Source organism: Mirounga leonina, unplaced genomic scaffold (genome assembly GCF_011800145.1).
Source record: "Mirounga leonina isolate KUSES-001 unplaced genomic scaffold, KU_Mleo_1.0 Mir_129, whole genome shotgun sequence".
NCBI classification, from domain to species: Eukaryota; Metazoa; Chordata; class Mammalia; order Carnivora; family Phocidae; genus Mirounga; species Mirounga leonina.
In genome coordinates this window covers 46736182-46851567 of record NW_023270323.1, presented here as the reverse complement: position 1 = coordinate 46851567, position 115386 = coordinate 46736182, and the positions used below count along the sequence as shown (strand labels likewise).

Sequence of the window (115386 nt, the reverse complement as noted above, 5' to 3'; positions counted from 1 at the left end):
TTTATTTTGGGGGGCAGAGGGAGAGGAAGAATCAGACTCCCCACTGAGTGTGAAGTCCTGTGTGGGGCTTGATCGCACAACCCCGAGATCATGACCCAAGCCAAAATTAAAGAGTTGGATGCTCAACCGACCGAGCCACCCAGGTACCCCCTCCCTTTTTAAAAAATATTTAAATTCAGTTAACTTTAACTTCAATTAACATATAATGTATTAGTATTTTCAGAGGTAGAGTTCAGTGACTTATCAGTCTGTATAATACCCAGTGCTCATCACATCACATGCCCTCCTTAATGACCCATCACCCAGTTACCCCATCCCCCCACCCTCTCCTCTCCAGCAACCCTCAGTTTTTTTCCTATGATTAAGAGTCTCTTATGGTTTATCTCCCTCTCTGGTTTCGTCTTGTTTTATTTTTCCCCTCCCTTCCCCTATGATCCTGTTTTGTTTCTTAAATTCCATATAAGAGTGAGATCATTATCATATCATATGATAATTGTCTTTCTCTGGCTGACTTATTTCGCTTAGCATAATCTCTAGTTCCATCCACGTTGCATATGGGAAGATTTCAGTTTCTTTTGATGGCTGAGTAGTATTCCATTGTATATATATATATATATACACCATATCTTTATAGTCGATGGACATCTAGTCTCTTTCCATAGTTTGGCTACTGTGGATATTGCTGCTATAATCATTGGGGTACATGCGCCCCGTCAGATCACTACATTTTTATCTTTGGGATAAATACCTAGTAGTGCAATTGCTGGGTCATAGGGTAGCTCTATTTTTAACGTCCTCAGGAGCTTCCACACTGTTTTCCAGAGTGGTTGCACCAGCCTGCATTCCCACCAACAGTGTAAGAGGGTTCCGCTTTTTCCACATCCTCGCCAACATCTGTCATTTCCTGAGTAGTTAGTTTTAGCCATTCTTGGTCAGAACTTTCCTGACCACCCTATCTAAATGTGCCATACTCCAACCCTGGCACTTTTTCTCCTTAGCTGCTTTATTTTTCTCTACAATACTTACGGTCTTATAGTGCTTATCATGTGGCATGTAGCATTATCATATATTTATTTTTATCATCTGTCTCCCCTACCAGAGTGTAAGCTTTATTAGGACAAGAATATGTTCCTATTTTTCCATTGTTAAAAGCCAGTTCCTAGAATATACACTGAATGTTTGAAACAAAATCCACCATAGTTAAATAGAAAAAGATCCTTTTCAAAGTATATTGGGTAGCTAACAAAATCTGGAAGTAGAGAATCAAGCTTGGAAGCTATACAACCAGGAGTGATACAACCTCCACTGGAGACTGTGGGGCCACTCACCAAAACTTCTGTCCCTGTTCTCTCTGAAAACTGCATTATCTTGGCCTCATACCTCTTCCCTTGTTCCAAATTTATTCCATGAGATGCCTTGCTTTTCCCATTACTTTCTTTCAAATGGAAGTCTCTGTCACATCTGTGGGCCCTAAGCTGCAAGGGGGCTTGGGGAAGCAAGTCCCAGCCTTCTACCTTGGGGAAGTGGACCCCACAAGGTGGGAGATTCCCCAGATATTGGAATTACATTAAAGTATGCTGGGCAGACAGAAAATATGATAAATGTCCTTCACTGGCACTGAACTACTCCATCATTAAAAAAAAAAAAAAAATTCCAGGGGCATCTGGCCAGCTCAGTCAGAAGAGCGTGCAACTCCTGATCTTGGGGTCATAGGTTTGAGCCTATGGGTGCAGAGATTACTTAAAAAAAAAAAAATGAACAAACTTAAAAACTGCAAAAGAATTTCATTTAAAAAAAATTCCACATCAGGAGATCTGAATTTAGATAGAAATTTTGTTTAATCTAGAATTTGTTGTTTTTTTTAATTTTAGAAACAATTCCTAAAACTGCCCCAATGGTTGGTCTAACTGTTCTGTACAATCAAATGCACCTGCTTGAAAGGAGCAACCCAGCAAAGAGATGTGCTCTTAGCAAGAAAGGTCAGGACCACTGTAGCCAGCCCCTTGGCAGCCCAGAGACCTGGGGGCAGAGCAGGCCAGTAGGTGTAGAGGAAGCCGGGGGTGGGCTTAGCAAATAGCTTTGGGGTGGCCAGAATTTGTTTCTAATAACAAACTGTTAAACAGTCTGTTTTCAGATTTATTTTTCTTCATTCCTGATTTTGTTTCTAAGCTTTGTCAGTTGCATATTTTCTCATTTCACATCCTGATAAATAATAGCCAAAATCCATTGCCTAGAGTATGGTTTCCATCATGAACTTGTACTTCTTGGCCAGAGGGTGGAATGAGTAAACAGTCTGATACTTTACTTATGGAAAGGGAATGAGTGTGAGCCCATTATCAGAAAAAACAGCAGGGGTGAAAAATACTGGGCTACCTCAGAGTTTTTCCTCTGTCGCCCTAAAAACTGTATTCAGCAGTTACATCAGTGAGCAGCCTGCTGCCCAGCCCTGTTCAAAGACATTAGATTCTAGGGCTAGTCTTGATTCCATTTAACCACTTTTTCTTTTTTAAATTATTATTATTTCTTGCAAGTATGGGATAGGAATGACTCTGCCACATTATTACAGATTTAAGTTTAGAATTCATTGTCATTACTGCACAATTTAGTTGCTGAAATAACATGTAGCAGAGGCTACACTGCAAGTTAATGAATAATTATTTTTTGTACTCTGGCCTCTGATTGCAATTCATTTGTCCCAGCCATGTGGGGTTAGTAATTATTTTTTTGACACTTTCTAAAATGTTTTTAGCTTTTTAAAAAATATTTTTGCTGCTTATTTTTTATTTCCTCATTTTTAAAATTCTTTTCTGTTTATTAAATTCTTCCATTTGCCCCAATTCTTTGAAAAGGCTTTTTATGGTCTCTTTCTGTTTAGGTATGAATAAGAATGTAAAATGCTTCAATTGATTTATTCCTTATTGTAAATAAGCCAAAGCCACAGTCAAGCTTGTTTACCATTTTACGGGTACAATTTAGGCCCTAGCCTTCAAGGGCGTATTTTCAGGTTGTTACAAAGCATGCTTTGGCTTCCCTTCTCTAAAGTCTGCTCCTTCCTAACCAGGAAACAGGGCATGGACAGGATTCTTTTTTTCCTTTTTGTTTCTCTGTAGCTGCTGTGTCCAGATATGGCTTAGCCAAAATACAAGAATTGATTCAGTTCAAACCCTCCCCCTTTTTTTTTAATGGCTAAAAAGTAAAAGTCTGGATATTTTTAGAAAGAGCAAATAATCAGTGAAAAATTTCACAGAACTCTGATAGATATATATATCTCCATATATATTTATATATATGGAGAGAGAGAGAGAGAGAGATGCCAGACAAAAGTACTTCCAGCTAGCTCTCCAAACACAAGGACTGTTGGAGGTGTCAGGAGAAAGGGTAGCACAGCTGGTGGGAACGAAACAGCTGAAATGAAGCATGGCCATGTTACTGAAATACTTGGTGGAAGATGGGTTCACAAGAGGCTAGGAATAAAAAAGAGCAAGACTCTGGCCATTTATCTTTTTACCCTCCTATCCCCACTTGTATAGATATTTGAGGAGAGAAGGAAAGACCTACTGCCTCCCATTCCTCTCTCCCAGATTCCCAACAGTGATGCTGAGTGGGGAAGTGGCTTAAACATGGACAGAACTGGTACATGGCAAGGCCAGAGGGGCAGAGTTACGAGGTTATTGATGGAGAAATGGGAGGAGATGGTGGATGAGGAAATTGAGTAGAATGCTGGAGACAGAGCAGGGCGATCCCTAAAAGAGAGGGAAAGGATTCTAGAGGCTGAGAGAGCCTCTTAGGAATGCAGCTCAAAGTCATGTAACATTTCAGGGTAAGTCCTTCTTCCTCCTAGTAGAGTTATGTATGTGTTTATTGGGGGGGAAGGAGAGCTGATTAGAAAAAGAGGTGAAAGTGGATTGAAAGCTCTCTCTGTAGGGTGAACGTTGTAGAGATTTTACGGACATAACCGTAACTTTCTCTCTCTGAAGGAGACTCTGTACTTACGGAGAATTAGAACAGTTATGTAGTTCTTACAGTTTGCATGCATTCATTCACTCACTCACCTACATCTTATGTTCCATGTACTATTGTACGCTAGACACCAAGGCTTGAGAGATGAATACTAAACAATCCCTGTCTAAAGATACCAGGGGAAACAAAGATGTGGAGCCAGTTTGAGAATCTCAAGACGCATAAGCATGAAATTTTCATATTTTCTACACTTGGTACTTGGTCAAACTTCATTGTTTTGGGGTAGTAGCCTCCCTGGTTCTTAAAACTTTAATTCCAGGTACTGCGATTTAGTTCTCTTCATTTAAAACATTAATCTTCGGCATCTGGGCATCTGGGTGGTTCAGTTGGTTGAGTATCTGACTCTTGGTTTTGGCTCAGGTCGTGATTTTGGGGTCATGGGATTGAGCCCTGTGTAGGGCTTTGTGCTCAGCAAGGGGTCTGCTTCTCTCCCTCTCCTCCCCCCTTTGGCCCCTGCTGTGCTCTCTCTTTCAAATAAATAAATACATCTTTTAAAAAAACATTAATCTCATATTTAATTTAAAAACACTCACGCCCCCTCCAGGGTAGAGTAGACGAGACCTGTGTGGTTCCAACTCACTTTACACACACCTCTTTCTCTTCCATATTCTTGCTTTTCTGATGGTGGGGTCAGGAGCTCAACAAGGGAAATACGTGATCTCCCAAATGCATGAGTGTGGTAAAGTTGTTGTCCCCTTTCTGTAGGTCATTGTGGCTTATCTAGCTACTTGTCAGTGAGGACACATGGGGCTCCCTGACAGGCCCCACTGAGGAGAAATTCAATCCCAAGCAGCTCCCCATGTTTTGATAGTTCTTTGCAGGACTTGCTGTATCTATCAGCTGACTACTGGCTGGCAGTGATGATACACACATACCTGATACACACATACTTGTTGCCCCATGTTTTGGTGTTCTATGACAAGTCTGTAGGTCTCAATCTCATTTACTCTCTGTGATCCCAACTTGAGGTGTGTAGGATCAGTCAGGATCCACAGTCTCTGCTCTCTGTACCATCTCCTCCCAGTCCTCAAAATTTCCTCTCAAATTCATAGCACTGGGATAGGTCAGCAAGCTTGGTGGTTAAGCAAACATACAATGGGGATGGAAATATCATTCTCCTCATCTTGAAGGTGCTACAAAACTTTATAAGTACCGAAGCATAAGTACAAATTTTCAAAATAGAACACAAAATATATTAACTATTAGTAAAATAAATTGGTAATTTGGACAATTTGATAATGTGTAACATTAAGAACTTCCTTTCCTTAAAAGATACCACTAAAAAATGGTAAGACAATTCACAAGAGTGGAAGATGATATTTGTAATACATATATCCAACAAAGGACTTGTTTCCAGAATATACAAATCATTAAGAATCATACAAATCAATCATACAAATCAGTAAGAAAAGGACAGACAACCTAAAAGAAAGGTGGGCAATAATAGTCTTAAATAGGATATGAAAAGCATATCCAAATGGACAATATGTATTTGAAAAGGTATCCAACTTCATTTATCATCAAGGAAATACAAATTAAAACTACAATGCCATGCCACTCCATACCTACCATGAGGCTAAAAAAGAAGATAGTAGCAAATGTCGGTGCGGTCATGAGGAAACAGAACTTTCACATACTGCTGTTGGGAGTGTATATTGGTACAACTACTTTGGAAAACTGCTAGTAACTGCCAAAGCTGGAAGTTTGCATACTGTGACCCAGTAATTTTAGTCCTAGGAATACATCCATCAGAAACACATACACATGTCCGTGATAATTTGTAATAGCTCCGAAATGAAACTACCCAAATGCTAATCAGCAGTAAAATGGGTAAATTGTGGGATATCCATACAATGGGATCTTACATAGCTGTGAGAATGAAAACAATATGAATTCCACAAACATAATACTGAGGTAAAGAAACTAGATTCTTTCATATGTACTATGAAGGAATACACAGTGTATATATAATTCATGCATATAAAGTCCCCAGACAGGGAAGATCAATCTATGTTGTTAGAAGCATGTTACCTTGAGGGGTGGGAGAGTAGTGAGTGGAAGAGAAGCTTCTGGGGAGCCAGTAATGCTGTGTACCGTTAACATAGTTTCATTCCTTAGTTAAAATCCTTAGAGGTGTGCCCGTAGGATTTATGCTTGCTTCTGCGTATTATACTTCAATAAAAAGTTAAATTTTTAAAGGGGTGCCTGGGTGGCTCAGTCGGTTAAGTGGCTGCCTTAACCCAGGATCCCGGGGTCCTGGGATCGAGCCCCGCATCGGGCTCCTTGCTCAGTGGGGAGCCTGCTTCTCCCTCTCCCTCTGCCTGCCACTCTGCCTGCTTGTGCTGTCTCTCTCTCTCTCTCTGTGAAATAAATAAATAAAATCTTTAAAAAAAAAAGTTAAAATTTTAAAAACCTACGAGAATTTCTTTTGGTGCCCCCACCTGTGGCTTTGCAGAAGAAATTTACTCTCTTCACAAATGCTGCCCTTCCCAAAAGTACCAAATCAACTTGCTCTCAGTCCCCAGCTTATTTTTCTCAAGGATAAAGGTTATCAAACATTTCAGTCTCCTCTGTCCCCAGGAGTATTTAGTAACTTGATTTTCCCAATTGTAATGTCTGTAATCCCCTGATCACTAACCTCTGAGGAAGGGAGCCAGGGGCACATGGTGAAAGATGCATACATATAAATTTACATATAAAATCCCCCCCCCCCAACTTGACAAAGTGAATTGCAGAAGGGGCTATTATTGGAGAAACTAAGATGGATAAAAGAGCTAGGACCCAGGAATATGGTCATCATTGGAGAAATCACTCTTTTTATTCCTGGATGGAAGTGGCAAAGAGTGAATCTGAATGCAAGTGGAGTTACCATATATTTTTTTCACGTAATAATTGTGATTAAGAAACAAGTTACTTCACAGAATAATGTGGGGACAAAACCCATCAGAACAACCAACCTCTGCCTCTCCCCCGTGCACCCCATGCTCACACACCTACAGATTTGGAGTCAGGGGACCAGTGTCTGATTCCATGTTCAAGCCCATCCTTGCTGAGTGGTTTTGGGAAAATCACTCAACAGCTCTGAAAAATGGAGAGGAGGATTAGCAGCCTGGTCAGACATCGTATCAAATTCACATTTCACTTTCTTTACTTATGCAGATGTTTGCCTATACATGCAAACTATGTCTGTGCAGGCCCACACTGCTTCTGACCACGTTTGTACAGTAGGCATTGACACTCGCGGCTGTGGCCAGGTCGTCTCCCTTTTATCCACACATAAGCTGTTTTCTTTTTGAAGTGTTTAGGTGGGCAAGCTCCCTCCACCCCCAATCCTGCATGCAAAAATCAACATGATGCCCACAAATATATGCATTCAAAATTAAATTTGTATTATTAGTATACCTCATGATAGAACCACTCACTTTATCTTGCAATGGATTATCTAAGTCAATTTTCCAAATAAATGGCCAAGTTTGTCTCATGATCAGCAATCACTATTTTCCCAAAGCAACAGACAAGGTGGAACCAAGGAACAGTCAGCTCAATTACAGAAGCACATTCCTGAAAGATGTAGGAACTTATTCAGAGTTCATGGAAAACCCTGCAGGCGTTGTGGTGTGGCCTAATAATCAAATGACACTTCACTCCTTTCCTACTTCTATTTCCATCTCTCTGACTTAACAGTTACCTATATTTAGGCGTCTATTTATATCACAAATCCTCGTGAAAGTTTATTTTTTTGAAACTCAGTATCATGTTGATCATACATAAAAAAATCTAGGGACATGCTCTCTTGACCTACATTTCAGGAAACAAAAGACCATGTTGTCATTCAAGTCTTTTGAAAGACCTCGTATTTTCTTCCAGAGGATAAAACCCACTGACTTAGAAAGTAATGTGTGGTGGTAAAAAGCACGATCTCTGCCTTATTTTCCTCATCTATAACTTGCTTAAGTGTTATGAATGAGATAATGCACATGGAGAGTGTGGCAATTAGTAAGTGATCAATATTATTACTAATATTTTTTAAGTAAATTGTACCCCAAATGTGGGGCTCAAACTCACAACCCCAAGATCAAGAGTCGCATGCTCTACCGACTAAGCCAGCCAGACACTCCTAATAACATCACTATTTGAAATTATGTGTTTATTTTTAAATTTTATGCTTCCTCTGATAGAAAATAAGCTCCATGATATTGGAATCTTACCCATTTTGTACATATAGGCAGCTGCTGAATGTGTCTGAAGTGGAGCAGTAAGGCAAAATATCTTGGTAAGGATGGGATTTCTCAAAGAATTTAGGGTCAAAGGAAATTCTCCTAAGGAACTCTAAAACTGACATTGCCTCAATTTTCATTCAGCACTTGGGGAAATTTTGAGGACTGTCCAGCAGGACAAGTATATAATGACAATATAGGTGTAAACACCAAGACAGCTGCAGAAGTATTTTAATCCAAGTCCATGGAGACCTTATTATTTGATAGAACCCAGCATGATCTGCTTTATTCTTCAAATTTATTTGGCAAGTCAAGACTTCTGGAGGTTTATCAAAATTAATACAGTATCCAAGTTAAGAAACGAGGGGCTACATTAAGAATCCAAAGCAGGTAAGCATTAGTAGTGAAGGCCAATGGATATTTACATAAAATTAGAGCTAAGCCTTTATGTATTTTATATCATAGAGTTGAATTTCCGTTAAAATCTATTACAAGGAAGAGATAACTTTCCAGTAATATTCAGATATTTGAGTAATCGTGAAGTTATGCATATTTATGGCACATTTTTAAATGTCCACTTAATTTTTTTTAAGTGAAAGAAGGTAACCAAGTAAGTGGTGAAATTATTTTATTTTTTTTTTAAAGATTTTTATTTATTTGAGAGAGACAGAGGGGGAAGAGAGTGCTGCACGAGAGGGGGGAGGGTAGGACCAAAGGGGGAGGGCTCCCTGTGGGGCTCCATCCCACCATCCGGAGAGGATGACCTGAGCTGAAGTCAAGAGTGGGACGCTTAGGGGCACCTGGGTGGCTCAGTAGGTTGGGCCTCTGCCTTTGGCTGGGGTCATGATACCAGTGTCCTCAGATTGAGCCTCATCTGGCTCCCTCTGGCTCCCTGCTCAGCGGAGAGTCTGCTTCTCCCTCTTCCTCTGCCACTCCCCCTGCTTGTGCTCTCTGGAGGGCCAGCACGCCCTCTCTCCCTGTGTCAAATAAGTAAAAAAATCTAAAAAAAAAAAAAAAAAAAAGTGGGACCCTTAACCGACTAAGCCACTGAGATGCCCTGACCATTTAACGTTTTAAACTATGTTTGTCACAGAAGCTAACTTTACCATCCTTATAATTTCATCCCTATGACTTCACAAACCGGTTATCTAAATTAGCATAAGACTGTTGATTCTAGGAACATGCTAATTTATTTCTCTTTGAAATAGTTATTGTGTAGTAACATAGTTAAGCTACTCAGATTGATTTCAAAACAAACCACCATGCATTCCCCTCAACTTACTTGTTGTGCCAGCTATTGTTTTTTACCCTCTTGAAAACAGCAATGTACAAAACCTAAGATTCCAGCATCCTGATGCTTATTTTCTATTCTGAGAGACAGAAAATTAAAAAAAATAAATACACAGATAATTCCGAATAGTGATAAGCATTTTGAAGAAAATATACAAGGCAACCCGGCAGAGAATAACCAGCCCTACTACATTGGCCAGGGTTAAGGAAAGCCTCTCCCGAGTTTACGCTGAGACCTGAACGAGCGTGTAAGGGGTAAACACCGCGGTGAAGATTGTTCCGGTCTCTTTCTCTCTAGAACCAGACTGACTCCTTTTCCAATGTCTGCACATCTCCCTTTACTCAGGCAAATCTTGAACATATGAAAGCCTTACTTTACTACATTACACACGAGAATCTGAGGTTCAGAGGTTAGTAAGGCAAGTACTGATTCCAAAGTGAGTACTTGCCTTCATGTACTGGCTACACAAAAGTGTGTTACAAAGAGGAGAACGACGTACTGTGGCAATGTTCGGAGAGTACTGAGTTCGGTGCGTTAGCCGCCGCTTAGGCTCATCCAAGAAGGCTCCCGAAAGAGGTTAAGAAAACCAGCATCCTTCTTTTCCACCTTTCTTCCCATTTCCAACACCACCGCCCAAATTTCGAGCTCACAAAATAGAAAGGAGCAGGCAGATGCCGGAAAAGGCCCTGTCACTTGCCCCAAAGCTTTCCTAGCTGTTCAGATGAAAACGATACGCGATGATTTCCGACTAAAGCGAAAAGCTACGGATGCGGGAAAAAGAAGGGCGGACACCGAACCCTGACTGCAGCCACGCCCTGCCCACGCCGCGGGTCTCGGTCTGCGGAGACAAGGCCTCCAGATTTGTACTCCTAGTCTACGTCACTTCCGCCACCTGCGCGACCGGCGCCGATAAATGATGTTACCATTTCCGGTTCAATGAGGCCGCAGCGGCGGCGCAGGCGTGAGTGTTAGCAGGTGTCCGGTCTATGGAGTCAGTTCCCCGCGGCGTCGCGGAGGCAGGAGGTGGTGTCCGAGTGGGGGCCTTTGCCCCGCCAGGATGTTACCGGGCTTGGCCGCCGCCGCTGCCGCCCACAGATGTAGCTGGTCCTCCCTGTGCCGGCTCCGTCTGCGCTGCAGGGCGGCGGCCCACGGCTCCAGCGAGCGCCAGGGTGAGTGTCCCGCCTCGGCCGCTGGCTCCACGGCAGCGGGCCTGGAGGAGCAGGCCGGGCTCGGCACCTCGCCTCCGGCACTTCGCCCGCTTGCCCTTCCCCAACCCCAGAACCTTCCTTTCGGGTCTGTCTTTGCAATTCAGCCCGCCCAGCTGGCGGGGACTTCTGACAGCTCTCCCAGACCCTGGTTTTGCCTAAGGCCCTAGCACGACTCCCATGGAAACTTGCGGGTAGCCCTCCGGCTGGGTCACATACATGAAGCCAACTACTTTGTACCAGATAAAACGCTACGTGCGCATTGCGGTGTCCCCCGATGACAACCCCTCTCCCCTAGGTGATGAGAAATTGCGGAATCCTAAAAGTGCCAGGGTCTTTCGATTTCACCGACTCCCCTTCATTGAGCGTCTTGGGCTCAACAGATTTTCTTGCCCTGCTCCTTTTCCCGTTTTCCCAACTTTTTTTCTTAAATTTCCTAAAAAGGAGGGAGGGAGGGAGGGATGGGGGTGCTACTCATCATTTACGAATCATTGAGTATGAGGATATGACCATGCTGCAGTCATTGAATGAGCCCAGTTTTGGATCGTAAAGCAAAAGAACTAACTCTTCAGCTCTGTTAACAGTCTTTTTGGTTAAATCCTGTGTCCTGGAGCTGTAACCCAGAAAAAGGTGGTTGACGAGAATTTTTATTCCTCTCTTTACATATTCTTTTTTGACTCATATTTAAGTTGTCCCAGTTTCCAAAATAGCACTGAACTTGTAGGTTTTAGTCAGGCTTACCTATGTTTTTTTGCCATAGCTTGACCCCTTGAGAACAGAGGGAAAAACACAGAACCAAATCCACCCCTAGTCTAATTCCTTAGATTCTTGAGCATACAGAGTATTTACAGAAACATCTCCCAAAAATTCATGTTTGAAAAAATTTGTAGCATGTTTGTGGCCTGGCAATAGAAGTTAGAACTTGTAGTCGAGTCATTCAAGTCTACAAGTAACATAAGTTATAGTGACGCCTGTGCTATGCAGATAAATTAGAATATATTAGTATCTTTTATTTGCAATAAATATAAAAACTGGCTTTTAAAATTTCAGAAGGGTTACTTTTAACATGTTCTGGGGCTTTTTGGTGGGTATAGAAAAGTTGAATTTTTCAAATTTTCTAGAATGAATATGTTTTCTTTAACCATTGAAAGCATTAAAAAAAAAAGTTGAATTTTTCTCTATTGGCGATATAGCTGGTTCTCTTATGAACAAAATGAATCTTCTGATTATACAGTACTCCAGAATCCTCAAGTAAACTTTCTAGCATAGTTGATTCTATTGTCCAAGCAGTTTTGGCATTTTACACTTAAGTTAGGTATATTGGCTAAACTGCCTTCTAAGTTGGTAGAAAGGACTTAAAATAGTGTAATTTGTTATTCTTATTCTCTGTAGCTGTCATCATGCCGAAAATTATGTACTCTTTGTCTCATCTGCCTGTGAACCACATAATAAGTACCTATTTCTTCAGTCAGAATGACTTTGCAAAGTTCTTTGGAATGTTTATCAATAGAAAATTAAAATGTGTTTTCACACTTAACACATAGTAGGTTTTAAAAATAACCTTCTTTGTGAAAATTTAGTTCCAGTACTAACTGAAACAGTTTTTAAAAGGGCAGCCATTATGGTAAAATTTAGAAAGCATTTAGAAAAAGGGTACTATTTAAGTAGATGAATGTAAGAAGAAAAGGATATTTGAAGAACTTTTGGGAAAAAAAAATCAAAACAGATGTTTTTCTTTGTCAAGAAATAAAGTTTATGCTTCTAAAATTCCTGTATGGCAGAGGGGGTAAACTTAAGAAGGAGAGAAGGAAACCTTAAGGGAAACAATTGCTTTATCTGCATACTTAAAAATGAGAAATGCCTATACACTGAAAGCTCAGTTTAAAGGTGAAAAGGCAAATAGTATTGTAGAGGATCACTGTCCAAAAGAAAGATAACGTGAGCCATGTATGTAACCTTGGGTTGTCTGATAGCCATATGTGAAACAGTAAAAACAGATAGTTAATTTTAGTATTATTTTATCCAGTATATTAAAAAGATTTCAATATGTAATCAAGATAAAGATTGAGATATTTTACATCATCTTTTTGTACTACATCTTTGAAGTCCAGTGTGTATTTTACATTTAGCACATTTTAGTTCAGAATAGTCACATTTCAAGTGCTCAGTGAACAGTGACTACTGTTTTGGACAGGGCAGTTACAAAAGTAGTATCCCGAATTTATGAAGAATTCTTACAAACCAATGTATCTTACAGTAAAAAAAAAAAGAAAAAAAATGGCTGAAGGAAATGAATGAGTTCATAAAGGAGTTCAAGTGGCCAATAAAAGTGTAAAAATGTACCATACTTACCAATAAGCATAGAAATGTAAGTTTAAGGATTTGCTACTCATTTCCTGTCTCATATTGGCTAAGTTTTACATAATGATAACCTCATACTGAGGGTACAGGAAAGCAGGAACTCTCTTTTTCTATTGATTGGGACTTAGAGTTGAACAGTGTTTTGGAGGTCAGTTATTTTATGAAAAGAACTTTAGGGGCTCTTGGGTGGCTCAGTTGGTTGGGCGTCTGCCTTCTGTTCAGGTCCTGATTCCGGGGTCCTGGGATCGAGTCCCGCATCGGGCTCCCTGCTCAGTAGGGAGCCTGCTTCTCCCTCTCCCTCTGCTGGCTGCTCCCCCTGCTTGTGTGCGCTCTCTGTCAAATGAGCGAATAAGGGCGCCTGGGTGGCTCAGTTGGTTAAGCGACTGCCTTCGGCTCAGGTCATGATCCTGGAGTCCCGGGATCGAGTCCCGCATCGGGCTCCCTGCTCGGCGGGGAGTCTGCTTCTCCCTCTGACCCTCCCTATGCTCTCTCATGCTCTCTCTATCTCATTCTCTCTCTCAAATAAATAAATAAATTCTTAAAAAAAATGTATAAAAATGAGCGAATAAAATCTTAAAAAAAAAAAACTTTAAAGGTTTATACCTTCTGACCCAGTGGTTCTATTTTTTTTTTTTTTAAAGGTTTTATGTATTTGAGAGAGAGCGGGGGTAGGAGGGAAGAGCAAAGGGACAGGGACTAGTGGACTCCGCACAGAGCCCCACGTGGGGCTCGATCCCAAGACCCTGGGATCAGGACCTGAGCCGAAGGCAGATGCTTAACTGACTGAGTCACCCAGGTGCTGCGCCGCCCGCCCCCCCCCCGGCTCCGCCCCGTGATTCTATTTAAAGTTACATAAAGAAATAATCAGACAGGTATTACGATGTGTGCACAAGTTCATTATTCATAGTAATAAATTGATAACGTTTATAGTTACAGAGAGTTGGAAACTGAAATATATTTTGGTGCCTTTATTATGCGCTTAAAAAATCAATTTAGAAGAATAGTATCATGGGAAAATGCTATTATACTGTTAGGTAAAACTAGAAAAAAGTACAGTTAATATATATTAACAGTAAGTTTCTCTAGAAAAATTTTTTTATTAACCTTTTGTTTTTCAAACAATTTATAATAAACATAATCCTCTTAAATGATAAAAATGTGACTTAGTTTCTATAGTAAATATTTCCTTTTTAAGTTCCTCTGACTTTGCATAGAGCACTTACTGTTCATATATTTATGCCTTGCCTCATTTGGCAAAAATTGAGATGGGAGGATGCTCCTTTAAGTACAGCATACCAAATTAACAGATATGTGCTTTTGCTTAAATCTGAGGTTAATAGAAGTGTAGTTTTAAATAAAAAGGTATAAATTAAATTTTTGTGTTTTATTTTTTTCTCTAATCTGACAAGAATTTTGTTTTGTTATGCCCGCCACCCCCACCCCACTTTGAATAACTAGCAATGAAAGACCATTCTGGCAGGCTGACACCATGATTCTATGTAGTTCAAGTTAATGATAGGATTTTTAACTGTAAAATGATACTAACTATACTATGCACCTCATAACCTTTAGAGAGTGAGGTTCAATTCAACAAAGAGGTCCAAGGCGAGGCATTGTTGCTGGTGCTGTGGTGCTGAACAAGACAGACATAGTATCCACCTTTATTGGGCAGACACCGGGAACGAGAAAACATGTCTGAGTGCTGTGAAAGAAGTAAATTGGGTGATGGGCTAGAAAGTAGCTAGCGGAGGCCATTTCATTAGATATGCTGAGGAGGTGGTGACTGAGTTAAGTCTTGAACAATGAAAATGAGCAAGCCAGGTGAAGATCAATCCAGGTAGAGCAAATAGGAATCCTAAAGACCAGACTAGTGTATTCAGGAGCCGAAAAGAAAACTGCTGTGGCTTGGGTACAGGGGGATAGGGTATGAAATGAAGTTTGAGAGGCATCGGAGCCTTTTAGGCCATAGGTTTAAAAAAAGGGCAATATTTTAAAAATTATCAGTCTGACTACTGTTTGGAAAATGGATTAGAAAGGAGAGGGTGAATTAAAGAGATCATTTGGGAGTTATCTAGGCAAACAAGGCTGGGGCTAAGATGGAGGGAGGTAGATGGCTTTGAGGTATATTTTGGAATATAAATTATATAGTGTGATAATACAGGTAAAGTATTTTGGACAATGGCACTTGGTAAGCCCTGAATATATTAGATATTGTTGTTTTTACTTTTCTAAGCAAATATTAACAAGAATTAAGTGCACTAGGGATGTATACCAAGAGGCAGAATTTTCCTGTTGCTGGATAAAAATCACGTCAGCGATAGTCCTAGGCTGAGCTACCTGATCTAGGTCACACTTTTGCTTGGTAGATGATTAGGCACAAGAGGTTTTTCTGCATTTTTGGCTAGCCAAAAGCATTAAAGTAAACTAGATAATGTTGTATTGGTAGTAATAATAATAAAATTAATTTGGCAATGACTACATTCTTAGTTTTTAAAAATTTAGGCATTTTTGAAAATACAGAAAAGTGTAAATTCTAGAGTAAAAATTATGCATAATCTAGATGTTTCACCAGTCACATTTTTTTTTAAATGATTTTATTTATTTATTTGACAGAGAGAGAGAGCACACAAGCAGGCAGAACAGCAGGCAAACGGAGAGGGAGAAGCAGACTCTCCACGGAACAGGGAGCCTGACCTGGGGCTCAATCCCAGGACCCTGGGATCATGACCTGAGCTGAAGGCAGCCACTTAACCGACTGAGCCACCCAGGTGCCCCAACATTTTTTTTTTTTTAAGTAGGCTCTGCACCTAGTGTGGGGCTCAAACTCAACCTCTAGATCAAGGGTCACATGCTCTACCGAATGAGCCAGCCAGGTACCCCCACTAGTCACGTTTTTAATAGTTGAAATCCCATTATGTTATTTTGTCTCTTGCTTTTTTTTTAATGCTACATTATGAATATTTCCCCACATATTTAAAAGATTTAAATGTATACACAATGAAAATATAGGGACCTCTCATAATTTAATTACTTTTCCATTAGGAAACATGTAAGTTGTTTCCTGTTTTTGCCATGATAAATATTACCACGAAGAGCAGTTTTTGCATTTTATATTATTGTGTATTTAATGGGTCCAGCAAGCTTCTGCTGTGCTACTCTGCTTATTATTGTGTATTTTAAGTTCACACTAACCTCTTATAAAATTAAGTGTAACAATGATTTAGTTTTTGATATGTCAGTGTTTTAGGAATTTGGGGGAGAAACTACTGAAATTGTCTCTTAAGTAAAGAGACTGATCTCTAGAAGACTTAGGCTACAAGTTTGACTCTCTAGTCCTGAAATTAGCCAATAAGAAAACAGTACAAACTGCAAGAAATCTTTTTGTTTGTTTTTGGTTATGGTTATTGCAGAAGCAACATACACAGTAGACAGAAGTGTCAGTTTGCATGAGACAAAAAGAGTTTCTTTTGTTGTTTGTTGTAATCTGAAAAAGAAGGCCAAATTTCCTCTGAAAGCCAGATTAAGTGGTAGGTGACAAACCAGACTGGAGAGAGAGGACAAGTGCTTATCAGCAGTGATTGTTAGGAGCTACAGAGGCAATAGCAGTAAAATAAAAGCAGAGTGATTTTTGTAACTAGACTGACAAGAGTCTCTTTGCAATCTTGGTGAAGAAAGAGCTCTTATATATACAGTAATGAGAAGTCCTTGTCCAAACCCAAAGAACAGTGAGGACCAAACTCTCAAAGGTTAATCTTCTGTATGCAACATATTTTAGACGTCACCTTGAAGAAAGGGTATATTAGTGGTGGGTAATATTTTTTTACTATTTTTCTGCCTCCTCGAATTAATTAATGAATTCAATAATTGATTAAAAATGGTTCTTTTTTTTAAGATTTTATTTATTTATTAGAGAGAGCAAGCACAAGTGGGGGGAGCGGCAGAGGGAAGAGGAGAAGCAGACTCCCCATTGAGCGGGGAGCCCAGTGCGGGGCTTGATCCCAAGACCCTGGGATCATGACGTGAGCCAAAGGCAGACACTTAACCGATTGAGTCACCCAGGTGCCTGTTCATTTTTTTTTTTTAAATGGTTGTGTTTCTGTTGCTGTATGTTAGATACTGTATTTGTTTTATTGAATCAAATATGGTCCTGTGTATTTTTGAGAGTATAAAGTGTTAAAGATGGTAATGTATTCTCCAAGTTTTGTGCAATTTTTGATCTTGCATTAATGCCAAATGTGTACTTTTAAAGTTGCTGATACCTGAAATTCTACTGAAGTTAAAAATTAAGGACTTTTCAGAACAGCTAGCAAGGAGGCTATCAAAGATTAGTACTAGGATAGTGTCAAAAGAATGCAGGAGTCAATTTGAAGAGACCCTTCTGGCCAAAAATGGGACAGATTGACCATTAATCAGAATGACTAAAATGGGTTGAAATATATCAAAGAATGTTTAAATCTATGAAATAATGATACAAACTTATGTGTCACTACTTCAGGATGGTAGGTGGTGAACTCATTATTTTGAGAACTGGTAAATAAGGAGACAATTTAGCCTGATTTTCCTATATGAACTATACTGCTGAGTAACCAAAGAAATGTGGGGAATTTTCTCTTTTTGAAGTATTCTGACAAATGAAGAAGTGGTAAAATTTGAATATCACCATTTTATAACCACCTAATGGATAAATGGTTCTGGGCACTGAACAACAGCAGACACTACACAAATAAAGAGTCAACCAAATATTATGTGGTTCCTGATGAAACAACTTAACACTGCCCTTTTTTTTTTTTAAAGTAGGCTCTATGCCCAACTTGAGGCTCGAACTCATGACCGTGAGATCAAGAGTTGTTAGCCATACCAACTGAGCCAGGCAGGTATCCCAGAACTCCTCACTGCTTAATAAGTAGTGTTGTTCTAATAAAAAGAGTCAGAATTTCAATAAAACCTGTATATCCATTGATTTATAGAACATATAGAAGAACAGGTTAAACAACACCATGGGAATTAAGTCAGCAAAATTCAGACTGGAAAACTACCAAGACAAAAATTTAGGGCAAACAACTTGGTTTCTTCAATTTAAAATTGGCTCTTAAAAAAAGACATCCTGGGGGCACCTGGGTGGCTCAGTTGGTGAAGTGTCTGACTCTTGATCTTAGCTCAGGTCTTGAGCTCAGGGTTGTGGGTTCAGGCCCTGCTTTGGGCTCTGTGCTGGGTATGGAGCCTACCTTAAAAAAAAAAAAAAAAAAATACATCCTGTGGCTTACAGGAGACTTAAAAGACATCTCAGTCAACAATAGTATATGGATCTTATTAGGATCTGTTCACACACACAAAAATTCTAACACTTGTAAACAGTTGGAAATTGAGGCTATTTGATGATACAAGGCATTGTTTATTTTTTTTATAATGGTGGTTTGGCTGTGTTTTAAAAAGTTCTTGTCTCTTAGAATACATACTGAAAAATTTATGAATTAAATTATTTTATGTCTGGGGGTGCCTAGGTGGCTTATTCCGTTAAGCGGCTGCCTTTGACTCAGGTCAGATCCCAGGGTCCCGGGTTCGAGCCCCATGTTGGGCTCCCTGCTCAGAAGGGAGTCTGCCTCTCCCTCTCCCTCTCTCCCCAGCTTGTGCACTCTCCCTCAAATAAATAAATAAAATCTTTATAAATAAATTAAAAAATTAACTATCTGAGTTTTGCATCAAATTAACATGGAAGTAAGGAAGTATTGGTGCAGGTAGAGATGAGACTAGGTTCACCATGAGTTGATAATTGCTGAAGGTGGGCAATGAGTACCTGGACATTGTACTTTTTTCCTACCTTTGCATATGTTTGAAATTTAATGTTTGAAAAACTAAGGAGAACCTTGAAAAAAAATCTAGGATCAAGTCATGGAAATACTATCTTCTGAGGAAGGATTTTTAGACTGTGGAGTAGGGAAGCCTAGGTGGCTTAGTCAGTGAAGCATCTGCCTTCAGCTCAGGTCATGATCCCAGGGTCCTGGGGTTGAGTCCCGCATCAGGCTCCCTGCTCAGTGGGGAACCTGCTCCTCCCTCTGCCTGCCGCTTCCCCTGCTTGTACTCTCTCTCACTCTCTCTGACAAATAAATAAAATCTTAAAAAAAAAAAAAAGACTGTGGAGTAGTCTCTCTTTAAACACTTTAGCACAGTCTCTATAAAAGCATTTGATCAGTGGGTGAAAAAAAGCGTTGGTGGCATATTGGCTTTGTTAGGTAATAATCACAAAAGATACTTTGAATAGGACTGACAGGTCAGAACACCAGTGGCCATGGTAAACAAGATGCTTTTCTGGAGGGTGAGTTTCTTAGGAAAATGTGCTTTAATTCTTGCGTCACTGATTTGGCTAGTAGGCTACAGATTTTAATGTGCAAGGAGGTACATTGTTATATTTGCTTTACTTTAGAGTAAGAGTAAGCCTTTAAAAAATAGAGGCAAATGACCAAAAACATACTGGGTCTTCAACAGTTAAATAAGTGAAAGTGCCAAATAAGTGAAACAGTAAGTTGACATCAGGAAGTTTTTCAAAAGTTCCAAGCCTGAAGCTTGAGTGAATATTTATACTGCTTTATGTTCCTCATGCTTTTCGAATTATCTTTGACATTCATGATAACTTATGTTCCTGATGAATTCTCGGAGTCATTAAGAAAAGATTTATTTTTCTTGATTTCAGAAGGCGTGTATCTGCACATGCACATACATGAGTTAACATTTTGGGAAGATCATTATTAAACAGAAAAGTTTCGCCCTTGGGGCGCTTGGCTGGTTCAGTAGGTAAAGCATGTGACTCTTGATCTCAGGGTTGTGAGTTCAGTCCCCAAGTTGGGTGTAGAGATTACTTAGGGGAAAAAAAAGGAAAGAGAAGTTTCAGCCCTTAAATGCTTAACTCTCCACTCTCAGGAAAAACTTGACTATCTCTAATGGTATAACTTCATTATTTCACCTAACACTTTAAAAAATATGTAAATTATTTACAAGGTGTTCAAGATCTAATACTTATAGTAAAAAAAAAGAGAGAAAGAGGGTCACATGAGCGTAGAGACAGATTTAGTTTTCTGCCACATCAGTGCAAGTATGGAATATATTTTTCTTCGGTATTTCAGCCCTCCAAAGCCCACTGTCAACCAGATGCAGCAGCTGAAGTGCTTTGTAATTAGTCTTCTATTCTTCACTCAATTAGAATTCCTATATACTGAGGAATCTCACCAAATGTTGATCTAATTATCTGATTAAAAAAAAATCAGTGACAGTATGAATGACTGATTAATATAATTCACTTATTGATTGTGAAATGAAAGAGGAATAAATCTCTAGCTAGCAGAAGGACACGGTAATTTTGAGTAGGAAGCCCACCATACCTCCCCACTCTCTGAGTTCTCTATTCTGCAAAGTACATTATGCCAACATTTTTTTAAAATGAACCTAGTCTCATCTCTACCTGCACCAATACTTCCTTACTTCCATGTTTTTAAAATTTGGATGGAACCAGCATACAAAATAAAAAGTATCTATTATATGTCAGAGATGTTTCAGAAGAGGTGAATAAGAATGTCTTACCTGATTTTACATATTTTAAAAGTTTCCAGGGGTGCCTGGTTGGGCTAAGTGGGTTAAACATCTGATTTTGGCTTAGGTCATGGTCTCGGGGTCCTGCGATTGAGCCCTGGGTCAGGCTGCAGGAGGAAGCTGCTTGTCCCTCTGCCCCTTCCTCTGCTCTTGCTTGCGCGTGCTGTCTCTCTCTCTCTCGTTCTCTCAAATAAATAAATGAAAAAAATCTTTTAAAAAAAGACTTAAAAAATAAAAGATTGCCATATAAATAAATTTACAAATTAGAGAATAGGAGTATTATCATTATTTTTTCTTTACAAAATGTAGTCCCCATACACCTACGGGTCAATGAAACCCCTCCATAGAGAGGGTGGATTAGCATGTGCATTTGAGTATTTAGCAGAATGAAAGTTTTATTGTTATTCTGTAAAATTATTCTCTTTCATAGTGGGTATGTTTTATTGGGTATAAAATCTTTGTTGTGAGTTTGTTTGAAATTAATTTTTTTTTCTTGTAGAATGGCAGAATTTGGTGACATTGGGAAGCTTTTCAAACATGGTTCACTGTAGTCACCCATATATTTGTACACTGAGTCAAGTGAAGTCATACTCCACAAATGTTCAGAAAGAAGGACAGGGATCACAGACTCTCAGAGTGGAAAAAGTACCATCATTTGATGAAACAGGTGTGTATAAATCTTTTAAAATAATTTTTTTTTTCTGTATACTGAATTAGCTTGTGTAAGATTATTTGTCCCTTGAATGTTCATTAGAACTTATGTACAAAACTATCTAAATTAGTGTTTACTTTGTGGAAAGCTATTAAACTGCTAATTTTAATTTTTTTGCTTTTGACTCAGTTTTGGTAAGTTCTCTTTTTCTGGGAGTTTGTTCACTTAAACTAAATTTTTAATTTATTGGCATCAAGTTCATAATAGTCTCTGTATACTCTTAGCATATATAGTTATATCCTTTTTTTTCATTCTTAATGGTGTTTGTCATTTTCTTGATTAATCTTGCCAGAGCTCTGTCCATTTTCTTATTTTTCCAAGTAATATCTTTTTACTTTGAACATTTATATTGTATGTTTGTTTCCTGTTTCGTTAATTTTTATTCTTACCTTAATTGTATCCTCTTGCTTTCTTTGTGTTTATTCTGTCATTCATTTTTAAATTATCAGGGAGCTGTTTTGTTCTTTAATTCTGAACCTTCTTTCTTTTCCAAAGTAGGCATTTAAGCCATGATAGCTCTGATGGATTTGACAGTCTTTCCTTTAACAGTTCTTCCTAAAATTTTGCTTTATATATTTTGAAGCTATGTTATTAGATACATAAACATTTAGAGTTGTTACATAACACTGATGAATTACATCCTTTATTTTTATGTAACAACTCTTTTTTTTTTTTTTAGTATTATCTCTACCAGATTTTATTAGTATTTTCCTGGTATAAATTTTCCCATCCTCTGACTTTAACCTTTTTTTGGTCCTGATTTGATAATCTTTGTCTTATAATTGGAAATTTAGTCTGTTTATATTTACTGTTATCACTGATATGTTTGGGCATATTTCTGCCACTGTATCATGAACTTCCTTGTGGTTTTATTTTTTTTTTTTAATTTCTTTTTGGCATTTAAAAATTTTTTTCTTTTTTAGTTTACTTTTTTCTCATTGCATTATCCTCTTTTCCCCATATGCACACACATACATGGATTTGTTTGGGAGTTATATACTCTATGTACTTCAAAGTCTAAAGGTTATTAAAAAGTTTACATTCTTTTCTGAAAAATATAAAGAAATTAGAATTCTTTAATTCTGGTCACTTTCTCCCAATTTACATGCTACTTATTGGCTAGTATTTTGTGTCTGTTCTGCTCTTTCCCTTCTATATAATATACATTGTTATTTGTTCAGATTTCTCTAAAATCTTTGTTAACCACTTTTTCTTATTTCTCTGGTCTTTCTGTCTGATGTGCATCCTAGGCAAACAAGTTCCTTTAGGTGAGAATCTTTTTATGGTAAAGGCACATTTAAGATGTTATTCCAGTGTCTTTTGGCTTCTGTTGGTGTTGAAAAGTCACATATCATGCTTTTGTTCTCATGTCTTTTCTATTTTATTGCTTTTTAAATTTGATTAACTTTATTTTGAAAATCTTTTTCTTTGGTGTAAACTTTAATTTTACCATGTATGTATTTCTGCATACTAGGTATGTATTTATCCTGCTTGAGATTTGTTGAGCTTCCAGCATCTGAGGATTAGTATTATTCTACAGATCTCTGTCACTCTCTATTACCTTTTCTCAGTTCTCTTTTTTTTGCTCTTAAGTTTATTTACTTATTTACTTAAAGATTTATTTATTGGAGAGAGAGAGTGTGAGCAAGCACAGCGGGGAGAGTCAGAGGAAGAGGAAGACGGAGAGAGGAACTCTAAGTAGATGCAGAGCCTAATGTGGGGCTTGATCTTATGACCCTGAGATCATAACCTGAACCAAAACCAAGAGTCGGACACTTAACCGACTGTACCACCCAGGTGCCCCTTTGCTCATTTATTTTTAAGTAATCTATACACCCAACATGGGGCTCGTGAACTCTCAACCCTGAGATCAAGAGTCACATGCTCCACTGACTGAGCCAGTTCTCAGTTCTCTTTTATCTCCTTTTGGAACTCTAATTAGAATTATGTTAGGTCTTTTTGCTTTATTTTCCATGTCTCTAAACCTGTCTGTCATATTTTGTATTTCATTATCTTTCTGGCCTGAATTCTGCATTATTTTCTTAGGTCTGCCTAGTTTGCTAATTCCCTTGTTAGTTTGCCTCTGATCTACTGGTTGATATGTATGTTGGGTTTTTAATTTCAATGATTATATTTTTCATTTCTAGAAATCATTTATTTTTCACCTTGCTTATTCTTTTTTTCCTTATGTTTTCAAACTCCTGTTTTATTACTTACCATATTAAACATGCCTATTTTATATTCTATAAATGAAAATTCTATCTGAAATTTTTTGGTTCTTACTATATTATCTTTTTCCTCTGTGCACTCATTCATGATGCCATATCTATATTTTTTAATTGAGAGTTGTTCATTTTCCATGTAGTTTTATATTTTGGAACTATTTGAAGTCTCTCTGGATTGAAGATGCATTCCTGCATAGCATTTACTTCTGCCTTTATTAGCTGCTGGGAATACAGCTTAGGACCAAATTAACTTAAATTCTTTGCTCTAGACTTTTTAGACCACTTTGGTAGCATGAATTCAGACTGCAAGCTTGTGTGAGGGCTGACTTAGCCTTATGTTTTTCACCCCCACTATTTAACACCAAAGGAGAGGTTGGCATGCTTTCTTGCTATTCCCTTCTGTATTTTTTTTTTTTTTTTTTTTTTTTAGTTCACAGCTGTACTGTCTGTCTAGCTTTTTTTCTGGGTGTCTCCTATTAGATGTTCCATCTCGAATAGAATGTAGGCTTGTTCTCTGGTCTCTCATGCCCCTAGCAGCAATGGAAGTAGAAGCTCAAAGACTATAAACCTCAACAGAAATCTCAGGGGAAAGGTTGGCTTTGGTGTTCTCACTTAGTCTGTAGAGGTTCTGCTTTCCTTTTGTTTTTGCCCTCTTTGCATCATTTTTTGTGAGCTTAGCAATGTGTTTGAAAAGATTTTGTTCAGGATATCTAGTCTGCTGTGCAGCACTAAAATGAAGTCCTTTATTCATTAATTTATTCAAGAAGTATTTTTTTTAAGGATTTTATTTATTCACTTAGGAGGTAGAACAGGGGGAGGAGCAGAGAGAGAGGGAGAAGCAGACTGCTCTGAGCGCAGAGCCGGACTCAAGGCTTGATCCCACATCCCTGAGATCATGACGTGAGTCAAAATCAAGAGTCGGACGCTCAACCGACTTAGCCACCCAGGCACCTCAAGATATATTTATTGAACACTTTTTATATGGCAGCAAATAGAATGACTCTGGGTTCATTACTAAAACAGAAAATTGCTAAAACCAAGTTAAGCAAACAAATATAATACTGTGTAGTAAACACTGTGATGGAGGAAATGTGATGGAGGAAATACTGTATGCTGCAGGAGCACTTAGAGGTCAAGAACTGAGGCTTGAGTGGTTGAGCAAGTTTTCCATGAGGAAGTATTATCTAATTAGGGACCTAAAAGAAAATTAGGTATTGGTGTGATGAATGGTAGAGAAAGAAGGTAAAATGCAAGTAATTTAGTGTGATTAGATTAGTGAGTATAGGACCTGGTGGTGATGTTGGTAGTTTTGAGAGCACAAGGGATGAATATCAGGAGGTAAGTAAAGTCAGATCAAGGTTTTGTTGAGGAGTTTGGACTTCGTTTTCTAGGCAGTGGGAATCTGTTAAGAGTTTTAAGTAGAGGACGTACTTGATCAGATTTAAAATTTTAGAAAGATAATTAGTTGCTGACTGGAAAACCGATTGGAAAAGAAAGAGATTAAGAGCAGTAATACAAATGAGGATCTAGACTAGGTTAATGGCAATGCTTTTTTTAAGTGAGTAGATGAACTGGAGATTTAGCAGCTGAATAATTAGGACTTGGTGATTGAATTTAGGAAAAAGAGAAGAGGATCAAGTAAAGCATGGTGCCTGGTTACTGACTGGATTGGATGATCGTTTGGATGATTCACTGATTTCTAAAATTGGGAATGCCAAAGCAAGAGTGTATTTTAATGAGAAGATGGTGATTTAGTTTTGGACATCTGAATTGTAGGTGCCTCTCTGACATCTTAACAGATGACTGGTAGGCAGTTGGGTATGCTACTTTTCTGCTGTGAGACATCATTATCTCTTGGCTGGATTACTGCCTTCTCCCTGGGCTCCATGCTTTCACTCTCTTTCATGCTTATTACGTTTCAGCCAAACCAGTCTCCTTTTAATACAAACCTTATTCTCATTATAGGGCCTTTGCTCTAGGTACATTCTCTTTCCAAGGTACCCTTCTACAAATGGCTGACCCTTCCGGTCGTTTACATTTTAGTTAAAATGTCAACTCTGCACAAAGTCATTCTTTAATCACTTCATCTAAAGTAGCCACCCCCTCAGTCGGTTAAGTGTCTGTCTTTGGCTCAGGTCATGACCCATGGTCCTGGAATCTAGCCCCGTGTGGGGCTCCCTGCTCAGCAGGGAATCTGTTTCTCCCTCTCCCTCTCCCTCTCCTTGTGTCCCCTGCCCACTTGTGCATGCATGTGCGTGCTCTCTCTTTCTCTCTCTGTCTAAAATAAATAAATAGAACCTTTAAAAAATAAAATAAAGCAGCCACCCAGTCTTTAATATTAGCCTAATTTTAATTCTCTTTGTAAGTAGCAGCTAATACTGATTGATATTTTCAACATTTATTTATTTCTCATCTCCTACTTGTTTCCAAAGCCCTATGAGAGCAGAAGCCTCAGTGCCTAGAGCAGTGGTTTGCACATAGTAGGGGTTTAATCAATACTTGTAAATGAGTGAATGCAGAGTTCTAACTTGGGGAGAGATTTAGGAGTAGTTATTAGCTATACCCAGGAGACAACTAAGTCATGAGTGTGTTTGAGACAGTACAGGAAGGGAGTTCAGAGTGAGGAGATAAGATCTTCTAGTACAAAAATCCCCAGTAAATAAGGGACAGGTGGAAGAGGAGAAGCCTGCAAAGAATACTTAAGAAGGAGCAGCCTGGAGAGGTAGGAGAAAAACCAAGGAGAATATGGTGTCAGAAGAAGGGAGTGTTTGAGGAATAATAAACATTTCAAGACTACCTTTTCTTTAGTTGGATGTCTTTTACAGGGGAATATCTTATAGATTCCTCGAGAAACCTGTGCTTGTGTTTACAATTCCTGTTTTTCATCCTTTTCCCTAAGCCCCATCTTCCCTTTGGGCTTACTGTGCAGTTTTAGCCAATTTGTTCTCTTTTCCTTGTGATGATGGAGACCTGCGAGGACGAATATTGATTGAGAGTTTGATATTAGAAGGTGAAGGGATGGAGAGTATAATGAGTCCCTCAGTTCCAGAAATAAGTATATTTATTGGAACATAGAAATGGGAAAAGAAACAAGTGAGGAAATAATATAATTAAAGGTAAAATATGGTATTATACTCCTCTGACGTGAACATAGACTCAGACAAAAATACTTAATGTTGGTTCTGCTATACGAAATGCTTGAAATGGAAATCCATGACCCGGTTTCTTTTTTCTCCACTGACTGAAATCAAAATGTTAGTTTATTTTCTTATATTAGAAATATATTGTTTATTGGTGGTTTTATTTTGGGCTTAATTTTCCAGAATTTGCTTAGGCCAAAGTAGAACTTGTTAGCCATTAGATAGACATCAAGTAATTGCTTGATTGAAAGATAATTTGTATATTTAAGGATTTGAGATTGACTTTTGAATAATTCAAATCACATGGTAAAGTCAGGAACAGCTCATTAAGAGGCAAAGACTTGCTAAGGAATCCTTAAATTTTTAAGGAGCATTCAGATGTTTTAAATTTTAGTAAAATTAGTTTTAATTTTGCTAATGACAGCAGATGTGTGGCAAACAGCCAGGGGTTGAGCTTTAAACAAGTGTCTAGAGATATTCATGGATAGAATGTCTAGTTATTTATTGAAATCATAAAGATTCTACCCCAGTGATACAGTATAAGCTTATTAAGATGTTGGTGGGCAAGATAAGTATTCATACATGTGTTTGAACCATTTACTAACATTTCTCATTTATGATTCTTAGCACTATATTATTAGTATCATCTAGACAGTTTGTAGTAAGAAAAATATCCAGAAATATCAGTCTTAGAGCAACTCATTTCATGTGATGTGGTTGAATTATTTTGATCATTGTGGAAAAGAGGGTTGTCTCTGAAACTTTTGACAATAGATTTTAGTTGTTCAGATACTAGGTGAGTGTTGAAAGCTTTTCCTTCACTTTTGTCTACCTTACTCTTCTCTTCCTCAAAACAACATTTTAAGTAATTGATATATAGATTTTATAAAGATGCTTTAGAATTTGCAAATAAATAAAAATAAAAAATAAAATCATATTATTGAACTGTTCAATGTCAGATGTTACAAGCTGTAGTTATTAGTGTGTTTTAAATTTATTTTTTTATTTTTTAAGTAATCTCTACACCCAGCATAGGGCTTGAACTCACAACCCCGACATCAAGAGTTGTGTGCTGTACTGACTGAGACAGCCAGGCACCCCTATATAGGAGTGTTTTTAAACCTATCTTTAATTTACCAATATACTATCATAACCTACTTAGGATTTGATGGATAATTAAAGCCTTTTGGATTTTGTGTACATGTTTTAGTTATCAAAACATAATATACCATGTTAAGTCATTTCTCCAGTGGCTTTCACTAAAAAACCCTAAGAATATACTAAAAATAAGATGTAAGATTTTTGCTTTTTTTTTTTTATTTTTGAAGATTTTATTTATTTATTTTTGCGAGAGAGAGAGAGGAGCAGAGGGAGAAGTAGAGTCTCTGCTGAGCAGGGAGCCCAATGCTGGACTTGATCCCAGGACACTGGGATCATGACCTGAGCCGAAGGCAGACACTTAACCGACTGCGCCACCCAGGCACCCTTTGCTTTTGTAAAAGAGAGTTTTACCTTTGTTAGTGCCTAGTCTGTTGGCATTTAATTTATCCTTAAAACTCTTGAAGGAAGATAAATCAGTGGCTTAGGCAGAAATTCTGATCAAGATGGTGTTGTGAATAGATGCTTTGAGGTATCTTTTCTACTTCTCCTTGGAATGATAGATAAAATATAGAAAGAGAAAACTGAAAAAACAACTGGACTCCAAAAAAGATGTGCTTGTACAAAAAAAGAGTGTAACAGAAGGTACTGGACTCTAGTCTATAATCAGGCATTGGCAACCAGGGGTTTGGTTTGGTTAGGGTGCTACATGCGTAGCCAGGTGCTGGAGTCAGACTCATTGTTTGAACTTACACACACACTCTCATATAGGAGGCTGAACTAGCCTCTTCCATTTGTTATGTGAGGCTTTGTCTTGTAGGAGGCTGTAAAGTAGGGAGGCAAGAGGGAAAAACAGGACTTGGAACCTACTATTTGCTGGTTCGGAGACTGGATAGAGGGGTAGGAATTTCAAACTGGCAGTAGGAAATCTGGTTCAAGGCAGAAGGATCAGATTGAGTTTTGAGCTAGAGCATGAGAAGGAGAGTGAAAGGATATGTCCTATTCAGAATAAGATTGTAAATTCCAAAATTTAAAAGTACAGGAAGGATCATATTGCAATATATAAATTTCAGATCAACACATTATACACCTTAAATTTATAAAAATCTTTTATAAAATCTTTTATATCAATAAAAAAATAAAAGTACGTAAAAAATCCTAGTTGTAAGAAAGCCAACAAATTCAAATGTGTATTAACTCTAGATGATATTAAAATAACAGCCTGAATTGCTTTAAAATAAGTTTAATATCCTCAAAAAAATAAATGAAGAACTTGTATTTTGAAATACAAACTGGCAGAGTAAAACCAGAACAAATACATCTGGAAAAGAGCCAACTAGAAATCTTAGAAATGAAAGTGTAGTCACTAAAATAAAAATTTAATAGATTAGGGGTGCCTGGGTGGCACAGTTGGTTAAGTGTCTGACTCTTGGTTTTGGCTCAGGTCATGATCTTAGGGTCCTTGGTTCGAGCCCTGTGTTGGGCTTGGCGTGGGGTCTGCTTGAGATTCTCTCTCCCTCTTCCCCTACCCCTCCTGCTCGTTCTCACTCTCTAAAATAAATAAATAAATCTTAAAAAAAAAAGTTTAATAGATTAAATAGTCATCATCTAGTAGAGGATTAGTAAATTGAAATTGACCCTCAATGTGCAGGGGAAAGCAAAAAGATTAAAAAAAAAAAAATGAAAAGCATTTACGAGGCATGAAGCTCTAGCCTACATTTAGTAGGCCATTTCAGAGAGAACAGAGAAAAAAAGAATCTTCAGATCAGAAGTATACTTTGAATACTAAGCGGGATAAGTAAAAATAAATTCACAGATTTAGAAACAAAAACAAGAAACAGCCCAACTTAAAAACTTCCAAAGAGAAAAGTGAAAATGCTATCCAGTTGTTGTTCTTTTGAAATAGACTTTTTATCTGCTACAATATGCAGAAAACATAAGGAGGAGTGATTTGGAGTAACATCCATGAAAGGGTAAAAGGAAAAATGAATGTTACTCTAGAATTTTACACTGGTCTAAATAACCAGTCTAGAGTGAAGGCAACATGAAAATATTTCACATCTAAATAATATATGTTAATAAAAAAATTTAAAAAAGAAAAAAATATTTCACATCTAGAAAGATGAATGTCATTTACTATTAACCCACCCACATTAAAAAAGGAAACTTAAGTATGTATCTGTGTAAGATACAGAGTAAACCCAGAGGGAAAAAAGCATTGGAGGGGCGCCTGGGTGCTCAGTTAAGTGTCTGCCTTTGGCTCGGGTCATGATCCCAGGGTCCTGGGATGGAGCCCCGTGTTGGGCTCCCCGCTCATCGGAGAGCCTGCTTCTCTCTATCCCTCTGCTGCTCCTCCTGCTTGTGCTCTAAATAAATAAATAAATAAATAAAATTTAAAAAAAAAAAGAAAAAAGTATTGTGATGTAAAAGAGACCATGAAGAGCCAGCAAGGGATAAAATGTGTGGGTAAAATTAACTATTGATAATAAAAACAAGAACAACCTTTTAAAATATTAAATACTAAAATTTTAGTCAAGAGTAATAAGATCAAAGAAGCTTTCCGTGATTAAAGGTTTTTTTCTTGTTTAGAGGAGAGTTGATATACTGAATAACTTTACTGATGGTTAGAAAGATTTATAAGAAAGTATATTAAATTTTTAAGTGGAATCATTAAAACAAAAGAAATATAATCTTATAAATTTCACACCATCATAGGGGATGGGGTGGGAAGAAGATGTAGATAATTTTATCAATCTAACAGATGGCAAGAAAGCCAAAATAAAAATAAAAGCAAAAAAAAGGGGGGGAATGGTAAACTGAACACGGACAGTAAAACGGCAGAAGTCCAAATGTACCACTACTCAAGTAGTCAGATTTCATGGTGCTGCATATCATTTAAGTACACTGATAATCTAAATATTTGGAAACACTTTTTATTACATGTTTTCAAAGACATGTTCTGGATCCTCTACTATCTCAGCTGCTCAAATTCTTTGCTCTTAATGATTATCCTCTTGATCTACTACACCAGCATTTTCTTCCTCTTCATCATTCTCATCTCTATGTAAAATCCAATCAGTCCTTCCTTGATTTCATTCTCCTTTCTAGCTCCTGCTAAAAGTCCAAATATTGCTTTCATATCTCATCTCCCATTCTCACCTCAGCCTATTGCTTCTATCCCCATTCTTCCTGCTGAAACTGCTATTGTCAGAAGCTTACCAGTAACCTCCATGTTGCTAATCCAGTTTTTACTTCTGTCCTTACCCTTCCCCCTGCCACCATGAAAAATACACAAATATCCACTCATATATCAAATGTTGTTTTAAACATAGAGACAATGTAGGAAATTGGTTAAGAGTATAGACTAATCAAAATGACTTCAGTTTCAATCCTGACTGTGCCTTCATGTTTAAAATCCTAGCTGTGTGGCTTTGGGGAAGTTGAAAACTTTCCTGTGCCTCAGTTTCCTCATCTGTAAGATGAAGATAATGTAGTACTTAATTCAGCAGCTTTGTTAGGATTAAATGAAATAATGCACATAAAACTTGTAGTACAGTATGTGGCATATTTTAAATGCTTAGTGAATGTTAGCTGTTATTAATAAACTTAATGTATTTTATTGAGTGAGGATATAAATACAAGGGAACTTTTTTTAAGGGTGAGATTTTTATTACAAAATATTTGATATATATGAAAGAATACATATAATATATATGTAAATTAGAAAACATAATAAAATCAATACCTGGGAATTTACCACCCAATCTAAGAGCCTTACTATATTTGATCACATTCTCCTCATATTTCCCTTCACCCTATGTATCCAAAGTGACCGTCCTGGTCAGTCCCCTCAGCCTCTGACACCAGAGTCAGACTCAGGATTGAGAATCATAGCTGAGCCCGACAGATACTATGTTACATCAGCTTTCATGTTTGCAGTTAACATCATTGCCAAAACACTGGTATTAAGGGGTGCCTGGGTGGCTCAGTTGGTTAAGCAACTGCCTTCGGCTCAGGTCATGATCCTGGAGTCCTGGGATCTAGTCCCACATCGGGCTCCCTGCTCAGCGGGGAGTCTGCTTCTTCCTCTAACCCTCCCCCCCTCATACTCTAACTCATTCTCTCTCTCTCAAATAAATAAATAAAATCTTAAAAAAAAAAACCACTTGTATTAAAGGAACAGACAGGCTCTGATGATGAGGATGAATCGAGTGAACAAGCCTTTATTACATGAATGATGGAGTATATGGATCATTTAATTGGATCCTTTATGATCATGCACATATGAAGCCCCTTCTGCAGAAGAGACCCAAACCAAATTCGAGGTACGACTCAACTAGCATATTGGGACTAACATGTGACAGCCTTGATCACATTGTTGAGAGCTGTGATTTGCCCGAGATGCATGTGGGTGATTGGATGCTCTTTGAAAACGTGGGTGCTTACGCTGTTGCTGCTGCTTCTACTTTGGATGGGTACCAGAGGCCAGGTAGATACTATAAGATGTCGGTGCCAACATGGCAACTGATGCAGCAAATCCATAACGATGACTTCCAGCCCGAAGTAGAGGAATAGGACGTAAGCCTCTGCTGTGTCCTGTGCTTGGGAGAGTAGGATGAAGCATCCGCCTTGTGCTTCAGCTAGCACTCACGTGTAGGTGCCACTCCTGTAGCTGTTCACTTCGAGCTTAGCTTGAATTGTGGCATTTGGGGGGACCATTTAACTTAATTACTGCTGGTTTTGAAAAGTCTTTGTAAGTAGAGTTGGCACGGGTGCAACAATATGGAAGGCTAGGAGATGGGGCCAGTTATCTGTGTTCCTATGGAAACTATTTGAATAATTATTTTTATAGGATTTTTATTCACTTCTCAAACATGCTACTAAAGAGTGCTCCTCAGCTGCTGAGCAAGTGTTTCTAGCTTGTACATTGGCAGAATGGGCCAAAAGCTTAGTGTTGTGACCTGTTTTAAAAATAAAGTATCTTGGGGTTCTTGGCTGCCTCAGTCAGTTGGGCATCCTACTCTTGGTTTTGGCTCAAGTCATGATCTCAGGGTCCTGGGGTCAAGCCCTGCGTTGGCCTCTGCACTCAGTGTGGAGTCTTCTTAGGATTCTTTCCCTCCTCCTCTTTCACCCCCTCTGCCCCTCTTCCTGATAAATCTTAAAAAAAAAAAAAATACTTTGAGGGACATCTGACTGGCTCAGTTGGTGGAGCCTGTGACTCTTAATTTCAGGGTTGTAAGTTTGAGCCCCATGTTGGGTGTAGAGTTTACTTTAAAATCTATATTAAAAAAAAGTATCTTGAAATAAAAAACAAAAACAAAAACCAAAGTGACTATCCTGAATTTTGTGTCGATTTCTAAAAAAAGGAATAGATTCAGACATTTGTATGTATCTCTAATTGTTTAGCTTGTTTTTATACTTTATTGTGTGATAACTTATTGTGTGTATGCTTTTGTGATTTACTTTTTTCATTAAATTTTGCTAAGATTTATCCTAACAGTATATGTGTCTGGTTCATTAATTTTTGTGGAGATAATTAGAGTACATACTTTCGAGGGTTGTGTGAATTAAATGAGTTGATAAATGTAAATAAATAGCGGTTGTTACATAGTAAAGGCTCAAAGAAAGATAACTATTATTATTTTTATTATATTCACTACTGTATGAAATCTATGACTATAACATGGTATATCTGTCTTTTCTCATGCTTATGGACATTTGGGTTTCCAGTGTGAAGCAACAGAACAGTGTGGCTCTGAAACACTCATATACTTTTCTCCTTGTACTCTTGTGCAAGTTTCTATTAAGGCAAACATATTGACTTAGAAGTGCAATTTGCTAGGTCATAAGTTATGCTTGTGTCCAACCATATCGATAATGGCAGCTTGTTTAGCAAGGTTATTGTGCCTGTTTATTTTTCCACCAGCAGTGTATGAATTCCCATTGCTCCGTATCCTTACCAACATTAGATATTGATATATTTTTTCATTTTTTCTAATCTGATGGTTGTAAAATGTAAAGGGTCCTGGGATCGAGCCCTGCATCAGGCTCCTTGCTTGGTGGGAAGCTTGCTTCTCTCTCTCCCACTCCCCCTGCTTGTGTTCCCTCTCTCGCTGTGTCTCTCTCTGTCAAATAAATAAATAAAAATCTTTAAAAAAAAAAAAAAAGAAATATATTCTCCCAATTTGAGGCTTTTCTTTCTTTCTTTTTTTTTTTTTTAAGGATCTTTTGATGGGCAGAAGTTTTGATTTAGCAGAATATACCCATTTTTTCTTGTTTGAGAAATCTCTCTATCATAAAAATATTCTCTGTCATTGTTTGTTAGACATGTAAATGCCTTAACACATAAGTCCTTAATCTACCTGAAATTGTCTGTTTATGGGGTGACGTATATTTAATTTTTAACTTTTGTTTATTCATTTATTTTGGGGGGAGAGAGTTACATAGTTGTCCCAGTAGCAACTCAATAGTCATTCTTTCCTCACTGAATAATATCTCTAGAATATTTTTTTTTTTAAGATTTTATTTATTTATTTGAGAGAGAGAGCAGAAGCAGGGGAAGGAGCAGAGGGAGAGGAGAAGGACAAGCAGACTCCTGCTGAGCAGGAAGCCCGACACAGGTCTCTATCCCAGGACCCTGAGATCATGACCTGAGACAAAGTCAGATGCTTAATCGACTGAGCCACCCAGGCGCCCCTCTAGAGTAGTTTTGAGTAAAAGAATTTATAGTGTGTGTCCTCGTTTTGTTCCTTGTTTTAAAGAAATGCATCTGAATTTTCACCATTGAGTATGTTTTAGAGGTTTGTTTTATTTTTTAAGAAAATTCCTTTTTGTGTTAATTTTCAAAAAAGGCTTGAAACTTGCATGGGTGTTGAATTTTAGTGAATGCTTTTTCATTAGCTCCTGAAATGATTCTATGGCTTTCGTCCTTTAGTGTGTTAATGATGAGGGGCATTAATAGTTTTACTAATGTTTGACTACTCTTGAATTCCTAGGATAAATCCAACTTGGTCTATCATATGTTATCTTTTTTACACATTGCCAGGTCGTTAGCTAATATTAAGTTTATAGGTTTGTATGAAAGCAACTACTTATTGTTACTTTTTTAATAAACCTTATAGCAGAAAATATAGGCGCTGAACTGAAAGCTCCACTTAAGCAAGAACCTCTCCAAGTAAGAGGTAAATATATTTTATTCTATTTTTTATTATAATGGTGTTTTGAATTAAATATACAAAATTAGTTTATATAGAGCTCTGTATAATTATATTATTCTGAGTGTACAGTCCATTTTTACTTTTCTGTAAATACACCGGCCATAAAGATTTATTCTCCTGCTTATAAGCTAATTTTCTACTGAAGTTCACTTTGCATTTTGGTTATAAATTTTGTGGTAATTGTTTTTTCAAAAGCCCAAAGAAGGCAGTAATGGCAAATAAAAGACATCAATTACTTTATCATTTTTAGAAAAGTAATGTGATTAAAGAGACCAGTACCTTTCAGTTACAGCGTGTTCAAATCCAGATAGAGTTTGGACATTCTTGTCCAACTTTATTTTTTAGGCATAACTGAGTGACGAAGGCATGCTTGTTAGCAGCTCTGCCCTTTGTAATGAGCTTTGGCTCCTGTCTCCAAAGCAGCATGATTGACAGGGGCGGTAACTCTGTGATTAGAAGCACCATGGCTTCGGCATCAGACGAAAGTGGACTCAGTTTGTGGCTCCAGCGCATACTAGCTGTATGGCCTTGGGCATTTTCCCTGAGCCATAGTTGTTCTCCCCTATCAGATTGTGCTAAAAATGGGATTTCTTTCCTAGGGTAACCTTGAAGATGGTCCATAGTATATAGTTACAGCTAAGAATAATGAACATGATAGCAGTCATCATCGTCAATAATCTGGGCCAGGACAGGCCAATAGGGATTTCTATATACTTTGAAGAAATCTTTAAAAAGTAATTAAAAAAAACCCCACTCATCTTTTAAAAGAAATTAGTAATTCTTTGCTCCAGAGGAGCTCATCTGGATAGAGAATTTTAGGATTATTAGAGTAAGGCAGTTTAGAGACTTGAAACTCATGGAAAAAGAAACCTGAACTTCCTTAGATGTATTTTTTTCAAATAAAGTTTTGATTTTTATACTGAACTTTATGTTTGAAATGTTATTATTATTTGTACATTTGATTTTATGAGTTAATGTGTTATTTTAAGTCTTTTTTACCTCTGTAGAGATGAATCATTTTAGTCTTAATTTGCTCTTTCCACTTCAAAATACAACGGAAAACTCATTAATTAATATCTGAGAATAGAATATGAAGTGACAGGGTGACAGTTTCAAACAGAACACATGACTTTCTATTGTTTTGCCCCAGCTCTTCAGATATTTGCTTATTTTATTTATCTATGTCATACGACCAAAAGTCTCACTTTATAATGATTTATAAATATAGACCTATATTGAGTGTAATTTTTAATTCACAGACTATAATTGATGCCAAATTGGTATTTTGTTATTGATATCTCTGGTTTTTTTTTAATAAACAATTTGATACTTGGTAATAGGGAAACAATTTAATAGAAGGCAGTATTTTACCTATAATCTGTAATAAACTTCCTATAATTTTTAACTGATAAAAATATTCATGTTTACTTCAGCTTTCTTATGGACTGTGTGAAATAGTCCAGCAGCTTTCAGGCTTTTTTGACTGCAACTCCCATAAGAAATACTAATGACCTACTATGTACATACATTATTGTATATAACTGAAACAAAAGTTTTCACAAAAAGTACTTATTCACTGTATGTGGTACTCTTTGATCACTTTCTATTTTCATTTTTTATGAAATGCTGGTTTCACCCTACAGTTTGAAAAACATTCAATGAGCATATAATTTTTTTATTGAAACTTCATTTTCATTTAGACCCTAGACAATTTATTATTACTATTTTTAGGCCATAGACAATTTATATTGTATTGGTACAATTTAAACAGACCAGGAATACCTCTACAGGGTGTCCATTAGACAAAGGATTGACATTTTGGCATCAGTTACAGATGACTATGGAAGTAAAATCTAGATGGCGACAAATGGAATTGTCCTGTTCTGCACTTGGGAGACTCTCTTCTTCTGATGCCATTCAGTGCATCAGGAAAAACATCAATTTTCTATGAAATTCATTAGTGAACCCCCTAAGTATCAGCATATGTTCATCTTCTGATGTGATTTCTAGTGTGCATATTTTTTATGTTTTTTTATATTTTTGAATTTAGTCAAAGCAGTCCTTAAGAAGAGGGAATATGGACCAAAGTACACTCAGAATAATTTCATCACTGGAGTCAGAGCAATAAATGAGTTCTGCCTTAAATCCAGGTACAGCAGTTGGTTTTTTTTAATGTGGTAGTTCTAGCTAATCTAAATAACCATTTATTTCTTAGAATGTGTTACTTGCTACTGTCCATGTGAAAACTTTCCCATGACTCCTTCCTAAATTGAAGAACTATTTGTTCAGTTTAAAAATGTTAAAATTGTTAGCTTATTAAACTGAATTCTGCTTCAGTGTGAGCAATTGCAGTCTTTCGTGGTATCTTAAACTCAAAAAAGCAGGTTATTCAAAATGTCTCTATCACACAAGAACCTTAGGAGTTTTATTACTATGTTAATATGTGGCAGATAAGATATCTTATCAATAAGATATTTGAATATTTGTATGTTTAACTTTTTAAAGTTACGGTTTTATTTGGCTAGCAGGGTTGAGTAATTAATTTAGTTACATATATGTTCACACTCCAACTCTGTTGAGCATAAATTATTTTTGTTTTCTGGTATCTTTTTGTTATTAATTTTCTTGTAATTGTAGAGATTTGTTGAGATATTTGTCACAAATTAAAAATTTCCCCTTCCTTTCTGTGTTTATCTAAGAAAGTCATATTACATGGAAAATTTCTTGGCAATTTAGTTATCAGAGTTAGCCTTTTTTTTTCCCTTTCCCTCCTGGTCACATCCTCTATTGTATATTATCAAGAAATAAGAATTCTTATAATCAGTTTTATAACTTTCATAACTATTAACAGCCAGTTGTGACATTGATGTAAAACAATGTCCTGTTTCACATGGAGTATTTCATGTAGTTCTCACAAAAATTTTGTGAATTAAGTAGATTAGGTATTGCTGTCTCCACTTGTAGGCCAGGAAACATAGTAAAGATGTTAGTGAAGACCCAGCTTATTTACTGAGTCAGCATCAGGGGGTTAGAATACATATCTTTGATACCTTGTCCAAACTTTTTACTAATATGTGATGGTTGGTTGTTGACTTATTGTATTGTATTGTATTTATTTTAAAGATTTTATTTTTAAGTAATCTCCATACCCAGTGTGGGGCTCAAACCCACAATCCCGAGATCAAGAGTCACATGCTCCACTGACTGAGCCAGCCAGGTTCCCTATAAACTCCCAAGTTTAATTTCTTGGAACTTATACCAGCTTTTTATTTATAAGCCTTTTCATAACTCTTATAAAATTTCCATAGGAAGTACAATGATCAAATTTAGAATGACTGTTGAGCAGTGACTTGATGAATACATAAACCTTTCAGAATTCAAGAGAATGGAAAATAAATAACATAGAATTGACAGATACTCTTTATGACTTGATACCTATAAATAGTATTACCATTTAGTATCACCATTTAGTATTAATCTGGATATAAACAAGTATGACTATAAATTTTAAATTTAAATTCTTAAGTAGGGGATGGTACTCTGATCCATGTTTTTTCCACACATCAGACATTGCAGTGGGGTGTCCATAGCAGATAAATACAAACACTGATGAAGGAGTTGAATCTCTGCATATTATGTAATACATATTATGTATTTTTAGTGAGCATCAAGAATAATTGTTATTTTTTCATTGTCTCTAGACCAATTTTTGTGTACAAAATGAAATGCCATCTTTAAACTGATCTTTCAAGGCTTAAACTGATCTGTATAGCCTTTAAAGGTCGGGATCTAGGTAGTGGCTTTTATCTACACCTAATAATCCTTCTAAGAAAAGAACAAAAACTGTATGAACCTTTTCTGAATAAATTCAGCATGTTTTTTTTCTTCAGTGATCTAGAACAACTTAGAAAAATCAGACGACGAAGTCCTCATGAAGATACCGAGTCCTTTACTGTATACCTGAGATCAGATGTGGAGGCAAAGTAAGAACATACTTCTTTTTTTTTTAAGATTTTATTTATTTATTTGACAGAGAGAGACACAGTGAGAGCAGGAACACAGCAGGGGGAGTGGGAGAGGGAGAAGCAGGCTTCCCGCAGAGCGGGGAGCCCGACACGGGGCTCGATCCGAGGACGCCGGGATCATGACCTGAGCCGAAGGCAGACGCTCAACGACTGAGCCACCCAGGCGCCCCAAGAACATACTTCTTTTAGAATAAATGTACAAGCCAAATTTTGGATTAATAAAGACCCATATTAGATAGAGGTTTTTAAATGATATATTTTAAAAGCAGAGTATTTTCATCTTTGCAAACTTGTCTGCGAATTACTAGTATGTACTAGTTAACTAAAAGTATGTGATAATTTATAAGAAAATTTGCTGTTGAATTTACTTGCTGTTTAGATTTAATTTAGAAAAATTTCTTGACTGCTTTATATTTTTCCTAAAGGACCTTAGGCTTTTTTGTAAGATTCTCAGGTAGTTACAGTTCATCTCGATTTAAATATGATTACAATAAAGTCATTAAAATTGTCCATTGTTAATGGCCATGTCTGTATGCACAGATCTTTGGAAGTTTGGGGAAGCCCTGAGGCTCTTGCCAGAGAGAAAAAACTGCGTAAGGAAGCAGAAATAGAATACAGAGAAAGTAAGTATATTCAATTTAAATTGGAGTTAATTGAAAGTAGGTAAAACTTGGGCCTTTAATAATTACACTCCCTAGCAGTTGCATGCCTCTTGGCTTTGGCTCTGTTGGTTCCAGCAAATACCAGTTGCCACTTCGGGATTCTGTTACTTTTTAAAAACAGTATCAGGACGCCTGAGTGGGCTGACTCCGTTAAGCGTCTGCCTTCGGCTCAGGTCATGATCTCAGGGTCCTGGGATCAAGTCCTGGAGCCTGCTTCTCCCTCTGCCTGCCACTCCCCCTGCTTGTGGGCGTGTGCACTTGCTCTCTCACAAATAAAATCTTAAAAAAATAAATATATAAAAATAAAAACAGTATCTGTTTTTTTGGCTTTCTCCTCCATAGCTCTTTAAAGAGGAAACAAAGCTGGTTGGTGGTTTATTAAAAAATATATGAATATTATAATTTATGGTCTGATTTGAAGATTATACTTGTTCTAAAAGTAGTAGTGCTTTCTTACAGAAAAGTCTGTTAATTCAGTTTCCCCATTTCTACTTTACTTTTTTTTTTATTTTTTATTTTTTATTTTTTTAGATTTATTTATTTATTTATTTATTTGAGACAGAGAGAATGAGAGCGCACATGAGAGGGGGGAAGGTCAGAGGGAGAAGCAGACTCCCTGCCGAGCAGGGAGCCCGATGCGGGACTCGATCCTGGGACTCCAGGATCATGACCTGAGCTGAAAGCAGTCACTTAACCAACTGAGCCACCCAGGTGCCCACTTTTTTTTTTTTTAAAGATTTATTTATTCCAGAGAGAGTCGCATGAGTTGGGGGAGGGGCAGAGGGAAAGGGAGAGAGAGAGAAGCAGACTCCCTGCTGAACGCAGAGATGCCAGGCTGATCTATGACCCATGAGATCATGACCTGAGCTGAAACCAAAACTTGGATGCCTAACTGACTGAGCCATCCAGGCGCTCCCCGCCCCCATTTCTACCTTAAATAATTCATTCAGCAGATACTTACCAAACATTTACTGTGAACCAGAAACTGTGCTTGATGCTTGAGATTTAGTTGCGAATAAGACTTTCAGGGCATTTAACAATCCAATAGTTGAGTGACAAAGCCACCTTTATAGAATTGGGATTCAGGATTATGTGAAATGTAATTTAGATAATTCTTTGATTTATATATATTTATGTATTCACTAATGACAAAAGTGATGCACCCTTGTGATTTAAAAAAGAATACAAAAATATAAAGAATAAAAAGTCTCCTTTCATTCTCTCTAGTTACCATCTCATTTTACTTCCTATAGATAACTGTTGCTGGCAGTTTGGGATGCATCTATCCAGAATATTTCTGATGCATTTTCAAATTTATATACATACATTTTTTTCACTTAAACATAAATGGGGTGACACTATTCCTATTGTTTTGCATCTTGTTCTTTATACTTACCAGTGTAACCATAAACATATTTCCATGTCTACATATGGAAATCTACCTCTCACTCATTCTTTTTTAACAGCTGCATAGTATTCCATTGTATGGATGTAATAAGCTTTATGTTTTCCAATTTTTTTTACCTTTACAAAGAACACATTAGTGAATGTAGTATTTCTTAAATATATAATAATATATTATGCTCTTATTACAAATACATGGGATAAAATGCTAGTAGTATTTCAGGGTCAAAGGACATGGGCATTTTAAAATTTGGTAGAATATTCTCCAAAGGAATATAGTGCCAGTTTACATTTACATTTATAGTGTACGAGGGTGACTATTTCCTCATGCCCTTGACAATGCTGGATATTGCCATTGTTTTAACTTTCTTGTGTATTTGATGGGCAACAGATGGTATCTTTAATTTGAGTTTCTCTAAATTAAGATGGTAAGACCTCTATCTGAGACCAAATCCTTATCCTATCTTTACCCAGCTGCCCACAGAATGGATCGTGTTCCCCTTATGTTGAGGTGACCACTTATTTTCTCTCCTGCCTCCTTGAAGGAAAAAAAGAAAATTATGTGTTTGCCACTGATTTAGTCATATGAAACAAACTCCCATCTCATCACCCTTTGCTGGGCCCGAAGCTGCTGTCTCTAAAGTGTGATCTCGTGCTTTGTATCAGTTAGTGCTGGAGAAATCTTGAATAGATTATGTACAAAACTGTTTTTAAATTTTATATTATTGTGAAACTTTGCTTCTTTAAGGGTTGGGGCACATTGGCCACCCTGTCTGGCTGAGAACTCTCTACAGTCTGTGGGCTGATAGTGTGCTGATCTTTTAAAGTTTCTTTCCCTCCCCAATTCCCCTTTTTGGTGAGGTTTCTGTGAGGCCTGTTAGGTGTGCATCCTGCAGCTTATTGGCCTAAAATGCACTCTCCTTTGGTGTGCTCTCTGGGGCCCGATTGGGAGAAAGAAACCAATAGTGCAAACTGTTTTGATACTGAAAATTGACAAGTGTCTTTTTGAAATAAAGAACCAGTCCCTCTAAAAAAAAAAATTTTTTTTTGAGTTTCTCTGATATTACTGAGGTTGGTTATCTTTTAATATGTTTATTTGTTTTTCTTAATTCTTCTGTGATAATTTTTATACCCTTTACTCGTCTTCTATTACATTGTGTGTCTTCTTAAATTGATTTTCATGAGTTTTTGATAGATTTTAATTCTTAATTGTGTATATTCTGAATATTTTTTTTTTTGAGTTACCTACTTTTTATTTATTTTTTAAATTTTATCTTTGTTTCAAGTTTTTATTTAAATTCCAGTTAGTTGACATATAGTGTAATATTGGTTTCAGGAGTAGAATTTAGTGACTCATCACTTACGTATAACACCAAGTGCTCATCACAAGTGTCCTCCTTAATACCCATCACCCATTTAGCCCATCCTGTGCCCACCTCCCCTCCATCAGCCCTCAATTTGTTCTCTATAGTTAAGAGTCTCTTATAGTTTGCCTCCCTTTCTTTTTTTGTTGTTGTTGTTCCCTTCCCCCATGTTCATCTGTTTTGTTTCTTAAATTCCACATATGAGTGAAATCATATAGTATTTGTTTTTCTTTGACTGACTTATTTTGCTTAGCATAATACTCTGGCTCCATCCACATCGTTGCAAATGGCAAGATTTCATTCTTTTTGATGGATGAGTAATACTCCATTGTATATATATACACCACATTTTCTTTATCCATTCATCAGTTGATGGACATTTGGGCTCTTTCCATAATTTGGCTATTGTTGAGAGTGCTGCTGTAAACAATGGGGTGCGTATGCTTCTTTGAATCAGTATTTTTGTACCCTTTGGGTAAATACCTAGTAGTACAATTGCTGGGTGGTAGGGTAGCTCTATTTTTAACTTTTTGAGGAACCTCTGTACTATTTTCCAGAGTGGCTGCACCAGTTTGCATTTCCCCCAGCAGTGTAAGAGGGTTCCCTTCTCTCCGCATTCTCACCATCTGTTGTTTCCTGGGTTGTTAATTTTAGCCATTAGTGTGAGGTGGTATCTCATGGTGGTTTTGATTTGTATTTCCCTGATGATCAGTGATGTTGAGCATCTTTTCAGGGTCTGTTGGCTATCTGTATGTCTTATTTGGGAAAATGTCTATTCATGTCTTCTGCCCACTTTTTACCTGGATTATTTGTTTTTGGGGGTGTTGAGTTTGATAAGTTCTTTATAGATTTTGGATATTAACCCTTTATTGGATATGTCATTTGCAAATATCTTCTGCCATTCTGTAGGTTACCTTTTAGTTTTGTTGTTTCCTTAGCTGTGCAGAAGCTTTTTATCTTGATGAAGTCCCAGTAGTTCATTTTTGCTTTTGTTTTCCTTGCCTCTGGAGACATGTCTAGTAAGAAGTTGCCATGGCTGAGGTCAAAGAGTTTGCTGCCTGTGTTCTCCTCTAGGATTTTGTTGGTTTCCTGCCTCACATTTAGATCTTTCATCCATTTTGAATTTATTTTTGTGTATGGTGTAAGAAAGTGGTCCAGTTTCATTCTGCATGTGGCTGTCCAGTTTTCCCAACACCAATGGGTTGAAGAGATGGTCTTGTTTTCATTGATATTCTTTCCTGCTTTGTCAAAGATTAGTTTTTGTTTTTTTTTAAGATTTTATTTATTTTTCGACAGAGAGAGAGTTAGCGAGAGAGGGAACACAAGCAGGGGGAATGGGAGAGGGAGAAGCAGGCTTCCCGCGGAGCAGGGAGCCTGACGCGGGGCTCGATCCCAGGACCCTGGGAGCATGACCTGAGCTGAAGGCAGACGCTTAACGACTGAGCCACCCAGGCACCCCTCAAAGATTAGTTGACCATATCGTTGTGGACCCATTTCTGGGTTTTCTATTCTGTTTCATTGATCTATGTGTCTGTTTTTGTGCCAGTACCATACTGTCTTGATGACTACAGCTTCGTAATATAGCATGAAGTCCAGAATTGTGATGCTTCCAGCTTTGCTTTTCAAGATTGCTTTGGCTATTTGGGGTCTTTTGTGGTTCCATACAAATTTTAGGATTGTTTGTTCTAGCTCTGTGAAAAATGCTGGTGGTATTTTGATAGGGGTTGCATTAAATGTGTAGATTGCTTTGGGTAATATAGACATTTTAACAATGTTTGTTCTTCCAATCCATGAACATGGAATGTTTTTCCATTTCTCTGTGTCCTCTTCAATTTCTTTCATAAATATTCTGTAGTTTTCAGAGTACAGACCTTTTACCTCTTTGGTTAGGTTTATTCTTAGGTATCTTATGGTTTTTGGTGCAATTGTAAATGGAATCAATCCCTTGATTTCTCTTTCTGCTGCTTTATTTTTGGTGTATAGAAATGCAACAGATTTCTGTATGTTTATTTTGTATCCTGTGACTTTGCTGAGTTTGTGTATCAGTTCTAGCAATATTTTGGTGGAGTCTTTTGGGTTTTCTACATAGAGTATCATGTTATTTGTGAATTGTGAAAATTTGACTTCTTCCTTACTGATTTGGATGCCTCTTATTTCCTTTTTTTTTTAGATTTTTATTTTTTATTTTTTTTAGATTTTTTATTTATTTATTTGACAGAGAGAGACACAACGAGATAGGGAACACAAGCAGGGGGAGTGGGAGAGGGAGAAGCAGGCTTCCCGCGGAGCAGGGAGCCTGATGTGGGGCTCGATCCCAGGATCCTGGGATCATGACCTGAGCCGAAGGCAGACGTTTAACGACTGAGCCACCCAGGCGCCCCTCCTTTTTTTTTTTTTTCTCTAGTGAGGGAGAGAGTGGGGCAGGGAAGAGGGAGTGGGGGAGAGAGAGAGAGAGAGAGAGAGATTCCTAAGCAGATTCCACACCCAGCATGGAGCCCAATGTGAGGCTCAATATCATAACCCTGAGATCATGACCTGAGCCAAAACCAAGAGTCGGATGCTTAACCGACTGAGCCACCTGGGCGCCCCAGGATGCCTTTCATTTCTTTTTGTTGTATGGTTGCTGAGGCTAGGACTTCCAGTACGATGTTTAACAATGGTGAGAGTGGACATTCCTGTCTTGTTCCTGACTTAGAGGAAAAGCTCTCAGTTTTTCCCCATTGAGGATGATATTAGCTGTGGGTCTTTCATACATGACCTTTATGATGTTGAGATATGTTCCCTCTGTCCCTACTTTGTTGTGGGTTTTTGTTCTGAATATTTTCTAATGTTCTTTCTTCACATTTTGTTTCATTCCCCCCCCATCAGTGGGGATATTTCAAACTTAGAAGTACAGCGGAAAGTATAACAACCCCTCAAGAATCCAATTATCAACACATGGCCAATCTTGTTTTATCTATAGCTCCCTTACCCCCACTCTACTAAATTACTTTGAAACCAGTCCATTTCATCTTTAAATATTTCAGTCTATATCTCTAAAAAACAGGTATTTGTTTTAGTTTATATGATAGTGGTAGTTGAACTGTTTTAGAAAGTTCACTAAGCACTGCCTATAGTAATCTGTCGTCGGTCCTAATATCCTCTCAGTTGCACCTTGGTTGAAAATCTAGGATGATTTTGGATAGTTTGAATTCGGGCAAAGAAAATGAGTGACCTTCTGCTGATTATTCCTTTTCTTGACAAAATTGAAAACATTTTGTCTCTTTCCAACTAATCCAGTCAGGAGGAGTAAGGAATATATTTGAGGTTCTAGTAGGCCTGCAATATAATATTAAGTCATCTGCATGTTGAGCAAGTGTAGATTTTTTTGCAGAATCCTTTAAATCATTAGTTTAGCATTTTGAAAGTAATAAAGAGAATCAGTGAATCCTAGTATCTGTGGGGTTTTGGCCTCTCAGGAGAAGCAAACAGTTGTTGATTGATTATCTTTATATTCACAGATATGCTAAAGAGAGCTGCAGTTAAATCCACAGGGGTGAAATATTTTAGTAAAAGAAATATATATTAGGGTCAGGTAGCTTCAGAATTTTGTTATCACTATTCAGTTAAAGGCTTCCATTGGGTTCTTTTAGGTAATAGAGATGTTAATACAGGATATGACCAAATGTTGTTCCAATAGGGCAGATTGCATTGGGGAATTTAGATGCTTGCACTGCAGTTATAGTTCTGGTTACTTTGGGGAACAGATATAACGTGGCAGGATTAAAATAGAGATAGAGGTGCCAGTATCTGAGAAAAATGTACACATATTTTTGTTTGACGGTCAGGCTTTATTTAGGAGACTATGAATTTTTAACTGTATTTCTAAATGCTGTATATTTCTAAAGCTTAAAGGTGACAGTATTACCTTCCCTTGATGAGTTGGTTAAATTTCTAAGTGGAAATTGAGAGACAATTATGGTCAGTAATATAGGAAGAAAAGGGGCAGAGAGAGTTTCTGGAGAGCATGGGAGTTCAGTATAAAGAGGGGGAGCAGTGAGATAGGAAGGTGATCAAGGAGAAGGGAAAGGGTGGAGGAGACATGCTAGGAAGGAAGGAACAAAATAGGCAAAGTAGTGGGGCTCAAATTGTCCCATTTTTGGCCAATGGAAGCACTTCAAGTTGGTTCTGAAGTCCCTTTGTCATAACCCTAGTATTGTAGCATCCTTGCTTTTAGGTACAATAAGACGTTTCAGGTTTATCTTGTATATGTCCTGCCCCAAACTGGGCATTACCCATCTCTGAAAGGAACCCCATTTCTTTTTAGTGGTAAATAAAATTGAGAGATTGTACTCGGGGTATTAGCATTAGGGGTACTTTTTTTTTTTTTTTTTTTTGAGAGAGAGAGAGAGGTGTGGAGCGGCAAAGGGAGAGGGAGAAAGAGAATCCCAAGCAGGCTCTATGCCCACCATGGAGCCTGATGCAGGGCTCAGTCTCATCACCCCAAGATCATGACCTGAGCAGAAATCAAGAGTTGGATGCTTAACTGACTGAGCCATCCAGGTGCCCCAGGGGTACTCATTTTTAATAGGTTGGCATATTTTTAAGGTCTTTCCAGTGGACAGTAATAGGAAATACTTCATTTTTCTTAAGAGAGAAGATATACAGGCTATTCTGAAAAACTTAATTTTTTTTTCTTTGTTGTGTTTTGTAACTCTTTTCTTACACTGGAAATCTTATTTCTTTCTTTCTTTTTTTTTTTTATTTGAGAGGCAGCAAGAGAGGGAACACAAGCAGGGCGAGTGGGAGAGGGAGAAGCAGGCTTCCCGCTGAGCAGGGAGCCCGATGCGGGGCTCGATCCCAGGACCCTGGGATCATGACCTGAGCCGAAGGCAGCCGTTTAACGACTGAGCCACCCAGGCACCCCTGAAAATCTTATTTCTTAATCCATTAGTATAATTAATTACAATTTTGGTTTATTCTTACAGTGTAGTTTCAAAATAGTAATACCAATGTTATTGCCATCAGGATGATTTAAGTTTTCTTGACTTTTCTTTTTGTCTTTAGTATATATTCCACTAGGGATGTATAGTTATATTTCTTTGTTTTAAATTCACTTGAAATTTCTGTCTGCATGGATAAACCATAAAATAGATGTAAAATTAAGTTCCTTTGTTTATTTTGCTTTAGATTTTTAGAAATAATTTTGATTTTTATTTTATAATTTTGTAAAATATTTACATGATTCCAAAGTCACATCTACCAGACAAAACCTTCAGAGAAATTTAGTTTCCATCCTTATCTTTTCTACCTTATTCCTCCTTCTCGCATCAGTAACCATTTAAAAAATTAGTTTTGAAGCTATTTTTTCCATTAAAAAACATATTATGAAATGCATATATACTGGTATTAACCCTCCCCCCAGTCCCCTTTCATAAATAAGGTATACTTTCTGTCTTTTCTTTTTTTATTGACATTATGTCCTGAGGACCATTCTATAGCAGTAAATAGAGACATTTCTTCATTCCTTTTATAATACTCCATTTTGGGGGGTACACCATAGTTTACTCAATCATTCCCCCCACAGGTTGTTTCCAGTCTTATGCTATTAAAATAATGATACCATGAATAGGCTGTACATACTTTAAAGGAAATATTTAAACACTATTTGAGAAAATAATAGAAATTTGTTTTTCTTGTATTTTTAAACCTTGAGCTAAAAAATGAAGACTTGATTCTTTTATTAAGATTAAGTAACTCATATTTTTAGATAGTATTGAGAAGAGACCTTATATCAAAGTACCTTTCTCGTGGCTGGGTGGCTCAGTTGGTTAAGTGTCCAACTCTAGATTTCAGCTCAGGTCATGATCTCTGGGTTGTGAGATCAAGCCCCGCCTCAGGCTCTGCACTAGGCCTGGAGCCTGCTTAAGATTCTTTCTCTCCTTCTGCCCCTGCCTACCCCCACACTCTAAAATAAATAAACAAATAAATATTTTATTTTTTTAAAGATTTATTTATTTGTTTTTTTGAGAGAGAGAGAGACAGCAAGAGAGGGAACACAAGCAGGGGGAGTGGGAGAGGGAGAAGCAGGCCTCCCGCAGAGCAGGGAGCCCGATGTGGGGCTGGATCCCAGGACCCTGGGATCATGACCTGAGGCGAAGGCAGACGCTTAAAAACTGAGGCAGACGCTTAAAGACTGAGCCACCCAGGCGCCCCAACAAATAAATATTTTAAAAAGTGCCTTTCTCTCATTGCAAATCTAGATTTCTCCCTGCCTTTTTTTTATTGTGTTAAAAAAACACAACAGAATTTATCATTTTAACAGAATTGTTAAGTATATTCACATTGTTATGAAACAGATATTCAGAAAATTTTTTCCCAGAACTTTTTCATCATGTAAAACTGAAACTCTGTTACCCAGTGGTTCCCCTTTTCCCCTACCTATAGCCCTTGGTAACCAGTCTCCTACTTTCTGTTTCTATGAATTTGACTGCTATAGATATCTCATATAAATAGAATCATACAAAATTTGTCTTTTTAACTGCGTTATCTCACATAGCTTAATGTCCTCAAGGTTCATCTGTGTGCCAGAATTTCCTTTTTAAGTTTGAATAATATTTCATTGTATGCATATACTGCATTTTGTTTATCCATGGACATTTTGGATGCTTCCACTTCTTGACTATTCTGAATAGTGGTGCTCTGAATATGGGTATGTAAATATTTCTTTGAGACCCTGCTTGCTTGCTTGCTTTTCTTTTTCTTTTTCTTTCTTTCTTTCTTTCTTTCTTTCTTTCTTTCTTTCTTTCTTTTTTTTTTTTTTGATGTATACCTGCAAGTGGGATTACTAGATCATATGGTAGTGTTTAATTTTTTGAGGAACCCTCCATGTTGCTTTCCATGGCGGTTGCACCATTTTACAGTCCCACCAGTATACAGAAGGTTTTCAGTTTCTCCACATCCTCACCAACGCTTATTATTTTCTGGGTTTGGTTTGGTTTGGTTTTTGGATAATGGCCATTCTGATGGGTGTGAGGTGATACCTCGTTGTAGTTTTAATCTGCGTTTTTCTGATAATAAGTTTGATATGAGCATCCTTTAATGTGCTTGTTGGCCATTTGTATATCATCTTTGGAGAAAGGTCTGTTCTAGTCTTTTGCCCATTTTTTATTTGAGTTGCAGATCCAGATTTTTTATAATAATCTGATATTTTTGCTGATAGCCAGTAGAACATATTTAACATACTCTCAAAGAGAATAATTGTGTTACCCTAAAATGTGACTAACAGAATATGTATGAGCTAAATGTATTTTGTAATTCTTTTCTTATAAAGGGCTATTTAGAAACCAAAAAATATTAAGAGAATATAGAGACTTCCTGGGAAACACCAAGGTAAGATTATCTTTCTGATAATGTTATGTGTGTATATTTTGCACAGTGAAATTTTAGTATCAGTCCATTGTGAAATTTTAGCATGTCTGATCATAATTCAAGATTTTCTTGAGCACATTGTAACTTAACAAATTATATAGTCTGTTTGTCTCTGTTTGGTTTTCTTGAAATTAAAAAAAACTGGGACAACTTCTCTTTAAATTCATAACAGTGTTGTGGGGGTGGGAGGGATGGGGTGGCTGGGTGATAGACATTGGGGAGGGTATGTGCTATGGTGAGTGCTGTGAATTGTGCAAGACTGTTGAATCACAGATCTGTACCTCTGAAACAAATAATGCAATATATGTTAAGAAAAGAAAAAGATAGCAGGAGGGGAAGAATGAAGGGGGGGGAATCGGAGGGGGAGACGAACCATGAGAGATGATGGACTCTGAAAAACAAACTGAGGGTTCTAGAGGGGAGGGGGGTGGGAGGATGGGTTAGCCTGGTGATGGGTATTAAAGAGGGCACATTCTGCATGGAGCACTGGGTGTTATATGCAAACAATGAATCATGGAACACTACATCAAAAACTAATGATGTAATGTATGGTGATTAACATAACAATAACAAATTAAAAAAATTCATAACAGTGTTATAAACCATAGGTGTATAGATAGAGGTAAGGGAGAACCTATTTTCTTAGGTTTTTAGCAAAATTCAGCTCTCATAAACACCTTTAATTTCCTTTGTCCTCTCTCCTACTTCTAACCCTGATTAAATATTCAAACTGCCACTTCTCTGCTTGTACTCAAAAAGTTTAGCCCTTGGAGGAGAAAATTACACAGCCATTCTGATTCTTTTTTTCGTATTATATGAGTATATATAAAACCAGCAGACATGATGCTATTTGAGAGTCTTACTGAACTTCCATAGTGCATTCAGTCTCTCTCTCAGGTAGCTGTTGCATACTTTTCCTCTCTTCCCAAACTTCCTACAGCCTTACTCTTCAGCTGATGACCTTGCTTCATCTTTCACTGAAAAAAATAGATGTAATTGATAAAAGTACCTCCCTTTCCATCACCAGATTTAATAACTTATCTACTTCCTATTAGAAGGAAATTAATATTGGGACTAGTATAGAAAGTTTACTTCTATTATCCTACCTCTTATTCTCTTCTGAATCCTCTTCATTTGGGCTTTCATCCCCACCACTCCACTGAATGGCTCTTATCAAAGTCACCATTACCTCCAACAAACCAAGTAGTCATGTCCAGAGTCACCATTGCATTTAAACCTAATTGGGAAGTATCTCCTGTCAAGAAGTGAATGTCCTATCTGGAGAAAAGGCTAGCTGTGCAAATTGTCTCCTTTCTTCTGAGTTACATTTGAGACCTTGCTCCCTTTTGGCAAAATTTAGGTTGGCAATGATGACAACTGTAGTCATATTTTATTGGATGTTCTTTTCTTTTCCATTCATTATATTCAAAACTCCGTAATTTCCATTTCCCATTTGAATTTTGTGTTTCTGGCATTCCATTGGTGGAGTCCTTGTCTGCCTCATGAGCCAACCTTTTCACTTCGGTGCCCTGGCAGCTGTGGAATAGCTTAGGCTGGTGAGACCAGCCTCCTGGGAAGATCTGTTCCTAGGTGTTAGATCTGTTTCACATGGAGGATCATTGTCACCGGATGTTTGAGAGTAGCTGCTGACTTCTGAAATCAGTGTCACTAGAAGCCTTTTGAGGATTCATACTTGTCAACCTTGAAACATTCCACGGTTTGAATGGAATTTCTTTTTTTTTTTTTTTTAAGATTTTATTTATTTATTTATTTATTTGAGTGAGTAAGAAAGAGAGAGCATGATTAGGGGCAGAGGGAGAGGGAGAAGCAGACCTCCCTTCTGAGCAGGAGCCGGACGTGGGGCTCGATCCCAGGACCCTGAGATCATGCTCTGAGCCGAAGGCAGACGCTTTTCACCGACTGAGCCACCCAGGCACCCCTAGAATTTGTTTCTATTACATTCTTTTTTTTGTAGTAATAGGATAACACTTTAATTTCCCTCTACTGTTCCCATATTTCTGTAAGGAACATTTACTCTTCTACTGAAGATGGCTGCTTTCCTTCTTTAAAATATATGGGGCTAGTCCTGTTAAATATTAAATGTTTTTAAATTAAATATTAAGTTCTTTACTTTTTTTTTTTCTGATCCAGACACTTGTTTTTCTTTGGTATTTTTCTATGTATTAGGGGAGCTCTAGTAGTGATATATATGAACTCACTATGTCCTGGGTCTGCCAAAAGCATTCTCTCGTCAGAACAATATCTAACTGTCTGATATCTAATTTCTCAATGTCCTTTTAATACATTTCTCCTTTAATACATTTCTACTTTCTTGTGCCTTTCCTTAGAATTCTAATTCTGTGGATTTATTTGTGATAGTCCTTTAGAGCATCAGAAGTACCTTTATCTCTACTTGCCGTTATAACCTTGAAGTACAAGTAGTGCTTTGAGTATTTTACACTGATTTTGCTGGTAGTCCTTTTTGAAATATTGCCAAATTTTCTAATTTTGTTCCAATATTTTATTTTTATTTTTTTTAAGTTTGCAGACCCCTGAAGTATGAAGTTCATGAAGCAGTTTTTTTTTTTTTTTTAAGATTTTATTTATTTATTTGACAGAGAGAGACACACAGCAAGAGAGGGAACACAAACATGGGGAGTGGGAGTGGGAGCAGCAGGCCTTCCACTGAGGAGGGAGCACAATGCAGAGCTCGATCCCAGGACCCTGGAATCATGACCTGAGCCGAAGGCAGACACTTAACGACTGAGCCATCCAGGCACCCTGTTCCAATATTTTAAAAAAATTGTTTATTATGAAAAATTTCAAATATATACAAAAGTAGAAAAAAATAAATATTTGATATACCCATCTTCCAGTTTCAGTAATTCCCAGCATATTGGCCATTCTGATTTCTAAGGGGTAGTTCTCTAATTGCTTTTATTAATGGAATTTAGGGGTGACTTTAACAGGATGCTTCCCAAGGGGGTTGTGAATCCTGGCTCCTTGTAGATCTCTTGCTTTTCCTTGGACTTTGTCACTATTTCTGATCTCATGAATACCAACATGTTTTCACCTTTTCTGTAATCATTTTTTATCAACAATCTGTGCTCCATGAATCTCTTTTTCCTTATAATATTCTATTCTAATTTTAAAGATCTCATTTTCCTTCCTTATCTGTCTTACTTATCCCAAAAGTTCTCATACCTTTCTTCTAAAGAAAGATTTCTCATCTTCCACTTTAAACAACATCTTTTCATTTATCTCTGCATTTTTTTTTACTGTTCCTAAAATAATTTTTTGGAGTTTTGTTTTTCTCTATTCAGCCAAAGGATACAGCACATTCTCATTATAATAAAACAGACATACTCTGGTTTTTATTAATCAATAAACAATAGAACTCAGAAATCTAGAGCCATGGTCAGAATTTGTAGTTTGCAAATCTAAGTTCAAGTAAAATCATGGATAAGGTTTCTTCCTGCCTAATTCCTTGTCTTAGCTCTGGGGGCAGTTCAAAACAGAATTTGGGGGCATCTAATTGCACATTGTTTGTCAAGAGCTGGCCTTAACACTTAAAATCTAGAAGCTCCCTCTTGTGTTCTCTTGTCCACAGGGAATGTAGGAGGTGCTATTTAAAATCTTGGTCTGCAGACCTGACTGCAAAACACTATAATAGTGAGAAAAAATTTAAATAGGCACTTTTCTCCCCTAATTCCTGATATGGAATCTCACCTCAGCTTTCTTGGCAATACCCAGCCAGGGTGCATCTATGGCATTCAAGTGTAAGCTGCAGCAAGCAGCCTGTCTTACAGCTCTCAATGAGGGCTGTTTCTACGTCCTCAAGGGTATTGTCGTCTGTATGCAAGGGGACAAAACCGCCATAAGCTGTGGGGACTTACCAAGAAGTAACTCTTCCATGTCATGACCCCAGTAACAACCTAAAATTTTACTCCTTATTTGTTTTCCTCATCTGTTTCTCAGAGTTCCAAGCCAGTACGTTAGATCTTAAAGACTCTTTTGATTTAGACTTACCCAGTAAATTGTAGACAGCTCTACCTGTCTTGCCCAAATATGGAGCCATGAAAGAACAGAAAAGAATGTGTACCAATTCCCAAAACAAAGGAGGGAGCTAATAAGCATGCCCAGCATTCTCTCCTAAATTTACCTCACTAAACTTAGTCAACCTCCAGAGGGCCACTGGGGAGGAGGGGAGGCCACCATTACCGCAGGGCGGGGTGGGGGGCAGGAATCTCTTCTCATGGAAATCTGAGAAGGAAGAAGTATTCAAGTGTCCACCACCAGTAGCAAGTATTCCTTTTCCTTGGAACACCTTGTTCTCTAGGAGCCCAAGATAGTCTTTCTCCTGGTTTTCCTTGTACTTCATTAATACCTCCACTTCCTTCATCTCTTCTGCAAAAAATCTCTGCTTATTTACTCAATCGCCAAATATTGGAGATTCATTATAGACCCTTTTATATTTAAAGCCCATTAGCAGGTCCAACTGGCATTTTCTCCAAGATAGATACCTAGTGTACTTGCTTCTCACCATGCCTCTTACTGAAACCTTAGTCTAAATCATCACCATCCTTTACCTGGAGTACCCTCCTAATTGTTCTCTCCACCTCTGCTTTTGTCCCCATAATTTATTCTCTACATTTTATTGAAAGATTTTATTTATTTTTATTTATTTGTCAGAGACAGAGAACACACAAGCAGGGGGAGCACCAGGCAGAGGGAGAAGCAGGCTCCCTGCTGAGCAGGGAGCCCGATACGGGACTCGATCCCAGGACCCTGGGATCACGACCTGAGCCGAAGGCACACGCTTACCTGACTGAGCCACCCAGGCACCCCTATGCTCTACATTTTAAACTATATCTTTGTAAAACCTAAATTTGACTATACCAAATACCTGCTTAAAAGCATATGGTGACTTTTTGCCAGTAGAATAAGAGTTATACTCCTTACCATAGTTTCCAAAATCCTGTGGAATGTGGTCCCTGCCTCCTTCTCTGTCCTCAACCCCTACCATTTTCCTTGCTTTCTATGCTCTTAGCCACACCAACCCAACCTTATTTTGTCCTTTCCATATACCAAACTTATTTCTTTTCCACAGTCTTTAAATGTGCTGTATGTATACTTTGCCTGAAACCATTCTTCCATATTTTTTCATGGTTGCTGCCTTCTCATCTTTGAACCTCTTTCCTACTCTAGCTAAAATAACGCTTTCCACATACACCCTCCCCCCCATACATGATCCTCTCCGTTCTGTTTTATTTTGTTATGTTCATTACTATCTGATGTTATATTTTTGTTTATGGATTTATTTTCTATCTTCCTGGACTAGATTGTGAAATCAGTGAAGGCAGGACTCTTGTTTTGTTTACTGTCAGGTCCTAGCATCTAGAATTATGCCAAGCATGTAGTAGTTGCACAATAAATATTTCTTGAATAAATTACATAAGGCAGAATTATATGAAGTACTTTAATAGAAATGTAAAGTTCAATAATAAATGTGCAGCAGAGTGAGTATTTATTCTCTGTGACCGACCAAGGAAGGCTTTACATAGAAAAATGCCAGTTGGCCTAACATGGAACAGGATAAGTAAAAGCTGGATAAATTGTGGTAGAAGATGATGATAGCATTCCAGGGAGAGGAAAGAGCAGGAGAAAAAACATAGAAAGTATACACTGAAGGAACAGCAAAGCTACATTTAACTCAAGAAAAATAGTTTTCTTTACTTGATTTCTTTCTTTTGGTCTGTTTTGGAATTAAACATATTATCACTTGAGGTCTTTGGTATTTAGAGAGCAGTAAGGAGTTAAATTAGAGAAGCAAACTTGGCTTTGGCCATTCCTTGTTTAAAAGTTAAGTTGCTCAGGAAATGGAAAAATTTTAGAATATATCGATTTTAGTTCAGTACATTTTTCTCACTTTATCCCTGGTTTCTATGTAACCAACTCAGATCTTTTCTGGCAGTAGGCAGGAGATTACTTACAAGGAAACAAACAATTAAGGTTTTGGAAAAGGACTCATATGTACTCTCAGTTTCTATCTTCTCACTTTTTAAAGTGGAGATTCTGGAGAAAAAAGCAATAACTAAATCTAGTTGTTCAGAGGGTTTAATAGAGGACATATTTTCTGGTGTGTCAGATCACTTATAAGCATTAAACTGTTTCTCTGGGAAATTTTAAAGATTTTTTCTGTGTGTTTTTTTGTTTGTTTTTTTATAGCCACGGTCCAGAACAACATCAGTTTTTTTTAAAGGGCCAGGAAAAGTGGTGATGGTTGCCATTTGCATGTAAGTACCATTTAAAATAGAAATATATTATTTTTGGGACGCCTGGGTGGCTCAGACGATTAAGCATCTGCCTTTGGCTCAGGTCATGATCCCAGGGTCCTGGGATCGAGCCCCATGTCGGGCTCCCTGCTGAGCAGGGAGCCTGCTTCTTCCTCTGCCTGCTGCTTCCCCTGTTTGTACGCTTGCTCTCTCTGTCAAAAAAAAAAAAAAAGTATATTATTTTTAATGTGTATATCTATGAATGTAAAAATTTATTACTTGGTATTTAGGTAAAGGGTTATAAGTTCATGTTATTAGAAGGAAGTTGAATGAGCCTTTGTTAATATTGTCAGTAAAATGATGAGGGAAGAGTCCACGTAGATATCCATGCTTGTGCTGGGTCTATTTTTGGAGTGGTTAGGATGTAAGAATAGTTGCTCTCTGAAAATTCTTTTATTTTCACTGGAGTTGAAAGAAGTCTTTTTTAAAAAGGTGAATTGGCTGAGATCATTTTTTGAGTAACTAAATCAACCTGGGTCATAACTACTGAAGAATATTTATATTTCTTGTTTTTCCCCATTTAACTTGGAAGAACATAATTGATATTTGTGCCTCTTCTTTTTCCTTCTGTCTTCTTGATTCGTATTGTTTTGTTATCTTTTTTCTCTTTTGCTGATTAACCTATTTTAGGATATTTAAAAGTATTAATTCCATAATTCATTAGTTTATTTCTAAAATATATACATATGACATGTCAGGAATTGTGGTCGGGTCTTGAAATACAAAGATACAATTCATAATTCTCATCTTTAAGGATTGGAGGGGCACTAGACTGGAGAATGTCATGTACAGTAATGTAGAGAAGAGATGATGATGCACTAAACTGAGATAATGAAGGTAGGGATGGAAAGACATGTTTAGGTCCAAGAAGTTTTAGGAGGTATGGTCAAGGATGGGTCCAGGTTTCTGGTTTGGACAATTGGATAGATAATGGCATCATCATTGAGAGAAGGAGCACTTGAAGGAGGGGCAGGCTGGCAGCAAAGGAAATGATGAGTGTATTTTTGAGTTTGAGTGATCTGCCTGTAGGGCACCCAAGTGGAGTTGGTCAATGGCATTAATTCCTCTCTTCAGTAAAGTGAGGTTAGCAATTAAAACTTTCTTCATTGGAAGAATGTATGTAATATATGTAAACTGCTTTGTGTAATACCTAGTACATAACAGGTCCTTAATAAATACTAATATATGTTGGGTCTGAAGCTCACAAAGGAAAGCTGGATTAGGGATTTAGAGTTGAGGGTTATTAATACAGAGATGATAATTAAAGCCATAGGAGTAATTTTTTTTTTTTTTTTTTAGATTTTATTTATTTATTTGACAGAGAAAGACACAGCGAGAGAGGGAACACAGGCAGGGGGAGTGGGAGAGGGAGAAGCAGGCTTTCCTGCTGAGCAGGGAGCCAGATGCGGGGCTCCATTCCAGGACCCTGTGATCATGACCTGAGCCGAAGGCAGACGCTTAACGACTGAGCCACCCAGGTGCCCCAAGCCACAGGAGTAATTAAGATCACCTGGAGAATGTGTATGAAGTGTGAGGAAGAAAAATCCCTCAGGAGGAAACCTTGAAGAATGCTAACATCTGTGAAATGGGTAGAGGAAAAGAGCCTGCAGAGGAGACTGAGGAAGAGAAAGGAGCAAGACAGAAAGGAAAGCAAATCAGGAACTAGGAGGAAAACCAGGGATATCATGGATGCCAAGGAAGACAGTCCTTTAAGAAAAAAGTGGCATATGCTTCTGTGAGATTAAGGAAAATACTAAAATGTTTTCAGGAATTTAGTAGCAAGAAACAGTTGTGGTACTGATAAGAATAATCTACTGAGGTATCTGAGGCATAAGCCATTGTTAAATGGACTGAAGTCTTAGTGCAAAATGTGGAAAATGGATACAGCAAGAGGAGCTATAATTCTTTCAATGAAGTGGAAAAGAGGGGAAAGAGAGCTGGAAGGGGATGTACAGTTTCCTTATTTATACAATGAGGATATTAATATTTATATAATAATAGTGTTATAATAAAACATGGTAAGTGACTAAGTGTAGTGCCCGAGGTAAACCGTACCAGTCATTACTGTTGCAATCTGAACAGCTAGCTTCCTCAGAGCTAACCATGTTTATTTTTAGCATCTATTATCTTCTAGTATGATTCTGAGACTGCTTGGTCTAGATTTGTCTTCACCTCTGGCATCTGGCCTGCTTAAGTAAATGGACTTTGTGACATTAGTGCGCTGGACAATATCAAGTGTAGATCCTCTTTAACCTACCCTAAGACACTTAATTTCTAACTTTACTTCATCCAAATATAAAACACACTCTTCTCATAAGTTCTCAAAATATACTTAAGTAATTTGTTTACACATATCATGTTTCTTCATTTGAATATTTAATGATATCATAACTGTGTTTTTCAAATTTATTCTCTTATTACCTAAAATATAATAAATTCTTAAAGGCTAGAGATTCTTTTTAATTTACTTTGAACAGAATCTAGTATGGAGGTTTATATACTCAATTAAATAAGCTTTTGGTGGAAATTTTTATCAAAACCTATGCTAAATTGTTTTATCTTTCTCTCCTAGCAATGGATTAAACTGCTTCTTTAAATTTCTTGCCTGGATTTATACCGGTTCAGCAAGTATGTTCTCTGAAGCTATACACTCTTTATCTGATACTTGTAATCAGGTAAGGTGTAAAAGTTTTTTTCTTATTAATTTTAAAGTAAATTTTTTAAGGCTTTAGTCTAAAAGTTGACCTATTTAAAAAACAGATGATTCCTATAGTTGGCTTGAGGAATAAAATGAAAGTTTTTTTTACTTTTGATGATGAAGTACATAGAAATTTGATCATAGTATTTTATTTATTATTATTTTTTAAATCAAGGATCTTCTTTATTACTTTTGTTTTGAGAGAGAGAAAATGAGGTGAGTGGGTAGGGAGAGGGGCAGAGGGAGAACGAGAAACTCAAGCAGGCTCCACACCCAGTATGGAGCCCAGTGCAGGGCTTGATCTCATAACCCTGAGATCATGACCTGAGCTGAAATCAAGAGTCAGATGCTTAACTGACTGAACCACCCAGGTGCCCCTGATCATATTTAAAGCACGTTGTTATGCTTTAAGAACTTACAACAGTGGAATATGAAGTATAACATTATCAATAGTAAGTGTTGGGCAGAATCTTTTGTATAAGAGATTCTTATCATTAGGTAGAAATTTGGTCTCTGAATATGAATTCTTATGACTATAGGGGCCAATTAAGTTTTTTGAATAAAGCTATAAAATAATCGAGGTGCCTGGGTGGCTCAGTAGGTTAAGTTTCTGACTCTTGATTTTGGCTCAGGTTGTGATCTCAGGGTCATGGGATCGAGCCCCACATTGGGCTCCATGCTCAGTGTGGAGTCTGCTTGTCCCTCTCCCTCTGCTCCTCCTCCGCGCGCGCGCACACACACACACACTCTCTCTCTCTCGCTCAAATAAAGAAATAAAGTCTTAAAAAAATAAAGCTATAAAATAATCACAAGTGATTAATGAACTAAAATGATTTTACATTAGACTGTTTTTTTTTTTCTTTAGATTTTATTTATTAGAGAGAGAGAGAGAGAGAGCATGAGCCGGGGGAGGGCCAGAGGGAGAAGGAGAGGGAGAATCTCAAATAGACTCTCTGCTGAGCATGGAGCCTGATGCGGGGCTTGATCTCACAACCTTGAGGTCATGACCTGAGCTGAAATCCAGAGTTGGACGCTTAACTGACTGAGCCACCCAAGTGCCCCTAAACTGGGATTTTTAATTCCTTTGCTTGAATGTACAAATGAAGATTTTTATAAAATTAAGAGCAAAAAACAAAACCCAAAGCCAGCAGAAGGAAGGAAATAATAAAGATTAGAGAAGAAATAAATGATATAGAAACTAGAAAAACAATAGATCAATGAAACCAGGATCTGATTCTTTTTTTTTTTTTTTTTAATGAGAGCACACATATTCCGTGTAAGCGATGGGGGAGAGTGGCAGAGGGAGAGAGAATTTTAAGCAGACTCCACCGTTATCATGGAGCCCCACATGGGACTCGATCTCACAACCCTGAGATCATGACCTGAGTCAAAGTCAAGAGTCAGATGCTTACCAGCTGAGCCACCCAGGCGCCCCTAGGAGCTGGTTCTTTGAAAAAAATCAGCAAAATTGATAAGCCTCTAGCTAGATTGATCAAGAAGAAAAGAAAAAGAACTCAAAAATCACAAATGAGAGAGAAATAACCAATACCACAGAAATGCAGAAGACTGTAAGAGAATATTATGAAAAGTTATGTGCCAACAAATTGGATAACCTAGAAGAAATGGATAAATGAAACTACCAAAACTAAAGCAGGAAGAAAGAGAAAATTTGAACAGACTGATGACTAGCAAGGAAATTGAATCAGTAATCAAAAACTCCAGGGGTGCCTAGGTGGCTCTGATGGTTAAGCATCTGCCTTTGGCTCAGGTCATGATCTCCAGGTCCTGGGATTGAGCCCCTCATCTGGCTCCCTGCTCAGGGGGGGAGTCTCCCTCTGTCTCTCCGCCCTGCTCATGCTCTCTCTCTCTCTCTCTCACATGAATAAATAAAATCTTTAAAAGAAAAAAAAAAAAAGCCTCCCAACAAATGAAAGTACAGGACCAGACGGCTTTGCAGATGATTTCTACCAAACATTTAAAGAAGAGTTAATACCTATTCTTTTGAAACTATCCCAGAAAAATAGAAGAAGGAGAACTTCCAAATCCATTCTATGAAGCCAACATTACCCTGATACCAAAACCAGGTAAAGATACCACCAAAAAAGAGAACTACAGGCCAAACCTCTGATGAACATAGATACAAAAATCCTCAACAAAATACTAGCAAACCAAATCCAACAATACATTAAAATAATCATTCACCACAGTCAAGTGGGATTTATTCCTGGGGTGCTAGGGTGGTTCAGTATTCCCAAATCAATCAATGTGATACATCACATCAATAAGAGAAAGGATAAGAACCATTTGATCCCTTGGGGGGATGGGTTGGCCTGGTGATGGGTATTAAAGAGGGCACATACTGCCTGGAACACTGGGTGTTATATGTAAACAATGAATCGTGGAATGCTGCAAAAAATAAAAATAAAAAAAAGGAACCATATGATCCTTTCAATAGTTGGGGGAAAAGCACTTGATAAAGTACAACATCCATTCATAATAAAAACCCTCAACAAAGTAGGTTTAGAGGGAACATACGTCAACAAATAAAGTAAAGGTCTTATATGAAAAACTCACAGGGAACATCATAGTGAATGGGGGAAAACTGAGAGCTTTTCCCCTAAGGTCAGGAACAAGTCAAGGATTTCCACTCTCACCACTTTTATTCAACATAGTACTGGAAGTTCTAGCCACAGCAACCAGACAGCAGAAAGAAATAAAAGGCATCCAAATTGATAAGGAAGAAGTAAAACTGTCACTATTTGCAGATGACATACATGGTATATATAGAAAATCCTAAAGACTCCCCCAAGAAACTACTAGAACTGGTAAGTGAATTAAGTAAAATCTTAGGATGCAAAATCACCATACATAAATCTGTTGCATTTCTATATACTAATAATGAAGCAGCAGGAAGAGAAGTTAACAAAACAATCACATTTACAATTGTATCAAAAATAATAAAGTCTGTAGGAATAAACTTAACCAAAGAGGTGAAAGACCTATACTTGGAAAACTATAAAACACCAATGAAAGAAATTTAAGAAGACACAAAGAAATGGAAAGACATTCTATGCTCATGGATTGGAAGAACAAATATTGTTAAAATGTTGTATTACCTAAAGCAATCTACAGATTTAATGCAGTCCCTATCAAAATACCAACATTTTTCACCAAATTAGAACAAACCTAAAATTTGTATAGAACCACAAAAGACCCTGAAGAGCCAAAAGAATCTTGAAAAAAGAAAAGCTAAACTGGTGGTATCACAATTCCAGGCTTCAAGTTATATTACAAAGCTGTATTAATCAAAATAGTATGGAACTGGCACAAAAATAGACACAGAGATCAATGGAACAGAATAGAAAACCCAGAAATAAACCCACAATTATATAGTCAATTAATCTTCAACAAAGCAGGAAAGAATATCCAGTGGGAAAAAGACAGTATCTTCCATAAATGGTGTTGGGGAAACTGGATAGCTACATAGCAAAAGAATGAAACTAGACAACTTCCTTACATTGTACCCAAAAATAAATACAAAATGCATTAAAGACCTAAACATGAGACCTGAAACCATAAAAATGCAGAAGAGAGCAGAGGCAGTAATTTCTTTGACAAAGTATTGGGACTACATCAAAATAAAAAGCTTTTGCACAGTGAAGGAAACAGTCAACAAGACTAAAAGGCAACCTATTGAGTGGGAGAAGATATTTGCAAATGACATATTTGATAAAGGGTTAGTATCCAAAATATATAGAGAACTGATACAATTCAACACCTCCCAAAACAAATAATCCAATTAAAAAATGGGCAGAAGTCAGGGGCGCCTGGGTGGCTCAGTCGTTAAGCTTCTGCATTCGGCTCAGGTCATGGTCCCAGAGTCCTGGGATCAAGCCCCGCATCAGGCTCCCTGCTCGGTGGGAAGCCTGCTTCTTCCTCTCCCACTCCCCCTGCTTGTGTTCCCTCTCTCGCTGTATCTCTCTCTGTCAAATAAATAAATAAAATCTTTAAAAAAAATAAAAATAAATAAATAAAAAATGGGCAGAAGGCATAAATAGATATTTCTCCAAAGAAGACATGCAGATGGCCAACAGACACATGAAAGGATGCTCAGTATCACTCCTTATCAGGGAAATGCAGATCAAAACTACAATGAGATATTACCTCACACCTGTCAGAATGGTTAAAATCAAAAACACAACAAACACCAGTATTGGCAAGGATGAAGAAAAGGAATGCTCATGCAGTGTTGGTAGGAATGCAAACTGGTTCAGTCGCTGTGGAAAACAGTATGGAGGTTCCTCAAAAAGTTAAAAATGGAACTATAATACAGTAGTTGTACTACTGGGTATGATCCAAAAAATACAAGAACACGAGCACCTGGGTGGCTCAGTCGGTTAGGCATCTGCCTTTGGCTCAGGTCATGACCCCAGGACCCTGGAATCAAGCCCTCCATTAGGCTGCCTGCTCAGCGGGGAGCCTTCTTCTCCCTCTCCTGCTCCCCCTGCTTGTGCTCTCTCTCTCTCTCTGTCAAATAAGTAAATAAAATCTTAAAAAAAAATACAAGAACACTAATTCAAAGGGATACACGCTTAACGACTGAGCCACCCAGGCGTCCCTCTATTGGGTTTTTAAAAAATGTTTTATCCATCTCTTTGTATGTTGAAAATTTCCATAATATAAAGTGCAAAAAGACATGATGTCAATTGTGATCATCTTTTCAAGCACACACACACCCCTCCCTGAAATCTCTCACAAATATATTCACAAAAGCAACATTAACAACTATATACAAGTGTATATAAAGATAGTCTGAAATATCCATCAGACTCTTAAATGATCCCCCCCCCCCCCAGGAATATTATTCAGCCATTAGAGAAAAAAAGAAAGAAATCCTGCCATTTGTGACAACATGGATGGACTTTGAGGGCATTACGCTAAGTGAAATAAAGTCAGAGATAGATACTGAATGATCTCACTTATATGTGGAATAAAATAAAAACACCCCAAACTTAAGGATATAGAAAACAGATTGGTGGTTGCCAGAGACAGGGAGTTAGTGGAGGTGGGTGAAATGGGTGAAGGTGGTCAAAAGGTACAAACTTCCAGTTATTAAAAAATTAATTTGTTGTAATATTTTTATAACTATAGTATTTTTTTCTTTACCTCTTGAGAGACTAAAATACCTCAAGTTTTAAATTTAGACCTGTGCTTCTAGTGATATTTAGGTTTACAATTTCTGTATAGTTCATTTTTTAAAACTTTTCTGCTAAGTAATATACAGTACATCATTAATATTAATTGATATGAATTTATCGAGCACCTGAGTTTATAATGTAGTGTTTAGAAGAAATCAGTCTTTGCTCTTCTGTAAGGGGGTCAGAACAATTAGAAAGATATTCCAAGATGACATTTAAGCAGTTGCATGATAGTATGATACTGAGGGAAAAATCAAAAAAGGAAAGGAAAATCATGGAGGGGGAAGCATTTATAATGCTTCTTAGCCAGTAGATATTAATATCCATTATGTTGCAAACCAAGCAGATGTAGGTTATATTTACAGATATATATATATCAGTGTGTATATTTATATATGTATACACACACATTGTAATTATGCAGAAAAAGGTGTGAAAGGACCTATCTCGTGTTACCCTACCTCTTGGGGGTAGTGAGGGGGACAGGATTAGGGATGGTCTGTGATACCTTATTTTTATAGGAAAAACTAATAAATTTGGTCCACATTCAGTTTATGAAAAACTTGATATCCTACACTTTATTGTGTGGCCAACCTGAATATTAAGGATTTTAAAAATAATTGAATACCCATTGGCTATTTTGTAAACATTATAAACACACACACACATATATATATATACACACACACACACATATACACAGTGTGAATTAATGAATATTTCAATTTAATTTGCAAGTTTAAAAGGATCCTGTGCTCTATCTTAATTTGCTCTCATTTTCTTGGTTTGATTCACTGAAAAGCCATCATCTGTGTTTTAGGTAGTTTTAACTCTCTTTTTCTTTGGAATCCATAGAAAAAAAACTGTAATACTCTGTGTATTTAGGGTAGGATTTCCAGTATCAAAACTTAAAAGTCCAATCATGTATTTGTTTTAGCCATTTTCAAGGTGGTGTAATCTCTATTTTACTAGAGAGAATGTTTCTATCAAGTTTTTTGTAACCTACAGGGAAACCTCATCTATGAAGAATTTGGTTGTCTTGAAGCTTTACCTATCTGATTATTTGATACCATGCTGAAAAAATGGAAAAGCCCCAGATTAGGGAAATAATACCACGTAGGGTATTCACTTGGAGGCCTTGTATTTTTATTAAACAAATAATTCTAATAAGGTAATCTTTTTTGGATCTCTAAACTCACATCAAATTAGAATAGAAAGGACTTACTAGGGGCAAGCATACTAATATCGGGAGTTTCCAGTGATAACTCTTTTTAACAAAAGATGCAATTGAAAAACCAAATAAATGAAAGAAAGGAAGAAAAGATCAAGTCTGGGGAGGAAGGAAGGAAGGAGAGAAAGGTGGTAACTAGGATTAAAGACATGTTCGTATTTTTGCCATATTTACTTTATGTTTTTGGTTTTTTAAAGAAATAAAGTCTTAGTTGTAATTAGCCCTACATCTTTATTCCCTCCTTCCACACCCCAGATAATGTACATATTGATATGTATACTCCTTGTGCATGGCTTTGGAAGATCTGGTAGAAATATATTTGTCTGTATACAATGTATACTATTTAAAATTTTTACTGTCTTTTATTTGTATAGCAATATGTTACTTTTCCTATAAAAATATCAGATATTACAGACTATCCTAATCCTATTTCTCTCCTCAGAGGTATAAACAGTTGAATGTATATTCTTTTAGACCTTTTGCTGTGCTTTACATTATGTGTTGTCTACAAAACGACGTAAGTTTTTTTGTACTTTACACACTGTTCCTGATTTTTTTTTTTCCTTCCACTTTAATGGTATGTGTAGGAGCTTTTACCATGTCAGTACAGAAAGCTCTGTCTCAATTCCATTCTTTTAAACTGTTGTAGATGTAACTATGGTTTGGCAATACCAGCATTTATTTTGCCATTCCTTATTGAGCGCTTTTTAGGTTGGCTTTCACATTTTTTGTCTTTATAAGCAATGGTGTTTTGAACCCCTTTGGGTTCATCTTTATTTCTCTAAGGTAAGGACTGTAAACCAGAATTGCTGGGCTGTTGTGTATGTGCATGTGAAGTGGTTCTTTGCCATTGTCAGATTGCACGCTCCAGATTGGTTCTACCACACTATACTCTCCATCTTGCTAATAATTATTTACCCTTTTTTCTTCTTCTCCATAGGGTTTACTAGCAGTGGGCATCAGTAAGTCTGTTCAAACACCAGATCCTACTCATCCGTAAGGACATTGCCTTTATTTTATTTTATTTTTTGGCAGCAAGTCATTGAAATAAAAGCAGTTGAATTTTGGAAGTCTCCTGCAGTTTATATACCTGCATTTTTGTGTTAAAGATTTGGTCAGTTCTTTCACTATAGGATCTAAAATGTAGGACTCAAACACAGTGTCAAAATAAATTCAAGATATAATTTGAAATTTGTGTTTAAATTATTTTTATGCTTTGTAACAGCATAGAGATCTTGTCCTCTTCATATTTGATAATAACAAAGCACATATTTTGATCTTAGAGTTCTATTTTATTTGGTTAAAGGAAACATTCTACATCTAGACTAATAGGCACTGAGTCTAAAATTGTAGTGATAACTTTTATTAAATCCATATTTATTGTATTTTAATCCTGTTGTGATTTGGAAATAGTATTCTGCTAACATTTTAAAATTATTTATTTATAAAATGAGTATTCTTTTATATTATTTTGAGTCACATCAGTTATTTTATAGAGATTTTTTCCTTTTACTAACATACCCAGCTAATACTTTTGAATTCCACATGTATCATTTATTTAACAAGTTTCAATAATAAAATTTGATCAGTCTTAAGGCAGAAAAAATGTACTTTTATTTCTGTAAAGGAGTCTGCCTCTGTGCTTTATATAAAGGCCTTTTTTTTGCTTAAAAGCAAGACACTACTGTTTTCTCATAAATGATAGTATATTTTGAATATCCTAGAACTATCAATAAGCAATTATAGAGAGCAAGTAGCTTTCTTATCTACTAATTACACATCATTACACTATTTTACTGTGTCAAGAAAAGAATTTTTTTCCTGATTAGTTTTATACACCAAAATTTTTAAAACAGGATAAAATTTTATAATTTTAGGTTGTGAAGATTTCTTTTTAAGGCATTTTCAACGATCTACTTGAGTGCTGCTCAATAAAATTTTCTAGTGATAGAAGTATTTTATATCTGTCCAGTATGATAGTCAGTAGCTACACGTGGCTGTTGAGCATTTGGAATGTGGCTAGTGTAAAGATCTACATTTAAATTTTTATTGTTTTAATTAATTTAAATTTAAATAGCGTTATGTGGCCGATGATTAATATGGGACAGTGAAGATCTACATAGTTAAAATTTTCAGTCAGAACCTACAATTTTTTGAAAACACATAGAAGGAAAGTATTAGCATTTAATTTAGATCTTAATTTACTTTAACTGAAATAAATATATATATATATCCTATATTACTTTGGGGGGTACATTTAGAAAAAGTAAGTTTTTCTAAATCAAATAGGTAGAACATTGTCATATCTATAAACTGAGAATTCCCTATTGCAATATTACTACATATTTGCAGAAATAATTAAAAACAGTTTTAATTAAGACCTATTGTTTAAATTTGCATCTGCCAGAAGGGTGCCATAGAGTTTGGCTTTGGGAGTAAATTTCTCAGGAAATATTTTTATTAATGAGTGATTCCTTTCCTCGTATAGTATTATCATGTTTTTGAGCTTCTTAAAACTCAGTATTTTATTGATACATACAGTAATACAAAATAATACACACATTGACAAAGATTCTTTAAAATGAGATTTTTTTTAAAAAAACTTGCCATAAAAACGCCCGAAAAACTGAAGCTCATAGTCCTAATAATAGTAGTTAGTTGCTGTGTGCTAAACTATTCAGAACCAGCCCCAAGTATCCAACATCAAATTATAGGCAAGAAGACCAAATGTTTAGTTAGAAAGCTGTATTACAGGGAAATTTAAATGTCTTCCTCTACATTAAACACCTGAATGCATTTTTAAAAAGATGAATTTTATCAGTATTTGTGGTACATAATAGTGTATTGACTCTATGTAATCAGAACAGACTATATGAAAGAGGGATTAGAAAATACCTGAATTCAGTCATATTCACCGTTTTTCTATATTTTCAAAGATCTTGCAGTTTTTTCCCTTTATATGTTATTTTCCAATTAGATTTAAGTTTGGCATTTACATTTTACTTAAATATAAAACCATAAACATCTTTATATTGTAAGAAGTTTTTGGTTTTCTTTTGCATTGGCTTATTCAACATATAAAACGATTTGTATTTTTTGTAAACTTTTTTTTTTTTTAATTTTTCAGGTATGGATTTTCAAATATGCGCTATATTGCTTCACTAATTAGTGGTGTTGGTATTTTCATGATGGGTGCAGGATTATCTTGGTACCACGGAATCATGGGATTGCTTAATCCTCAACCAATGGAATCCCTTCTATGGGTAATCTTTTTCCCCCCTCAGTTTTCAAGTAATATAAGAGTGATTAAGTACAGTAGAATGCCTTTGTCATATTGATATTAAAGAAAGGGACTAACACATACCTTTTTGACTGTAATACGGGGTTATGTAGCTGTAGTTGTGTTTTTTAGAACATGACTACACATGACCTCTAAATTCATATGGTTCAATGATGTTGAACAAGAGTATCTCTGTAGGTACAGGGGCACCTGGCTGGCTTAGTTGGTGGATTGTGTAACTCTTCATCTCAGGGTTGTGAGTTCGAGCCCCACATTGGGTGTAGAGATTACTTAAAAATAAAATCTTAAAAAAAAAGAAGAAAGAAAAGAGTATCTCTGTAGGTACAATCATTAAGTACTGACTCCTGGGTTAAAATCTTGGGCAGTTCCATTAATTTCTTCAGTTATATTGAAGAACAAGAAGATCTCTGTTCATTTTTAGTCCCAAGAATAATCTATCAGTAATTAAAATATCCAGTGCCACAAGACAGTCATAAGTTGGAATTGTTGTATTTAAAGATTTTTTTTTTTCACTCATGTAGGTAGGAAGCCTGTACCAGGGGAATGGGAGGATGGGAGCATGGTCACCTTCTGTATTTTCCTCGCTAGGGCTTCTGCCCTTCTCTCCTACTCCTGAGCTTGCCTCTGGCAGCATCAAATGTAGGGAGAGAGGACAGAAAATACTACTCTATTGTACTTTACTGGCACCAGCATCATTTTACATTGGATTCCTCTGACCTTTGTAGATACTTAAAGCTGCCTTTTTCTCTCATGGAAACTTCTTGGAGATTACCCTGCATGTCCACTCTGACTCTGGCTCCCTTGACAAGCATGGATTGGTCATTTGGCACCCCTTTTAGCTTCTGCTTCTTAGGATGTAGTTCCAGACTCTTTCTGCTGAGGTTGCCTTGCATTTTCGAGAAGGCTCTTTGGGCAGTTGATCTCTTTTCCAAAGACTCTTACTCAGAATCCTGTTTGGGCTCTGTGTGTTAAAACAGACATCTTTAATGCCCTCCCAGTGAGAGTGCAGTTTTGTTTTATTTTTCCCCCAAACATAATCATCTACTCTGTTGACACAATCAATATCAGTAGACTTGCCAATAAATTTATTTTTATATGTGAATTAGACATAGTTCACTGTAATCTCTAAACACCAGGGACGTACATCCAGCTTTCTGAACAATCTTAACAGCTTAATAGCTTTCTCCAAAGAAATCTTCACTTTTGGCCTTAACCTTAGCTCTTCCTCATGGGTTAGTGGGTGTGGAGCTAGGAGTTGTAAAATGAGGCTTGGGCGTTCTCTATGCAAAGCCTGAAGAAATGGTACAGCACCTCATTTTGGAATGTGGGAGTACTTATAGCCTAATTTGTTCTCAGTTGGAATGAATCTCATTTAACATCTTTTCCTCCATTCTGAAAAGGTTCAGCCACTTTATAGATACCTCATTCTTTTTTTTTTTTTTTAAAGATTTTATTTATTTATTTGAGAGAGAGAATGAGATAGAGCATGAGAGGGGGAAGGGTCAGAGGGAGAAGCAGACTCTCCGCTCAGCAGGGAGCCCAATGTGGGACTCGATCCCGGGACCCCAGGATCATGACCTGAGCCGAAGGCAGTCACTTAAACAACTGAGCCACCCAGGCGCCCTATAGATACCTCATTCTTACAGCATTCATCTGATTTGTATAGTATTATTTTACAGACTAAGTGGTTAATGAAAATTAGTTAAATTTTCAATTGTGTTTAAGTTTTAAAGCTACTAGGAGCTCGGGGTGCCTGGGTGGCTCAGTCGGTTATGCACCTGATTCTCAATCTCAGCTCAGGTCTTGATCTCAGGGTCCTGAGTTCAAGCTCTGTGTTGGGCTCCATGCTGGGTGTGGAGCCTATTTAAAAAAAAAAAATGCTAGAAGCTCTTCTATCTTTTTGCAACTAAATGAGGTTACATCAGACTATGACTCTTAGTTAATAAATAGATTCAATGTACCATAGACCAATTTATGTTTATTAGGTATTGGAATCTTTTGCTGATATATGCTGTTTCCCTTTATTAGGTGATAAGTGTGTCTTAAATCCTTTCAGGAAGGAGATCGAAGGATTAAAAAAATATTGGACAGTTTAGCTACTGTTTTAATTATGTTGTAGGTTGGCAGTAAGATTCAGTGGAGATAGCCTAGAGTTGAGACTGGAAAACCCATATTCTAGCTTTTACCCTGGTATCATTTCTATGTACTCAAGCAAATCACATAGCCTTGGGACATCTCAGTTTCCTTAACAAAATTATAAGAGTATTAGACTAGATTCAGAATTTTCCAAACTTCTATTTCAGGGAAGCCCAGGGTTCCAAAAAGATGATGCTGAAAATTCTACATATGTTTCGTTTGAATTTCATTGAAATTGTTAAAAATTTGTGTTGCTAGGTTATCTCTTGGATTAAAGTTTTTTGTGAATCTTTATTTAATTCAAGTGTGTCCTGGTACTGCAAGGAGGGTGGTGTAATCCCCCTCTCCCAAATTGATCACTATTTATAACTGCTTATCTTTCTGAATCAGGATTGGTACTGGGCATCCAAACAAAAGCCAGAAGTTACATGGGTATGGGTGTGGATCTTACTGTATGTATCCTGGTATCCACACCCCAGATTTCAAATGTTTGTGTTCATTTTGAACTTCAGAAAATTTTTTATACTTATTTTTTATCTCTTATGTCATGAATTTAACTTAGGTCATGGTATAACATTCTATAGAGTAGACAGATTACTCTTCTAAGTATTAAAAAATGAAATGACCATCAAATCTTTAACTTTTATTTTTTTCCTTTTATGAAGATATACCCTCTATTTCATTGCCCTCATTTGAGCTATCTCCTATCAAGATTCTTATCTGGCTAGGATTTGAATTTATGTTTCCATTTTAAACATTATAAACTTTATGCATGAATCGTTGTGACTCTCTAATGAAATATTAACTTACACTTTATTTTAATACTTCTTTTCTAGGCATATTGTATTTTAGCGGGATCATTAGCATCTGAAGGAGGTATGTACTGTTACAGTATCTCTTTATTCTTAATTTAGTAATATATATTCAGCAGTTCATTTTTATAAATTGCTAAATTCCACTGATTAAAGAAAAACTATTGAAATAGGAATCTACTTCGAGGGAGTAAATTCTTTGTATAATGTACTATGGTTATTCCTCTAATGGATGTGGGCAAGGGAAAACCTCTTTTTTTTTGTTCTTGAGTATCTTAATCATAACACTCAGAACATTTGGAATGGAGTCTAAAAACATAACTATATATTGAATTTTTTAAAATTATGTTTTAGTGGGGCACCTGGGTGGCTCAGTCAAGCAGCTGCCTTCGGCTTACGTCATGATCTCAGGGTCCTGAGATTGAGCCCTGCTTTGGGCTCCCTGTTCGATAGGGAGTCTGCTTCTCCCTCTCCCTCTGCTTGTCCCCCCAGCTTGTATTCTCTCTCTGTCTCTCTCGATCGCTCCCATTCTCTGTCAAATAAATAAAATCCTTAAAAAAAATAAATGAAAATCAGGTTTTAGTAGTGTTAATCATGGAAGGCTGACTCTTTGCAATAAAATATTTCCAGGTTTCTGCAAGGTTCAGCTGTAGCAAGTTTTATGACAGAAAAGCGCTACATCATGTAGGAAACTGCCTAACTCATTGTATTCATAGTATGCTTACTTCCGATACATTGTCATTTGCTATGCATAGTGTTCCCTTAATCTTTGACAGTCTGTAAAATGGTGATAACACCACCTGCCTCAAAAGGTTGGGAGGATCAGAAGAGTTATGCTTAGTGTGGTGCCTGCCAACTAGTTGGCTGTCCAATAAATTAAGGTCATTAAGGTGGTGGTAATGATATTTAAATTATTATGGTTTAGAAATATGGGATTCCTTGTATTATGATAGTCGGAGTCTAGATAATGACTAATTAATATAGAACTTTTCTTTATTGACAACCCCGGCATTAAAAGTGTTGTACCTATTTATTTTGAGAAGCCATCTTTAAAATTTGGAGGCATGAAGTTTTTTTCTTGCTGATATGAATGCTTTTCTTTCAGCAACACTTCTTGTTGCTGTAAATGAACTTCGTAGGAGTGCTCGGGCCAAAGGAATGTCATTTTATAAATATGGTATGTATGTTAGAAACCAGGTGTCTTACTTCATCTCCTTTATTTTCTAAAATTACCCAGTACTATTGCTTTTTCCTTATAGGTGTGTACAAAATATATCTCGATGTCTTCTCTGTATGGCTCTTATATTATATATCATCTCTTTTAAAAAGAGAAACAGGGGCGCCTGGGTGGCTCAGTTGGTTAAGCAACTGCCTTTGGCTCAGGTCATGATCCTGGAGTCCCGGATCGAGTCCCACATCGGGCTCCCTGCTCAGCGAGGAGCCTGCTTCTCCCTCTGACCCTCCCCCGTCTCATGTACTCTCTCTCATTCTCGCTCTCTCAAATAAATAAATAAATCTTAAAAAAAAAAAAAAAGAGAAACATAGTGTGATATGAACATGAATACTTTATATTTGAATTTTAACTTAAGTGACTACAGTTTTTCTATATATGTTTTTATAACTAGAGAAAGTAATTTGACTTTAAATTTCAGTTACTGTCAACATTTAAACTAATAAATTGTGTTTACATTGAACTGGGTTTTTAAAATCAGGATCTCATACATTTTTTATCTTAATTTATATCTTAATTTTAAATGGATACTTGCTAAAATGTTACGTGATAGTATCAAATTAGGATTTCAGAAGTTTCTTTTCTTGTCTCTACCCCAATGATTAAGTAATGGAAAGTCGTGATCCTAGTACAAACGTTATATTACTGGAGGATACTGCAGCGGTCTTGGGAGTGACAATAGCAGCTACGTGTATGGGCCTTACTTCCCTAACAGGTAAATATTTCTTAAGTTGCAGGTGATTTATTTGTCCTACTTAAATAATTCCCTAATATGTGGGTATTTTCTTTTATATCACTGAATAGTTTTAAACCAATAGATTGTTAAATGCTAATTGCATACTGACCATTTATTTGTATAAGACAAATAAGACAGTAGAAGTCTTCAGAGTTCTCTCTCAGAAATTTTCTTAGTTTGAAACAAAGACGGCTGTTGTTAGAGCATTTCTGTAATGTGCTAAACCTTTCTAGCTGTGCCTTAATAAATTATGCAACTACTCTGAGCTTAGTATTGATAATATTTGGCCTAGTGACCTCAAAGGTTTATTAAGGTAATATATGGAAGAGAACTTTAATAAACTCTAATATTGTAAATAAATATATATTGTAGCTCTGATTCAGAAAATCTTAGGTAAGGCCTAAGAACTTGCATTTTTACCAAGTTCTCAAGTGATGCTGATGCTGCTGGTTAAAGAACTGTACTTTGAGAACCACTGCTCTAAGGTACCTGTAGCATGCAATGAATTAACTTCTCCCCTTTGTATCTAGAATGGTACTAGCTATGCATCATCCTTGGTTGAATGAAAAGAGTGATCCATATCATTTTTTTGTATGGCTTAATTCTCTCACAGAACCTTGATAAGAATAAGAAACAAAAGGTGGTTATTTTTTTCAGCTGTTGGTCTCACAGTGTTGTCAGCGTGGGACAGGAAAAGTGCTACTGATATATCAAAAAGAAATGGATTTTATTAAATTAGTAGTACGTATATGATGTTTCTAAAATGCTCTGAACCCTCACTCATGTAATGACCATATGCAAGAAATAGATCTTAAATATTAAACCACATAATACTCCTGTGTAATGTAAAGCATATGGTAGCATCTCCATTTTGTAGTATAGTAAACTTATTAGGAAAAAGTCATTAAAGGAATTAGGGAATGAATTTCAGGTCCTTTGTTTTACTAATTCTGGTTCTTTACTCACTAAAGCTGATTGATGAAATAATAGAAAATGTTAATTTACTGACTTCTTCTGTGCTTTATGTAGGTAATCCACTGTATGACAGCCTAGGTTCTTTGGGTGTGGGCACGTTATTAGGCATTGTCTCAGCATTCCTCATCTACACTAACACGGAAGCGCTCTTAGGGCGATCCATCCAGCCAGAGCAAGTACAACGGCTTACTGAACTCCTGGAGAACGACCCATCAGTAAGGTCAGCTTATTCCAGTGATGCTGCTAAGGTTTATAAAAACATATTAAGAAATAGAAATGCTTGGTTTGTAAATACTTCCAGAAGAGTTTGTGGTTCCCTAGCCTTTAGACTTTTAATCTATGACTTTTCAGACTTGCAACCTTAGAAGAAAACAAGTGAAAGCATTTAGGAAACTCCCTGTTTTCTTTTAAATTCTATATATCGTCAATCTTTAGAATAAGGAACACTTAGATGATGTAATGGGAACCGAAGTTTGCAAGTGGTTATCTCCATAATGTAGAACACTTCTGTGGAACCTTCATATTTATTTTGCCTTATATTTGTATTATAATTACAAATTGCTATATTAAATTTAAGAAAATTTTTATTCAATGGGGAAGTGATTACCAAATTGAATATAATTTATACTCCTTTTGAAAATAGACTTCTTGTTTTAGCTCATTTTAAAAGTGTTTCCTTATAATCTTTATCTTTTAAATGATATGAAAATGAAGAACTGAAGGGGCACCTGGCTGGCTCAGTCAGTAGAGCATGCAGCTCTTGATCTTGGAGTCGTGAGTTCAAGCCCCACGTTGGGGGTAGAGTTTACTTTAAAAAAAAAAAAATGAAGAACTGAAGACTTAGGAGATAATCAGAAGAGATATGGCATTCTAATTAGTGCTTTTTAGTGAAATCCAAGTTTCAGAGTGATACGGAAGGAATAAACCTTTAAAATCCCAATTTTCTACTAACTACATATATATGTTAAACTTTAAATGAATATATTTTTCTTCTGTGTTATAACCAGATCTTTTTAAGATTATTTATTTGAGAGAGAGAAAACACAAACTGGGGAGGGGCAGAGGGAAAGAATCTCAAGCAGACTCCCTGCTGAGCATAGAGCCCAACATGGGGCTTGATCCCACAACCCTGAGATCATGACTTGAGCCAAAATCAAGAGTTAGACGCTTAACAGACTTGAGCCACTCAGGCACCCTTAAAACCAGAATCTTTAAGTTAAATCTTTTAAGAATGACCTGTATATCTGAATCAGTAAAACAAATGAGTAAATTATTACTAGATTTATATTCTAAGCCCTACATTTTTAATCTGGAAAAGTAGTTACCTAACTATATCTAGATTAGAAGTTGAATATTCTTAGAATCAGTATTAGGCTTAGTACTTGATTAGTCCATGTTAATATTCTTTTCCTTGTAATATCTTTGTCTGATTTTGGTATCAAGGTAATACTGACATTATAGAATGAGTTGGGAAGTGTTTTCTCATCTTCTATTTTTTAGAAAAGTTTATGAACTGTTGGTATTTCTTCTTTTAATGTTTGGTAGAATTCACCAGTGATATCATCTGGGCATGGGCTTTTCTATGTGGGTAGTTTTTTGATTACTTACTCTACCTATTTTCTTGTTAAGGATCTGATCAGATTGTCTATTTCTTCTTGAGTCAGTTTCAGTAGTTTGTGTCTTTCTAGGAATTTCTGCATTAGTTCTAAGTTATCTAATTTGTTGGCATACAACCATTCATAATTTTCCTTTGTAATCCTTTTTATTTCTTTAGGATTGGTAGTAATGTCTCCTTTTTCATTTTTGACTCTAGTAATTTGAGTCTTCCTTTTTCTCTTGGCCAGTCTGGCTAAAGGTTTGTCAATTTTGTTGATCTTTTCAGAAAACCAGCTTTTAGTTTTATTTTCTGTTGTTTTCTTTATATCATGAATTTCTGCTCTGATCTATATTATTTCCTTCTTCTATTTGCTTTAGATTTAGTTTGCTCTTCTTTCCAGTGTCTTAAGATGGTAGTTTAAGTTTTTCATTTGGTATCTATCTTCTTTTTAAAAATATAGGCTTTTACAGTTAGTAAATAAGCATTACTTTCACTGTATTAGTCAAATAATGAAATTTGTAATATTTTGTTAGGACTGAGGTAGATATGCTTTTTAAAAATGAAAAAAATTATGTAGCTTCTTGCCAATCTGGACAAGTTTTATTTCATTTTGGGTATATATAACCTTATAAATATTAAATCATTCTTATTTTTATCCTAGTTGATAAATATGCTTCTTTATTTTTATGGCTAAAGAATTTGAGACTCAGTATTTAGTAACTTGCTCAGGATCACTCAGAAGTTAGGGTCAAATGTTTTGAGTATTTGGAGTCTCATTTAGGCTTGTTTTCCTGTGGCTCTCTATATCCCCAGGATTCAGAGTGTTTTTATTTTATATATCCCATAAAGAAAAGATGTTAATAGTGGTTATCATAGAAAGAAAAGAATTTCTCAACAGTTTTCTAAGGAAGATTGATTCCTGAGGGTTAGGACAGAAGGGATGAAAAGCAGTTATAACACTAGAACATCTGCTTCCCTTTCTGGGAGGCAAAATGGTATAATGGAAAGACTACTGGGTTTGGGTGTCTGAAGATCTGGAGGTGAGTCCTGCCTCTGCTGTTGACTAGCTGAATTACCTCAGGCAAGTCACTTAGGCCTCTCGGACTGTTTTATAATCTGTAAAGTAAAGATGCCAATTTAGCTACTTTCTGAATTCCATTCATTAAATGTCTGCCGTGTAGTTGCTACCATATTAAACATTGTATGTATGTGTTGACTCATTATTCCCCATATCAAATCCCATTAGGTAGTTATTATTAACTTCATTCAAATAGAGTACTTCACAATTGCATGAAGACTTTTAAAGAAGCTTTTAAAAAAAAGAATTATGAGACAAAATGACAACATTGTAGAAAAGCAATTTAGAGTTGATTTTTTAATCCACAAACTATATAATTCATGTATATACAAACCATAAAATAATATTTATTAAGTTTGCATCTTTGTATGGCATTATGCAAAAATAGCTAAATGGACGTTTGTTTGGAAATTTATTGATGGCACTTAATGGTGAATACTCTGAAAGCCATCTTGGTCCATTTTCATCACTGATGGAAAAAAAGAATTCTGTACTTTGTGCCATTAAAATGTGTATGTGTGCAAATATAAACTTGTATGCATTGTTATTGGTTGCAGGGCAATTCATGATGTTAAAGCCACAGATTTAGGATTAGGGAAAGTAAGATTTAAGGCAGAAGTAGATTTTGATGGACGAGTTGTTACAAGATCATATTTGGAAAAACAAGATTTTGACCAAATGCTACAGGTAAGTTTATGTATTTATTGTTTTCTTATATAGTCAAAGGTTAGAAAAATTACTTTTTGAGTAAATAAAATAAAACTTTTACAGGTCTTAAAGTCACTTGAGCTTTCAGCTTAGAGTTCCCAAACTTGACAGAGACCGTTTTATTTGCTGTGGAGTGGGTTGGAGGAGATAGCAGCAGAGCAAACTACTATTCACATGCTTGCCATGTGCCAGGCATTTTATAGAAATTCTCTAGCATACTCTCAACAACGCTGTGAGGTAAAGCAATAGTATTTTCAGTTTTATACGTAGGCAAGTTAAGACACAGAAGGATTAAGTAATTTGTCTAAAATTACAAAGCCATAATATGGAGTCAGATATCAGTGTAGATCTCTATGATTCTACAACCCATGATTTTATATTAAGAATTAAATTTGAAAGAGAATTCAGAGGATAATAATAATGAACAGTGCAAAGGTTACCACGTGCCTTTGTCAAATCTTAACATTTTACTCTACTGTATTTACTTACGATATTAAAGAAAATGTTACAAAAACAGGTGAAGACCTTGTCTTCTCCTTCTAGATCCTATTCTTCTTCCTCCATCCCTAGAACTAAAAATTGTCTTGAATTTAGTACTGTCATTTCCATTCAGTCTTTATACTTTTCCACAGATTTTTCTTAGCACAGTATATAGTAGCATTTTAAATATTTCAAAATTGATATAAATGGTATCATACCACCTGATTTCCTCTATAGTTTGCTTAAGAGCATCATTTTGAGATTCCTCCATATTAATATATGTGTGTATACATATATTTATTTATATGTTAATTTATTTTAATTGCTATATAATCTCCTATGAATATACTGCAATTTATCCAGTCTCCCTCTGATGGACAGTTATGTCCACAATGGCATTCTCATATGTTTTCTTGTTCAAATGTGTAAGAATTTCTTTAGGGTACTGCATAGCTAGATTTAAAATATTGGGCTTCTGAATAAACTTGGGGTACCTGGTGGGTGGCTCAGTCGGTTAAGTGTCCAGCTCTTGATTTTGGCTCAGGTCTTCATCTCAGGGTTGTGAGTTCAGGCCCTGTGTTGGGCTCCACGCTGGGTGTGGAGCCTACTTCAAAACAAAACAAAACAAACTTACCTTCAACTTCCCTAGGTATTTGCAAATTGTTCTTGAAAGAGTGTCAGTTTAATTTCCATCATCAGTACATCAAAGTTTCTCTTGCTTCACATTCTTACTAGATGGTATTATATTCACAGTTTTGAAATTTTTGTCATTATGATAGATGTGAAAATTACAATTTATATTTAATTATAATTTCTATTCCCCCTGGTAGTAGTAGTGAGGTTAGAAAACATTTAAATTTATTGGCCATTGGGATTTCCTCTACTGCTTTATTTAGTTAATTTCTGTTCTGACAAATTAATAAACATTTTATTTTTAATATGCTGGACACTAATCCTCAGTTGTGTATATGCAAATATCTTGTACTAGTTTGTGATTTACCATTTCACTGTTATTGTACAGAAGGTTTAATGTGTTTTTTAACTTCATGTCCCAATTTATAATCCTTTTCTCTAGGCTTTTTATTATGTTGCTTGAGAAGTACTTCCTTATTCCAGTATCATAAAAATACTCTCTTTTTTCTTCTAAAAGTTTTGTGGTTTGTTTTCTACTCGTAGTTTTTTAATTCACTTAGAATTATTATTTTTTTTGTTTAATGATTTGAGGTAGGGGTTTAATCTTTTTTTCCTATATAAAAATAATTGCCCTGGTACTGTTTATTGAATCGTCTGTTCTTTTCCCACTAATTTTGTAATGCTATCTCTGTGAAGTATTATACTTAATTTTTTGTTGAATTAAATGTTTTTGGAACTAGGTGGTCCATCACCTTTAGCATGAAAGTTTTTCGTTAAACTTAATGGTGTTTGTTATAATTTTTTAAAGAAATCATTGGTGTACTACTATGATTTTTTAAAAAGTTATTTTGTTTTCCTGCTGTCATTTTCTTTATAGGAAATTCAAGAAGTGAAAACTCCTGAAGAACTAGAGACCTTTATGCTTAAACATGGAGAAAATATTATTGATACTTTAGGAGCTGAAGTAGATAGACTTGAGAAAGAACTGAAAGTAAGATGTATTCATAATAATCATAATGCTGACTGTTTCTTAAGTACTTACTCTGTGTCAGAACAATGTGCTGATTGTATCACATGTATATGTTTATCTTCTCAGTAACCTCATGGTGTATGACTGGTAGTTGTGAACAAGAAAAATCACTGGGTTAGAGAAGTTGGGCAATTTACTCAAGGAAGTAGGGGATTGGGATTTGAACCTTTGTTGGTCAATTCCAAATTCTGTACTTTCAACCACTATTCCATAGTGCTTGCTTAGTTTCTAAAGTAGCTAAAGGTTTTTTGTTTGTTTTGAAATAAAAAGCATTTTAAAAGTTTCTAGAGAAAGGTGAAAGGGAAACTAGGTTCTCTTCAAAAGTTTGAAAAAACAATGTGACCTTGAACATACACACATCTTCCTTTTACTCCATCTGTCATTATTTTATATTTTCTTTTTGCTTCTGTTTGAGTTGGATATCATTACAACCTGTTGGCTTTTTACTGAAATATCACCTGATAAGACTATCTTTAAAAATCTCAGTGTTCTCAAATTGTCATTTATTGACTCTTGAGTTCAAGTTATTGCAATAAATAATATTTATAAATGATCTTTAACATAAATAGCTTGTTGAAGGCACTGCATTTTCTTCAGCTGATGTTGATCATTCTTTAGTTTTGTTAAAAATTGAAGGGAAATAACAAAAATTGAAGGGAAGCATTTCTATCACTACTTACTATTTTTTCTTTTAGACTCTAGGTACCAGAGTAATAGAAGCACTTCAAATAATATGATTTTGTTTATGTTAATATTATAGTTCACGACATGATTTTTAAGTTTGTAGATGAGCTGTTCTCAAATATTTTTGTCTTAAGATTCTTTATATTCTTAAAAATTATTCAGGACCCAAAGAGCTTTTATTTATTTGAATCAATATTGATACTTACTGAATCATAAATTTAAAAAGAGTTCTAAAAATATTCATTTAAAAACTATAATATACATGTTAATATAAATAACATTTTAACCAACTGAGCTACCCAGGCGCCCGATATAAATAACATTTTAATGAAAAGTAACTACATTTTCCAAAATGAAAAAAATAGTGAAAAGAATGGTATTGTTTCACATTTTTGAAAAAATCTAAGCTAGATTCCCATATCTGTTTCTGCATTCATTCTGTTGACATATATTGTTTTGGTTGAAGAATATGAAGAAAAGGGAAAAGGGAGGAATCTTTAAGAGTATTCTTACAGCATTTTCAGATAATTGTGATATTCTTTTTGGATTTACACCAATACCTGACAACTGGCAGCCTCTTAAAGCTTAGTTGCAATGTGGAACCTGAAACTGTATCAGAGAACTTTTCACATACTGTTTGTGAAGTTAGGGGGCATAGTCCATAAGATCACCCTCATTTCTGACACCAGTTGCAAATTTCAAGGGGTTCTTCATATCACCCTCAGGTTTGATCATTCACAGAAAGGACTCACAAAACTCACTGAATGCTTTTATTTATTGATTTATTTAAAGATTATTTGAGAGAGAGAGCATGAGCAGGAGAGGGAGAGAGAATCCCAAGCAGACTACACTGAGTGTGGAGCCCAGTTCGAGGCTTGGTCTCAAGATCCTCAGATCATGACCTGAGCTGAAACCAAGAGTTGGTGCTTAACTGACTGCACCACCCAGGCGCCCCCACTGAATGCTTTTATACTCATGGTTATGATTTATTACAATGAAAGGATACAGATTAAAACTAGCCAAGGGAAGAGATGCATAGGACAGAGTTCCAGTTGTCCTCTCCCCATGGAGTCATGGACACTTATTTTCTGGCAATGATGTGACAGTTTGCACAGAGTATTGTCAACCAGGGAAGCTTAACTGAGCCTTGGTGTCCAGAGATTTTATTGGGGCTCCATAGTTGACTGCATGAGTGGTCAGCCTTTCATCTCTGTCCACTCCAGGGAAAAGCCCACACTCTTAGTCTCCAGTCCCTTGTGGATATATAGCATATACTGTATGGCCAAAGATAAAGACAAAATTATCAATCAGGACATTGCAAGGGCCTAGAGATCACCTCCCATAGCCAAGGGCCAAGGCCAGACCTCTCTCTAGGTATGATTAATTATCTGCTATACATTATTACTTTAAAATCCATTAGTCCATCTTTGTACTTTGAATGGATCTTTTAACCCATGCATGATTCTGGAATGTTATGAATTGGCCATTTGGAAAATACTAATTCACTGGATTTATGCATATCTTTCAAATGGTGATACATTTCTAAGTATTAGGAAGCTATCAAGGTCATGGTGGTAGATAAAAATTTTTCAGCATTCTGATTTTCATTTGAAACCTTGCATTTTACCATTAGCAACAAATATTACTGTTTTACTTGAAGTAACAGATTTATTTTGTTCATTTTTTAAGAAGATCCCTGCCAAATACCATATTTAAATAACCATAGTTTGTTAGTTTTTCTTTCAGGTAAAACTGGGGTTTAGATAAGCTTACTTTTTTTGGTAGCACCAAGGCTCTACCAACTGAACCAGCCAGGAGCCCCTAAATGGTGTTTAGATAAAAAATCATCTGAGTCAACCCATAATTCAAGCAATCACACAGGTGCTTTTCCTTGTGACATCAGACCTCAGAAGCAGAAGGGCTTTGGAAGTACTTCCCATTTTGTCACAGAATATTTTATTTTTTAAAGATTGTATTTATTTATTTATTTATTTGAGAGAGAGAGAGCACATGAGTGAGTGCAAGTGGGGGGAGGAGCAGAAGGGGAGGGAGAGGAGCAGAAGGAGAGGGAGAGGGAAACAATCTCAAGCAGACTCTGCTGAGTGCAGAGCCTGCTGAAGGCGGATCCCTCAACCCCAAACTCACCACCTGAGCCTCACCACCCAAGCTGCAACCAAGTTGGTGGCTCAACCGACTGAGCCACCCAGGCGCCCCTTCACAGAATATTTTAAAAAGTGTACTCAAGGGTTGAGGTTTAATAAACCACAATGTTTTTTCTACTTCATGAAGGACATTTTATTTTCTTTTATTTATTTTTTCATTAAGGACATTTTGTTTTTTAGATTTTATTTATTTTAGAGAGAAAGAGAACGTGAGTGGGGGGAGGGGTTAAACGGAGACAGGGAGAGAGAATCCCAAGCAGACTCTGCACTGAGTGTGAAGCCCGACTGGGGGCTCAATCCCAGGACCCTGATATCATGACCTGAGCCCAGATCAAGAGTCAGATACTTAACCGACTGAGCCACCCAGGTGCCCTGATCATGAAGGACATTTTAAAGTGAAACTGGCTTTTTTAAAAAAAATTATGTGTCTGACAATAAAGGAACACAGTGACTATCAGTATAGTTTGGTGCCAGTTGCCTTGAATTGTGCAAAGATGCCATCAGTTTGATCTACCATTGCTTTTTATATGTCATCAGAGGAAATACCAGCCTAGTGTGAAGGCAAATAACATCAATGTTGTTATGAAAATTGTTTTGACCTTGGAATACCCCTTGAAAAGGTTTCAGGGGGTGCCTGGGTGGCTCAGTTGGTTAAGTGACCAACTCTTGATTTCTGCTCAGGGTGGTGAGATTGAGCCTGGCATCCGCATCAGCATCCAGGCTCTGCACTCTGCATGGAATCAGCCTGAGAGTCTTTCTCCCTCTCCCTCTCCCTCTGCCCCTCCCCCTGCTCGTGCACGTTCTCACACACACTCTCACACACATGTGCGAAAGACCTCTCTAAAATAAATAAATAAATAAAATCTTTTAAAAAAAGAAAAGAAAGAAAAGGTTTCAGGATCTTTGGACTACACTTTGAAAAATCACTGTTCTAAATATAATGCAAAATGATTATTTTTGTGCAGGGTGACGAGAATAAATAAACTTTGCTTTTCCATTCTGTTTGTTTTTATTTCCCTGACATGGATAAAATAATGGACTTTCATTTTTATTTATTTATTTTTAAGATTTTATTTATTTATTTGATAGAGAGAGACACAGTGAGAGAAGGAACACAAGCAGGGGGAGTGGGAGAGGGAGAAGCAGGCTTCCCGCTGAGCAGGGAGCCTGATGCGGGGCTTGATCCCAGGACCCTGGGATCATGACCAGAGCCGAAGGCAGACACTTAACGACTGAGCCACCCAGGCACCTCCAAATAATGGACTTTCAGACTAAATCTTTATTTTAGCTTTTCTCTTTAATAGAAACAATAAGTCAGAAGCCAGAATTAAGTTAACAAATTGGTCATTCTTAACTTATATTTACACTTAACCACAATCAGATAAATTTATTGTTTTTGTTTAGCTAACTTTGTGCTTTAATTACAAGCTATTAAATCTTTAATAGACTGAACTAATTCATACGTGATTTTGAATTATAAGTCTTTCAAACCAGGAAACAAAGTTTAACCCATACTTTCATGTTAAAAACCTCTCTAAGGTGCTAAGGTATAATTTATCTTAAAGTTCTTCATAGTTGAGCACCAAACCAAGAGAGTGCATGAAGGTAATTCTTGTTTCTTGTTATGAAAATCAGCTGATTTTCTTTTGAAAACTAAAATTTTGGCATATTCCCTTCTTTTTAGTATCTAAGCATGTTGCCTTCTAAGTTTAAATTTAATAATTATTGACTTATTTTGGAAGATCACACTCAGTGATAAAATTTAGCAGTATAGCCATCTCTGTTGAGTAATGAATGCCATTGATCTAATTATTAGAATAGAGGGTATTTTTGGCATAAAATCTATAGCTTGGATAGTTCTTTGTAAAAGCATGAAAAATAATAGAAGCTAATTTATAAAGTCCCATATTATAAATGTGAAATATATTTTGTTCTTATTTTGAAATTCTTTGAACTGCTAATTAAAAATTTTTTTTGTTCTACCTCTATATTTCAATCTGTGGATAGACCCTTCTCCTATCCCTCCATGAAGTTTTTTTTGTGTTTGGGAGGCAATAATTCTATTGGGAATTAATTCAGTGGGAAGATGCCATAGTATTTGCAAATTCCTAATAAGTAGTATTCCATTTAAAATTCTGCTCTTCAGTCCATCTTGTGCTTCTCGAATTGCATGCTCCTGTAGGATTTTCTTGAGTCTGCAGCATTGCAAAATAAATTACACAATGTGGTTTTTCTTTCTCCATAGTGAGTTTTGGAATAAATTTGTCTGTGGTATATAAAATATTCGAGTTGGGTAGTGCCTAGGACAAAATAAATCAGTAAGTATTTGTTGAGGAGCGCCTGGTGGCACAGTCAGTTGGGCATCCGACTCTTGGTGGCTCAGGTCATGATATCGGGGTCATGGGATCGAGCCCCACATCAAGCTTTGCGTTTGGCATGGAATCTGCTTGAGATTCTCTTCCTTCTCACTGTGCCCCTCCTGCTAGTGCTCTTTCTCTCTCTCTCTCAAATAAATAAATCTTTTTTAAAAAAATAGGTATTGAGCAAACGAATGAAAATTATAAGTTGAATACCACTTACTGATTTTCATTTCTGTTTAACTATTTATTCAGTTTCTGCTATGCATGTGATCTCTTGTTAGGCACTAAACATTAAAATTTAAGGATATTAATCCTGTTTTTTTATTCATTCAGCTAATACAGTGTGTGTTTCTTTGTATTTGGCACATTACATTTTAGGAATCTGATAGTTTTCTCTAAAAACTTGATTTTAAAACTGAGTACATCAACTTTTTACTTTCTTTTTCTTGAGATTAAATTTTTAATTGGTACACATTTGTTATATAGTGTTTTTTTAGAATAATTTCAAATTTTCCATTAATAGCTGAACTTTTTAAAGTCATATTAGGATGGGTTAGGGAGGATTGGAAAGGGAAAATAAAATTCAGTTTCATTTCTGTTTGAGGAAATCTTTTATTCTGTATTGAATTTAAGGAATTCTAGATAGAGCAAATAGTTTAAGGTAAAGAGAACATTGAGAACAAAAGTGTACTCCCATGTTTGGGGGTCCCCTGGCCATTCTTGCATTAGGATCCAAGAGGAAAGAACCCCCAGGTATACTTGAACAAAACTAGTTATAAGAAAAATCTCAGTGCACACTCAGTAGAATGCTCCAGCTGGAGCTAAACTCCAGAATTACATCAGATCTTTGTCTTTATAATTGAATTCCTTTAATATGAGGAATATGCAAATGTTCCTAGGATGTTATTTTTTAAGTTAGGAATTATTAATCCTGACTGATTATCCGAATCCTTTAGAAGAGTTTTTTCCTCCCATGTTGATTTGTTTATCTGTCCATTTATTTAGTATTTATTTATTTAAGTAATCTCTCCATCCAAAGTGGGGCTCAAACTCATGACCCCGAGATCAAGAGTCACACGCTCTTCCGACTGAGCCAGTCAGGCACCCCTATTTTTATAATTTTTTATCAAATAACACACAAAGTTTATAAAGTCAAACAACTGAAAAGCTTATAAACAGAAGTATCACCTCCCTCACCATCCTCAATCCTTCTGCTCAGAGATAACCATTTTTAGTATTTCTTCTATATTTCTCTTATATTTACTACCATATTCCTATATGAAAGTCTTAAACTCCTTCTCCTAATTTAAACATTATTTCCTGGGGCGCCTGGGTGGCTCAGTCGTTAAGCGTCTGCCTTCGGCTCAGGTCATGATCCCAGGGTCCTGGGATCGAGCCCCGCATCAGGCTCCCTGCTCGATGGGAAGCCTGCTTCTCCCTCTCCTACTCCCCCTGCTTCTGTTCCCTCTCTCGCTGTGTCTCTCTCTGTCAAATAAATAAATAAAATCTTTTTTTAAAAAAGTCCTCTTTGATAGATGGAGATTAGTTACATAGTTTTATATGTTCTCTCTGCCCTCCATTTTCACAGTGTCATTATGTTACGTCTTACTACATTTTTAATTACTCCACAGATTGGATTAGGTGTCCTTCCTTTTTGTACTCATAAAATCCCAAGACCTTTATCTTGCTCTTTATTTTTTTTACCTTGCTCTTTAAGTAGCAAACTGTTACAATTGCCTGCTTACCTACCTGCATTTCCTCCCTAGATAAGAGTTCATTGAAGACAAGTACTGTTTCCTGTTCGTTGTTGTATACTTCAGTGCCTCGTGCAGAGTGGGCATGTAATAAAGATATTTTCTGTTGTGACTGAATTGCAGTTCCTTAAGCTAGCATTTACAGTTTTTCACAACTTGGTTTCTGCCTGCCCTTCCAGCCTCCTTCCTAATCCTGCCCTTTTTGCAGCTTCTGTGCCTAACTATTCCATGCTGCCAGTGCATACTTCTTGGGCGCCCTAACTTTATTCAGGCTCTCTGTCTAGGTCCTCTTCATCATCTCTCTGGAAGACTCACTACTTTCAAGCCTTGTTTAGATACTAGATCCTTGGTGAAGTCTTGCTGGTCTCATGAGTTAAAGTAATAGATCTGACATTTTTGTTCCTAGAGTTAGCATTATAGGACATTGTAATGGTTAGGAGCTTGGGGTCTGGAATCAATCCTGGCTTCATCCCGTCCAGCTATGTAACTTTGGGCAGGGTAGTTAATTTTTTCAGACTTCAGTTTTCCCATATGTAAAATGGAAATGATTGAGTTATTAGAGGATTTTAAAACATACACATGCATGTGAAGCCCCTTACTTAGCATAGTACTTGACACAAGAGTAACTGCTCCTAAATATTAATTGTTATTATTAGCTCTAATGTGCTAACTCATAGATGGTTATTGATATACTTGGCTGCCTGGCTAAACTGAGTCCCTCAAGGTCAGGAACTATCTTATTTAATAATCATAGCTCTACTTTCTAGCACAGTGCCTGGCCCAAAACTGTATGGGTTGTTGCTAACATATATAAAATAAGTGAATATCAGTTCATTTCTTCTGATTATTATTGTCTTCCAGTGATTTTCTTTTTACCACAAATTAGTGTATTTCCAAAGCTTTGCAATGTTTGGCACATATGAGATTCTTTTTTTTAAGATTTTTTATTTATTTCTTTGACAGAGAGAGAGAGATAGGGAGAGCAGGAACACAAGCAGGGGAAGTGGGAGAGGGAGAAGCAGGCCTCCCACCAAGCAGGGAGCCCGATGTGGGGCTCGATCCCAGAACCCTGGGATCATGACCTGAGCCGAAGGCAGACGCTTAACGACTGAGCCACCCAGGTGCCCCCATGTGAGATTCTTAGTACATTACTGTATTAATGAACATATGAACAAACTCAGGGAGGTAGGGCTACTTACCATATTGTTTATAGTGTATAATATTCCTCTATTGATTTTTAACTTGCTAATATGCCACCATGAAATCATTTGACCATATGTTTTAGTGGCTTTAGTGATCTAAAGGAATAAAAGGAAACAGAATTCTGTTTTGCTATGAATAATGTGGTGGTGATTTTTCGTTTCAGAAACGAAATCCTGAAGTTCGACATGTAGATCTGGAGATATTATAGATTTGATGGAATGAATCACCTTGGAGGGAGCCTTGGACTCAAGTTCGGCGAGCCTGCTCTCCCACACCAAAGGAGTCCATGCCATTCAGAAGCTGTTTTTTTTTTTAAGATGGAGGAAATATTTAATGTGAAGGGCAATTCAGCAGTCTACAGAACTAATACTACTTCATACTTCTAAGAGACATTGCAAGTTGAATCAATTTGGAAATCATGTTTTTATGTTTCAGTAGGGAACATTTTAGTTATTTAAATTGTTCATAATTTTTCATTTTACCCTGTCAGGGTGTATTGTACCTTGCAATCATGTTTCCTTCCTTCACATTGGTAAAAATAAGCAGCATCCATAGGATTATGGTTTTTAATTTTGTGACCACTGAAGATTTCACTCCAAAACCTGCCAATCTTGAACGTTCTGGCTAAATCTTGGTTTTTAAACAGTCACTCTGTTTTTTTTCTTATAGAATGTGGAAATTATTTCTACATAATCCTGCCCTGAGCACTAAGAGCAACACTCTCCTAACCTAGTTATCCATAAATGTTCATTCCAGAAATGGCTTGGTTACTGAATTGAAGGAAGACATGTCAGTCCACTCTTTTAGGTTATAGTAGTTGCCATTTTGTAATATTTTTATCTCTCCTTAACCTTTTTTCTTTATTTAGTTTAATTTTTCCAGTGTAGGAGATACAAAATAACCCTAGATGTTTCCATAGGCCAGTTTGATGGCTGTTTTTTTTGTTTTTGTTTTTTAACTGGCTTCGGTGCCATAATGTGTATTTACTAGGAGGTAATGCATTTATAAGCATTTTAACATTCTGTAAAATGAGTAGAAATATTTATAATTTTACAGACTGGACAGCATTTTTAATTTATTTAAAAAGGCACTACTCATGTAAATCTGAACTGTGGGGTATTTCTTGCTTTAAGAGACAGAGAAGTAAATCTCTTCTTATGCAGAAACTTGTGGCCCCGATTTTGTATAATATAGTCAATAGCGTGTCTGTAATGTGAGTTTCTTGCAGTTATAAATGGACATTTAACATAGTATATGGCTAAAACATTATGTAAGTAAATAGTTTTCTCTAATGATCATAAGGTATCTGGGTGAAAAAACATACAATTCAGTAATAGAAAATTTAGTGCAAAACTACAGCTGTGTCTCCATTCATCAAAACAACTCATATGCACTTTAAATTGTTCAGGTAGCAGTGAGCGTTGTCCAGGCAAGAGCGGTGGCTGGGTGATTTCTTTGCTTGATAAGTGAGTGTTTGACCTAAGGACCTAACTAATTATATGAGGTCAGTGTCTAAAAACTTACTTAGGCTCAAGTTTATGAATCACAGCAAATTGTAATGCTGGAAACAAAAAATAAACATTTGATTAAAGGGTTTGTAATGGTAATTTTTTGATCCAGAAATGTCATTTATTGGAAAATTATGAAAATTTATATTGGTGTACATTTTTTTTTACCATTACAGAGCATTTTGCGTGTTGTACATTTTAAGTGAAATAACATTCCAGTTTTATTTTTTGAAGATACAAAATTGTTATGTGTGTGTGTATATATATATATAGGCATACACACACAATTTGATTCTCTTCTTATGGTTCAAATTCTTTACCCCTCTTTTTTTTTTTTTTAACTTTTTGACTCATTATACTTCACTCTATACTTCTAATGTCATCTTCCTTCCCATTCCCACTTGCCATTTGTTAGTCAGTGTCACTGCCAAATGGGAAGGTACCAAATTATATCCAGTTTCCTCCCAGTAAAATTACTCTGAAAAATTTCACATAGCTACACGAGATTAATTAACTCATTTAGAAAAAAATGTCAGAGTTGGTGTGCACAAGTTATTCTAAATGGTAGATTTTTTAAGAATTCCCTAAAAGAAACCAATTCCTGATATTTCTTTGAGTTTTCTAATCTGATTTTGATTGAGGTCATGCCTATTAAATAATAATAGAAGGCTTATGTTTCTGTCTTTCCATTTCTGTTGTGCACTGATGTTGTAAAGTTCAACAAAATTTGACATAAAGACGTACGGCACTATCTAAGAATTTGAGTATTTCTGTGGAATCAGGAAATGTATGCTATCACTGCTCTGTTTGTTTTCTCCTTTTAAACTAGAGTCCAATTTAAATTCTAAAACCAGAGAATTTGGGCCTCTTTTTTAAAAAAATGAGAGAATATCTAGTTGGTTTCTTGTTTTTGTGTTTTTCCAAATTAATGCTTCTAACTTTTAAGTCTTGATCTGATGATGCATAGCATTTGAACATGTAAGCATATAAATCTTATATTTTCAAGGGAAATAGCTTCTGTGATAGAATAATTGCAAAAGTAAGGTGGGACAGTGAGAAGGGCAGTCAAGGGCCCACGACTCCTACTTGTACTAAGCTGACCTCCGGAACTCAAAGGTGAATATGCTTGTTTTCAGCCCTGGCTGGGAATGGATCTCCTATCAGCTGTAAGTAGTAGGCCCCAAACTGTGGAAGGTGGCACATTATTAATTAGACTATGGCACTAGGGAGGATGAGGGATGGAGACCTATTTTTAAGTGGACTGTCTTGGTGGCCAAAAATATCCAATTCCAAAGAGGGGGATTCCTGAACATGTACTGAAGAAACTGAGATAGGATTATACTGGAGAATTTTCAAAAACAAAGTTAATCTTTGCATATATCTTCCTACCCACACACCAAATAACTCAGAATAACAAAATGGTGTAAGACTTGAATTTTGGGTATGTGATTTTAGTGTTACCTTAATTATCCCATAATTTGAAAAATGCTTTTTGCTAAAATTATACCGTCTAAAGGAAATGACTTAAGTTTTAAATCTGATAACTTTTTGAGGTGGAATGCTGGGAACTACTGAAAATTGCACAGGCATTTAGAGTTTATACTATCTTTTTTAGATTGCATTTGTCAAGCTTTGGCATTTCTTTTAAATGTGATGACCCCCAATTTGCCAAACTGTCAGAAGTCAGTGAAGCAAAGAATTGAAGGTAAAATGTTGATTCAAAGATTGTCTCCCCTAAATCCTTCATCCCTGTGTCTGAAATGGAAATTTGGAAGGCATTTATGTAGAAGATTGGTCTGGCAGCCTTTATATTTGCATTAAGTTTACTAGCATCCCTAGACTTTGGTTTTATGGAAAAGAAAATTTTTGTTTCTATTATATTGTATTTCATCTGTCTGATGTGCTGGCAGATTAAAATGGTCCTGGTCCCTCAGGATGGTTTCCTTAATAAATGTCATATGTAAGTAAGAGCAGATCACTGACTAGTTTTGGGGGTTTTTTTTCCTCCTGATAAATAAATGTTTCATCAACTTAAATCCTCCTTTACTTCATGTACTAATAACTGTAAACTGTAGATTGATATATTTTACCTTAAAAATGCCTGTTTTTTTTTTTTTTAAAGATTTTATTTATTTTTTAGAGAGCGAGCGAGAGAGAAACAGCATGAAAGGGGAGAGGGTCAGAGGGAGAAGCAGGCTCCCCGCTGAGTTGGGAGCCCGACGTGGGACTCGATCCCAGGACCCTGGGATTATGACCTGAGCCGAAGGCAGACGCTTAAACATCTGAGCCACCCAGGCGCCCCAAAAAATGCCTGTATTTTTGAACAAAATTTATTATTCGTTGAGTACGCTTGTTAGTTTGTAAGTTTCCTGGTTTTACAAAACCAAAATAGAACAACTCTTAATCATTTTATAATCAGTTTTCAGGATAAAGAGAACTGTTATTAACATACCATTAGGATATCATGTATTTTGTAAAAGCACAAACCCAAAATGTTATATCCCTTATTGGTATATATTACCACATTTTGACAAAACTAGATTGTTTAAACATGTTAATTAGGTTATTTCTTCTGAGATGTGTCTATATAGCATATTTAGAGAAAAAAAAAAACCACAAAAACACTAAAAGCTGCAACCTAGAGCTAGCCTGCCCTGGGGCCCACGTTGAATTCTCTACTAATGCTAATATAGGAATTCCCACTGTATTTTCTTTTTTATAAGAAACTAAACCAAAGTAATTACTGAAAGTAATTTGGTACTGTAGGAGCACATAGTCCCCTTCCCCAAATCAAATTTATTGAGAATAGAAGCACAGGGGTGCCTGGGTGGTTCAGTCGGTTAAGCATCTGCTTTCGGCTTAGGTCATGATTTCAGGGTCCTGGGACTGAGCCCAACATCAGACTCCCTGCTCAGTGGGGAGCCTGCTTCTCCCTTTCCCTCTGCTGCTCCCCCTGCTTGTGCTCACTCTCTGTGTCGAATAAATAAATAAAATCTTAAAAAAATGAAAATAGAAGCACAATTGTTTAGAATTGGCATAGCAAAATACAGAATCGTATCTGTATCTTTAAGGGCTTATAGAGGCTTTAAAATAGACTTAAAACATACCTATTGGTATTATGATAGCTATCAACAGGATAATTTGAATTTTTTATGTCAGGTACCATTTTACATATATTCGCCCATTTAATCCTTACAAAGAGCCAGTGGAGTAGAGATTATTATTTACTTTTTTTGCAGATGAGGGAACTGAGATACAGTAGATCTATAATGTCTGAGGATATGCAGCTGCTAAAAGGCAGAGTCCAAATTTGAACTCAGATAAATTTGGCTCTCTACAAGTCACTCTGCTGAGCACAAGAGCCCAGAAAGAGTAGCACTTAACAGAAAGTGGAAGCAAAATAATCATTTTATTGTAAAATAAGCCAGTGAGTTAATATTCAGTAGTCAGAACACCAAGCCACATCTAATTTAGACTACTTGAAACGGGGATTGGTGAGGTGGGGTTGGGGTGGGACATTGATGTTTTATAGAAGTTGAGGAATTGGCTGTCACTTCTAAGATTTATTTTCAAGTATTACTTACAGACCACCTTAGAGACATACTCAGAAGATGATACTTAGTTCAACTGTCAGTCTTTGATTTGAACCATGTAGGAAAAATATTTAGGGAAAGGTGTGTAGGTTAGCATTAATCAAAAAATTATAAAATACCCTAAAGTTGTATTTGAGTAGATGAAACATTTATGTGATCTAAAATTAAACATTTACATGTTCAAACAGATACATCGGGAACACTCTCTCTTCCAACTGTGACCCCTAGTTACCCATTTTCTTCTCCCAGAGAAAACTAGTATTACAAGCTTATGATGTGTCCTTATACATATTGGTGTATATATGCTGCACACCCACATGCAAGTTTATAGTATATATTTCCTCTGTTCTACACAGATGGGAAAATACTTATACATTAAGGGATCTTCTTCTAATTTAACAAGTACACAGCCAATTTCCAGAGTTTTGTGTTCCCTGAAAATTGTTACATCAAGAGGATGTAACAGTATAGTGCTGTGCTTTACCATACGGTAGCCACTTGTGACATGGGACTATTACCATGTAAATAAGTAAAATTGAAAAATCAGTTTCCCAGTTGCATTAGCCACATTTTCATGTGCTCAACAGCTAACATGTGGCTAGTGGCTACCATGTTATACAGTGTAGATATAGAACATTTCCATTTCACCGTTCTTTTTAGACAGTGCTAATATAATAAAGTAATTCTAATCTCTTTAATACTTGAGAGTATTTTATAGTGTACAACAAAGTACAGATCTTTCTTAACCTACAATGATGTATGTCCCCATAAACCCATTGTAAGTTGAGATAATCATAAGTTGAAAAAACATTTAATACACCTAACCTACCAAACATCACAGCTTAGCCTAACCTACCTTAAATGTGCTCAGGACATTTACATTAGCCTACATTTGGGCAAAATCATCTAACTCAAAGACTATAATAAGTGTTGAATGTTTCATGTACTTCTTGAATACTGAAAGTGAAAAACAAAAGTTGTATGGGTACAGAATGGTTTAAGTATATCACTTCACCTTTGTGTTTGCATGGCTAAGTAGGATTTGCTGCTCGCTGCTGCTGCCCAGCATCACAAGAGGGTGTCCTACCACATATTGCTGGCTTGGAGAAAATACCAAATTTCAAATTTTGAAGTATGGTTTCTACTGAATGTGTATTTCTTTTGTACCGTCGTAAAGTCAAAACATTGTAAGTTGAACCATCATAAGTCAGGGACCATCTATAGTACCTAGTTTTTGTTGTTGGAGGAAGGGGAAAGAAATTCTAGCTTAGTTCTTAAAAATGTATTGATGTATAATTAGGTCTTAGGCTGTAACTTAAGGCTACAACTCGTTAGTGTTACCTTGAATATGTAAATTTCTCGTTTTAAAATAGTTTGAACTGGACTTCATCTCTCATTCAAATGCACAATCAACAGTCTGAGCATTAGGGAACAAGTCAACCCTAAAAAAGTGTTCTTGAACCATCAGAAGTTCTTACCCAGGTTGATAAATTATGTGATTCTGAGGGTTAATATTAGTTTAATGTGGTAGCTCAGCAAACAGCTAAATCGGTATGACACTATTCATCATCTGAAGGCCTTAGAGATGAAAACCTGGGATCAAAACTCCCAATTTCTTCACCTTGCCTTCAAAGAATCTCTTGTAATTTTTTCCTTTTCAGTAAATGGCATCTTCATTTTTTCAGTTGGCCCAAATCTTGACTTTAAGTCTGGTTCTTCTGCATTTCTCATACAATGGACAATTCAACACCTTAGCAAGATCCACTGACTCTACTTTCAAAGAATCCATTTCTCATCATCTCAATTATTACTTTAATGTCAGCCATCATCGTATCAGTTGAATTTCCAAAGTAGCCTCTTAACCGGTACCCCCATAATCCTAGCCCACACATTCTATTTCGACACAGCAGCTTGTGATTTTATGAAAATTTGTCCAATCATGTCATTTTTCAAAGGCTTCCTAATGGCTCCTCATCTCATACGGAATAACAGACAAAGTCCTGACCCGGCCTGCAAGTCCTCCATGGTGAGTTTCCCCACTACCTCTCTGACCCCATTTTCTACTACTCTCCGCTCACTGTCCCAGCCAGACTGGGTTTCTGCTTTTCATACATCCTAGGTATGCTCTCCGGGCCTTTGCACTGCCTGGACTACTCTTCCTGCCACATCCCCGCACAGCATGTCGCTGCTCCAAGTATCTGCTCAAATGCCAGGTTATCAGTGAGGCCTTTTCTCACTGCTCCATATGAAATAGGGAAAACCCCTTCCATCTTCCCCAGTTTTTCCCTGACTTGCTTTTTGACCATAGAATTTATTATCTGGCAAACTATAATTTTACCTTTATTTTTTGGTGTTTCCCCACTAGAACATAACATCCACTAGAGCTGTGTCTCCAGAAACTAGATTGACCTCTGACACCTAGCAGACATTTGAGAAGTATTTATTGAATAAGTGAATGTTTTGTGTATGATGCTAGTCTGTAGAAGTATACAGATAAAAAAGACATAGATTTGGTCTTCTGGCTCACAGTCTAGTTAAACTGACAAGCGGCAACCCATACAAATGATTGCGATTCAGCGTAATAATGTGCTTATCAAATATTTAACTGGATTGATATTAATCTTCATCAAAACTAGGTTTGTAAGACTGGCATGCTGATATGCTGCTGAGGGGAGTGTGAGTTGGGGCCACCTATCTGTAGATACCAAGAGTCGAAAATGTTCGTACCTTTTGACCTTGTCATTCTACTTCTAGAAACAAAATCTAAGGAAATAGAGTGGCTTCAGTATGACAAATTTTTTTTTTAATTTAGGAAAATGGTTAAAGTATGCCATATTTATAAGGTAGAATACAATGCCATCTTTGGAAGCATTTTTTTTGCAGAACACTTAATAATATGGCAAAATGCTTATGGTAGAGAAAAATATAAGAATACACACCTAGGACTTCCAAGTTTTTACAGCTAAGGTTTGGGGTTGGGGTGGGAGATGTTCCTTACTTTTTATTGTGCACACTAAAAATACTTTTATGAGCAAATATTTTGTAAATTTTAGAAAAAGTACGTAAGACTCATGTTTTTAGTGAAAAAATAAAAACAGGATACATGACTATTCAGAATAGTTCCAATTTTGTGTACATAGAGGACTGAAAGGAAATACACTAACAGTGCTCATACATGGGTAATTTTTCTTTTCTTTTTTGTCATTTACAGATTTGCTACCATGAGCCTGTCTTTTATAATAAAAAGGTAATTCAAAAGGACAAACAATTCTTTAATCTTCTTGAGATAATTGTTAATGTTAGAGTGTCTCATATGTATAATGGAATATTACTCAGTCAAAAAAGAATGAAATCTTGCCATTTGCAATAACATGGATGGAGCTAGAGAGTATAATGCTAAGTGAAATAAATCAGAGAAAGACAAATACCATATGATTTCACTCGTGGAATTTAAGAAACAGAACAAAGGAAAAAACGAGATAAAAAACAGACTTAAATACAGAGGATGAACTGGTAGTTGCCAGAGGGGAGGTGGGTGGAGGGATGGGGGAAACAGAAAAGGGGATTGAGAGTACACTTATCTTGATGAGCAATGAAAAATGTATGGAATTGTTGAATCATTATATTATACACCTGAAGCTAATACAACACTGCGTGTTAATTATACTTGAGTAATAATAAAACAACCCTAAAGTGTGTGGGGTGCCTAGGTGGCACAGTTGATTAAGCTTTTGACTCTTGGTTTTGGCATGGATTGTGAGATCGAGTCCTGTGTCAGGCTCCGCACTCAGCAGAGAGTCGGCAGTCTGCTTGAGTTTCTCTCTCTCTCTCTGTCTCTCACCCTCTGTCCCCCTGCACTCCTGCTTGCTCTCTCTCTCAAATAAATAAATCTTTAAAAAAAACCTAAGGTGTGAGAATCCTTGAATTAGAATTTTAATTTTAACACCTCCTTTCAAAAGGAGGTGAGAACCAACAATTTTAAAGGGAAAAGACTTAAGCTCATTTATTTTTTTTTAAAGATTTTATTTATTTATTTGACAGAGAGACACAGCGAGAGAGGGAACACAAGCAGGGGGAGTGGGAGAGGGAGAAGCAGGCTTCCCTCGGAGCAGGGAGCCCGATGCGGGGCTCGATCCCAGAACCCTGGGATCATGAGCTGAGCCGACGGCAGATGCTTAACGACTGAGCCACCCAGGCGCCCCTTGATTATTTTTTAACCTGGATTTAATACCATTAGACTTCAGAAGTTTCCCATAGGGATTTCCACCCCTAGTAATAGGAGCAAATATTGTTGGAAGTCAATATGGTGGTGTGCTTGACTCTTTATATAACCTGAAATACCCTGCGATCTCACTGTGGGTCATTGTAAAAACAGTATGTTTGTCAGAGAAGACTAGGGCAATTGTTCTATTGGAAAACTAAAAAAGAAATGTTAAAAACAGCCTTCACGGGTGCCTGGCTGGCTCAGTCAGTTAAGCGTCTGCCTTCTCCTCAGGTCATGATCCCGGGGTCCTGGGATGGAGACCCGCATCGGGCTCCCTGCTCAGTGGGGAGCCTGCTTCTCCCTCTCCCTCTACCTGCCGCTCTCCCTACTTGTGCGCTCTCTCTCCATCAAATAAATAAAATCTTAAAAAACAAGACAAAACAACCAGCCTTCAATTACCGTATACACTCAATAAATAATTTTTTTTTAATTTTTTTGTTTTAAAGATTTTATTTATCTGCTTGACATAGAGAGAGAGTGAGAGCAGGAACACAAGCAGGGGGACTGGGAGAGGGAGAAGCAGGCTTCCCGCTGAGCAGGGAGACTGATGCGGGGCTCGATCCCAGGACCCTGGGATCATGACCTGAGCCAAAGGCAGACGCTTAACGACTGAGCCACCCAGGCGCCCCATCAATAAATACTCTTTTCTTTTGGGGTATAACTGACATAACATTACAGTTGGCCCTTGAACAATGCAGGGATTAGAGCCCCTGATCCCCTACACAGTCAAAAATTCACATATAACTTTTGACTCCCCCAAAGCTTAACTACTAATAGCCTACTGTTGACCAGAGACCTTACTGATAACAGTTGATTGACACGTATTTTGTATCTTTTTTTTTTTTTAAAGATTTATTTATTTATTTGAGAGAGCGAGAATGAGAGAGAGAGAGAGTGTACATGAGAGGGGGGAGGGTTAGAAGGAGAAGCAGGCTCCTCGCCGAGCAGGGAGTCCGATGTGGGACTTGATCCAGGGACTCCAGGATCATGACCTGAGCCGAAGGCAGTTGCTTAACCAACTGAGCCACCCAGGCGCCCTGACACGTATTTTGTATCTTATATATATTATATACTGTATGCTTATTCTTACAATAAAGTAAGCTAGAGAAAAGAAAATATTAAGATCATAAGGAAAATACATTTATGGTACTGTACTGTAAAAAAAAAATCTGTGTTATAAGTGGACCTGCACAGTTCAAATCCATGTTGTTGGAGGGCCAACTGTATAGAGGTTTCGAGTGTCCAACAATGATTTGATATTTGTATAAATTGCAAAATGATCACCACAATAAATTTTTTATTATTATGTTAATCACCATACATTACATCATTAGTTTTTGATGTAGTGTTCCATGATTCTTTGTTTGTGCATAACACCCAGTGCTCCATGCAGAATGTGCCCTCTTTAATACCCATCACCAGGCTAACCCATCCTCCCACCTCCCTCCCGTCTAGAACCCTCAGTTTGTTTTTCAGGGTACATAGTCTCTCATGGTTCGTCTCCCCCCTCCGATTTCCCCCCCGCTTCATTTTTCCCCTCCTGCTATCTTTTTTTTTTTTTTAACATATAACGTATTATTTGCTTCAGAGGTACAGATAAGTGATTCAACAGTCTTGCACAATTCACAGCGCTCACCATAGCACATACGCTCCCCAATGTCTATCATCCAGCCACCCCATCTCTCCCACCCCCCACCACTCCAGCAACCCTGTTTATTTCCTAAGATTTAGAATTCCTCATATCAGTGAGGTCATATGATACATGTCTTTCTCTGATTGACTTATTTCGCTCAGCATAATACCCTCCAGTTCCATCCACGTTGTTGCAAATGGCAAGATTTCATTCTTTTTGATTCACCACAATAAATTTATTTAACATCCGTCACCTTACCTAGTTGCAAAAGAAACTTTTTTCTTGTGATAACTTTTAAGATCTGTTCTTTTGGCAACTTTCAAATATGCAATATGGTATTATTAACTGTAGTCTCCAGGCTATACATTACTTTGCCATAACTTATCAATTTTATAGCTGAAAGTTTTGACCCCTTTCACTCATTTCTCCCACCCCTCATCCCCTGCTTCTGGCAACCACCAGTCTGTTCTATTTATTATTTTTAAAGGTTTATTTATTTATTTCAGAGAGAGGGAGAGAGAGCATGTGCACGAGTCAGGGGAACAGCAGAGGGAGAGAATCTTCAAGCAGACTCCCTGCTGAGTGCGGAGCCCGCAGTGGGGCTCCGTCCCACGACCCTTGAGATCATGACCTGAGCCGAAACCAAGAGTCAGACACTCAACTGACTGAGCCACTCAGGCGCCCCCTGTTCTCTATATTTATGAGCGTGGCTTATTTCTTTGTTTTTGTTTCTCAACAGCTATTTTTTCAGTACCCGGTGTCACTAGGCACTGTACCACCTCAGAACTACCTAGGCTGTGGGGATAGGAAGGCCCCCTTGAGGAAGTCCCCTGTGAGGCCAGGCACGGAGAGCAGGCAAGAGGGATAGAAGGTGCACAAAAATATGGCTAGTGTCTTCAGTGCATAGCTATGTCTAATCAGGCTAACACATCCTATTCAAACAGGAATATCAGAGTGCATTTTCATGCCTGAGAACCCTTCCCCTAATGCTAGAGCAGATTGTCTCCAGCCTTCAATATTGAGTGAATTCCCCTTTGCGACGTTTCTGCCGGATCTAGAGAATCATAATTGGTAAGAGTCTCATGCCTATTTTGAAATGGTATGTATGATGTCTCTGGTGGTGCCGAATATTGAACTTGCTTCCTCGGAAGTGTAGCTTCAAGGTATTGTTTCTTGCTGGAGTTCTGAATTGTGATTTATCCATCTCAGTAGAAATATTAAATAAATCTGAGAAAACTCTAAAACCCATTTTTATTGTAATTTTTCTTATTGAATTCTAGATGTAATCTTAAGATGATTTAGGAAGACATGAAAGGAGAAGTGGTGGTTAAACTCAGATTGAAGCAATTTAAAACTTTTATAGAAAGTTCTATTTGATATAGAATTTCCTAGTTTATTCCAAATGGGAAAAAGTTTGGACCTCCTGAAGGAAAGAAATAGATGTCACAGCTGTTTCCACCTCATTCGTTCCAGTGGGACTCCTATTCTGCCTGAGCCTTGCAAGGTTCCTCCCGGGCTCTCTGAGCTTCCTTCACTTCTTTGAGGCCCAGAGCCTTTCTGTGTCCTGAACGCAGGCCGAGTTTTACAATAGGACTACCCCTCAAAGCCTGGCAGTGTTTTCAGATTAAAGGGGTTCAATTTTCTTGTAAGTTATTTACTTAATTTTTTTACTTTATTGAGGTATAATTGACATATTGGTTTCAAGTGTATAGAATAGTGATTTGATATTTGTCTACATTGCAAAATGATTACCACAATAAATCTACTTAACATCTATCCCCTCACATAGTTTTTCTTGTGATGAGAACTTCCGAGATCTGATCTCTTAGCAACTTTCAAATATGCAAAACAGTATTATTAACTGAAGTCACTATGCTATACATTACTTCTCCATGACTTATTTAATAACTGAAAGTCTGTACCTTTTGACCTCCTTCACTCATTTCTCCCACCCTTACCCCTGCTTCTGGCAATCAGCAATCTGTTCTCTGTGTCTGAGCTCTTTTTTTTTTTTTTTTAAGATTCCACATATAAGTGAGATTATAACATTATTTGTCTTTCTCTGATTTATTTCACATCACGTAATTCCCTCAAGGTCCATCCATGTCATTGCAAATGGCAAGATTTCATTCTTTTTATGGCTGAGTAATACTCCAGTGTGTGTGTGTGTATATGTGTGTGTGTATAGGTATATATATGTGTGTGTATATATGTATGTGTGTGTGTATATACGTGTGTGTATATATGTATATATATGTGTGTGTATAGGTGTATGTGTGTGTATATATGTATGTGTGTATATGTATGTGTGTATAGGTGTATATATGTGTGTATATACGTATGTGTGTGTATATATGTGTGTATATGTGTATATATGTGTGTGTATATACGTGTGTATATATATATGTGTGTGTATATATGTATGTGTGTGTATATACATGTGTGTGTATATGTATGTGTGTATATATATGTATGTATGTGTATATATGTGTGTGTATAGGTGTATATGTGTGTGTGTATATATGTATGTGTGTGTATAGGTGTGTGTATAGGTGTATATATATGTGTGTGTATGTGTGTGTGTGTGTGTATCAATCACATCTTCTTTATCCATTCATCATTCGATGGACACTTGGGCTGTTTCCATAATTTGGCTATTGTAAATAATGCTGCTATAAACATTGGAGTGCATGTATCCCTTTGAATTAGTATTTTTGTATTCTTTGGGTAAATACCTAGTAGTTCAATTGCTGGGTCATAAGTTGGTTCTATTTTTAACTTTTTGAGGAACCTCCATACTGTTTTCCAGAGTGGATGCCCCAGGTTGTATTCCCCTGCACAGTGCAGGAGGGTTCCCCTTTCTCCCCATCCTCGCCATCACCTGTTGTTTCTTGTGTTGTTGATTTTAGTCATTCTGACAGGTGTGAGGTGATATCTCATTGTGGTTTTGATTTGCATTTCCCTGATGATCAGTGATGTTGCACATCTTTTCATGTGTCTCTTAGCCACCTGTATGTCTTCTTTGGAAAAATGTCTATTCATGTCTTCTGCCCATTTTTTAATTGGATTATGATAATAGCCTTCTAACAGGTATGAGCTGTTATCTTGTGATTTTTGATTTGTATTTCCCTAATGATTAGTGATTTTGAACACCTTTTTATGTATCTGTTGGCAATTTATTTTTTTAAAGATTTATTTATTTATTTATTTATTTATTAGAGGGAGCATGTGCAAGCAGGGGGATGGGCAGAGGGAGAGGGAGAGAATCTCCAGCAGAAACTCCCTCCTCCTTCTCCACCCAGCACAATGAGCCCTGTGCCGAGGTGGGCTTGAGATCGACCAAGGCAAGGCTTGATCTCAAGATCATGACCTAAGCAGAAATCAAGAGTCCCACGCTCAGTTGCTCAACCAACTGAGCCATCCAGGTGCCCCCTTTTGGCAATTTATATGTCTTCTTTGGAAAAATTTCTGTTCAGATCCCCTGCCCGTTTTTAAATGGGATTATTTGGGGTTTTTTGTTATTGCGTTTTATGAGTTCTTCAGATAATTTGGATATTAGCCCCTTATCAGATACATGATTTGCAATATTTTCTTCCATTCAGTAGGTTGCCTTTTTGTTAATGGTCTCTGTTGATGTGCAAAAGCTTTTTAGTTTGTAGCCTCACCTGTTTATTTTTGCTTTTGTTGCCTTTGCTTTTGGAGTTTGATCCAAAAATTATCACCAAGATTGATGTCAAGGAGCTTACCACCTATGTTTTCTTCTAGGAGTTTTATGGTCTAGTTATTTAATTTTTTGATACTCGTCTCTGGTCTAACTAAATTTGGCTAAAGTTCTCTTAAAGATCTACATTCCTAAAACTTCACTGTAGATTTAACTTTCTCCTTAATAAAGATAGTCAATCACTGACTATTCTACCCAAAAAACATTTCCTTATCTTCATTAGTTGTTCCATTGGCATTATAACTTACGTCGTCTCTTCATAGAATCAGCTGGAGCTGTTTCTTAAATTTTAACCTGCATACAAATCACCTGGAAATCTTGCTAATGCAGATTTTCTTTTCTTTCTTTTTTTTTTTTTTTTAAGATTTTATTTATTTATTTGACAGAGAGACAGTGAGAGAGGGAACACAAGCAGGGGGAGTGGAAGAGGGAGAAGCAGGCTTCCCACGAGCAGGGAGCCCGATGTGGGGCTTGATCCCAGGACCCTGGAATCATGACCTGAGCCGAAGGCAGACGCTTAACGACTAAGCCACCCAGGCGCCCCTAATGCAGATTTTCTAATTCAGGAGGTTTGGAGTGGGGCTGAGATTCTCTGTTCCTAACAAGCTTATAGGTAATTAATTATAAAGGTGCTGGCTCACGGACCACACTTTGACTATCAAGGACTAAGATTATTTTCTAATGTTTGGACATGCAGCCTACTGGCACAGGAATATCTGATCTTTTACAGTAGACGTATCTCCAAAGAAATATAGGTAGTTATTGTGGTTGTAGAACTGAAACACTTTTATAAGAAAGATCACTATGAATTCTCTTATAAAGGAATGTGTTTCCTACCTACTTGATTTCTTGGAGTAAATCTGGAATGGGCAGGAGGATGGGCTAAAATCGTGATGGGTATTAAGGAGGGCACTTGTGATGAGCACTGGGTGGTCTATGTAAGTGATGAATCACTAAATTCTACTCCTGAAACTATTACACTGCAAGTTAACTAACTAGAATTTATTTTTTTAAAATTTTATTTTGTTATGTTAATCACCATACATTACATCATTAATTTTTAATGTAGTGTTCCACGATTCATTGTTTGTGTATAACACCCAGTGGCAATTGCACTACTGGGTATTTACCCCAAAGATACAAATGTAGGGATCCGAAGGGGTATGTGCACTCCAGTGTTTATAGCAGCAATGTCCACAATAGCCAAACTATGGAAAGAGCCAAGATGTCCATCAACAGATGAATGGATAAAGAAGGTCTGGTATATATATACAATGGAATATTATGCAGCCATCAAAAAAAACCCTGAAATCTTACCAATTACAACAACGTGGATGGAACTAGAGGGTATTATGCTGAGCGAAATAAGTCAATCAGAGAAAGACATGTATCATATTATCTCACTGATATGAGGAATTCTTAATCTCATGAAACAAACTGAGGGTTGCTGGAGTGGTGGGGGGGTGGGAGGGATGGGGGGCTGGGTGATAGACATTGGGGAGGGTATGTGCTATGGTGAGCGCTGTGAATTGTGTAAGACTAATGAATCACAGACCTGTACCTCTGAAACAAATAATACATTATATGTTAAAAAAAAAAAGATACTAGAATTTAAATAAAAACTAGAAACATTAAAAAAAGTATGGTCATAAAATGTCAATAGTATTTTAAATAAATATTAAAGATCAACTAAGTGTTCTTTTAAAAACAATCCCTTGTGAGGCTATAGTATTATTCTAACAATGCCACCAACATTTGCTTGGGAATTAACTAGAGAATTTGTCACCCACCTTTTAAAATAGGCTTGCTAAAATGATGGATATCTTCATCTTTTGAGGATAATTTTGATTTTTTTGGAAGCAGCAAAACTAGTTGGATATAAGACTGATGAATATAGTGGATGGGTAAGCCGGTTATTATTTTGGGTTGAAAGTAAGAACACTATTTGGGTTAAAAATTTACGTTTTGTGGCTCATCATTTTGTAAGAGAAGCCCTAACTGTGCTATGAACATTGTTAAAGTAAGTTTGTGCCCTTTCAAGGTAATTAGTAATTTGAAGACTAATGCTCACCTGAAGATAAAAATTCTGGTTTGTTGGTTAAAGAAGCCAGTCTCATTATTTTACCATCTTACTCATTCCAAGTATTCCTACACAAGATAAAAGGCACCATACTTGAGGTCATACAGCCGGTGCTTCGGAGGTATATTAGGGTTCAAATTCTGACTCTGCTACTTACTATGTGTGTGACTTTAGGCAAGTTGCTATACTCACTTTGCTTCAGCTTTCTTATCTATTAAACGGTGATACTAGTATTATCAGATATCAGATGTAAGATACTATATTGTTTCAGACCTAGTAAGAGCCTAATTAAACCTAGCTAATATTATTACTATCATTATTGAAGGTAATTCAAATAATTCATTGATTAATGTAATCACTTATTGAGTGCCTTATTGCTAGGCATTTTTATATATTATTTAATTCTTTAAATATACCTTCACTTCTGTCCATGACGAATTAACTGCTATGGGAATTATCTTCTGCTGAAAGCGACTAGAAAACCAGACAAAATATGTGAGGCAAGCACTGTTTTAAGACATTGGACAGCAGGTTTCTAGGCTGCAGCCTAGAGCTGCTCTGGATGCACCAGAGCCTGGAGAGCTTGTTGAGTTGAGATGAAACTGGAGTTCAAGGAAGAGAGAGCCTGTCAAGCATATTATAATAGATGATGGAGGTACAGGGAGAAAGCCATACATATCTGTCATGAGATTCCCTCACGTCTTTGATTAAGTACTTACCTCTGCACACATGTGGGAAAACTCCTCAAAACAGGGGAAACAATAATTGGAAATCAGTCGACCTAACAATTCCCACCCAGCTGGAAGAGTTGGTTTTTCCCTCAGTCAGAAGAGAAAACTTACCATATACAGAAAATTTGGTGGAATCCTTGGAAGGATCACACCTTTGGGAAGTTAAATTAACCCTAGAGTAAAGGCTTCTCCGGATCTACCATAGCAAAGCCTAAACAAGCCTCAGAAGAATCAAACTGGGGGCGCCTGGGTGACTTAGCCAGTTAAGTGTCTAACTCTTGGTTTTGGCTCAAGTCATGATCCATGGATTGTGAGACTGAGCCCCCTGTAGGGCTCCACGCTCAGCAGGGAGTCTGCTTGAGAGTCTCTCCCTGTGCCCCTCCCCCACTCTCTCTCTCAAATAAATAAATAAATAAATAAATAAAAATCTTTTTTAAAAAAAGAATCAAACTGATCTGCATGTAACTTAATTGTACACTAGAACAAAATCCAACACTTTATAAAGAATACAACAAGATTCAGCAAGTCAACATAAAGTTCATGATGTTTAGCATCCAATCAATAATTCCTACCAGGAGGAGATGACCCATAACTAAGAGAATAATCAATCAGTAGAAACAGCCGCGGAAATGACAGAGATGAAGAAATTGGTGGACAAGGACCTAGGACAGCTATCTAAATATAGATTTGCTCAAGAATGTAAATGAAAATGTGAACATATGAGGGCAGATGTGAATGAATATATATATTCAAGAAATAAAGTGTGTGGAAGAGAAAAGAAAGTGTGTGTGTGTATTCAAGAAATAAAAAAAAAAATACCATATCTGAAGAGAAAAATACACCAGGTGGGAGTAATAGTAGATTTGGCAGTGCAAAAGACAAGATTGGTGAATTTGATGTACTTATACGCTATCCAAAATAAAGCACAGACAGAAAGAAGGAAACAGAATCCATGTGACCTGTGGGACAGTATCAAGCATCCTAATATATGTTTGTATTAGTTTGCTATCGCTGCTGTAACAAATTACCACAATCTCAGTGGCTTAAAGCAACACAAATTTATTATCTTACAGTCCTGGAGGTTAGAAGTCCAACTAAGGTCTCACTGGTGTTGACAGGGCTGCATTTCTTTCTGGAGGCTCTAGAGAGAATCCTTTCTTTGCCTTTCCCAGCTTCTAGAGGCCACCTGTAGTTCTTGGCTCATGGTCTCCTTCCCCCATCTTCAAAACCAGCAACAGTGAATCAGACCTTCACATTGCACCACTCTGACTTTCTCTTATGCTCCCTTTTCCACTTTTTTTTTTTTAGTTTTTGGTTTTCCCTTTTCCACTCTTAAGGATCCTTGTGATTACATTGGGCCCACCAATATAATCCAGAGGTAGCTCCCTTTTTAAGGTCCCTGTGCCACGTAACCTAACATACTCACAGATTCTGGGGGTTAGGATGTAGAGATCTTCAGGGAGCCATTATTTTGTCTTCTACAACATCTAATTGGAGTGCCAGAAAGAGAGAGGAGAAAGAAAGGAGGACAGAAAATATGTTGGGAGAAATAATTGAAAAATTTTCCAAATATGAAAAATATAAACCCATAGACCAATTAATTTAATAAATCCCAAGTAGAATAAAGAAAACTACACCAAGTCATATCATAATCAAACTTGAAAAAACAGTGATAAAGAATCTTAAAATAGCCAGAGGGGAGAAAAAAGGACACATATATACGAAGATCCTTAGATTGGAGATACTTAGATAAGAAATATAGGAAACTTCACATCAGAAACTATGCAAGCCAGAAGAAACTAGATGGATATCTTTAAAATGCTAACAGAAAAAAATTCTCAACCTAGAATTCTATACTCAGTGAAAATCTCTTATAAAATTAAGGTGAAATAAAGAAACTTTCAGACACACAAAGCTGGAAGAATTCTTCAAGCAGCAGGCGTCTACTACAAGAAAATTTAGAGCAAGTACTACAGGCAGAAGGAAAATGAAAACAGATGGAAATCTGGATCTACAGAAAGGAATGACAAGCACTGAAATAAGTGAGTAAATATAAAAATGTTTTCTTACTTTTAAAATTAATGGATAGTTGATAGTTTAAAGCAAAAATATATATTGTGCTATAGGGTATATATCAAATGTAGAACTAAAATATATAACAGCAAGGGGAAGGGAAGGAAGAATAAATAAAACGAAATCAGAGACTCTTAACTCTAGGAAAAAAGCTGAGCGTTGCTGGAGGGGAGGTGGCGGGGGGGGATGGGGTAACTGGGTGATGGGCATTAAGGAGGGCACTTGATGGAAGGAGCATTGGGTGATGAATCACTAAACTCTACCTCTGAAACTAAGAATACACTATATGTTAATTAATTGATTTTAAATAAAAAATAAAGTATATAGCAATAATAGCACAGATATTAGCAGAGAAGAAACAGTGTACTGTTTTGAGTTTCTTACACCTGCAGAGAAATTACCTTACCTGAAGGCAGACTGTGATAAGTTGAAGATATATACTCTAACCTGTTAAGCAACCTTAAAAAAAGAAAACAAAGAGGTACAGCTAATAAGCTTACAAAAGACATAAAATGGAATTATAAAGGATGAACAGGGCAGAAAGAAAGGAAAAAAAAAAAAAGGGATGAGACAGAAAAACCAATAGCAATATGATAGATTCAAACTGAACTATATCAATAATCACAGTAAGTGTAAAATGGTCTAAATGCTTCCATTAAAGGCAGAGACTGTCTCATTAGATAAAAAAAGTAAGACCCAGCTATATGATGCCTATAAAAAATCCACTGTAATTATAAAGGTACATATAGGTGAAGGGTAATGGGATGGAGTGAGCTATACCACATTAACACCAGCCAAAGGAAAGCTGAAATAGGAATATTAATATCAGACAAAATAGATTTCAGAATAAAAATTATTAGCAGGGATAATGAAGGTTATTTCTTAATGATAAAGCGGTTAATTCTTCAAGAGGTCAAAATAATCCAAGCATTTATGTATCTAAATGCAGAGCTTCAAAATACAAGAAGCAAAAACTGATAGAACTGAAAGGAGAAACTGATAGAACTGAAAGGAGAAACAGATAAACCCACACAGCACCCCTCTCACAATAATCAATAGAAGGAGACTGCAAAACCAGTAAGTATGTAGAAGACGTGAACAACATTATCAACTGACTTGACCCATTTGCATTTATAGAACCTTCCACCCCCAAACAGAAATGCACATTCTTTTGAAGGGCACTTGGAATATTTACCAATAAAGACCATATGCTTGGCCATAAAACACACGTCAATAAGGATAAAAGGATTTATATCTTACAAAAGTATGTTCTTTGACCAAAGTGGAATAGAATCAAAAACCCATAAAACATAGAATGAAAATATATGACAGCAATAGCAAAAAGGACAGGAAGAGAGAAATGGAGGGGTATTGTTGTAAGATCCTTACATTAGTCATAAAGTGGTATGACTTTATTTTAAGGCAGACTGTGATAAGTTAAAGATGTAGATCGTAAAGCATCAAGCAACCACTAGTATACACCAAGAGGTACAGCTAGTTATAAGCCAAGAGTGAGAATAAAGTAGAATCGTAATAAATACTCAATCCAAAACAAGGCAGTAAGCAAGGAACAAAGAAGGGACAAAACACAAATAAGACGTCAGCTTTAATTCTTATTTTAACTCAAAGAGGTAGGTATCATTTTACAAATAAGGACAAGAAAACTCAGAGAGCTTGAAATGACTTGCCAAAAGGGACACAGCCGGGACGTCCTGGGGCTGGGATTTCAACGCGGGTTCCAGGTCTTCCAAGGTTTATGCATTTTATTGAGGGCCGAGGCATGGCACTATTGTATGCGTGTGTGCATTCTAGCTACTTGGGGGTGTAGAATAATTTGGGAGAACTAAACCGATGTCTTCCCCATTTGTGCATACGACTGCCGTTTAAATTTCTGCATGCCTATTTAACCAAAATGTGTTCGCACTTTTCAAAGGACAGTGAAGCTACACAGGGTTATTTCTTGAGTGTTTTCCTGTCTGTCTGCACTCTCCGTCACGGGTGGGGACATGCCTCGATTCCCTATAACTGAGGAAGTGGCATGAGAAGGCTCCAACGGCATTGTCTTGCTGGCCACAGGACGACTTAAACTATTTCCCACAAATCTCTTCAAATCTCTACAAGCTTTTTGCTCTGTTCATCCTCCAGGCATATACGTATATATAAGCACAGCCCACTAACACGTTAGAAAATATCTTGGAGCTGCACACAGAATGCTAGCTCCTGTGCTAGGTAAAAAATACAAAAAGGCAAAAAAAGATCAATTATGTCCCCTGCCATCATAGAGCTAAAAATCTCCTGAGGCGTCCAAATGATACAAAAAGTCCCACAAATATGTCATTGTAATGGTGTCCTAAGTGCTCTGAAGCCACAGAATGCCCTGGTAGATAACAGGATGACCCATTTGCTACCCCCACCTCACCCTGAGTATTATTACCATGGTAATGCTGCCTGTTTTCCTTTCAAATTTCCAGGCTACGCCTGTGGCTATCCACTGTTATCCACAAATTCAATGGGAATAGCCATTTTTTCTTTTACCAAGCAGACTGAAAACTTTGAAACTATCACAAAGCCACCGAGCCAGAAGTTGACAATAAGTAATATAGTTTAGTAATAAAACAATTCTTTCAACTTTAGCATGCTTGGACCCGAGCGATTTTTTTTCCACAAGGTATTTCTAGTGTAGTCTCTTGAGTAGGAAGGGCTGTCGCCTGCAATTATTTTGAAAGTTATTCAACCTTTCCTTTCCCCTCTGCAAAAAGAACAATAATTTTTAAGAGTAAATATTCAACTAGGAGTTTTTCATTATAACACAGGCTTTAACCATAGGATTTCAGAAGAAAACACTTCAGGCACTCCATTAACAAATGCGTGTGGACTTTATTTTTTTTATTTTTATTTATTTTAGAGGGAGTGCGAGCAGGGAGAGGGGCAGAGAGAGAGCCCCAAGCAGACTCCGCGCTGAGCATGGAGCCCGAGGCGGGGCTCGATCCCAGGACCCTGAGATCATGACCTGAGCTAAAACCAAGAGTCAGATGCTCAACCGACTGAGCCACCAAGGCACCTGGGTGTGGACAGCTGTATGCTGTAACCCACATAACCCACAGCATGTAAGGGGCACACCCAGATCCTACTGCATTCCTCGTGAGCTGTGTCCTGGAGAAACTGAGCCAGGCTTGGCACCTCGGGAGCCCACTTCCCTGTCTCACAAGACCAGATCTCGCAGGGGCTACTTTTGATTCTCTCCAACCACAGCCCACTGGCTGGAGCCCACTGGCTGGAGTAGCTGGTGAGAAAGCCGCCCTTGTGTGGTTCTGAAAAGATCACAGTTCTCTTGCCCCATAGCCTCTCTTTTCTCTGGTAAGAGGGAGCTGGAGACCCCAGGGTAGGGCCTAGGGCTGACCCGCTCACATAGGCCCCAGCCCATATTACACAATACATGCTTAAAAAAGAAAAAAGGAAAATAAAAGGAAACAGAAAACAAAATGGGCGTTTGGCTTCAGATAGCTCCAAGGGGAGACAGAACTAATTTTTGTTAGTTTTGGAGTAAGAACCAGAGTGGGTAGAGACCAAAAGCATGATTTGAAAAAGCACTGGATCATTATCTGGTTACTTGTTTGTGAAAGTAGCTTTATTTTTGGAATGAATTTGAGTGGCCGGATTTTAAATATTCTCCCCAAGTATTTTCATGGTTGCGCACTTAGTACCTAGGCAATAGAAACATCTGCTCGCTGAACAGATATGACTAGGGAGTAGAGGCACTGAAACAGCTCCATTTGCCTTTCTGATTAGAGCAGAGGGGAAGGAGGGAGGACAGGGATATGCAGGGAATGATGTGGGTGGCTGAGTCTGCAGCGTGAGCCCGTCTGCAATGTAAATGGGCAGGTTTGTCTGGCTAACAAAATGGGAAGGACTGTTCCTGGCACAGAATAATTGTCCTTCAAAAATGTTCCTTTATAAATATTTTTCTTAGTATACTATAAAGTTTTTAATATTAAAGAACCACCAGATTGAAGCTTGGCAGAATTCTGAGAAGGTACATCCATTCATTTTTAGGGTATCATGGGGGAACAAAGCTGCTTTGTTTCAATAATGATGTAGCACAATGCTTTTTTAATAGTGGAATTTTCATTTTGAAAATGGCTCATCCATTTGTCTTTCTAATACCCTCTTTACGGACTAATAATTTGGCCGTTTCATTTTAGTATTTTAGAGCAGTATATTTTACTCTGAAGTCTTTCCTATGTAGACAACAAGTGCTCTCAGGAGAAATGAAGAACTGTAAGATAAGCTATCAAGGAAAAGGTGGTTCTGAGCAGAGGAGAAGAAGGTTCTAGATTAAGAGTTCTTAACACGAAGACCACGGATAAGCTATAGGAGATTCAAGGATCCCTGGGAATGCCTTGGAAAATCCTGAGTGTCTGTTCATCTAGGGAGAAAGTCTCTAGTTTTTATAGGATACTCAGAGTGCTCCTGACACAAAAGGGTTAGAATCACTCTTGTCATAGGAGTCAGCAGTAGACTGAGTTACACTGTAGTTACAAACTAAACCTGAGATCTTGGGAGCTTAAAACCACACTTGGTTCTCACTTCTTACGTTACTTCTTCTAGCTCCTGTCAGACAACAGACACTGGAGCTCTCTCTGCTCAAAGGCTCATAGGTAGGATCCCAGAGAGGGAAGGAATCAGGTCCCCTGGATATCACATGTCTGTACCTCTGGGCAAGTGCCTCATTCTTCCTTATCCATCAGATTCCTGCCCTCATTGCACGCAAAGAGGGGACAGAACCCTGGTGGGGAAGTGACGGCAAGGTTGAGAAGACAGATTCTATGGATAAGTTAGAACAGAGAGTTTGAAACGTTTTTGTGAGTGTGGGGCAGGGACGGGGGCAATGGTGACAGGAAGGGGTAAAGGAGGTGTCTTATTTCTGAAGATAGATTTTGAACACTACGATTTACATTCCAGGAAGCATTCTAATATACTTATTATCTGTAATTCATTTATTTCCAGACAGAAATAGCTTTTAATAATAAAGCCCTGTTACAATAAATTTTCAAAGATAAGTGCAAAGACAAGAACAGAAAAGATGGTTGATGGTGGTAGAGAATAAACATACTAGAGGAGCTGAGCCATAGGAAGATACAACCGAGATACAACTTAACACTGGGCTTCCTGGCAGCCAAGGCAATAAGAAGTTTGCACAAGTGGTTGTAAAACCATGGTTCCATTATTTTGATATTCATTTAGGCACTGCTAGTAAATAGGTGCATGAACTTGAGAAAGTTACTAGAATTTTCTGGGCCTTACTTTTCCTTAAGTGATGGTAATTCCTGTTCCATCAGAAGATTTTGAAATTCCTTCTATCTGTAACTTCTCCATTATTAATGACATTTCAGGAAAAAGGCTTGTTTTATACTTTTCACCAGGATTAGACACTTCTTCATTAAACAAATGTTTTATAGTTCCTTGGAGATTCATAAGAATTTTCCTCATTAAATATCCCTAAAGAGAAATGTGACAGAGTTCCCCAATATTTACCAATTCCAGGGCTATCATATATTTCATATATTATGTGCCTAGTTTTGGCTTTGACATTCTTCTGCAGTCACAGAAAAAGTCTATCCAAAAATACACCAGAAACCGAAAGGGTAATTATTTAGCACAAAATGCTAATAGAAAACACAATACAACCCACAATCAAACACATTATTATGTTTTTTTTTCAATTGAATTGAAAATGCTTCTGTGTTGCCAGGAAGGAGAATGAATCATTGTCGATGGTACAAAAAAAGAGACAGAGTAGAAGACATTTCATACCTCTGTTCCTCCTATCTCCCCAGGGCCTGAATTTCTCCTTAGAATCTGGCAGAGGCTGAAGAGTCTCTGTTTTTATTTTTTTTTTAAGATTGTTTTTTCTATTTATTTATTTGACAGAGAGAGACACAGCGAGAGAGGGAACACAAGCAGGGGGAGTGGGAGAGGGAGAAGCAGGCTCCCCGCTGAGCAGGGAGCCCGATGCGGGGCTCGATCCCAGGACCCCAGGATCCCAGGATCATGACCTGAGCTGAAGGCAGATGCTTAACGACTGAGCCACCCAGGCGCCCCTGTTTTTAGTCTCTTATTGTTGGGAAGAGGACCCTAGGTTTTAAAAAATGCCGGTATTTATAGTTCCGTGTTCTGGTCCCTGTGCTGTTCTTCAACCACACAGCCTACTGTTATATTTCATTTTCATTATTGGTATTCTTAAGTATTTTTGTGCTTTGATGAATTTTGATTTTTATGACTAAAGAAAGTAAAAAAGATCAGGATCAATCTGGTCTATAACATTTTTGGGAAATGAGAATGAATGTTTATCTTAAAGCTGTATTTCAAAACCACTGCAGAAGCCAATTAATTAAAATTTGACATTTGATAAGCACAAAGACTCAGATTCTATTTTTAGACGTATTTCATTCCACCTTACTGATGACTGATTGACCGAAGCATTGTTTCTTAAACATCAAGACCAGTGCATCCAGAGGGCTGTTAGCTGAGGCACTGAGGCTGGGTCTCTAATGAGCTTTAACACTGAAGCGAACCAAGCCTCACTGGGGACCCAGAAATTGCACCGATATTCATCTGTGCCTTCTTTTCAGGATTTCATGTGGCAAGTCTTCTCAGACCAAATCGAGACAGAGAGTACAGTTTGACCAGCCAGAGCTGGGTAGAGGTAAGAGGTAGTTGCTGTCTTAGCCTCGTTGTTGCAACTTTTTTTCTCAGCCTCGCAAGTCTTTCAGATATTACCTTCAAAGATGAGTTTTACCGAAGTAGGTCAAACCTCTGCTTCTTACCTGCGGTGGGACCGCCCGGATGGGTGCCTTGGCTTCACCACTTCGGCACGGCTAGCTCTGTCATCTTGGGAACTTCTCTCTGTCGGTTTATTCATCCAGAGTGGGGGGACAATACTACTTTCCCCCAAAGACTCATAAAGAGGATTCAGCGTGATCATGTTAGTGAAACACTTAACCTGCTGATTAAATAAATGTCCAACTATTCCAATTTCCTAGGAATTACAAGTCATTTATGGAAAGACGTCAACTCTCAGGATTCCAATGAGGTGGAACCCAAGAGCTCTTAGGACCATCAGACTAGTCTCCATGATCATATCTGTTGTGCCTCCCATCTTCCCTTTCTCCTTTCTCCCCCGGCTCGGTGTCCCAAGATGCTGACTTGTATGGCTATAAATGGGTTCCCTGCCTCTGGTTTCCAGATGCTTTCAGCTAGGGGGGAGCGGCAGCAGGAGACGGAAAAGAGGAGGGCGATCAGGGTGCTGATTCCTCCTGCTCCGTCCCCTAGGCTCTGCCAAGTCTAACGGGGCTTCTCACAGGGAGATCATGTTTCCTGGTGAGGAGCCTTCTCCACAGTCCTCTCTAATCCCAGTGCCACCCGTCACTCACTCGGTCTGCCCCTCCTGGCTGACACCCCCCTGCTGGTGCCGGGTCTGGACACTACTCTCCCTCTGAGCTGCAGTCC

At 37.1% G+C, this 115386-nt stretch overlaps 1 protein-coding gene and 2 long non-coding RNA genes across 3 annotated transcripts; 2 read left to right on the top strand and 1 right to left on the bottom strand.

Annotated features, from left to right (window-relative positions):
* Positions 1–6847: 6847 nt before the first annotated feature.
* LOC118010579 lies at positions 6848–10407 on the bottom strand. Its single transcript, XR_004679245.1, has 2 exons — positions 9520–10407; positions 6848–7101 (listed from the first exon to the last, which is right to left on the bottom strand). It is a non-coding gene; the product is annotated as an uncharacterized LOC118010579 (long non-coding RNA).
* Positions 10408–10445: 38 nt separating this feature from the next.
* SLC30A9 (solute carrier family 30 member 9) lies at positions 10446–90649 on the top strand. Its single transcript, XM_035005066.1, has 18 exons — positions 10446–10697; positions 21175–21342; positions 34972–35031; positions 37118–37217; positions 38958–39050; positions 39633–39715; positions 49835–49893; positions 56161–56228; positions 58840–58942; positions 66335–66390; positions 68522–68657; positions 71668–71707; positions 72749–72820; positions 73482–73589; positions 74640–74805; positions 77818–77947; positions 79959–80072; positions 88438–90649. Exons 1-18 carry the CDS (start codon positions 10586–10588, stop codon positions 88480–88482), a joined length of 1713 nt encoding a protein of 570 aa, XP_034860957.1. The 5' UTR covers positions 10446–10585; the 3' UTR covers positions 88483–90649.
* Positions 90650–99939: 9290 nt separating this feature from the next.
* On the top strand, positions 99940–110100 carry LOC118010575. Its single transcript, XR_004679244.1, has 2 exons — positions 99940–100343; positions 107689–110100. It is a non-coding gene; the product is annotated as an uncharacterized LOC118010575 (long non-coding RNA).
* Positions 110101–115386: the final 5286 nt, after the last annotated feature.

Coding starts and splice junctions, on each gene's coding strand:
- SLC30A9 (XM_035005066.1), top strand. CDS start 10,586: ATGTTACCGGGCTTGGCCGCCGCCGCTGCCGCCCACAGATGTAGCTGG. Junction 68,658..71,667: donor CAATGGAATCCCTTCTATGG/GTAATCTTTTTC, acceptor CTTCTTTTCTAG/GCATATTGTATTTTAGCGGG. Junction 77,948..79,958: donor ATTTTGACCAAATGCTACAG/GTAAGTTTATGT, acceptor TTTTCTTTATAG/GAAATTCAAGAAGTGAAAAC.